This window comes from Salmo salar, unplaced genomic scaffold (assembly GCF_905237065.1).
Source record: "Salmo salar unplaced genomic scaffold, Ssal_v3.1, whole genome shotgun sequence".
In the NCBI taxonomy this organism is placed as follows: Eukaryota; Metazoa; Chordata; class Actinopteri; order Salmoniformes; family Salmonidae; genus Salmo; species Salmo salar.
In genome coordinates this window covers 88,719-232,708 of record NW_025549781.1, presented here as the reverse complement: position 1 = coordinate 232,708, position 143,990 = coordinate 88,719, and the positions used below count along the sequence as shown (strand labels likewise).

Sequence of the window (143,990 nt, the reverse complement as noted above, 5' to 3'; positions counted from 1 at the left end):
ATCAATATGGTACATGATGTAAAACACTGAAACACACAGAGAGAACTATCACTATGGTACATGATGTAAACACTGAAACACACAGAGAGAACTATCACTATGGTACATGATGTAAACACTGAAACACACAGAGAACTATCACTATGGTACATGATGTAAAACACTGAAACACACAGAGAGAACTATCACTATGGTATGACAAACACTGAACACACAGAGAGAACTATCACTATGGTATGATGTAAACACTGAAACACACAGAGAGAACTATCACTATGGTACATGATGTAAACGCTGAAACACAAGAGAGAACTATCACTATGGTGCATGATGTAAACATCGAGCTGTACAACAGATATTAATTCCCTTAATATTCTACTAACACATTTGTGTTCCAATCTAATTAACATCAGACACAAATCCCAATCAAATTGTCAGTTTATAATGTCATGACTGTCCTGATCAGGTCAGGTTACAGGAGACCACAACCCTACAGAGTATCTCCACCCCAAACAGAGGAGATATCTAGGGTATGAAGATGGGGGGTTTTATGGTAAATCTAGGCCACAGACAAAATTCCTTTGTCCTCTCACTGAGAACCAACACCAGAACATTAAACATGCAATAAAGGGACTTTGGAACAATGGTTGTCATGACGATAGACAATATGAAAATGTATGTCATTTTTGTTTTGTTATTAAAAGTTAAAACCCGTTAGGAGCTGCTTTCACCTGTATGAGTGTGTTGGTGTTGTGTGGATGCTGTTTGGTCCTATGTTTAACCTCTCTTAGAGACCTTAATTTTAGGCTAGGGGGCAGTATTTTCACTTTGGATGAAAAGCGTGCCCAGAGTAAACGGCCTAATACTCCAGCCCAGAGTCAAATATTTGCAAATGATTAGTAGATTTTGATAGAAAACAATTTCTTTAAAGTTTCCAAAACTGTTTGAATGATGTCTGTGAGTATAACAGAATCCTCATGTATGGCAGGCAAAACCCTGAGAGAAATCCAACCAGAACGAAAATCTGGTTCCTGTAGTTTTCTAAGTCATTGCCTTTCTGACACTAGTTAGATCAAATAGCACTTCCTAAGGCTTCCATCACTAGGATGTCAACAGTCTTAGAAAGTTGTTTGAGCCTTTTGGCAATAAACACAGACCAAGTGGAGATTGCGGAGCAGGTTACCAGAAAATCCCTTGAGTTCATAGGGCGCGTTTCACGTTAGATGGGACCTGTGTTCCAAAACTTTTTCAAGACAATGCATGGGTCCGGTTGGAATATCTGAAGTGTCACATTCTAAAGGCCCTAAAGATTATGCTATACAATGTTTGTCATGCGTTTGAACAACCAAATAGAACTTTTTCTTGACTTTTCGTCGCCACATTCCCGCCACATTTTGAGTGAGCCTACTGAACGTGCAAATATTACAATAGAAGACAACTAAATATTTTTCTACCCATGCTAAATACTTATTTCATTAAAAATGCAAATCAATTTGGCATAATATTTTTGACATGCTTTTTCTGGATTTTTTTTGTTGTTATTCTGTCTCCTCACTGTTCAAATAAACCTCACCATTAAAATTATGAGTGATCATATCTTTGTAAAGTGGGCAAACATACAAAATTTAGCAGGGGATCAAATACTTTTTTTCCCCCACTGTATGTCCAATACCTCCGCTTTGTTCGTATGCTCAGGTCACTATCCAAAGTGGTAAAGCAAACGCATTTCGAGACAAAAACAAAATCAAAATGTTCCTTTTTACCTGTGATAGAAGCATGTCAAACGCTGCTTAAAATACATTTTTATGCTATTTTTGTAAAGCAGCGATAATATTCCACCGGATAATCGTAGCCTTCATTCAAAGAGGGAATGAAAAACACCGGCATCAAGAAACGTGCATTTGCAATCTCTTAGTCACAAAGGCAGTCTCACTGATAAACTGTGCTCCTATTATCTGCCCAGACAGAGACGGCTCAATCCACGCTCTGAAGGCTTTAGAGAGCCAATGGAAGTCTTAGGAAGTGCAAACGTAATTCATAAGTATTTGTAGTTTTTAGGAGGATCCAAAAGTAGAACTACAGTTCTCAGCTCAGGCCACCTGCTTGAAATTTTCTCGGTTTTTCCTGCTATAGAGTTCTGTTATACTCACAGACACCATTCAAACTGCTTTTAGAAACTTTGGAGTGTTTTCTATCCAAAGCTACTAATTATCTGCATATTCTCGTTTTTGGGCAAGAGTAGTAACCAGTTTAAATCGGGTAATGCTTTTCATCCGCCGTGAAAATACTGCCCCTATCCTAGACAGGTTAACCTAATACAATGTCTCGACACTAGCAAACCATAGGAGGATATATGGCTGATATCCGTCAGTCTATTGTACTGTAGATGTAATAGAGTTGGGTTCTTCCTAGTGTCAATGGCTCGGGTCTGTTACCGGAAACCAACAATCCAGCTTAAAGGCTTCATTACTACTAACAGAAGGAAAGTTGTAGTGTTATGTCCATGATGAATGATGTAAAGGTTTCATTACTACTAACAGAAGGAACGTTGTAGTGTTCTGATCATGATGAATGTTATAAAGCGCTTCAATGTGTTTTATATTCTAAATGTTTATGTAAAATTGGAAATTGTATTTTTCGTAAGATACTGTGTCACAACAAAGAGATATCTGTTTTGTTGTAATACCTAGCGTCCCAATCCACCACATCTCCTGTGTCGGGTAGTTCTTTAACCACACAAGTGTCAAGGGACTCATCTGCAGTCGATACACTGATGTGCCAACTTCTGTCCGTAGCCGCCCGGAACCGATGGGCCACAATGCTACAATATGAAATGATGGTACTCTATGACCCCCCACAAGTGTCAAGGGACTCGGTTTGAAGGCAAACCCATAACAAAATGCATGGAAGTATGGAGATAGTTTTGCCAGAAAGGGGTTAAATATGTGTCCAACATTTTTAATATTTCTTGAGGACATAATCTACAACACTATTTTTGCCAATAAACCATGTGTTATTCAATGCGTTTATACAGAATGAAAACGACATATTTTAACACATTTTTTATTTAAAAACATTATACCTCCTAAAATGTTAAATCAAATCGCTTAATTATCCATGGTATGATGATCTAAAATGTTTTACTTGTAGAACCCCCTTTTTAGAGGAGATGTTGGAACCATAATGATATTAAAAAACAGATAATAAACAATATAGATATTAAACTATATAGATATTAAACCATATAGATATTAAACCATGTAGATATTAAAACCGTATAGATTTTTAAAACTATAAAGATATTAAAAACCAAATAGATATTAAACTATATAGATATTAAAACTATATAGATATTAAAACCATATAGACATTAAACTATAAAGATATTAAAACTATAAAGATATTAAACCATATAGATATTAAACTATATATACATTAAAACTATATAGATATTAAACTATATAGATATTAAAAAAGATATTAAACTATAAAGATATTAAACCATATTAAACCATATAGACATTGGTCACCACAACATATGCTCGGAGTACACGCCATTCTCGCATCTTGTGTTGACATCTCGCGCAGTACAAGACTAGAGACTCGGTTTGTTTTACTTTAACAACAAGCTACCTAGTTAGCTAATAAAAGTTTACAATAGTTTTCCTATTCCTATCTGGATCCTGGGACGCCGTTAACGCGAACGCTGGGACTGCTGATATATGTCCAGGGATCCCAGCTCAAACAAGATGGTAATACATTGGCAAAAAGCAGCTAGTCTAGCTGCTAGCTATGAAGCTAAGCAACCTGGGCTACTATTGCTGGATACCAAGCACGGACCACCTATTTCCAGAGTTTTCAACTGCTGGCGCCCTTTCATTTCACGAGTGAATAGAGGGCCCGCCCTACTATCATTACTATCATGCCTCCGAAAAAAGATGAGGATTACATCTCTGCTGGGCAGGTACGTGAACTCCTGGAGAAGCAGAAAGTCTTCTACAAGGAAATGATCATTCATCAGGAAAATAATTTTTAAAGCCTCATACAAATGATCATGGAGTCTACCAACAAAAGGCAGGACGACCCGACAAAAGATGTACAAGATATTAAAACAAGCCTTCAGAAGGATGTGGATGTAATGAAGACCTGTCACGCCCTGACCAGTAAAGGGGTTATTTGTTATTATTTAGTTTGGTCAGGACGTGGCAGGGAGTATTTGTTATATATGGTTCGGTGTGTGTGTAGGTAGAAGGGCGTGATTTATGCTTCCGGGGTTTTGGGTTAGTTCTATGTTGTATTGTTCTATGTTGATTCTAGGGTGTTTGTTTTATGTGTTGTTAGTGGGGTTTTCAATTGGAGGCAGCTGGGTATCGTTGCCTTGATTGAAGGTCCTATAAGTAGGAGTATGTTTGTTTTGAATATTGTTGGTAGTTGAATTTGCACTTGCTGTTTGTCTAGCCTGCAAACGTCAACCTGTCGCATTTGTTTATTGTTTTTTCGTGTTCACGCTTAATAAAGTAATGATGAGCAATCAACCCGGCTTCGCCTTGGTCTACCTTCTATGACGGCCGTGACAACACCACACAGGATGTACTTCCCAGAAACTGTTCCTCTTTACAGAATGAAATCACCACAGTCAGGGGAGGGCCTCCAGAACATGTCTGGAAGACTAATTACCTGGATGGACAATCCAAGAGAAATAACCGTGTAATAGATGGTATCCAGGAGAGCCGAAGTGAGACATGGGCTGAATCGGAGGACAGAAGCTGTTTTCTGAGGAGCTACAACTGGATCAACAGGTAGAGCTGGAACGTGTCTGGGAAACCAGTGGTCAATAGTGGTGAGAATGGAACCAGACCCAGGCTGTCACAGTATCCACAGAAAATGGTGCCCCTCCTCGCCGGGCGAGGCGCGCGGCGGTCGTTGACGCCGGGTTACTAGCTGCCACCGATCTATGTTTCTGTGTTCGTTGTGTTTTGTCTGTAGGTCCGCACCTGTTGTCATTTTTGTCATTAGTAGGGGGTATTTAGTTTGTTCTTTTTGGTTTGTATTTTGTGCGGGATTATTTTGTGTGTCAGCGGGCAGTGGGTTGTACTGCTGTGTTTTTCTCCAGCTTTACATTTTGCTTGGAATATTGATTATAGGCCGCTGCGCCCGTGCGTCTTTTTTCTCTGAATTTGGATTACCTGTTTCCCATTTTGGGGTTTGTGCGATCCTGGTGCTTTTGATTCACCCAGTGTGTTGGGTGCCAATAAACCTCGACCTACCGGACAATAGTATCCTGCGCCTGACTCTGCTACTCCTCCTGCCCTAATATTCCGTGACAGAATCCCGCACCGAACTATTATGGAGCCAGCAGGAGCCAAGCGCCACAGTAGCTGAGCAGGTGTCGCAGCATGCCAGCCTCCTCCACCACCTGGGCTCGGCGATGGACCAAATCTGGCCCGACTGGAGAGCTGGGCGAGAGGTACCTCCCCACCAGACCAGCTCCAGCTGCTCAGCCGGGCGCCACCACCGACACCCCCTGAAGTAGGATCGAGCGGGATCCGGATTCGCCACCGAGAGAATTTGATGGGACGGCCGCTGGGTGTAAGGGGTTTTTGCTCCAGATTGAACTGTACCTGGCGACCGTCCGCCCCTTCCCTCCGACGAAGAAAGAGTGAGCGTCCCGCTCTGTTTACGGGTAGAGCCCTGGAATGGGCCAACGCGGTCTGGGAGGGCCCAGACTCGGCCGGGCGATACCCGGAGTTCACCCCGTTCTGGGTGGTATTCGATCTCCCCGAAGGGCAAGGCGACGGGTGAGCGGCTGTTTCATTTGAGACAGGGGACGAGAGCGCCAGGACTTCACCCTGGAGTCCCGGACTCTCGCCGCGGGATCAAGGTGGAATGAGCGGCCCCTGATGGATCACTATCGCGCAGTCTCAATGAGGAAGTCCGCCGAGCTGGTAGGGACCACACCATCACCGGCTGGTAGATTTGTCCATCAGGCTGGACCACCTGCTGGCTACCCGGAGACATTCGAGCCGGGTCTGCTCATTCCACCTCTCAGCCCTCCTGCACCACTGCCCATGGAGATAGGAGAAGCTGCTTCGAGGAGGAGGACCGGAGGGGGGGGCCTCTCCTGCACCCACTGTGGACGCAGAGGACACACTGCGGACCGGTGCTGGAGGGGTCCACCCAGGAGTCCGGAGGGCAGGCAGAGCACTACACGACCCCCAGGTGAGTCAGCACCAGACACACCCAGAGCCCCTGTCGACTCACATGTACACTTCCGCTTGTTTTCCCGATTTTTCCCTCACTTCCAGTATAAGGCACTAGCCGATTCAGGTGTAGCTGGGAGTTTTATGGACCGTGGGGTCGCATAAGTTAGGGATTCCCTTGTTCAGCTGGGACCACCCCTCCCTGTGCACGCCTAGATAGTCGCACCGCTAGGGTCCGGCCAAGTAGGGGAGGTCACCGTGCCACTGGTTATGACGACGTGGGGGCCATGTGGAACGTATCAGCCTGTTCATCATTGACTCCCCCAGCGCTTCCAGTGGTACTGGAATCCCCTGGCTAGCCACACACAACCCCCAGATTTCGTGGGAGACAGAGGGCTCTTACGGGTGGTCGAGGGAGTGCTCAGGTAGGTGTGTAGGAGTTTCCATCGGTGCACCCACGGTGGAGAGTCCAGACCAAGTCTCTACCGCGCACATTCCTTCTGAATATGCCGATTTGGCTATCGCCTCAGTAAAACGAAGGTGACCCAATTACCACCACATCGACAGGGGGATTGTGTGATAAACCTCCAAGCTGACGCGTCCTTCCTAAGAGTCACGTGTATCCTCTGTCTCAGGAGGAGACAGCGACTATGGAGACATATGTCGCTGAATCCTTGAGACAGGGATACATTCGGCCATCTAAATCACCCGTCTCCTCGAGCTTCTTTTTGTGAAGAAGAAGGAGGGAGGTCTGCGCCCGTGCATTGACTATAGAGGTCTAAATTCCATCACAGTGGGTTTCAGTTACCCGCTACCTCTCATTGCCACGGCAGTGGAGTCATTCCACGGGGCGCGCTTCTCACGAAATTAGATCTCAGGAGCGCGTATAACCTGGTGCGTATCCGAGATGGAGACGAGTGGAAAACCGCATTTAGTACCACATATGGCCATTATGAGTACCTCGTCATGCCGTATGGGTTAAAGAATGCTCCTGCTGTCTTCCAATCCTTTGTGGACGAGGTTCTCCGAGACATGCTCGGACAGGGTGTGGTGGTGTACATCGATGACATCTTGATCTACTCCGCCACACACGCCGCGCATGTGGCTCTGGTGCGCAGAGTGCTTGGGCGGCTGCTGGAGCATAACCTATACCGTCAAGGCTGAGAAATGTGAGTTCTCCAAACGAGCCGTCTCTTTCCTAGGATATCGCGATTTCCACCACAGGGGTGGTGATGGAATGTGACCGCGTTACGGCTGTGCGTAATTGGCCGACCCCTACCACGGTGAAGGAGGTGCAGCGGTTTTGGGGTTCGCCAATTATTACCGGAGGTTTATCCAGGGTTTTGGTCAGGTGGCAGCTCCCATTACCTCACTGATGAAGGGGGGTCCGGTGCGGCTGCGGTGGTCAGCGGAGGCGGACAGGGCCTTCCATCATCTGAAGGTTCTGTTTACTGACGCTCCGGTGCTGGCACATCCAGATCCCTCTTTGCCATTTTTAGTGGAGGTGGACGCGTCCGAGGCTGGGGTAGGAGCAGTTGTCACAGCGCTCGGCGCTTCCTCCGAAGCTCCGCCCGCGCTTTCTTTTCAGGAAGCTGAGCCCGCAGAGCGCAACTACATTGTGGGGGACAGGGAGTTGTTAGCCAGGTCAGGGCTTTGACGGTGTGGAGACATTGGCTTGAGGGGGCACGCCACCCTTTTCTCATCTGGACCGACCACCGTAACCTGGAGTACATCCGGGCAGCGAGGAGACTGAATCCTCGAGCTTAGGTGGGCTATGTTCTTTACTAAGTTCCAGTTCACCCTTTCATACATTCCGGTTCTCGAACCGGAAGGCCGACGCACTGTCGCGCCTCTATGACACCGAGGAGAGGACCATCGATCCCACTCCCATACTCCCTGCGCCCTGTTTAGTGGCGCCGGTGGTCTGGGAGGTGGATGCGGACATCGAGCGGGCGGTTCAGTCAGAACCCACTCCTCCTCAATGTCCCGCGGGTCTGAAGTTCGTTCCGCTTGGTGTTCATGATTGCCTGATCCGATGGGCCCACACTTTACCCTCCTCGGGTCATCCTGGGGTGGAACGGACAGTGCGAGGCCTGAAAGGGAAGTACTGGTGGCCCACCTTGGCTGAGGATGTAAGACACTATGTCTCTTCTTGTTCAGTGTGCGCCCAGTGCAAGGCTCCTAGGCACCTGCCTCGAGGGGAAACTACAGCCCCTCCCCGTTCCACAGCGACCTTGGTCGCACCTCTCGGTGGATTTCCCTACGGATCTCCCGCCATCTCAGGGGGAACACGACGATCCTGGTTGTTGTGGATCGGTTCTCTAAGTCCTGCCGTCTGCTCCCATTGCCCGGTCTTCCTACGGCCCTACAGACTGCGGAGGCCCTATTCACCCATGTCTTCCGGCACTACGGGGTGCCTGAGGACATCGTATCTGATCGGTGTCCCAAGTTCACTTCTAGGGTGTGGAGGTCGTTTATGGAGAGGCTGGGGGTCTCGGTCAGCCTGACCTCGGGTTTCCACCCTGAAAGTAATGGGCAGGTAGAACGCATTAACCAGGATGTGGGCAGGTTTCTGCGGTCGTATTGCCAGGACCGGCCAGGGGAGTGGGCGAGGTTCGTGCCATGGGCCGAGATTGCCCAGAACTCTCAGCGCCACTCCTCTACTAACCTGTCACCTTTTCAGGTAGTATTAGGTTATCAGCTGGTCCTGGTGCCCTGGCAGCAGAGCCAGACGGAGGCTCCTGCGGTGGAGGAATGGGTGCAGCGCTCTAAGGAGACCTGGAGTGCTGTCCAGGAGTGCCTGGAAGCGGGCTATCAGGGCGACAGAAGGAGAGCGCTGACCGCCGCCGCGTGAGGCCCCCGTGTATAATCTGGGGGACAGAGTCTGGCTCTCGACCCGAACCTGCCCCTCCGCCTGCCCTGCCGGAAGCTGGGTCCGCGATTTGTGGGGGCCGTTCAAAGTCCTGAGGAGAATAAACGAGGTGTGTTATAGGTTACAACTCCCTTCATATTACCGTATTAACCCCTTGTTTCATGTGTCTCTCCTCAGGCCGGGTGGTAGCTGGTCCACTGCAGGACGCTGGGGTACGGGAGGTCCCTCCGCCCCCCGGACATCGGGGGGCCCGCGCGCACACAGTCCGGGCCATCCTGGACTCCCCGACGCCGGGTAGGGGGGCCTGCAGTACCACTTGGACTGGGAGGGGTACGCCCGGAGGAGAGGTGTTGGGTTCCGGTGGGGGACATTTTGGATCCCACTATGCTCCAGGAGTTCCATCGTCTCCGTCCGGACCGGCCGGGCGCCTTGCCCTCCGGGCCCCCCGAGGCCGGGCGTCAGCGCACTGCGGGAGCTGCGCGTCAGGGGAGGGGTACTGTCACAGTATCCAGAGAAAATGGTGTCTAGGTCCGCACCTGTTTCCTTTTTGTCATTAGTCGGGGGTATTTAGTTTATTTAGTCCTGCCCTAATATTCCGTGACACAGGCCAATTGTAGTGAAATTCCTCAGGTTCAAGGATAAGCTTGCAGTCCTTGAAAAAGCCAAACTCCTTAAAACTTCTTACATCTAGCGGAACGCCGCACCAATATACATTCGTAGAGTGTGGCACGAAATACAAATAACCTTAAAAATGCTATAACTTCAATTTCTCAAACATATGACTATTTTGCACCATTTAAAAGATAAGACTCTCATTAATCCAACCACGTTGTCTGATTTCAAAAAGGCTTTACAGCGAAAGCAAAACATTAGATTATGTTAGGAGAGTACCCAGCCAAAAAGTAATCACACAGCCATTTTCAAGCTAGCATATATGTCACAAAAAACCAAAACCACAGCTAAATGCAGCACTAACCTTTGATGATCTTCATCAGATGACACTCCTAGGACATTATGTTATACAATACATGCATGTTTTGTTCAATCAATTTCATATTTATATCAAAAACAGCTTTTTACATTAGCATGTGATGTTCAGAACTAGCATTCCCACCCAAAACTTCCGTGAATTTACTAAATTACTCATCAAAACCTTCACAAAATACACAACAATTATTTTATGAATTATAGATACAGATCTCCTTTATGCAATCGCGGTGTCAGATTTTATAATAGCTTTTCGGCGAAAGCACATTTTGCAATATTCTGAGTACATAGCTCGCCATCAGAGGCTAGCTATTCAGGCACCCGCCAAGTTCGAGCCTCACTGAACTCAGAATTACTTGTAGAAAAATTGGATTACCTTTGCTGTTCTTCATCAGAATTCACTCCCAGGACTGCTACTTCAACAACAAATGTTGTTTTTGTTCCAAATAGTCCATGCAAATACCTCAGTTTTGTTCATGCTTCAGGTAACTATCCAAACGGGTCACGCATGCGAGCGCATTTCGAGACAAAATTTTTCAAAATGTACCTTTACCGTACTTAGAAGCATGTCAAACGCTGTTTAAAATCAATTTTTATGCTATTTTCATCGTAAAGTAGCGATAATATTCCAACCAGACAATATTGTATTCATTCAAAAATGGAGAGAAAAATGGCAAGTTCTCGGGACCGCGCATCTCCAGAGTCTCTATCATCAAGCAGTCCACTGACAAAGTGTGCTCCTGTTTTCTGCCCAGAGACAGGAGACGCCTCAAACCGGTTTCTGAAGGCTTTAGAGAGCCAGTGGAAGGCTTAGAAAGTGTTAGGTAACAGATTAGATCCTGTATTTTTGATAGAGATGCAACAGAAGGACAACAAATTGTCAGACATGGCACTTCCTGCATGGAATCTTCTCAGGTTTTGGCCTGCCATATGAGTTCTGTTATACTCACAGACACCATTCAAACAGTTTTAGAAACTTTAGAGTGTTTTGTATCCAAATCTAATAACAATATGCAAATATTTGACTCTGGGCCCGAGAAGTAGGCCGTTTAATTTGGGTATGTTTTTCATCCGGCCGTGAAAATACTGCCCCCTACCCAAGACAGGTTAAAGGGTCCTTCATCTTCATCAATGAGGATTTCTCAGATGGGGTCCGTCAAAGAAGAAAGAACACTGCAAGAGAACAAGGTGACATAGCATATCTGAGATACGACAAAGTAATTGTTCACCCTCCCTCCCATGGAATTAGGAGGAGCGACAGTCACAAGTAATTTCAGCCCCACATACACACACTGAGTATCTCTCTCTCAGATTCCAACTATTGATTCATGTTTGGACATATAAATACTGTAAATCAACAAAAGAAAGGTCTGTTAATTGCTCACTTGACTATATGCAGTTTAAGGAACAAAATTCATGAAATATGCTGTCTAGTGCTGTCAAACAAAATTCTTGTATTGGCAATATCAGAGACTCACTTGGACTCTTCTTTCGAGGATGCTGAGATCTCTATACATGGATACAATTTGTTCAGGAGGGACAGAAATAGATCTGGGGGTTGCAGTTTACATCCAGAATCATATTCCAGCAAAACAACGTCAGGACTTAATGTTGAATGGATTAGAGGCACTACAGATGCATTGACCACATTTGAAACCTATACTAGTTCGTTGCTGCTATAGGCCACCTAGTGCTGATTTTTAGGGAGATATGAATATCGATTTTTTGAACACCAACTGTCCAATGAGAAATAAACATATTTCTGTTGCCAATGTACGTAACCTGACCCAAGTTATGGCATCACCAACCAGAACGTTCACTAATAGGTCTGGTATTACATCATCAACTTGTATCGATCACATTTTTACTAACATGGCTGAACATTGTTCTAAAGGTGTATCAGTGGCACTAGGTTACAGTGATCATAACTTGGTTGCACTCACTAGGAAAACTAAAATACCAAAGGCTGGCCCTACGGTAATCTACCCAAGGTCCTACAGAGGGTTCAATCAGGACTCATTTGTGGATGAGATTAAGAATACGAAATGGTTAGAAGTGTGTAGTAAGGATGATCCTGAAATCTTTGTTTATGAAATTATTTATGAATATAGCTGATAAGCACGCCCCTTTAAGAAAATGCACTGTGAGATCAAATGGTGCCCCATGGATGATGAGCTGAGAAATGTAATGATTCAACGTTATGATGCCAAAAAATTGCAGATAAATCTGGTTCTTTGTTTGATAAGCAAAGTTATTGTAGAAATCGTGGTGACCATCTAAAGAAAGGAGAAGAAGGGATTCTATCAGCACAAAATTGATGAAGTAATGGGGAAAAGCTGTGGAAAACGTTGAACACTTATGGGTAGGAATTCAAACATGTCTGCCTCTTTTGTGGAATCAGAGGGTATATTTATTACAAAACCACATGACATCGCAAACTACTTTATTTTACCGGCAAAGTGGACAAGTTGAGGAGTGCTATGATTCCAACTGAGGGCTCCATGTCATACACCCTTATAAAATATTGTAACATGAAGGAGAGGCAAGGCAGGTTTGAATTTCATCAAGTAGAAAGGGAAGAGGTAGAAAGGAGTTGTCCTATAAGCTTGCTGCCTGTGTTAAGTAAATTATTGGAAAAAATTGTATCTGTACAAATCAAGGATTATTTCTCATGTAATGGTCTGATAACGGGTTACTAGCATGCATACAAAGAAGGGCATTATATGAGTACAGCCTTAGCACAAAATGACAGATGATTGGTTAAAGAGTATGGATGATAGTAAGTTAATTGGTACAGTGTTGCTGGATTTCAGTGCTGCTTTTGATGTAATTGATCATGAACTGTTACTAGGAAAACTCAAATGTTATGGTTTTAAGTCTGCAGCTCTATCCTGGATGGAAAGCCATCTATCCAAGAGAAGGCAAAAAGTGTTATTTAATGGTAGCTTTTCAAATAGTAAAGATATACATTATGGTGTTCCTCAAGGAAGTTGCCTAGGCCCACATTACTAATGATTCACCTTGAGTAATGAACAAAGCAAGAGTGGTCATGTATGCTGACGACTCTCCAATGTATAGCGCAGCCTCAGAATGTACTGAGCAGTGAACTAAGAATGGTGTCTGAGTGGGTTGATATGAACAAATTGCTGCTGAACATTTCTAAAACTAAATGTATTGTATTTGGTTCTAGATATATGCTTACTGATGATCCCCAATTGAATTTGTCAATGAATAGAACACATGTAGAAAAGTGAAAAAAACTAAACTGCTAGGCATCATGTTGGATGCAGCTTTATCATGGTCAGAACACATAGATAATATTGCTATTAAGATGAATAAGGGAATTACTGTTGCAAGAAAATGTTCACAGTATGTAACATCTAGCACTCTGAATCAGGTGATTCAATCCCAGGTCCTATCACACTTAGAGTACTGTCCAGTTATATGGTCATCTGCAGCAAAGAACGATATAAAAAAGCTCCAAATTGCTCAAAACAGGGCTGCCAGATTATCTCTTCATAACCGAATGAATATTATTAAAACGCATCAGAATCTCTCATGGCTTCATGTTAAAAACAAATTACTATCTAGTCTTCTGATTTTCTTTAGGAATGTTATATTTTTTAAAAAACCACAGTATTTTTCAGTCTAATAATTAATACTAGCAACACGCATAACCCCCAAACCAGACAGCCAAATTCAAGGCAAGGACAAATCACCTTAAATCTACAGTTTTATGTAGAGCAATACTGAATGGAACTTTTTACCAATCCATATTTCTCAGGCAACAAGTAAATCCACCTTCAAGAAAAAAAATAAAAGAACATCTAATGTGATAGACCATACGACTGGACAGGAAATAGACAGTATCAACTGATGTGTGTTTCCTGTCAGGTATTTTAAATGTCTGTATTGTCTACTTGTTGAATGTTTGTGAAGTCTTGATTGTGGTTGTTTGTAATGTCTTGTTAATTGGTGTTGGACTCCAGGAAGATAAGCTAGCATTATGGCGTTAGCTAATGGGGATCCTAATAAAATTACAAAATTACATTAAACTATATAGATATTAAACGATATAGATATTAAACTATATAGATATTAAACTATATAGATACTAAACTACATAGATATTACACCATATATATTCAACTATAGAGATATTAAACTATATAGATGTTAAACCATACAGATATTAAACAATACAGATATTAAACTATATAGATACTAAACAATATAGATATTAAACTAGATATAATTTACACCATATAGATATTGAGCTATATACTGTAGATATTAAATTATACAGATATTAAACTATATAGATTTTTAACCATCTAGACATTAAACCATCTAGATATTAAACTATATAGATTTTTAACCATATAGATATTAAACTATATAGATATTAAACCATATAGATATTAAACTATATAGATATTAAACCATATAGATATTAAACCATATACATTTTAAACGATATAGATATTACACCATACAGATAATATTGAACTCACAGAGTAGAACACAGTGGCGTTCCATCTCAACGTGTCGATTACTAAACTCTAGTGGCTTGTAGGCTGTCCAACCCCCCACCCCACCTCTCCTCTCCACCCATCTGTACTTCCTCTCTGCTGAGAGGATGTGAAAGATGTGTATTACAGAAGGATGAGGCCTAGAGAGAAGAGAGACAGAAAGAGACATAGTGAGGTAGAGATGGAGAGAGAGAGACGGAAAGAGAGTAAGAGAGTGAGAGAGTGAGAGAGAGAGAGAGAAAGAGAATGCAAAAAGATAGAATTAACATCAACGGGGCTGTAGTGGAGTGGGTCGAGAGTTTCAAGTACCTTGGTGTCCACATCACCAACAATCTATCATGGTCCAAACACACCAAGACAGTCATGAAGAGGGCACAACAACACCTTTTCACCCTCAGGAGACTGAAAAGGTTTGGCATAGGTCCCCAGATCCTCAAAAAGGTCTACAGCTGCACCATCAAGAGCATCCTGACCGGTTGGATCACTGCCTGGTATGGCAACTGCTCGGCCTCTGACCGTAAGGCGCTACAGAAAGTAATGCGAACGGCCCAGTACATAACTGGGGCCAAGCTTCCTGCCATCCAGGACCTACAGTGGGGGAAAAAAGTATTTGATCCCCTGCTGATTTTGTACGCTTGCCCACTTACAAAGAAACGATCAGTCTATAATTTTAGTAGTATGTTTATTTGAACAGCGAGAGACAGAATAAGAACAAAAATATCCAGAAAAACGCATGTCAAAAATGTTATGAAATGATTTGCATTTTAATGAGGGAAAGAAGTATTTCCCCACTGTATATACTAGGCAGTGTCAGAGGAAAGCCCAAAAATTGTCAGAGACTCCAGTCACCCAAGTCATAGACTGTTCTTTGCTACCACACGGTAAGCGATACCGGAGCGAGGACCAAAAGGCTCCTTAAAACCTCTTCAATCTAGGGGGCAGTATTTTCACGGCCGGATAAAAAACATACCCGATTTAATCTGGTTACTACTCCTGCCCAGAAACTAGAATATGCATATAATTAGTAGATTTGGATAGAAAACACCCTAAAGTTTCTAAAACTGTTTGAATGTTGTCTCATATAGCAGTCAAAACCCTGAGCGAAACTCAAACAGGAATCACATTCAAACCTCTGCCTATGAAACACACAGGATCTGATTAGTCATGTAGCACTTCATAAGGCTTCCTCTAAGGCTTCCTCTTCATAAGGCTTCCTCTGTCAACAGTCTTTATAAAGTGGTTTGAGTCTTCTCCGGCAGAAACTGACCGAAGGAGAAGCATGGAAAGGTGGTCACAAGCGGATGGCCTATTCTTCTATGGGCGCGCGTCCCGTGGTGTACTCTCTCGTTCCTAACGTTTTAAAAGAGAATGCAATCGTCCGCCTTGAATATTATTGAAGTTCTCGTTGAAAAAGACCCTAAAGATTTATGCTATACAACGTTTGACATGTTTGAACGCCCGAAAATATTTTTTTCCGTACTTTTAGTGACGACGTGTTCCGCGCTTTGGTCTTTTGGGATAGAGTACAGTAGCCTACAGGACGTGTTATCAAGACGGAGCTATTTCGACATAAATTATGAACTTTTTCGAACAAACCTACATTTGTTATCAACCTGGGATTCCTGGAAGTCCCTTCTGAAGAAGATAATCAAAGGTAAGGGAATATTTACAATACTATATCATTGATTTTACATGGTTCCAAGAGGGCGCTAACCTGTAAAGCCTAGACTATTTTTCTGAGCATAGTACCTCGTTTATGGCAAAATGTGATTTCCCAGTAATGTTATTTTTAAATCCGGCAATGCGGTTGCATTCACGAGATGTTAATCTATAATTCTTTGAATGACAATATAATATTTTAGAAATGTTTTCTATATGTTATTTAGTAAATTGTAGGGCTGATTCACCGTAAGTTTTTGAGGGAAAATATTTTATGAACGTCACGCGCCACTGTAAAATGCTGTTTTTATATATAAATATGAACTTTATTGAACAAAAGAATGTATGTATTGTGTAACATGATGTCCTTGGAGTGTCATCTGATGAAGATCATCAAAGGTTAGTGCTGCATTTAGCTATGGTTTTGTTTTTTGTGACATTATATGCTAGCTTGAAAAATGGGTGTCTGGTTATTTCTGACTGGGTACTCTCCTAACATAATCTAATGTTTTGCTTTCGCTGTAAATCCTTTTTGAAATCGGACAACGTAGTTTGATTAACGAGAGTCTAATCTTTCAAATGGTGTGAAGTAGTCATATGTTTGAGAAATTGAAGTTATAGCATTTTTAAGGTTTTTGTATTTCGCGCCAAGCGTCGCAATTGGCTGTTGGCGAGGTGTTCCGCTAGCGGAACATTTGACCATAACAGGTTAACCTGTTTAGGATAGGGGGCAGTATTGACACGGCTGGATAAAAAAACCCACTCCTACCCAGTAACTAGAATATGCATATACTTATTACACATGGATAGAAAACACCCTAAAGTTTCTAAAACTGTTTGAATGGTGTCTGTGAGTATAACAGAACTCATTTGGCAGGCAAAAACCTGACAAGGTTTCAGGCAGGAAGTGGCCTGTCTGACAAGGTGTCGTTCTTCTTGTCTCTGTTTATTGAAGAGTGAGGATCTTAGCTGTCCCGTGACACTTCCTACGGCTGCCATAGGGTCTCAGAAGGCGGCAAAAAGCTGAATCGTGGCTTTGCAGGCTCTGGCTGAAAAAAAAAGTAGCGCGTTTGGGTAGTGGCTGGTTACAGTACTGTGAGACTCAGGCTCGTGCCCGCTTCGACCGAAAGCTTGGTTTACTTTCCTCAGTTTAGCTAAATGGACATTCCAGGTCGGAATATTATCGCTTTCTACGAGAAAAATGTCGTAAAAATTGATTTTAAACAGCGGTTGACATGCTTCGAAGTACGGTAATGGAATATTTAGAATTTTATTGTCACGAATTGCGCCATGCGCGCGACACTTCTTTACTATTTCGGATTGTGTCTGGAACGCATCGAACAAAACGCCGCTATTCGGATATAACGATGGATTATTTTGGACCAAACCAACATTTGTTATTGAAGTAGCAGTCCTGGGTGTGCATTCTGACGAAGACAACAAAAGGTAATCAAACTTTTATAATAGTAAATATGATTATGGTGAGTGCTAAACTTGCCGGGTGTCTAAATAAGCGAGCCCGTGATGCCTGGGCTATGTACTTAGAATATTGCAAAATGTGCTTTCACCAAAAAGCTATTTTAAAATCGGACATATCGAGTGCATAGAGGAGGTCTGTATCTATAATTCTTAAAATAATTGTTATGCTTTTTGTGAACGTTTATCGTGAGTAATTTAGTAAAATGTTAGCGAATTCCCCGGAAGTTTGCGGGGGTATGCTAGTTCTGAAACGTCACATGCTAATGTAAAAAGCTGGTTTTTGATATAAATATGAACTTGATTGAACAAAACATGCATGTATTGTATAACATAATGTCCTAGGGTTGTCATCTGATGAAGATCATCAAAGGTGAGTGCTGCATTTAGCTGTCTTCTGGGTTTTGGTGACATTATATGCTGGCTTGAAAAATGGGTGTCTGATTATTTCTGGCTTGGTACTCTGCTGACATAATCTAATGTTTTGCTTTCGTTGTAAAGCCTTTTGAAATCGGACAGTGTGGTTAGATTAACGAGAGTCTTGTCTTTAAATGGCTGTAAAATAGTCATATGTTTGAGAAATTGAAGTAATAGGATTTTTAAGGTTTTGAAAATCGCGCCACAGGATAGATGTGGCTGTTACGTAGGTGGGACGAATTCGTCCCGCCTAGCCTAGAGAGGTTAACAGCTTCGACTGCTGAACAATTAATCAAATGGCCACCGGACTACTATTACATTGGCCCAATTGTTTTGTACACTGCTGCTACTCACTATTTTTTACTGTAGTTTATTTGGTAAATATTTTCGGAACTGCACTGTTAAGGGCTTGTAAGTAAACATTACACTTGTTGTATTCGGTGCAAATCCATTTTGATTTGATTTGATTCGAACTATGACAACATAACCAACAACAACGGGTCACAACTCCTGCAGCTCTGTTGCATGTACATAGTCAATGGTAGGCTTTGACGGGACTCCTACGGTAGGTACACCTATAGCTCATCTCTTGTCAATAGTACTGTTGTAAGGCTGCGTGCTGGTGGCAGGAAGTCAGGCGCAGGGGATCGAACTTGGTATAAACGGAGCAGTTTAATAAGTGCTCAAAAAACTCTGAAAACCAAGATCTATATCTCAAAAATACAAAATAATACAAGTGGGTACAAAACCCGTTACACACCAGAACATATCTTGCACATAGCTTACAAACAAACAATCACCGACAAGGACATGAGGGGGAACAGAGGGTTAAATACACAACATGTAATGAATGGGATTGGAACCAGGTGTGTGGGAAGACAAGACAAAACCAATGGAAAATGAAAAGAGGATCAGCGATGGCTAGAAGGTCGGCGACTTCAACTGCCGAACGCCGCCCGAACAAGGAGAGGGACCAACTCTCGGCGGAAGTCGTGACAACTGTACATTATTTTATCACTGACCTCAACCCAGCCCACTGACACCCCAATCACAACAAAATCACACTCTACTTCAACAGACTATTACTCAATCATGAGGCATCAGAGGAACTGAATAATATCAAGAAATGCTATAGATGGAAGGAAAGTAGTGTGAAACCAAAAAACAATTAGTCAACAACAAATTCGATCCCCTTTTAGACAACTTCCTGGACAAAACGTTCCACTGTAATAGCGAAGGTGTAAACTTGGCAGTAGAAAACCTAAACAGTATATTTGACCTCTTAGCTTCCCTATCAAATCAAAATATGTCAAGCAGACAACCTCAGAAAATTAACAACAATTACAAAAACAAAACAGAAATACACAGAATCTTCTGGGAAAATTGGAAAACACTAAACAACAGGAAGAGTTATCTATTGTCACAGGCGTCAAAGTGAGTTGCCTAAGTATGGTTCCTAATCAGAGACAACGATAGACACCTGCCTCTGATTGGAAAACATACCCGGCCAAAACATAGAAAACAAAACATAGAATGCCCACCCACCTATCACACCCTGGCCTAGCTAAACAGAGAAAACACAGCTCTCCTAGGTCAGAGCGTGATATCTATCCAAAACAGAGATGTATGGATAAACCACTTCTCCAATCTTTTTGGATCTATAACAAAAACAAACATCAAAAACATATACATGATCAATTACAAATCTTGAAATCAGTTAAAGACTACAAGAACCCACTGGATTCTCCAATTACATTGAAGGAACTACAGGACAAAATACAAACCCTCCAACCCAAAAAGGCCTGTTGTGTTGATGGTATCCTAAATGAAATGATAAAATACACAGACAAGAAATTCCAATAGGCTATACTTAAAGTCTTTAACATCATCCTCAGCTCCTCAAATCATCATCTTCCCCAGTATTTGGAACCTAGGACTGATCCCCCAATCCACAAATGTAACCCCAATAACTACCAGGTGATATGTGTCAACAGAAACCTTGGGAAACCCCTCTGCAAAATCATTAACAGCAGACTCATACATTTTTTTCTGTGAAAATAATGTACTGAGCAATTGTCAAATTGGCGTTTCAACAAATGACATACGACAGAAGATTTATTCACCATGCACACCCTAATTGACAAAAGAAACAAACCAAAACTAAAGCAAAGTTTTCTTATGCTTTGTTGATTGAAAAAATATTTTGGGTCTGCTACACAAGTTGATGGAAAGTGGTGGTGTTGGAGAAAAACACGCGACATTATAAAATCCACACAATCAACAAGCGTGTGTGGTTAAAATTGGCAAAAACACACAAATGAGGTGAGACAGGGATGCAGCTTAAGCCCCACCCTCTTCAACATATCAATGAATTTGGCAAGGGCTCTAGAACAACATGCAGCACCCAGCCTCACCCTACTAGAATCTGAAATCAAATGTCTACTGTTTGCTGATGATCTGGTGCTTCTGTCCCCAACCAAGGAGGGATTACAGCAGCACCTAGATCTTCTGCACAGTTTCTGTCAGGCCTGGGCCCTGACAGTAAACCTCAGTAAGACAAAAAAATATGGTATTCCAAAAAAGGTCCAGTTGCCAGGTCCACAAATACAAATTCCATCGAGACACCATTTCCCTAGAGCACACAAAAGCTATGCATACCTCGGCCTAAACATCAGCGCCACAGGTAACTTCCCACAAAGCTGTGAATGATCTGAGAGACAAGGCAAGAAGGGCCTCTAAGTCATCAAAAGGAACATAAAAGTGTACCACTTAGGATCTGGCTAAAAATACTTGAATCAATTATAGAACCAATTGCCCTATATGGTTGTGAGGTCTGGGGTCCGCTCACCAACCAAGAATTCACAAAATGGGACAAACACCAAATTGAAAAGAGAAAAGAGCCGTTAAATTCTACAACGTTCCATAACAAAGCCATCACCTACAGAGAGATGAACCTGGAGAAGAGTTCCCTAAGCAAGCTGGTCCTGGGGCTCTGTTCACAAACACAAACAGACCCCACAGAGCCCCAGGACACCAACACAATTAGACGCAACCAAATCATGAGAAAACCAAAAGATAATTCACCAAAAAATTGAGCAAACTAGGATGCTATTTGGCCATAAACAGAGAGTACACGGTGGCAGAATAACCTGACCACTGTGACTGATCCAAACTTAAGGAAAGCTTTGACTATGTACAGACTCAGTGAGCATAGCCTTGCTATTGAGAAAGGCCGCAGTAGGCAGACCTGGCTCTCCAAGAGAAGACAGGCTATGTGCACACTGCACACAAAATGAGGTGGAAACTGAGCTACACTTCCTAACATCCTGCCAAATGTATGACCATTTTAGAGACACATATTTCCTTCAGATTGCAATGACCCACAAAGAATTCTTAAACATGTCCAATTTTGATAAACGCCCATATCTACTGGGTGAAATACCACAGTGTTCCATCACAGCAGCAAGATGTGTGACCTGTTGCCACAAGAAAAGGTCAAACAGTTATACACCCCAACAGGTCTCAGTGTTTAATGTGTAGTTAGATACATTTAGACACTTTTTAAAGTTTTTATTATTAGTGGATATTGGCTTAATTCTGCCCTACATTGTTTGTAGTTTTTCTCTGGACATGTAGGAGAATCTTACAGAACTCTGCATGCAGGGTTTCAATGGGGTGTTTGTCCCATTTGATGAAATCTTGTTTTGCAAGTGGACCCCACACCTTGCTGCCATAAAGTGGACCCCACACCTCGCTGCCATAAAGTGGACCCCACACCACGCTGCCATAAAGTGGACCCCACACCCGCTGCCATAAAGTGGACCCCACACCTCGCTGCCATAAAGTGGACCCCACACCACGCTGCCATAAAGTGGACCCCACACCTCGCTGCCATAAAGTGGACCCCACACCTCGCTGCCATAAAGTGTGATTGGTTCAATGACATATTCAATTCGTTTGATTTGGTTGCGTCTAATTGTGTTGGTGTCCTGGGGCTCTGTGGGGTCTGTTTGTGTTTGTGAACAGAGCCCCAGGACACCAACACAATTAGACGCAACCAAATCATGAGAAAACCAAAAGATAATTAACAAAAAATTGAGCAAACTAGGATGCTATTTGGCCATAAACAGAGAGTACACGGTGGCAGAATAACCTGACCACTGTGACTGATCCAATAAGGAAAGCTTTGACTATGTACAGACTCAGTGAGCATAGCCTTGCTATTGAGAAAGGCCGCAGTAGGCAGACCTGGCTCTCAAGAGAAGACAGGCTATGTGCACACTGCACACAAAATGAGGTGGAAACTGAGCTACACTTCCTAACATCCTGCCAAATGTATGACCATTTTAGAGACACATATTTCCTTCAGATTGCAATGACCCACAAAGAATTCTTAAACATGTCCAATTTTGATAAACGCCCATATCTACTGGGTGAAATACCACAGTGTTCCATCACAGCAGCAAGATGTGTGACCTGTTGCCACAAGAAAAGGTCAAACAGTTATACACCCCAACAGGTCTCAGTGTTTAATGTGTAGTTAGATACATTTAGACACTTTTTAAAGTTTTTATTATTAGTGGATATTGGCTTAATTCTGCCCCTACATTGTTTGTAGTTTTTCTCTGGACATGTAGGAGAATCTTATGCAGAACTCTGCATGCAGGGTTTCAATGGGGTGTTTGTCCCATTTGATGAAATCTTGTTTTGCAAGTGGACCCCACACCTTGCTGCCATAAAGTGGACCCCACACCTCGCTGCCGATAATTGGACCCTTACACCACGTTGCTATAAAGTGGACCCCACACCTCGCTGCCATAAAGTGGACCCCACACCGCTGCCATAAAGTGGACCCCACACCACGCTGCCATAAAGTGGACCCCACACCTCGCGCCATAAAGTGGACCCCACACCTCGCTGCCATAAAGTGTGATTGGTTCAATGACATATTCAATTCGTTTGATTTGGTTGCGCTAATTGTGTTGGTGTCCTGGGCTCTGTGGGGTCTGTTTGTGTTTGTGAACAGAGCCCCAGGACACCAACACAATTAGACGCAACCAAATCATGAGAAAACCAAAGATAACTAACAAAAAAATTGAGCAAACTAGGATGCTATTTGGCCATAAACAGAGAGTACACGGTGGCAGAATAACCTGACCACTGTGACTGATCCAAAACTTAAGGAAAGCTTTGACTATGTACAGACTCCAGTGAGCATAGCCTTGCTATTGAGAAAGGCCGCAGTAGGCAGACCTGGCTCTCAAGAGAAGACAGGCTATGTGCACACTGCACACAAAATGAGGTGGAAACTGAGCTACACTTCCTAACATCCTGCCAAATGTATGACCATTTTAGAGACACATATTTCCTTCAGATTGCAATGACCCACAAAGAATTCTTAAACATGTCCAATTTTGATAAACGCCCATATCTACTGGGTGAAATACCACAGTGTTCCATCACAGCAGCAAGATGTGTGACCTGTTGCCACAAGAAAAGGTCAACCAGTGAAGAACAAACACCATTTTCCCTTTTTACTTATTTGTACATTGTTACAACTAGAGTACTACTATAGACATAATATGACATGATAATAAAGCCATTTGAATTGAATTGAATTGAATTCAATTGAGAGACAGAGAGAGAGGAGTGAGAGAGAGAGGGAGAGAGAGAAGGAGGGAAAGAGAGAGAGAGAGAGAGAGAGAGAGGGACAGAGAGAGAGAGAGAAAAGGAGTGAGAGACAGAGCCCTGGATCTGCTAGAGCAGTACTGCCAGACCTGGGCCCTGGCAGTAAACCCCACAAAGACTAAAATAATGATTTTCCAGAGAAGATCCAGATCTCAGGGAATTAGACCAAAGTTCTCAATTGGTACAAAATATATAGAGTAATCCACACACTACAATTACTGAGGTTTAAAAATAAGCTCAACTGGACACCTTAATGAGGCAGTGAATGAACTGAGAGAGAACAGGGCGCAGGGCATTAAAACGCCATTAAAAAACAAATTCAAATTGAAATACCTATTAAAATGTGGCTAAAACGAATTGAATATGTCATTGAACCAATCACACTTTATGGCAGCGAGGTGTGGGGTCCACTTTATGGCAGTGATGTGTGGGGTCCACTTTATGGCAGCGAGGTGTGGGGTCCACTTTATGGCAGCGAGGTGTGGGGTCCACTTTATGGCAGCGTGGTGTGGGGTCCACTTTATGGCAGCGAGGTGTGGGGTCCACTTTATGGCAGCGAGGTGTGGGGTCCACTTTATGGCAGCGTGGTGTGGGGTCCACTTTATGGCAGCGAGGTGTGGGGTCCACTTTATGGCAGCAAGGTGTGGGGTCCACTTGCAAAACAAGATTTCATCAAATGGGACAAACACCCCATTGAAACCCTGCATGCAGAGTTCTGTAAGATTCTCCTACATGTCCAGAGAAAAACTACAAACAATGTAGGGCAGAATTAAGCCAATATCCACTAATAATAAAAACTTTAAAAGTGTCTAAATGTATCTAACTACACATTAAACACTGAGACCTGTTGGGGTGTATAAATGTATCTAACTACACATTAAACACTGAGACCTGTTGGGGTCTATAACTGTTCCTGTGGTGTTGGAGGTCTTCACTGTAGTAGACTGGATCAGCTCCTCTGTCCCTCACTCATCTCTCTCTCCTCTCTCTTTACCTAGTGACCCTGTTCATCAGAACGTCATGGTGGGTGGAAAAAGATGCTCTCTTCAGCAGCGGTGAACAACCACAACCCTGTCGGGCCATCTCTTTACTTCCCCTTTCTCTAATCTTCTCTCTCCCCCCTTCCTTGTTCACACCAACACACTTCTCTTTAGACGCTGCGGCCTTGACCTCCATCAACAGCATCAGCAACAGAGAGGTGTGAAGTTTCCACAACAGAGTTAGAGTCAGTTTATCATGTACTTCTCTTTAGACGCTGCAGCCTTGACCTCCATCAACAGAGTTAGAGTTAGTTTATCATGAGAACATACAGACACCACAGACTGGAACCAGCTGACAGTATCAGTTGTAAAGGCTTCATTACTACTAACAGAAGGAAAGTTGTAGTGTCCATGATGAATGATGTAAAGGCTTCATTACTACTAACAGAAGGAAAGTTGTAGTGTCCATGATGAATGATGTAAAGGCTTCATTACTACTAACAGAAGGAAAGTTGTAGTGTTATGTCCATGATGAATGTTGTAAAGGCTTCAATACAATACTACTAACAGAAGGAACGTTGTAGTTTAATGTTAAAATTGAGCAAAAATATGGCTAATCATAATTAATTAATAATAATAATCATTATCTAATCATAATCTCCAATTCCGGCCTTGTGCACATGAATAAGCTGCTTTAGATGTCTACAGTTACTGACCAACTGCTAGTTCAAATTGTTGGGACTATTGTCTTTACTTGCTTTATCATTGACTAAAGGAAGACAAGCTACCTAAATGTGACTTATCGGCTAGTAAGGCTTTGGGCCTGTGTTCCTGCCATGCTGTGTTTGGACTATAATAGTTTGTTGGTGATGTGGACACAAGGAACTTGATCAAGCTCTCAACCTGCTCCACTGCAGGCTGTCTCGTTGTTTCAGTGACCAGGCCTACCACCGTTGCAAACTTAATGATGGTGTTGGAGTTGTGCATTGTCTTTATTTTTGCATCACAACACTGAAGTGTGAGAGGCCTCCATTTTTTTTAAATTGACTGGATCTTTATATTTATCCACTTGGGTCCTGTTTCAGTAATGATATCAGACCTTCTTCTTTGTGTGTCCTATAATCTACCATTTATATAGGAGTGGTTAAAAAATGCTAATAATGGTCCTCTGAGTATATCAAAAAAGTTTGGTATACTTCCACTGGTGTGCCATTCAGCCCTGGAGTTTTCCCATCCTTAAAGGCTTTAACTTCTTCGGCATACTGGGAAGTGTTCGAATTTCGGATGACTGACGTGCCCAAAGTAAACTGCCTGTTACACCGGCCCAGAAGCTAGGATATGCAATCCTTTGCTATTGAACACACTATTCTCCGGTTGAAATATTATCGTTTATTTAGATATTAGATAACCTGAGGATTAATTAGAAACATCGTTATTTGGGACATTTTTTCGAAAAATTCTTAAAAAAAAACGACAGAGTCCCTCTTCTCTCGCATTGCACCAAATTCTTACTTCCTATGACTTCCTACGATTAAACATGACAAAGAGACCTTCTAGGTTGATTCAGGGCTTAAAACTTCTTCAGGCTAGCCTGTTAGGGCTAGGGGGGCAGTATTGACACGGCTGGATAAAAAAACATACCCGATTTAATCTGGTTACCACTCCTACCCAGTAACTAGAATATGCATATCTTATTACATATGGATAGAAAACACCCTACATTTTCTAAAACTGTTTGAATGGTGTCTGTGAGTATAACAGAACTCATTTGGCAGGCAAAACCCTGAGACATTTTCTGACAGGAAGTGGATACCTGATGTGTTGTATTACCTCAAACCTATCCCATTGAAAAACACAGGGGCTGAGGAATATTTTGGCACTTCCTATTGCTTCCACTAGATGTCACCAGCCTTTACAAAGTGTTTTGAGTCTTCTGGAGGGAGATCTGACCGAACAAGAGCCATGGAACGATGATGGCCCATTAGACACCTGGCGCGAGTTCATGTTGGGTACCCTCGTTCCAATACGTTATAAAAGAGTATGCATTCGTCCACCTTGAATATTATTCATGTTCTGGTTAAAAAGGCCCTAATGATTTATGCTATACAACGTTTGACATGTTTGAACGAACGTAAATATATTTTTCCCCTCGTTCATGACGAGAAGTCCGGCTGGCTTAGATCATGTGCTAACAAGACGGAGATTTTTGGACATAAATGATGAGCTTTTTTGAACAAAACTACATTCGTTATGGACCTGTGATACCTGGAAGTGACATCTGATGAAGAGAATCAAAGGTAATGGATTATTTACATAGTATTTTCGATTTTAGATCTCCCAACATGACGCTCTAGTCTGTATCGCCATACGCGTATTTTTCTGGGCGCAGTGCTCAGATTATTGCAAAGTGTGATTTCCCAGTAAGGTTATTTTAAATCTGGCAAGTTGATTGCGTTCAAGAGATGTAAATCTATAATTCTTTAAATGACAATATAATATTTTACCAATGTTTTCTAATTTTAATTATTTAATTTGTGACGCCTTGACTTGACTGCCGGTTATTGGAGGGAAACGATTTCCTCAACATCAATGCCATAGCAAACGCTGTTTTTGGATATAAATATGAACTTGATAGAACTAAAAATGCATGCATTGTCTAACATAATGTCCTAGGAGTGTCATCTGATGGAGATTGTAAAAGGTTAGTGCATCATTTTAGCTGGTTTTATGGTTTTGGTGACCCTGTCTTTGAATTGACAAAACATTACACACAACTCTTGTAAATGTACTGTCCTAACATACTCTAAATTTATGCTTTCGCCGTAAAACCTTTTTGAAATCTTAACCTGTTAGGGCTAGAGGCAGCATTGACACGGCTGGATAAAAAACATGCCCGATTTAATCTGGTTACCACTCCTACTCAGTAACTAGAATATGCATATACTTATTACATATGGATAGAAAACACCCTAAATTTTCTAAAACTGTTTGAATGGTGTCTGTGAGTATAACAGAACTCAAATGGCAGGTCAAAACCTGAGAGATTCCTTTACAGGAAGTGGCCTGTCTGACCATTTCTGGAACTTCTTTGCCATCTCTATCATTTACTAAGGATCTCTGCTCTAACGTGACACTTCCCACGTCTTCCATAGGCTCTCATAGCCCGGGAAAAAGAGAATGTCGTCATTCCAGCCCCAGGCTGAAACACATTATCGCCTTTCTCAAGTGGCCCATCAAGAGACACTAGCTTGTGCGCGTGACCCCGACCGCCCGCCTTTGGGATTTTTTCCTCTGTTTGCCGAAAAGGAGATTCCCTGTCGGAATTTTACCGCTTTTTCTACGAGAAAAATGACGTAAAAATTGATTTTAAACAGCGGTTGACATGCTTGACGTACGGCAATTGAATACTTTGAATTTTATTGTCGGGAATTGCGCCAAGCCGACACTTCTTTACTATTTCGGATAGTGTCTGGAACGCATCGAACAAAACGCCGCTATTCGGATATAACGATGGATTATTTTGGACCAAACCAACATTTGTTATTGAAGTAGACGTCCTGGGTGTGCATTCTGACGAAGACAACAAAAGGTAATGACATTTTTATAATAGTAAATATGATTATGGTGAGTGCTAAACTTGCCGGGTGTCTAAATAGCGAGCCCGTGATGCCTGGGCTATATACTTAGAATATTGCAAAATGTGCTTTCACCAAAAAGCTATTTTAAAATCGGACATATCGAAAGTGCATAGAGGTCTGTATCTATAATTCTTAAAATAATTGTTATGCTTTTGTGAACGTTTATCGTGAGTAATTTAGTAAAATGTTAGCGAATTCCCCCGTAAGTTTGCGGGGGTATGCTAGTTCTGAACGTCACATGCCATAATGTAAAAAGCTGTTTTTTGATATAAATATGAACTTGATTGAACAAAACATGCATGTATTGTCTAACATAATGTCCTAGGGTTGTCATCTGATGAAGATCATCAAAGGTGAGTGCTGCATTTAGCTGTCTTCTGGGTTTTGGTGACATTATATGCTGGCTTGAAAAATGGGTGTCTGATTTTTCTGGCTTGGTACTCTGCTGACATAATCTAATTTTTGCTTTTTGTAGCTTAAATCGGACAGTGTGGTTAGATTAACGAGGTCTTATCTTTAAATGGCTGTAAAATAGTCATATGTTTGAGAAATTGAAGTAATAGGATTTTGAAGATTTTGAAAATCGCCCACAGGCTGCAGTGGATGTTTGGTGGGACGAATTCTTTAAAACGTGGTTAGATTAAGGAGATGTTTATCTTTCAAAGGGTGTAAAATAGTTGTATGTTTGAAAAATTTGAATTTTGACATTTATTTGGATTCAAATTTGCCGCTCTTGAAATGCACCTGCTGTTGATGGAGTGCACCACGGGTGGCACGCTTAGCGTCCCACCTAGCCCATAGAGGCTAGGGTCCTTTTTTCTCAAATTCCACCTGACTGAAGTGCCCAAAGTAAACTGCCTGTAGCTCAGGACCTGAAGCCAGGATATGCATATAATTGGTACCACTGGAAATAAGATACTTTGAAGTTTGTAGAAATGTTAAAATAATGTAGGAGACTATAACACAATAGATATGGTAGGAGAAAATCCAAAGAAAAACTAACCAGAATTGTTTTTTGAGAGAGCCCTTGCTCTTACATTGGAAAGTATAGGGAAATAATTAAATCCAGTATGCGATTCCACTGGGTGTCAGCACTCAATGTTCAAGGTCTCAGGCTTGTTTCTTCCGAAATGAGTAAGAATAATGAGTTTTACTACAGGGACACAGTCTAGGAAATGTGTGTATGTGCACGCCATGAAAAGGACACACATCTGCTAATATCGTTTTCCTATTGAACATACTTCCTTCTGTATGAAATAGTATAGTTTAATTACATTTTAGGGTATCTGAGGATTAAATAGAAATGTATTTTGACTTGTTGAAACAAAGTTTAGGGGTAGATTTTTGGATTCCTTTCTCTGCCTGTTGAACGAGTGGATTACTCAAATCGTTGGCGCCAACTAAACAGACTTTTTGGGATATAAAGAAGGATTTTATCTAACATAATGACACTACATGTTATAGCTGGGACCCTTTGGATGACAAGTCAGAAGAAGATTTTCGAAAAGTAAGTGAATATTTAATCGCTATTTGTGAATTTATGAAACCTGTGCCGGTGGAAAAATATTTTGATGTGGGGCGCCATCCTCAAACAATCGCATGGCATGCTTTCGCTGTAAAGCCTACTGTAAATCGGACAGTGCAGTGAGATTACAAATAATTTAAGCTTTCAACCGATATAAGACACTTGTATGTACCTAAATGTTTAATATCCATAATTGTTATGATTATTTATTTGAATTGCGCGCCCTCCAGTTTCAGCGGAAGTTGTCCTGCTAGCGGGACGCCTACCCCTTAACTTGACTTTGTGACCATTTGCCATATGAAAATCTATGGTGGAGCCGCGCTCACCATCTTTGGGAATTTAAGGGTATGACAATTGGCATTTGACATGTTCCACTTGCAATATGGTTTGGATGAATTGCCGTCACATTGACTCTGTACCGGTACCCCCTGTATATAGTCTCGCTATTGTTATTCTACAGCTGCTCTTTAATTACTTGTTACATTTATCTCTTATTCTTATCCATATTTTTGGAAACTTCATTGTTGGTTAGGGGCTCATAAGTAAGCATTTCACTCTAAGGTTTCACTGTAAGGTCTACTACACCTGTTGTATTCAGCATTTCACTATAAGGTCTACTACACCTGTTGTATTCAGCATTTCACTGTGAGGTCTACTACACCTGTTGTATTCAGCATTTCACTGTGAGGTCTACTACACCTGTTGTACTCAGCATTTCACTGTAAGGTCTACTACACCTGTTGTATTCAGCAGTTCACTGTGAGGTCTACTACACCTGTTGTATTCAGCATTTCACTGTAAGGTCTACTACACCTGTTGTATTCAGCATTTCACTGTAAGGTCTACTACACCTGTTGTATTCAGCATTTCACTGTGAGGTCTACTACACCTGTTGTATTCAGCATTTCACTGTGAGATCTACTACACCTGTTGTATTTGGCGCATGTGACTAATACAATTTGATTTGATTTGATTTCAAAGTAATAGGGTTCCCATTCCTTCTGCTTTATTTTCACACAATTGTGTCTTGCAGAAGAGAACCATGAAGAGGAGCTTGGGGGGGGCTGACAAAGTAGCAGAGAAGACCTGATTCATCAAATATCACAGTTAATTCTGGTGATTCTCACCCGGTTGGCATGCACAACACGGCAAGGTATGCGACATTAATCCCAATCAAATATCCAATGTTGTTAGATGTATCTCTACTAACACAACTTTAATGTCAGTTGTGTGTTAATGTTGTGAACTAAAAACAATCTATGGTTATTGGAGTCAATGAATCAATTGAAAGTGACCTCAATTAGAAATTATTTTAAAACCACTGTTTTAAAATCTGCTCTCATGGTTCTGCTCTCATGGTTCTGCTCTCATGGTTCTGCTCTCATGGTTCTGTTTACATTTTTTCAGACACTCAATCTGGCACTCTTCAGGGTTAAAGAGTTAAAGAGTATGCGTTCCCCCCTGAAAAAAGAAGGGAAGGGGGGACATTAAAGTCCATAATTAACACTTATTGGAGAACACAATACTCTCAGTGAAAGTAGTTGGGGATTTAATTGATCTATTACGTTCTTAAGGGGCCCATGGAAGAATAAAATGCTGTCCCACAGTTGTGAGATTAGGTGATATATTTTACTGATGTGGGCCGTATTACTTCAGTGATCATAGTTTTGCATCTAACCTTCCACCTCCAGAAGTCAGTCCCTCCAGAAACATATGACTCTGCTCTCTATTGCTCTTTGATTGGTACCAGGTGGGGAGCGCTCTGCTTTGAAGAGAGAAGCTGTCTTTTGCCAACAGAGGCTACTCAGTGTAGATGAAAACCTCTCTGAAGAGGCTTGAGTGTCTATTCAAGTAAGGCAGGAGACCTAGACACTCCAGACCCTCTTGAATCTATAAAATAAAAAAAAGTGACATTATGAATTTGCCCTGAAGAATTTAACTAAACTTACGAGAACTCACTGCTCAAGAGCCTACTTTCTAAATATAACTTTGTGGCTGACTCCACTCTCCCTCTCCTCCAATGTGCGAATGTATCGCACTGAACCCAACATGACCGCTTCCTGTACCTCGTGAACAGTTTGTGCTAACTCTATCTTAGATTGTTTATTGAACTGTGTTTTGGGACAAATTAGCAAAAACAATAAACTGATTAACCCTTAAGAAAGATTGACTGCCAACAAAAGGAAACCAAATCCATGTGGAAAAGTAGTCATGAACAACTACAACCCTAATATTTTTTTCAAACTTTGTGCAAATTAACAGTAACATAACATCCATCCCAGTATAAAGTACTTTCCTTCTCCAACTTCTCTCTGAAGTCATATCCCACAATTTCTTTCAGTTCTGGCACAGGAGGTTGTAGGCCACAAAAAAATGTGGCTCTACACCCCCATTTACCAGACAGCCATCATAGAGTGCTCTCACAGAAAACAAACAGTAAATAAAGGACACATTACAATACGTACAAAATCAAATGTCTTACTCAAGTCATATATATTGCCATAAACAAAAGTGTCTTTGTTGGTGTAAAAGTGTAACTCACCTTGAGAGTTGCAAGAAAGGCATTTTTGTCAATCAGGTATAGCAGAGGAATGGATTGCCCTCATTAGCAGCTGGAGAAATTCTCTTGAGGGACCACCCTCATCAGCTGCCCCTTTTCCGTCAGCATCCCTAAAAACCATGTCTATTTTTGCCTCCGGATTAAAGAGGGCTCTCTTAAAGCCTCTCACTGCACAATCATAAACGTTGTCCCTCATCACGTTAATTTGGTTGGAGTCAGGGGCAAAAGCAAAGTCAACCTTGCTGCTCATTAACTTCAGCAGTGGTTGGAGGTCAACACTAAAAATAGACATTCAGAATAACAGCTCAGTTACTTCCCACAATTCATCTGAAATAACAAGACATTATTTACAGGGATGACTTACTCATTGTCATCACCAACATCAACAGACTAGTGTGATGAAGGTGGACGATAAGCCTCAGGGAATGGTGGAGGGGAGGCCACAGGAAGTGGTATATGTGGAGGGGGGCCACAGGAAGTTGCGCTGGTGAGGGGGGGCACAAGAAGTGGTGCAGAAGATGGGGGCCACAGGAATAGGTACTGCCACAAGTGTAGTCTCGTTTGGAGAAGTAGTCTGTAAAAAGTCATTTAAAGGCTTATACATTTCAAAAACATGGAGAAAGCAATAAAGCTGTCAAACATGAGGTGATTGCGTTCTAACAATGTGTACTATAGAATGTAATCAATGTGTAGGTCAAGAAGACATTTTAAGGATGCATGTAGCTCTATTTTTTAATTATATTGTCAATATGTATTACATTCAACAAGCAGACAGTGTGGTCCGTCCTAACTCTGGAGGGATATCTGGAGAAAGCATTCATGAAGCAATCCATTACAGTACTGCTGCGATTGTTGCTGGAAGCACGGAGAAACAACGAGACGGCTGTGCCCATCAATGCCACCATGTATGACTATCCTCCACCTAAATCAGAAAACAACTATGTTTTTCGTGCACCTGGTATTATTTTTTGGGTTACCAAGTCCACATTTTCTAAATGGTTTTAAATGCACTTAAGGGGCCTCCGCACTGGCGGAGTTGCAAAGAAAAAGCCATATCTCAGACTGGCCAATAAAAAGAACAAGATTAAGATGGGCAAAATAACACAATTGGACAGAGGAGCTCAACAGCATCCCGTTGAGGACTTATGAGGTGTCTGTTTCTCAAACTAGACATTCTAATGTACTTGTCCTCTAGGTCAGTTTTGCACCGGGGCCTCCCACTCCTCTTTATATTCTGGTTAGAGACAGTTTGCACTGTTCTGTGAAGGGAGTAGCACACAGTGTTGCACGAGATCTTCAGTTTCTTGGCAATTTCTTGCATGGAATAGCCTTCATTTCTCAGAACAACAATAGACTAACGAGTTTATGAAGAAAGTCCTTTGTTTCTGGACATTTTGAGCCTGTAATTGAACCAACAAATACTGATTCTCCAGATACTCAACTAGTCTAAAGAAGGACATATTGCTTCTTTAACCAGGACAACAGTTTTCAGATGTGCTAACATAATTGCAAGAGGGTTTTCTAATGATCTATTAGCCTTTTAAAATGATAAACTTGGATTAGCTAACACAACGTGCCATTGGAACACAGGAGTGATGATTGCTGATAATGGGCCTCTGTCGCCTACGTACAGTTGAAGTCGGAAGTTGACATACACCTTAGCCAAATACATTTAAACTCAGTTTTTCACAATTCCTGACATTTAATCCAAATAAAAATTCCCTGTTTTAGGTCAGTTAGGATCACCACTTTATTTTAAGAATGTGAAATGTCAGAATAATAGTAGAGAGAATGATTTATTTCAGCTTTTATTTCTTTCATCACATTCCCAGTGGGTCAGAAGTTTACATACACTCAATTAGTATTTGGTATTATTGCCTTTAAATTGTTTACCTTGGGTCAAACATGTCAGGTAGCCTTCCACAAGCTTCCCACAATAAGTTGGGTGAATTTTGGCCCATTCTTCCTGACAGAGCTGGTGTAACTGAGTCAGGTTTGTAGGCCTCCTTGCTCACACACGTGTTTTCAGTTCTTCCCACTAATTTTCTATAGGATTGAGGTCAGAGCTTTGTGATGGCCACTCCAATACCATGACTTTGTTGTCCTTAAGCCATTTTGCCACAACTTTGGAAGTATGCTTGGGGTCATTGTCCATTTGGAAGACCCATTTGCGACCAAGCTTTAACTTCCTGACTGATGTCTTGAGATGATGCTGATGTCTTGAGATGATGGGCCTGTTCGGCCCTCCTTTTCCTGTATTCCACGATTATCTCCTTTGTCTTGAGGGAGAGGTTGTTGTCCTGGCACCACACGGCCAGGTCTCTGACCTTCTCCCTATAGGCTGTCTCATCATTGTCGGTGACCAGGCCTACCACCGTTGTGTCGTCAGCAAACATAATGATGGTGTTGGAGTCGTGCTTGGCCACGCAGTCATGGGTGAACAGGGAGTACAGGGGGAGACTAATCACGCACCCCTGAGAGGCCCCGGTGTTGAGGATCAGCTTGGCAGATGTGTTGTTCCCTACCCTTACCACCTGGGGGTGGCCCATCAGGAAGTCCAGGATTCAGTTGCAGAGGGAGGTGATTAGTCCCAGGGTCCTTAGATTAGTGATGAGTGTTGTGGGCACTATTGTGTTGAACGCTGAGCTGTAGTCAATGAACAGCATTCTCACATAGGTGTTCCTTTTGTCCAGGTGGGAAACTGCAGTGTGGATTACGATTGAGATTGCGTCATCTGTGGATCTGTTGGGGCGGTATGCGAATTGGAGTGGGTTTAGGGTTTCCGGGATGATGGTGTTGATGCAAGCCATGACCAGCCTTTCAAAGCACTTCATGGCTACGGACGTGAGCACTACTGGGTAGTAGTCATTTATGCAGGTTACCTTCGCATTCTTGGGCACAGGGACTATGGGGGTCTGCTTGAAAAATGGGTATTACAGACACGGTCAGGGAGAGGTTGAAAATGTCGGTGAAGACACTTGCCAGTTGGTCCACGACCTTGTAATCCGTCTGGCCCCATGGCCTTGTGAATGTTGACCTGTTTAACCTGTCAAGGTATAGGGGGCAGTATTTTCGATTTCGGATGAAGAACGTGCCCAGAGTAAACGGCCTAATACTCGGGCCCAGAGTAAGATATTTGCATATTATTAGTAGATTTGGATAGAAAACACTCTGAAGTTTCTAAAACTGTTTGAATGATGTCTGTGAGTATAACAGAACTCATATGGTAGGCAAAAACCTGAGAAAAATCCAACCAGGAAGTGGGAAATCTGATGCTAATAGTCCTTTCAAGTCATTGCCTATCTAACACACAGTGACTTAGGGTTCATTTTGCACTTCCTAATGCTTCCACTAGATGTCAACAGTCTTTAGAACCTAGTTTCAGGGTTTTGCGGTGAACACAGAGCGAACAAGAAGGCCGGGAAATTGGTGACTCAGGAAATGACATGAGTTTTGTGACGCTCGTTCACGTGAGAGGTAGCTGTGTTCCATAACGTTTTTCAAGACATTGGAATCGTCCGGTTGGAATATTATTGAAGTGTTATGTTAACCTGTTATGGCTAGGGGGCAGTATTTTCACGGCTGGATAAAAAACGTACCCGATTTAATCTGGTTACTACTCCTTCCCAGTAACTAGAATAGGCATATAATTATTGGCTTTGGATAGAAAACACTCCAAAGTTTCTAAAACTGTTTGAATGGTGTCTGTGAGTATAACAGAACTCAAATGGCAGGTCAAAACCTGAGAGATTCCTTTACAGGAAGTGGCCTGTCTGACCATTTGTTGAACTTCTTTTCCATCTCTATCATTTACTAAGGATCTCTGCTCTAACGTGACACTTCCCACGTCTTCCATAGGCTCTCAGAGCCCGGGAAAAAACAGAATGTCATCATTCCAGCCCCAGGTTGAAACACATTATCGCCTTTCTCAAGTGGCCGATCAAGGGACACTGGCTTATGCGCCGTGACCCCGACCGCCCCGCCTTTGGGATTTTTTTCCTCTGTTTGCCGAAAAGGGAGATTCCCTGTCGGAATATTATCGCTTTTCTACGAGAAAAATGTCGTAAAAATTGATTTTAAACAGCGGTTGACATGCTTCGAAGTACGGTAATGGAATACTTAGAATTTTATTGTCACGAATTGCGCCATGTGCGTGACACTTCTTTACTATTTCGGATAGTGTCTGGAAGCATCGAACAAAACGCCGCTATTCGGATATAACGATGGATTATTTTGGACCAAACCAACATTTGTTATTGAAGTAGCAGTCCTGGGTGTGTATTCTGACGAAGACAACAAAAGGTAATGAAACTTTTATAATAGTAAATATGATTATGGTGAGTGCTAAACTTGCCGGGTGTCTAAATAGCGAGCCCGTGATGCCTGGGCTATGTACTTAGAATATTGCAAAATGTGCTTTCACCAAAAGCTATTTTAAAATCGGACATATCGAGTGCATAGAGGAGGTCTGTATCTATAATTCTTAAAATAATTGTTATGCTTTTTGTGAACGTTTATCGTGAGTAATTTAGTAAAATGTTAGCGAATTCCCCGGAAGTTTGCGGGGTATGCTAGTTCTGAACATCACATGCTAATGTAAAAGCTGTTTTTTGATATAAATATGAACTTGATTGAACAAAACATGCATGTATTGTATAACATAATGTCCTAGGGTTGTCATCTGATGAAGATCATCAAAGGTGAGTGCTGCATTTAGCTGTCTTCTGGGTTTTGGTGACATTATATGCTGGCTTGAAAAATGGGTGTCTGATTATTTCTGGCTTGGTACTCTGCTGACATAATCTAATGTTTTGCTTTCGTTGTAAAGCCTTTTTGAAATCGGACAGTGTGGTTAGATTAACGAGAGTCTTGTCTTTAAATGGCTGTAAAATAGTCATATGTTTGAGAAATTGAAGTAATAGGATTTTTAAGGTTTTGAAAATCGCGCCACAGGATAGCAGTGGCTGTTACGTAGGTGGGACGAATTCGTCCCGCCTAGCCTAGAGAGGTTAATATTTTAACAACGTTTATGATGAGTATTTTTGTAAATTGTTGTGCTCATCCACCGGAGGTATTGGAGGCAAAATATTTTCAGAACATCACGCGCCAATGTAAAATGCTGTTTTCTGATATAAATATGAACTTTATCGAACAAAACATACATGTATTGTCTAACATTGAGTCCTAGGGTGTCATCTGATGAAGATCGTCAAAGGTTAGTGCTTAATTTTAGCTGAGATTCTGCTTTTGTGACCCATCTCCTGCTCAGAAAATGGCTGTGTGGTTTTTCTTGTGTTGTCGCTGTCCTAACATAATCTAACTTTATGCTTTCGCCGTAAATCCTTTTTGAGATCGGACAATGTGGTTGGATTAACTTACATCTAGACGTTCCGCTAGCGGAACACCTGCTCCAATATCCAATGATAGGCGTGGCGCGAATTACAAATTCCTCATAAATACAAAAACTTCAATTTTTCAAACATATGACTATTTTACACCATTTTAAAGACAAGACTCTCCTTTATCTAACCACACTGTCCGATTTCAAAAAGGCTTTACAGTGAAAGCAAAACATTAGATTATGTCAGCAGAGTACCCAGCCAGAAATAATCAGACACACATTTTTCAAGCTAGCATATAATGTCACAAAAAACAAAACCACAGCTAAATGCAGCACTAACCTTTGATGATCTTCATCAGATGACAACCCTAGGACATTATGTTATACAATACATGCATGTTTTGTTCAATCAAGTTCATATTTATATCAAAAAACAGCTTTTTACATTAGCATGTGACGTTCAGAACTAGCAAACTTCCGGGGAATTCGCTAACAATTTACTAAATTACTCACGATAAACGTTCACAAAAAGTATAACAATTATTTTAAGAACTATAGATACAGAACTCCTCTATGCACTCGATATGTCCGATTTTAAAATAGCTTTTTGGTGAAAGCACATTTTGCAATATTCTAAGTACATAGCCCAGCCATCACGGGCTAGCTATTTAGACACCCGGCAAGTTTAGCACTCACCAATATCAGATTTACTATTATAAAAGTTCGATTACCTTTTGTTGTCTTCGTCAGAATGCACTCCCAGGACTGATACTTCAATAACAAATGTTGGTTTGGTCCAAAATAATCCATCGTTATATCCGAATAGCGGCGTTTTGTTCGTATGGCCCCAGACACTATCTGAAATGGTAAATCAGGGTCGCGCGCATGGCGCAATTCGTGACAAAAAAAATCTAAATATTCCATTACCGTACTTCGAAGCATGTCAACCGCTGTTTAAAATCCATTTTTATGCCATTTTCTCGTAAAAAAACGATAATATTCCGACCGGGAATGTCCATTTAGCTAAACAGAGGAAAGAAAACACAGCTTTCGGTCGACGCGGGCACGAGCCTGAGTCTCACAGTACTGTAACCAGCCACTACCCAAACGCGCTACTTTTTTTCAGCCAGAGCCTGCAAAGCCACGATTCAGCATTTTACCGCCTTCTGAGAACCTATGGCAGCCGTAGGAAGTGTCACGGGACAGCTAAGATCCTCACTCTTCAATAAACAGAGACAAGAAGAACGACACCTTGTCAGACAGGCCACTTCCTGCATGAAATCTTCTCAGGTTTTTGCCTGCCATATGAGTTCTGTTATACTCACAGACACCATTCAAACAGTTTTAGAAACTTTAGGGTGTTTTCTATCCAAAGCCAATAATGATATGCATATTCTAGTTACTGGGCAGGAGTAGTAACCAGATTAAATCGGGTACTTTTTTTATCCAGCCGTGTCAATACTGCCCCCTATCCCCAACAGGCTAAGATAATATATACCTCATTCTGTAAACTATAAAAGGAAACAAAAAAATAACATGTTTTGGCGCCTGTCTCCTCTTTGGTTTTTCTTCTTTGAGTGCAGCTAGCAGTTGAACTCAATCATCACTTATAATCCACAGGTGAGAATACGCGTATACTGCATCCACGCTGATAATGTGTTGTTACATTATATTGACGGATTGACCCCAGAGGTTAGTCAGTAAATTATATTGATGGATTGATCCCAGAGGTTAGTCAGTATATTGTATTGATGGATTGACCCCAGAGCTTAGACAGTATATTATATTGATGGATTGATCCCAGAGGTTAGTCAGTATATTATATTGATGGATTGACCCCAGAGGTTAGACAGTACATTATATTGATGGATTGATCCCAGAGGTTAGTCAGTATATTATATTGATGGATTAACCCCAGAGGTTAGACAGTACATTCTATTGATGGATTAACCCCAGAGGTTAGACAGTATATTATATTAATGGTGTTGAACACATTGTTATCAAGGGTGCCGCTGCCCATCATTTTGGTCCTGACTATGAGTTGTTGTGGTGGGGTTATGTCTCTCCATGACTCTGTGGGCTGAGCCCTCCATGCTGTGGTGTTACTTCAGGGTGGACGGACAATACTATATGTGCTTGATTTTCAGATTGACGTTGCCAGCTGTCCTTCCAAACCTGCATAGAGCTGTCCTTCCAGCCCTCCATCCAGCTGTTCTTCCAGCCCTCCTTCCAGCCCTCCATCCAGCCCTCCATCCAGCTGTCCTTCCAGCCCTCCATCCAGCTGTTCTTCCAGCCCTCCATCCAGCCCTCCATCCAGCTGTCCTTCTAGCCCTCCATCCAGCTGTCCTTCCAGCTCTCCATCCAGCCCTCCATCAAGCTGTCCTTCCAGCCCTCCATCCAGCTGTCCTTCCAGCCCTCCATCCAGCTGTCCTTCCAGCCCCTCCATCCAGCTGTCCTTGCAGCCCTCCATCCAGCTGTCCTTCCAGCCCCTCCATCCAGCTGTCCTTCCAGCCTTCCATCCAGCTGTCCTTCCAGCCCTCCATCCAGCTGTCCTTGCAGCCCTCCATCCAGCTGTCCTTCCAGCCCTCCATCCAGCTGTCCTTCCAGCCCTCCATCCAGCTGTCCTTCCAGCCCCTCCATCCAGCTGTCCTTGCAGCCCTCCATCCAGCTGTCCTTCCAGCCCTCCATCCAGCTGTCCTTCCAACCCTCCATCCAGCCCTCCTTCCAGCCCCTCCATCCAGCTGTCCTTCCAGCCCTCCATCCAGCTGTCCTTCCAGCCCTCCATCCAGCTGTCCTTCCAGCCCTCCATCCAGCTGTCCTTCCAGCCCTCCATCCAGCTGTCCTTCCAGCCCTCCATCCAGCTGTCCTTCCAACCCTCCATCCAGCCCTCCTTCCAGCCCTCCATCCAGCTGTCCTTCCAACCCTCCATCCAGCCCTCCTTCCAGCCCTCCATCCAGCTGTCCTTCCAGCCCTCCATCCAGCTGTCTTTCCAGCCCTCTATCCAGCTGTCCTTCCAACCCTCCATCCAGCTGGCCTTCCAGCCCTCTTTCCAGCCCTCCTCAAGAGTAGGAGTGAGGAGATTGATAGCAAATCAAATGAAATTGTATTTGTCACATGCGCTATTCAGAGGGTGAATGGGCAAGACAAAATATTTATGTGTCTTTGAATGGCGTATGGTAGTAGGTGTCAGGCGCACTGGTTTGTGTCAAGAACTGTGATGCTGCTGGTTTTTTCATGCTCAACAGTTTCCTGTGTGTATCAAAAATGGTCCACCATCCAAAGGACATCCAGCCAACTTGACACAACTGTGGGAAGCATTGGAGTCAACATGGGCCAGTATCCCTGTGGAACGCATTTGACACCTTGTAGAGTCCATGACCCGACGAATTGAGGCTGTTGAGTAGGATGTCAAATGATGACTGTGATATGGAGTTAGTATCTTGTCAAGCCTCATCAATGTACCCCTTCCTGAGAATACGGAAGCACCAACAAAAGGTTGGTTGAACCTCACAAAGAAATACATCGGTCTATAACAGTCTTAGTCTATATTTTCTCATGCTATTTTGTGTTTTAGGCATTAAATAGTCTTAGTCAAGGGTTTCATAAAATTGGTTTTATTTCAACAGTTACTCTTACATATATGGACTGTTCTCAAACACACACACACGCAATCTGTCACGACTTCCGCAGAAGTTGGTTCCTCTCCTTGTTCGGGCGGCGGTCGAAGTCACCGGCCTTCTAGCCATCGCCGATCCACTTTTCATTTTCCATTTGTTTTGTCTTTGTCTTACACACCTGGTTTCAATCCCCCAATTACTTGTTCATTATTTAACCCTCTGTTCCCCATGTTTGTTTGTGAGTAATTGTTTGTTGTATTGCGGTCCGTAGTTGTGGCCTTGTATTAGTACGACGTGTATTGTGATATATTTCCGTAAAATTGCTTTCATTACTCATATCTGCTGTCCTGCGCCTGACTCATCTCACCAGCTACACACAGACGCTTTACACAAACATAATGCACACACACACACCATATACAGTATCTACACTGAGTGTTCAAAATAGTAAGAACACCGCCTAATACTGAGTTGCACCGAGTTAGGAACAAATTCTTATTTACGATGACGGACTACTAAAAGGCAAAAGGCCTCCTGCAGGGAACGGGGGGCTGGGATAAAAAATAAAACATTTAATATAGGACAAAACACACATCAGGACAAGAGAGACACCACAAAATAACATAAAGAGATTATTTGAATGAAGAGATGGAGATAAAACTGTCCAGTTTGTGCGTTTGTTGCAGCTCATTCCAGTCGCTAGCTGCAGCGAAATGAAAAGATGAGCGACCCAGGGATGTGTGTGCTTTGGGGACCTTTAACAGAATGGGTGTTTTATGTGGAGGATAAGGGCTGCAGTAGATATCTCAGATAGGGGGGAGTGAGGCCTAAGATGGTTTTATAAATAACATCAACCAGTGGGTCTTGCGACGGGTATACAGAGATGACCAGTTTACAGAGGAGTATAGAGTGCAGTGATGTGTCCAATAAATTTAACACAGTAAATTCATCAGGCTTAAGCCATGTTTCAGTCAGGCCAATCACATCAAGATTATGATCAGTGATTAGTTAATTGACTCTAACTGCCTTGGAAGTGAGGGATCTAACATTAAGTTGCCCTATTTTGAGATGTGAGGTATCACGATCTCTTTCAAGTTTAATTCTACCCAACCTAGGTCGAAGCACAGACACGGTCTCAATGGAGATAGCTGAGCTGACTACACTGACTGTGCTAGTGGCAGACTCCACTAAGCTGGCAGGCTGGCTAACAGCCTGCTGCCTGGCCTGCACCCTATTTCATTGTGGAGCTAGAGGAGTTAAAGCCCTGTCTATGTTCGTAGATAAGATGAGAGCACCCCTTCAGCTAGGATGGAGTCCGTCGCTCCTCAACAGGCCAGAAAGTCCCAGAAAGAGGGCCAATTATCTACAAATTCAAATTTGTAATACAAATTCTTTCTTTTGGGAGGGGCAAAAAACAGTTTTCAACCAGCGATTGAGTTGTGAGACTCTGCTGTAGAGCTCATCACTCCCCCTAACTGGGAGGGGGCCAGAGACAATTACTCGATGCCGACACATCTTTCTAGCTGATTTACACGCTGAAGCTATGTTGTGCTTGGTGACCTCTGACTGTTTCATCCTAACATCGTTGGTGCCGACGTGGATAACAATATCCCTATACTCTCTACACTCGCCAGTTTTAGCTTTAGCCAGCACCATCTTTAGATTAGCCTTAACGTCGGTAGCCCTGCCACCTGGTAAACAGTGTATGATCGCTGGATGATTCATTTTAAGTCTAATACTATGGGTAATGGAGTCGCCAATGACTAGGGTTTTCAATTTGTCAGAGCTAATGGTGGGAGGCTTTGGTGTCTCAGACCCTGTAACGGGAGGAGTAGAGACCAGAGAAGGCTCGGCCTCTGACTCCGACTCGCTGCTTAACCTGTTATGGATAGGGGGCAGTATTTTCACGGCCGGATAAAAAACGCACCCGATTTAATCTGATTATTACTCCTGCACAGAAACTAGAAAATGCATATAATTATTAGCTTTGGATAGAAAACACTCCAAAGTTTCTAAAACTTTTTGAATGGTGTCTGTGAGTATAACAGAACTCATTTGGCAGGCCAAAACATGAGAAGATTCTGTAAAGGAAGTACCCTGTCTGACCATTTCTTGGCCTTCTTGATCATCTCTATCCATTACAGGGGATCTCTGCTGTTATGTGACACTTCCTCACGGCTCCCATAGGCTCTCAGAAGGTGGCAAAAAGCTGAATGGTGGCTTTGCAGGCCCTGGCGGATAAACACTAGCGCATTTTGATAGTGGTCGATCAGAGAACAGAGACTGGAGGCGCGTGCACGAGGCGACCCTATGTCTTTGAACTAAAACAGGGTTTCCCCGGTCGGAATATTATCGCTTTTTACGAGAAAAATAGCATAAAAATTGATTTTAAACAGCGGTTGACATGCTCGAAGTACGGTAATGGAATATTTTGAATTTTTTTTGTCACGAAACGCGTCGGGCGCGTAACCCTTCATCACCCTTGGATAGTGTCTTGAACGCACGAACAAAACAGAGGATATTTGAACATAACTATGGATTATTTTGAACCAAACCAACATTTGTTATTGAAGTAGAAGTCCTGGGAGTGCATTCTGACGCAGAACAGCAAAAGTAATCAAACTTTTCTAATAGTAAATCTGACTTTGGTAGGGTCAAACTTGGTGGGTGTCAAAATAGCTAGCCTGTGATGGCGAGCTATCTACTCAGAATATTGCAAAATGTGCTTTCACCGAAAAGCTATTTTAAAATCAGACACCTCGATTGCATAAAGGAGTTCTGTATCTATAATTCTTAAAATAATTTATGTTTTTTGTGAACGTTTATCGTGAGTAATTTAGTAAATTCACCGGAAGTGTTCGGTGGGAATGCTAGTTCTGAACGTCACATGCTAATGTAAAAAGCTGGTTTTCGATATAAATATGAACTTGATTGAACAAAACATGCATGTATTGTATAACATAATGTCCTAGGGTTGTCATCTGATGAAGATCATCATAGGTTAGTGCTGCATTTAGCTGTGGTTTTGTTTTTTGTGACATTATATGCTAGCTTGAAAAATGGGTGTCTGATTATTTCTGGCTGGGTACTCTGCTGACATAATCTAATGTTTTGCTTTCGCTGTAAAGCCTTTTTGAAATCGGACAGTGTGGTTAGATAAAGGAGAGTCTTGTCTTTAAAATGGTGTAAAATAGTCATATGTTTGAAAAATTGACGTTTTTGTATTTTTGAGGAATTTGTAATTCGCGCCACGCCTATCATTGGATATTGGAGCAGGTGTTCCGCTAGCGGAACGTCTAGATGTAAGAGTTAATGGGGAGAACCGGTTGAAAGTTTCTGTCGGCTGAATGAGTGACACCGGTTGAGCATTCCTACAGCATTTCCCTCCAGAAGCCTTGAGAAAGTTGTCCGGCTGCGGGGACTGTGCGAGGGGATTTATACTGCTATCTGTACTTACTGGTTGCACAGACGCTGTTTCATCCTTTCCTACACTTACATTACCCTGGGCTTGCAGCACAGCTATCCTTGCGGTAAGACGATCGTTCTCCTGTATATTGTGAGTACAGCGACTGCAATTAGAAGGCATCATGTTAATGTTACTACTTAGCTTCGGCTGGTGGAGGTCCTGATGAACCACGTCCAGATAAAGCGTCTGGAGTGAAAAAGTTGAAAGAAGAAAGGTAGAGCGAGGAAAAAACAAAAATATAAACAGTAATTAAAATGTAAAAACTGTAATGTTGTCAGGTAGCAAAGTAAGGTTAGCAACAAAACGCACAGCAGCACGTTAAACAAGTCTACAAGCATTGACTGGAAGTTGTAAGTAAACACCCTGAGACATGTAAATTATGTCTCCATAATCTAGCATGGGTAGGATGGTCATCTGAATCAGGATTAGTTTGGCAGCTGGGGTGAAAGAGGAGCGATTACGATAGAGGAAACCAAGTCTAGATTTAACCTCTCTGGGCGTAACAGCCAGTTGAATCCTGTGGCGCGATTTTCAAAACCTTTGAAATGCTCTTACTTCAATTTCTCAAACATATGACTATTTTACAGCTATTTAAAGACAAGACTCTCGTTAATCTAACCACACTGTCCGATTTCAAAAAGGCTTTACAACGAAAGCAAAACATTAGATTATGTCAGCAGAGTACCAAGCCAGAAATAATCAGACACCCATTTTTCAGGCTAGCATACAATGTCACAAAAACCCAGAAGACAGCTAAATGCAGCACTAACCTTTGATGATCTTCATCAGATGACAACCCTAGGACATTATGTTATACAATACATGCATGTTTTGTTCAATCAAGTTCATATTTATATCAAAAAACAGCTTTTTACATTAGCATGTGACGTTCAGAACTAGCATACCCCCCGCAAACTTCCGGGGAATTCGCTAACAATTTACTAAATTACTCACGATAAACGTTCACAAAAAGCACAACAATTATTTTAAGAATTATAGATACAGAACTCCTCTATGCACTCGATATGACCGATTTTAAAATAGCTTTTTGGTGAAAGCACATTTTGCAATATTCTAAGTACATAGCCCAGGCATCACGGGCTAGCTATTTAGACACCGACCAAGTTTAGCACTCACCAATATCAGATTTACTATTATCAAAGTTTGATTACCTTTTGTTGTCTTCGTCAGAATGCACTCCCAGGACTGCTACTTCAATAACAAATGTTGGTTTGGTCCAAAATAATCCATCGTTATATCCGAATAGCGGCGTTTTGTTCGTGCGTCCCAGACACTATCTGAAATGGTAAATCAGGGTCGTGCGCATGGCGCAATTCCGTGACAAAAAAAATCGAAATATTCCATTACCGTACTTCGAAGCATGTCAACCGCTGTTTAAAATCCATTTTTATGCCATTTTTCTTGTAAAAAGCGATAATATTCCGACCGGGAATGTCCATTTAGCTAAACAGAGGAAAGAAAACACAGCTTTCGGTCGACGCGGGCACGAGCCTGAGTCTCACAGTACTGTAACCAGCCACTACCCAAACGCGCTACTTTGTTTCAGCCAGAGCCTGCAAAGCCACGATTCTGCATTTTGCCGCCTTCTGAGAGCCTATGGCAGCCGTAGGAAGTGTCACGGGACAGCTAAGATCCTCACTCTTCAATAAACAGAGACAAGAAGAACGACACCTTGTCAGACAGGCCACTTCCTGCATGAAACCTTGTCAGGTTTTTGCCTGCCAAATGAGTTCTGTTATACTCACAGACACCATCCAAACAGTTTTAGAAACTTTAGGGTGTTTTTTATCCATATGTAATAAGTATATGCATATTCTAGTTACTGGGTAGGAGTGGTAACCAGATTAAATCGGGTACGTTTTTATCCGGCGGTGTAAATACTGCCCCCTAGCCCTAACAGGTTAACTTTAGCCTGCAGCTTTGATATGTGCTTAGAGAAGGTCAGTGTGCCATCTAGACATACTTCCAAGTACTGGTATGAGGTGACTACTTCAAGCTCTAAACCCTCAGAAGTAGTAATCACAGCTGTGGGGAGAGGGACATTCTTCTTACCCAACCACATGACCTTCATTTTGGAGGTGTTCAGAACAAGGTTAAGGGTACAGAAAGCTTGTTGGACACTAAGAAACCTTTGTTGTAGAGCGTTTAACACAAAATCCAGGGAGGTGCCAGCTGAGTATAAGACTGTATCATCTGCATATAAATGGATGAGAGAGCTTCCTGCTGCTTGAACTATGTTGTTGATGTAAATTGAGAAGAGCATGGGGCCTAGGATCAAGCCTTGGGGTACTCCATTGGTGACAGGCAATGGCTGAGACAGCAGATGTTCTGACTTCATACACTGCACTCTGAGAGAGGAAGCTAGCAAACCAGGCCAAAGACCCCTTAGAGACACCAATACATTTTTACATTTACATTTTAGTCATTCAGCAGACGCTCTTATCCAGAGCGACTTACAGTAGTGAATGCATACATTTCATTTCATGCATTTTTTTGTACTGCCCCCCCGTGGGAATCGAACCCACAACCCTGGCGTTGTGTGTCTAAAAACCTGTTTTCGCTTTGTCATTATGTGGTATAGTGTGTGGATTAATTCATTTTTGAAATATAATTTAACAAAATGTGAAAAAAGTGAATACTTTCCAAATGCACTGTATACTCAAGACCCTGGGGGCTGTAGGGGGAACCTGGAATGGAGTATTTAGAAGATACTCAAGGCCCTGGGGGCTGTAGGGGAAACCTGGAATGGAGTATTTAGAAGATACTCAAGGCCCTGGGGGCTGTAGGGGAAACCTGGAATGGAGTATTTAGAATATACATAAAGGGAAGTGAATGAAATTAAAAACTGAGTGGTTGTGATGTCATTCAGAACAGATTAAAAACAGGCTACATGATTGACGAAAATCATTTATTTAATTCTATATGCTACAAAGACAAAAGCAATATCTTACCAGGATGATTAATTGACAAATAATTGTTTTGCACAAAATACCACAATAAAATAAAAGGCCAACATTGGTTTCATGTTTAAATCAAATAATGATAAACTACTATAGAGAACAAAATGGGAAAATAAAGTAAATCATTCTAATAATTGAATTCTCCTCTCCTGTATGTTTTCTAACTCTGTAACATGTAATGGTATAACATTATACTGAACCTGTAACAATAATGCCTGAACCACAACACCTATCATTTGATCTGTATAGACATGAAAAGTGAAGGCATTTACAATGTATCAACCATAATGCTATACAGTATATGACCAGTATATGACTGATGTTAAAGGACAGCTGCTGAATGAATAATACAACACACATTATATTAAAACACATTCCAATCAGAATAATACATGTATCAGTTAATAGATCACATTTGATCAAATGCCACTATTGTTCCATCAGGTGGAGCTACAATGTAACAACATACAGCATTGTGACTCACAGTTCTATATTAGAATTCCATGAGTTCCATTCTGATGGTTGTTATGGTGATCAGGTGATCTCAGCCTCACTCTTCTTCAACATGATCACCTGTTCAACACAGAAGTAGTTCATCAGTGTGGCCATGTATTTACTTATCCAATACAGAACCACTTACAAATGGAAATCATATCAGATGATTTACTAGTCAATCCTGTGCTACTTAGAATCCTATCAAATTATTTCCAATGAGGCTCCTGCTTATGTCCAGTTCTCCCTCATCAATATCAGGGCTATTTACTCCTTATCAATACCTGGGCTACTTTTTTATTTTATTTTTTATTTCACCTTAATTTAACCAGGTAGGCCAGTTGAGAACAAGTTCTCATTTACAACTGCGACCTGGCCAAGATAGAGCAAAGCAGTGTGACACAAACAACACAGAGTTACACATGGGATAAACAAACGTACAGTCAATGACACAATAGAAAAGTCTATATACAGTGTGTGCAAATGTAGTAAGATTAGGAAGGTAAGGCAATAAATAGGCCATAGTGGCGAAATAATTTCAATATAGCCATTAAACACTGGAGTGACAGATAGACTGGAGTGATAGATAGATAGAAGATGAATGTGCAAGTAGAGATACTGAGGTGCAAAGGAGCAAAAATAAATATGGGGATGAGGTAGTTGGGTGGGCCATTTACAGATGGGCTATGTACAGGTGCAATAAGGTAAGCTGCTTTGACAGCTGATGCTTAAAGTTAGTGAGGGAGATATGTCACCAGCTTCAGTGATTTTTTGCAATTCGTTCCAGTCATTGGCATCAGAGAACTGGAAGGAAAGGCGGTCAAAGGAGGAGTTGGCTTTGGGGATGACCAGTGAAATATACCTGCTGGAGCGCATGCTATGTGGGTGCTGCTATGGTGACCAGTGAGCTGAGATAAGGCGGGACTTTACCTAGCAAAGACTTATAGATTACCTGGAGCCAGTGGGTTTAGCGACGAATATGAAGCGAGGGCCAGCCAACAAGAGCATACAGGTCACAGTGGTGGGTAGTATATGGGGCTTTGGTGGCAAAACGGATGGCACTGTGATAGACTGCATCCAGTTTGCTGAGCAGAGTGTTGGAGGCTATTTTATAGATGACGTCGCCAAAGTCGAGGATCGGTAGGATGGTCAGTTTTACGAGGGTATGTTTGGCAACATGAGTGAAAGATGCTTTGTTGCGGATTGGAGATGCTTAATGTGAGTCTGGAAGCAGAATTTACAGTTTAACCAGACACTTAAGTATTTGTAGTTATCCATATATTCTAAGTCAGAGCCGTCCAGAGTAGTGATGCTGGACTTGCGGGCAGGTGCGGGCAGTGATCGGTTGAATAGCATGCATTTAGTTTTACTTGCATTTTAGAGCAGTTGGAGACCACGGAAGGAGACTTGTATGGCATTGAAGGTTAGTTAATTAACCTCTATGGGACCGGCGGGACGAATTCGTCCCACCTACGTAACAGCCACTGCCATCCTGTGGCGCGATTTTCTAAATCTTCAAAATCATATTACTTCAATTTCTCAAACATATGACTATTTTACAGCCATTTAAAGATAAGACTCTCGTTAATCTAACCACACTGTCCGATTTCAAAAAGGCTTTACAACGAAAGCAAAACATTAGATTATGTCAGCAGAGTACCAAGCCAGAAATAATCAGACACCCATTTTTCAAGCCAGCATATAATGTCACCAAAACCCAGAAGACAGCTAAATGCAGCACTCACCTTTGATGATCTTCATCAGATGACAACCCTAGGACATTATGTTATACAATACATGCATGTTTTGTTCAATCAAGTTCATATTTATATCAAAACCAGCTTTTACATTAGCATGTGACGTTCAGAACTAGCATACCCCCGCAAACTTACGGGGAATTCGCTAACATTTTACTAAATTACTCACGATAAACGTTCACAAAAAGCATAACAATTATTTTAAGAATTATAGATACAGACCTCCTCTATGCACTCGATATGTCCGATTTTAAAATAGCTTTTTGGTGCAAAGCACATTTTGCAATATTCTCAGTAGATAGCCCAGGCATCACGGGCTCGCTTATTTAGACACCCGGCAAGTTTAGCACTCACCATAATCATATTTACTATTATAAAAATGTCATTACCTTTTGTTGTCTTCGTCAGAATGCACACCCAGGACGTCTACTTCAATAACAAATGTTGGTTTGGTCCAAAATAATCCATCGTTATATCCGAATAGCGGCGTTTTGTTACGTGCGTTCCAGACACTATCCGAAATAGTAAAGAAGTGTCGCGCTTGGCGCAATTCCTGACAATAAAATTCAAAGTATTCCATTGCCGCACGTGGAAGCATGTCAACCGCTGTTTAAAATCAATTTTACGTCATTTTTCTCGTAGAAAAGCGCTAAAATTCCGACAGGGAATCTCCTTTTCGGCAAACAGAGGAAAAAATCCCAAAGGCGGGGGGCGGTCGGGGTCACGCGCATAAGCTAGTGTCTCTTGATGGGCCACTTGAGAAAGGCGATAATGTGTTTCAGCCTGGGGCTGGAATGACGACATTCTCTTTTTCCCGGGCTATGAGAGCCTATGGACGACGTGGGAAGTGTCACGTTAGAGCAGAGATCCTTAGTAAATGATAGAGATGGCAAAGAAGTTCCAGAAATGGTCAGACAGGCCACTTCCTGTAAAGGAATCTCTCAGGTTTTGACCTGCCATTTGAGTTCTGTTATACTCACAGACACCATTCAAACAGTTTTAGAAAATTTAGGGTGTTTTCTATCCATATGTAATAAGTATATGCATATTCTAGTTACTGAGTAGGAGTGGTAACCAGATTAAATCGGGTATGTTTTTTTATCCAGCCGTGTCAATGCTGCCCCTAGCCCTAACAGGTTAACACAGTGTCCAAAGAAGGCCCAGAGGTGTACAGAATGGTGTCGTCTGCGTAGAAGTGAATCAGAGAATCACCAGCAGCAAGAGCGACATCATTGATATATACAGAGAAGAGAGTTGGCCCGAGAATTGAACCCTGTGGCACCCATATAGAGACTGCCAGAGGTCCAGACAACAGGCCCTACAATTTGACACACTGAACTCTATCAGATAAGTAGTTGGTGAACCAGGCGAGGCAATCATTTGAAAAACAAAGGCTGTTGAGTCTGCCAATAAGAATGCGGTGATCGACAGAGTTGAAAGCCTTGGCCAGGTCGATGAATACGGCTGCACAGTAATGTCTCTTATCGATGGTGGTTATGATATTGTTTAGGACCTTGAGCGTGGCTGAGGTGCACCCATGACCAGCTCGGAAACCAGATTGCATAGCGGAGAAGGTATGGTGGGATTCGAAATGGTCAGTAATCTGTTTGTTAATGTGGCTTTCGAAGAGCTTAGAAAGGCAGGGTAGGATATATATAGGTCTGTAGCAGTTTGGGTCTAGAGTGTCACCCCCTTTGAAGAGGGGTATGACCGCGGCAGCTTTCCAATCTTTGGGAATCCCAGACGAAATGAAAGAGAGGTTGAACAGGCTAGTAACAGGGGTTGCTACAATTTCGACAGATCTTTTAGAAAGAGCATCCAAATTGTCTAGCCCGGCTGATTTGTAGGGGTCCAGATTTTGCAGCTCTTTCAGAACATCAGCTATCTGGATTTGGGTGAAGGAGAAACGGTGGGTGCTTGGGTGGGTTCCCGGATGAGGGTGCCGGGCAGTTGACCTGGGTAGGGGAAGCCAAGTGGAAAGCATGGCCAGCCGTAGAGAAATGCTTATTGAAATTCTCAATTATAGTGGATTTATCGGTGGTAACAGTGGGCAGCTGGGAGGAGGTGCTCTTATTCTCCATGGACTTCACAGTGTCCCAGAACTTTTTTGAGTTTGTGCTACAGGATGCAAATTTCTGTTTGAAAAAGCTAGCCTCAGCTTTCCTAACTGCCTGTGTATATTGGGTTCTAACTTCCCTGAAAAGTTGCATATCACGGGGGCTATTCGATGCTAATGCAGAACGCCACAGGATGTTTTGTGCTGGTCAAGGGCAGACAGGTCTGGAGTGAACCAAGGGCTATATCTATTCCTGGTAAAAAAAATTGAATGGAGCATGCTTATTTAAGATTGTGAGGAAGGCACTTTTAAAGAATAGCCAGGCATCCTCTACTGATGGGATGAGGTCAATATCCTTCCAGGATACCCCGGCCAGGTTGATTAGAAAGGCCTGCTCGCTGAAGTGTTTTAGGGAGTGTTTGACAGTGATGAGGGTGGTCGTTTGACTGCGGACCCATTACAGACGCAGGCAATGAGGCAATGATTGCTGAGATCTTAGTTGAAAACAGCAGAGGTGTATTTGGAGGGAGAGTTAGTTAGAATGATATCTATGAGGATGCCTGTGTCTACGGATTTGGGGTTGAACCTGGTAGGTTCATTGATCATTTGTGTGAGATTGAGGGCATCAAGCTAAGATTGTAAAATGGCCGAGGTGTTAACCTCTCTGGGCCAGTGGGACGCTTGCGTCCCACCTAGTCAACAGCTAGTGGAATCCCGTGGCGCGATATTCAAATACCTTAGAAATGCTATTGCTTCAATTTCTCAAACATATTACTATTTTACACCATTTTAAAGACAAGACACTCGTTAACCTCTCTAGGCTAGGCGGGACGAATTCGTCCCACCCTACGTAACAGCCATGGCTATCCTGTGGCGCGATTTTCAAAACCTTAAAAATCCTATTACTTCAATTTCTCAAACATATGACTATTTTACAGCCATTTAAAGATAAGACTCTCGTTAATCTAACCACACTGTCCGATTTCAAAAAGGCTTTACAACGAAAGCAAAACATTAGATTATGTCAGCAGAGTACCAAGCCAGAAATAATCAGACACCCATTTTTCAAGCCAGCATATAATGTCACCAAAACCCAGAAGACAGCTAAATGCAGCACTCACCTTTGATGATCTTCATCAGATGACAACCCTAGGACATTATGTTATACAATACATGCATGTTTTGTTCAATCAAGTTCATATTTATATCAAAAACCAGCTTTTTACATTAGCATGTGACGTTCAGAACTAGCATACCCCCGCAAACTTCCGGGGAATTCGCTAACATTTTACTAAATTACTCACGATAAACGTTCACAAAAAGCATAACAATTATTTTAAGAATTATAGATACAGACCTCCTCTATGCACTCGATATGTCCGATTTTAAAATAGCTTTTTGGTGAAAGCACATTTTGCAATATTCTAAGTACATAGCCCAGGCATCACGGGCTCGCTATTTAGACACCCGGCAAGTTTAGCACTCACCATAATCATATTTACTATTATAAAAATGTCATTACCTTTTGTTGTCTTCGTCAGAATACACACCCAGGACAGCTACTTCAATAACAAATGTTGGTTTGGTCCAAAATAATCCATCGTTATATCCGAATAGCGGCGTTTTGTTCGATGCGTTCCAGACACTATCCGAAATAGTAAAGAAGTGTCACGCGCTTGGCGCAATTGTGACAATAAAATTCTAAGTATTCCATTACCGTACGTCGAAGCATGTCAACCGCTGTTTAAAATCAATTTTACAACATTTTTCTCGTAGAAAAGCGATAATATTCCGACAGGGAATCTCCTTTCGGCAAACAGAGGAAAAAATCCCAAAGGCGGGGGCGGTCGGGGTCACGCGCATAAGCTAGTGTCTCTTGATGGGCCACTTGAGAAAGGCGATAATGTGTTTCAGCCTGGGGCTGGAATGACGACATTCTGTTTTTTCCGGGCTCTGAGAGCCTATGGAAGACGTGGGAAGTGTCACGTTAGAGCAGAGATCCTTAGTAAATGATAGAGATGGAAAAGAAGTTCAACAAATGGTCAGACAGGCCACTTCCTGTAAAGGAATCTCTCAGGTTTTGACCTGCCATTTGAGTTCTGTTATACTCACAGACACCATTCAAACAGTTTTAGAAAATTTAGGGTGTTTTCTATCCATATGTAATAAGTATATGCATATTCTAGTTACTGAGTAGGAGTGGTAACCAGATTAAATAGGGTATGTTTTTTATCCAGCCGTGTCAATGCTGCCCCCTAGCCCTAACAGGTTAATCTAAACACACAGTCCGATTTCAAAAAGGCTTTACAACGAAAGCAAAACATTAGATTATGTCAGCAGAGTACCCAGCCAGAAATAATCAGACACCCATTTTTCAAGCTAGCATATAATGTCACAAAAACCAAAACCACAGCTAAATGCAGCACTAACCTTTGATGATCTTCATCAGATGACACTCCTAGGACATTATGTTATACAATACATGCATGTTTTGTTCAATCAAGTTCATATTTATATCAAAAACCAGCTTTTACATTAGCATGTGACTAGCATGTGACTAGCATTCCCACCGAACACTTCCGGTGAATTTACTAAATTACTCACGATAAACGTTCACAAAAAACATAACAATTATTTTAAGAATTATCGATACAGACCTCCTTTATGCAATCGCGGTGTCCGATTTTAAAATAGCTTTTCGGTGAAAGCACATTTTGCAATATTCTGAGTAGATAGCCCGGCCATCACAGGCTAGCTATTTTGACACCCAGTAAGTTTGGTACTCAGATTTACTGTAAGAAAATTTGGATTATCTTTGCTGTTCTTCGTCAGAATGCACTCCCAGGACTTCTACTTCAACAACAAATGTTGGTTTGGTTCCAAATAATCCATAGTTATATCCAAATAGCGGCGTTTTGTTCGTGCGTTCAAGACACTATCCGAAGGGTAAAGAAGGGTGACGCGCCCGGCGCGTTTCGTGACAAAAAAATTCAAAATATTCCATTACCGAACTTCAAAGCATGTGAAACGCTGTTTAAAATCAATTTTTATGCTATTTTTCTCATAAAAAAGCGATAATATTCCGACCGGGAGTCGTTGTTTTCGTTCAAAGACTGAAAACGTAAACATGGAGTCGTCTCGCACGCGCGCACCAGTCTCATGGTTCTCAGATCGACCACTTACCAAATGCGCTACTGTTTTTCAGCCATGGCCTGCAAAGCCACCATTCAGCGTTTTGCCGCCTTCTGAGAGCCTATGGGAGCCGTAGGAAATGTCACGTAACAGCAGAGTTCCCCTGTTTTGGATAGAGATGACAAAGAAGGCCAAGAAATGGTCCAAGAGGGCGCTTCCTGTTTGGAATCTTCTCAGGTTTTGGCCTGCCAAATGAGTTATGTTATACTCACAGACACCATTCAAACAGTTTTAGAAACTTTAGGGTGGTTCTATCCAAATCAAACAATTATATGCATATTCTAGTTACTGGGCAGGAGTAGTAACCAGATTAAATCGGGTACGTTTTTTGCAAATACTGCCCCCTATCCCCAACAGGTTAACCTCTTGTCGTTCGCCTAGGATAGGGGGCGCTACAGCGATTTTTGAAAAAAATGTGTGCCCATTTTAAACGGCCTCCTACTCAAACTCAGAAGCTAGGATATGCATATAATTAACCTGTTATGGCTAGGGGGCAGTATTTTCACGGCTGGATAAAAAACGTACCCGATTTAATCTGGTTACCACTCCTACCCAGTAACTAGAATATGCATATACTTATTACATATGGATAGAAAACACCCTAAAGTTTCTAAAACTGTTTGAATGGTGTCTGTGAGTATAACAGAACTCATTTGGCAGGCAAAAAACTGAGAAGGTTTCATGCAGGAAGTGGCCTGTCTGACAAGGTGTCGTTCTTCTTGTCTCTGTGTATTGAAGAGTGAGGATCTTAGCTGTCCCGTAACACTTCCTACGGCTGCCATAGGGTCTCAGAAGGCGGTAAAAAGCTGAATCGTGGCTTTGCAGGCTCTGGCTGAAAAAAAGTAGCGCGTTTGGGTAGTGGCTGGTTACAGTACTGTGAGACTCAGGCCGTGCCCGCGTCGACCGAAAGCTTTGTTTACTTTCCTCTGTTTAGCTAAATGGACATTCCCGGTCGGAATATTATCGCTTTTTACGAGAAAAATTGCATAAAAATGGATTTTAAACAGCGGTTGACATGCTTCGAAGTACGGTAATGGAATATTTAGATTTTTTTGTCACGAATTGCGCCATGCGCGCGACCCTTATTTACCCTTTCAGATAGTGTCTGGAACGCACGAACAAAACGCCGCAATTTGGATATAACGATGGATTATTTTGGACCAAACCAACATTTGTTATTGAAGTAGCAGACCTGGGAGTGCATTCTGACGAAGACAACAAAAGGTAATCAAACTTTTATAATAGTAAATCTGATATTGGTGAGTGCTAAACTTGCCGGGTGTCTAAATAGCTAGCCCTGTGATGCCGGGCTATGTACTTAGAATATTGCAAAATGTGCTTTCACCAAAAAGCTATTTTAAAATCGGACATATCGAGTGCATAGAGGAGTTCTGTATCTATAATTCTTAAAATAATTGTTATGCTTTTTGTGAACGTTTATCGTGAGTAATTTAGGAAATTGTTAGCAAATTCCTCCGGAAGTTTGCGGGGGGTATGCTAGTTCTGAACGTCACATGCTAATGTAAAAAGCTGTTTTTTGATATAAATATGAACTTGATTGAACAAAACATGCATGTATTGTATAACATAATGTCCTAGGTGTGTCATCTGATGAAGATCATCAAAGGTTAGTGCTGCATTTAGCTGTCTTCTGGGTTTTTGTGACATTATATGCTAGCTTGAAAAATGGGTGTCTGATTATTTCTGGCTTGGTACTCTGCTGACATAATCTAATGTTTTGCTTTCGCTGTAAAGCCTTTTTGAAATCGGACAGTGTGGTTAGATAAAGGAGAGTCTTGTCTTTAAAATGCTGTGAAATAGTCATATGTTTGAAAAATTGAAGTTTTTGTATTTTTGAGGAATTTGTAATTCGCGCCACGCCTATCATTGGATATTGGAGCAGGTGTTCCGCTAGCGGAACGTCTAGATATAAGAGGTTAATACTTGTGGATCGAAAACACCCTAAAGTTTCTAAAACTGTTTGAATGATGTCTGTGAGTATAACAGAACTCATATGGCAGTCAAAACCCCGAGACCGATCGTAACAGGAAGTGGAATTCTGAATTGCGGACTCAACTTCATCAGTTTGCCTGTAAATCACACAGTGAGCAATGGTTCATTGAGCACTTCCTATTGCTTCCACTAGATGTCCCCAGTCTTTACAAAGTGATTTGAGCCTTCTACTGTGAAAACTGAATGAATGAGACGCAGTGGAACGTGATCACACGGAGAGGGCCATCACCATTATGATGCCGGCGCCCCTGGCTACCCTCCACTTTCGAAACGTTTTGAAACACAATGCAATCGTCCCCCTTGAATCTTATTGGAGCTCTGGTTGAAAAAGGCCCTAAAGATTTATGTTATACAACGTTTGACATGTTTGAACGAACCTAAATTTTAAAAAAATGAATTTTTTCGAAAGTGGAGTCCCGCGCACGACGGAACTTTTGGTGCAGCCTTCAGAACGCGCTAACAGGAACAAGCTATTGGAACATAAAGGATTCACTTTTTCGAACGAAAATACATTTGTTGTGGACCTGGGATTCCTAGAAGTGCTTTCTGATGAAGATAATCAAAGGTAAGGGATTACTGACAATAGTATACAAGACTAGATTTGATATGCGATTTTTCCAAGATGGCGCTGACCTGTAACGGTAGCCTATTTTCTGAGTATCGCATCCCCTTTTATCGCAAAGTGTGATTACCCAGTAAAGTTATTTTTAAATCTGGCATTACAGGTGCTTTCAAGAGATATTCATCTATACATCTTAGAATGACAATATTACATTTTAAAAATGTTTTCGAATAGTAATTTAGTAAATTGTAGTTCTGTTTCACCGGGTGCATTTGAGGGAAAATAGTTAGTCAACGTTACGCGCCCGATGTAAAATGCTGTTTTTATATATAAATACGAACTTTATCGAACAAAAGAATGCATGTATTGTGTAACATGATGTCCTAGGGGTGTCATCTGATGAAGATTGTCAAAGGTTAGTGCTGCATTTAGCTGTTTTTTGGTTATTTGTGATGCATGTGGTTGGTCGGAAAATGGCTATGTGGCTACTTTTACGATATACTCCTCTAACATAATCTAATGTTTTGCTTTTGCTGTAAAGCCTTTTTGAAATCGGACAACGTGGTTCGATTCAGGAGAGGTGTATCTATAAAACGATATAACATAGTCCTATATTTGAAAAATAAAAATAAAATAAAATGTGTTATGCTAATGGGGATAGGATTTTTCGCTGGACGGAGCCCAACCAGGGGTTAAGCATGTCCCAGTTTAGGTCACCTAGCAGCACAAGCTCAGAAGATAAATGTGGGGCAATCAATTCACATATGGTGTCGAGGGCACAGCTGGGGCAGAGGGTGGTTTATAGCAAGTGGCAACGGTGAGAGGCTTGTTTCTGGAAAGGTGAATTTTTAGAAGTAGAAGCTCGAACTCCTCATCAATACTTGGGCTATTTAATCCTTACCCAAGCTATTTACTCCTCAATACATGTATTCATATCAGTTACATTACATATTTTGGTAGTTGACTCTAATCCATCCTACTTTCTACTACTACTAAGAGGTAACATAATATAGTACACACTGTGTTCAGAATACCATATTGTGACCCTGCAGCTGTTGTGTTGTAAGGTAGAAACTCACCTAATTGGTCTTGGTGGGTCTTCCTGGGTACCCTGGTTTCCCCTAAACAGACAGTTATTAACACTTTACAACATGGTTCAATCAGAGATACAGTTATCAACACTCTACAACATGGTTCAATCAGAGATACAGTTATCAACACTTTACAACATGGTTCAATCAGAGATACAGTTATCAACACTTTACAACATGGTTCAATCAGAGCTACAGTTATCAACACTTTACAACATCGTTCAATCAGAGATACAGTTATCAACACTTTACAACATGGTTCAATCAGAGCTACAGTTATCAACACTTTATAACAGGGTTCAATCAGAGCTAATCATCCTTACTTTACATGTTTCAATCAGAGGTAATCAATACTTTACAACATGGTTCAATCAGAGCTAGTTATTAAGTCTTTAAAAAGGGTTAAATTAGAGCTACAGTTATCAAAACTTTAAACATGTTCAATCAGAGAGCCAAATACATGGAGCAGTTATGGAGCAATTCCTGACATTTAAACCTACATTTAAACCTAGGGAAAAATCCCTGGTTTAGTTCAGTTAGGATCACCACTCTATTTTAAGAATGTGAAATGTCAGAATAATATTAGAGAGAATGATTTATTTTAGCTTTTATTTCTTTCATCACATTCCCAGTGGGTCAGAAGTTTACATACACTCAATTAGTATTTGGTAGTACAGCCTTTAAATTGTTTAACTTGGGTCAAACGTTTTGGGTAGCCTTCCACAAGCTTCCCACAATAATTTGGGTGAATTTTGGCCCATTCCTTCTGACAGAGCGGGTGTAACTGAGTCAGGTTTGTAGGCCTCCTCGCTCTCACATGATTTTCAGTTCTGTCCACAAATTTTCTATAGGATTGAGGTCAGGGCTTTGTGATGGTCACTCCAATATCTTGACTTCGTTGTCTTTTAGGCATTTTGCCACAACTTTGGAAGTATGCTTGGGGTCATTGTCCATTTGGAAGACCCATTTTCGATCGAGCTTTAACTTCCTCACTGTCTTGAGATGATGCTTCAATACATCCACATAATTTTACTCCCTCATTATGCCATCTATTTTGTGAAGTGCACCAGTCCCTCCTGCAGCAAAGCACCCCCACAACATGATGCTGCCATCCCTGTGCTTCACGGTTGGGATGGTGTTCTTCAGCTTGCAAGCTTCCCCCTTTTTCCTCAAAACATAACGATGGTCATTATGGCCAAACAGTTCTATTTTTGTTTCATCAGACCAGAGGACATTTCTCCAAAAAGTATGGAGCAGTTATGGAGCAGTGGCTTCTTCCTTGCTGAGCGGCCTTTCAAGTTATGGCAATATAGGACTTGATTTACTGTGGATATAGATACTTTTGTACCAGTTTCCTTCAGCATCTTCACAAGGTCCTTTGCTGTAGTTCTGGGATTGATTTGCACATTTCGCACCAAAGTACGTTCATTTCTAGGAGACAGAACAGAACGTGTCCCAAGGATTAAAGGCATAGTCAACTTAGTGTATGTGTCACGTCCTGGCCAGTATAAGGGTTAATTATTATTGTAGTTTGGTTAGGACGTGGCAGAGGGTATTTGTTTTATGTGGCTCGGGGTGGTGTTTTTCTAAAAAGGGCATTTGATTTAGTATTCCGGGGTTTTTGGGCACTGTTCCTTGTCTACGTATTTCTATGTTGATCTAGTTGGTTGTATGTCTATGTTTGGTTAATTGGGGTGGACTTCCAATTGAAGGCAGCTGTGTGGTGTTGCCTTTGATTGGAAGTCCTATATTAGTTGGGTGTGTTTGTCTGTGTATTTGTGGGAGATTGTTTCTTGTCTAGCATGTATGAGCCTGAGAAGACTGTCGGTATATCTTGAGTTCGTTTTGTTGTTTTTGTGTTCATTTTGATTTAACCTGTTAGGGCTAGGGGGCAGCATTTGCACGTCTGGATAAAAAAATGTACCCGATTTAATCTGGTTACTAATCCTACCCAGTAACTAGAATATGCATATACTTATTATATATGGATAGAAAACACTCTAAAGTTTCTAAAACTGTTTGAATGGTGTCTGTGAGTATAACATAACTCATTTGGCAGGCAAAACCCTGAGACATTTTCTGACAGGAAGTGGATACCTGATGTGTTGTATTACCTTTAAACCTATCCCATTGAAAAACACAGGGGCTGAGGAATATTTTGGCACTTCCTATTGCTTCCACTAGATGTCACCAGCCTTTACAAAGTGTTTTGAGTCTTCTGGAGGGAGATCTGACCGAACAAGAGCCATGGAACGATGATGTCCCATTAGACACCTGGCGCGCGAGTTCATGTTGGGTACCCTCGTTCCAATACGTTATAAAAGAGTATGCATTCGTCCACCTTGAATATTATTCATGTTCTGGTTAAAAAGGCCCTAATGATTTATGCTATACAACGTTTGACATGTTTGAACGAACGTAAATATATTTTTTCCCCCTCGTTCATGACGAGAAGTCCGGCTGGCTTAGATCATGTGCTAACAAGACGGAGATTTTTGGACATAAATGATGAGCTTTTTTGAACAAAACTACATTCGTTATGGACCTGTGATACCTGGAAGTGACATCTGATGAAGAGAATCAAAGGTAATGGATTATTTACATAGTATTTTCGATTTTAGATCTCCCCAACATGACGTCTAGTCTGTATCGCAACGCGTATTTTTCTGGGCGCAGTGCTCAGATTATTGCAAAGTGTGATTTCCCAGTAAGGTTATTTTTAAATCTGGCAAGTTGATTGCGTTCAAGAGATGTAAATCTATAATTCTTTAAATGACAATATAATATTTTACCAATGTTTTCTAATTTTAATTATTTAATTTGTGACGCTGACTTGACTGCCGGTTATTGGAGGGAAACGATTTCCTCAACATCAATGCCATAGTAAAACGCTGTTTTTGGATATAAATATGAACTTGATAGAACTAAAAATGCATGCATTGTCTAACATAATGTCCTAGGAGTGTCATCTGATGGAGATTGTAAAAGGTTAGTGCATCATTTTAGCTGGTTTTATGGTTTTGGTGACCCTGTCTTTGACTTGACAAAACATTACACACAACTCTTGTAAATGTACTGTCCTAACATACTCTAAATTTTGCTTTCGCCGTAAAACCTTTTTGAAATCGTAAAACGTGGTTAGATTAAGGAGATGTTTATCTTTCAAAGGGTGTAAAATAGTTGTATGTTTGAAAAATTGGAATTTTGACATTTATTTGGATTCAAATTTGCCGCTCTTGAAATGCACCTGCTGTTGATGGAGTGCACCACGGGTGGCACGCTAGCGTCCCACCTAGCCCATAGAGGTTAATAAATGTTCAAAATGAACAAACACAGTCCTGCTGCATTTTGGTCCTCCTTCACCGACGATAACCGTGACAGTATGTAAACTTCTGACCCACTGGAATTGTGATACAGTGATTTATAAGTGAAATAATCTGTCTGTAAACAACTGTTGGACAAATTACTTGTGTAATGCACAAAGTAGATGTCCTAACCGACTTGCCAAAACTATAGTTTGTTAACAACAAATTTGTGGAGTTGTTGAAAAATGAGTTTTAATGACTCCAACCTAAGTGTATGTAAACTTCTGACTTCTGAGAGCTACAACACTTTACAATATTTTTCAATATGGTTCAACATTGGAGATGTTGTACCCAATGTGACTATTAAAACCTACCCTAACCAGAAACAGTGGATGGATGGCGACATTCGCGCAAAACTGAAAGCGTGATCCACCGCATTTAACCATGGAAAGAGGTCTGGCAATATGGTTGAATATAAACAGTGTAGTTATTCTCTCCGCAAGGCAATCAAACAAGCGAAATGCTGGTACAGGGACATGGTGGAGTCGCAATGCAACGGCTCAGACAAGAGATGTATGTGGCAGGGTCTACAGGAAATCACAGACTAAAAAAACAAAAATAGCCACGTCACGGACACCGACTTCAAGCTTCCAGACAAACTATACACCTTCTTTGCCCGCTTTGAGGATAATACAGTGCCACCGTCGTGGATCGCTAACAAAGACTGTGCTCCCCCTCTCCTTCTCAGTGGCTGACGTGAGTAAAACATTTAAACTTGTCAAAACTCACAAGTGCGGCTGGCCCAGACGGCATCCCTAGCCGCGTCCTCAGAGCATGTGCAGACCAGCTGGCTGGTGTGTTTACGGACATATTTAATCGCTCCCTATCCCAGTCTGTTGTCCCCACATGCTTCAAAATGCCTACCATTGTTCCTGTACCCAAGAAGGCAAAGATAACTGAACTAAATGACTACCGCCCCGTAGCACTCACTTCTGTCATCATGAAGTGCTTTGAGAGGCTAGTCAAGGATCATATCACCGCCACCTTACCGGCCACCCAAGACCCACTTCAGTTTGCATACCACCAGGGGCAGGGCCACAGATGACGCAATCGCCATCGCACTGCACACTGCCCAATCCCATCTGGACAAAAGTAATACCTATGTAAGAATGCTGTTCATTGACTACAGCTCAGCATTCAACACCATTGTACCCTCCAAGCTCATCATCAAGCTGGAGGCCCAGGGTCTCAACACCGCCCTGTGCAACTGGTTCCTGGACTTTCAGACGGGCTGCCCGCAGGTGGTGAAGGTATGAAACAACATCTCCACTTCGCTGACCCTCAACACTGGAGCCCCACAAGGGAGTGTGCTCAGCCCTCTCCTGTACGTTCACCCACGCCTGCTTGGCCATGCACGCCTCCAACTCAATCATCAAGTTTGGAGAAGACACAAAAGTAGTGGGCTTGATCACCAACAATGACAAGACAGCCTACAGGAGTTTTAAGTTCTTTGGCGTACACATCACAGACAAACTGAAATGGTCCACCCACACAGACAGTGTGGTGAAGAAGGTGCAACAGCACCTCTTCAACCTCAGGAGGCTGAAGAAATTTGGCTTGTCACCCAAAACCCTGACAAACCTTTACAGATACACAATCGAGAGCATCCTGTCTGGCTGTATCACAGCTTGGTACGGCAACTGCACCGCCTTCAACCACAAGGCTCTCCAGAGGGTGGTGCGGTCTGCACAATGCATCACCGGGGGCAAACTACCTGCACTCCATGACACCTACAGCAACCTATGTCACAGGAAGGCCAAAAAGATCATCAAGGACAACAACCACCCGAGCCACTGGCTGTTCACACCGCCACTATCCAGAAGGCGAGGTCAGTACAGGTGCATCTAAGCTGGGGCCGAGAGATTGTGAAACAGCTTCTATCTCAAGGCCATCAGACTACTAAACAGCAATCACTAACTCAGAGAGGCTGCTACCTACATTGAGAACCAATCACTGGTCACTTTAAACAACTTCTTCGGGATAGGGGGCAGAATCCTGAATTTCCACCTGTCTGACGTGCCCAAAGTAAACTGCCTGTTACTCAGGCCCAGAAGCTAGGTTATGCATATAATTAGTACCATTGGATAGAAAGCACTCTGAAAACACTCTTTCCAAAACTGTTAACCTCTATGGGCTAGGTGGGACGCTTGCGTCCCACCTACTCAACAGCCAGTGTAATCCCGTGGCGCGATATTCAAATACCTCAAAAATGCAAAAACTTCAATTTTTCAAACATATGACTATTTTACACCATTTTAAAGACAAGACTCTCGTTAATCTAACCACACTGTCCGATTTCAAAAAGGCTTTACAACGAAAACAAAACATTATGTCAGCAGAGTACCCAGCCAGAAATAATCAGACACCCATTTTTCAAGCTAGCATATAATGTCACAAAAACCCAGAAGACAGCTAAATGCAGCACTAACCTTTGATGATCTTCATCAGATGACACACCTAGGACATTATGTTATACAATACATGCATGTTTTGTTCAATCAAGTTCATATTTATATCAAAACCAGCTTTTTTACATTAGCATGTGACGTTCAGAACTAGCATACCCCCCGCAAACCTCCGGTGAATTTACTAAATTACTCACGATAAACGTTCACAAAAAACATAACAATTATTTTAAGAATTATAGATACAGAACTCCTTTGTGCAATCGAGGTGTCCGATTTTAAAATAGCTTTTCGGTGAAAGCACATTTTGCAATATTCTGAGTACATAGCCCAGCCATCACGGCTAGCTATTTAGACACCCACCAAGTTTAGCCCTGACCAAACTCCAATTTACTATTACAAAAGTTTGATTACCTTTGATGTTCTTCGTCAGAATGCACTCCCAGGACTGCTACTTCAATAACAAATGTTGGTTTGGTCCAAAATAATCCATCGTTATATCCAAATAGCGGCGTTTTGTTCGATGCGTTCAAGACACTATCCGAAGTGTAAATAAGGGTCACGAGCATGGCGCAATTCGTGACAAAAAATTCTAAATATTCCATTACCGTACTTCGAAGCATGTCAACCGCTGTTTAAAATACATTTTTATGCCATTTTTCTCGTAAAAAGCGATAATATTCCGACCGGGAATCTGCATTTAGGTAAACAGAGGAAAGAAAATAAAGCATTCGGTTGACTCGGGCACGCCCCTAAGCCCACAGTACTCTGATCGGCCACTATCCAAACGCGATAAATTGTTTCAGCCAGAGCCTGCCTCGATATCCTTCAGCTTTTTCCCGGGCTCTGAGAGCCTATGGGAGCCGTAGGAAGTGTCACGTTATTGCAAAGATCCTCAGTCTTCAATAAAAAGAGTCAAGATAAAACACAACTTGTCAGACAGGCCACTTCCTGCATGGAATCTTCTCAGGTTTTGGCCTGCCATATGAGTTCTGTTATACTCACAGACACCATTCAAACAGTTTTAGAAACTTTAGGGTGTTTTCTATCCAAAGCCAATAATTATATGCATATTCTAGTTACTGGGCAGGAGTAGTAACCAGATTAAATCGGGTATGTTTTTTATCCAGCCGTGTCAATACTGCCCCCTAGCCCTAACAGGTTAACAACCCTCCAAACGAGTTTCAATGCCATACAACTCTCCTTCCGTGGCCTCCAACTGCTCTTAAATGCAGGTAAAACTAAATGCATGCTATTCAATCGATCACTGCCCGCAACTGCTCGCCCGTCCAGCATCACTACTCTGGACGGCTCTGACTTAGAATATGTGGACAACTACAAATACCTGGGTGTCTGGTTAGACTGTAAACTCTCCTTCCAGACTCACATTAACCTGTTGGGGCTAGGGGGCAGTATTGAGAATTTAGAAAAAATATTTGCCTCCTACACCAACTCAGAAGCTAGAATATGCATATAATTGTTTGATTTGGATAGTGGATAGAAAACACCCTAAAGTTTCTAAAACTGTTTGAATGGTGTCTGTGAGTATAACAGAACTCATTTGGCAGGCCAAAACCTGAGAAGATTCCAAACAGGAAGCGCTCTCTCTGACTTTTTCTTGGCCTTCTTGATCATCTCTAACCAAAACAGGGGATCTCTGGCATGACGTGACATTTTCTAACGCTCCCATAGGCTCTCAGAAGGCGCCAGAACGATGAATGGTGGCTTTGCAGGCCCTGGCTGAAAAACAGTAGCGCATTTTGTAAGTGGTCGATCTGAGGACAATGAGACTGGAGGCGTGTGCACGAGCCGACACCATGTTTACTTTCTCTCTCTTTGAACGAAAACAACGACTCCCGGTCGGAATATTATCGCTTTTTTTACGAGAAAAATAGCATAAAAATTGATTTTAAACAGCTTTTGACATGCTTCGAAAGTACGGTAATGGAATATTTTGAATTTTTTTGTCGCGAAACGCGTCGGGCGCGTCACCCTTCTTTGCCCTTCAGATAGTGTCTTGAACGCACGAACAAAACGCCGCTATTTGGATATAACTATGGATTATTTGGAACCAAACCAACATTTGTTATTGAAGTAGAAGTCCTGGGAGTGCATTCTGACGAAGAACAGCAAAGTTATTCAAACTTTTCTAATAGTAAATCGGAGTTTGGTGAGTACCACACTTGGTGGGTGTCAAAATAGCTAGCCTGTGATGGCCGGGCTATCTACTCAGAATATTGCAAAATGTGCTTTCACCGAAAAGCTATTTTCAAATCGGACATAGCGAGTGCATAAAGGAGTTCTGTATCTATAATTCTTTAAATAATTGTTATGTTTTTTGTGAACGTTTATCATGAGTAATTTAGTAAATTCACCGGAAGTGTTCGGTGGGAATGCTAGTCACATGCTAGTCACATGCTAATGTAAAAAGCTGGTTTTTGATATAAATATGAACTTGATTGAACAAAACATGCATGTATTGTATAACATAATGTCCTAGGATTGTCATCTGATGAAGTTCATCAAAGGTTAGTGCTGCATTTAGCTGTGGTTTGGGTTTATGTGACATTATATGCTAGCTTGAAAAATGGGTGTCTGATTATTTCTGGCTTGGTACTCTGCTGACATAATCTAATGTTTTGCTTTCGCTGTAAAGCCTTTTTGAAATCGGACAGTGTGGTTAGATAAAGGAGAGTCTTGTCTTTAAAATGCTGTGAAATAGTCATATGTTTGAAAAATTGAAGTTTTTGTATTTTTGAGGAATTTGTAATTCGCGCCACGCCTATCATTGGATATTGGAGCAGGTGTTCCGCTAGCGGAACGTCTAGATGTAAGAGGTTAAATAAAGGTGAAATAAAATTTAAAAAAATAAAAACAATATAAAAAGTTATCAACTCTACAACATGGTTCAATCAGAGATACAGTTCAATCCACAGTATTGTCAGTCCTTGTGATATATTTCTGATTTACAACAGGTAAGGGTCTCAGGGTCTCACCTTGAGCCCTGCTCCTGCAGTATTTCACCAGCAGTATGATGGTCACCAGCAGGTAGGGAGACCCCACCAGTAGACTACACAACAGTCTGGGTAGAGACATGGACAACACTGGGACTGCTGGAGATGGAATGGGAGTTGGACCTGCAGCTGGAGAAAGAATGACACCTGTATTATGAGCACATTTACAGGTAGGGAGACACACACATTTTGATTTCTGTTCATACATGTAAAATGTTCAGTATATTTGCATGTTTAGTTACAGCAAATACAGTGTAGGAAATGTTACTACCATGTCAGTACATATTGAAGCAATAAGGCTCGAGGGGGTGTGGTATATGGACAACATATCAGTACAGGATGGCAACAACTGCCCGAGTTACACCAGGAACGCACAATCCCTCCATTAGTGCTCAGACTGTCCGCAACAGGCTGAGATAGGCTGGACTGAGGGCTTGTAGGCCTGTTGTAAGGCAGGTCCTCACCAGACATCACCGGCAACAACGTCGCCTATGGGCACAAACCCACCGTCGCTGGACCAAAAAGTGGTCTTCACTGATGAGTCGCGGTTTTGTCTCACCAGGGGTGATGGTCGGATTCGCGTTTATCTTCTAAGGAATGAGCATTACACCGAGGCCTGTACTCTGGAGCGGGATCGATTTGTAAGTGGAGGGTCCATCATGGTCTGGGGCGGTGTGTGCATCATCGGACTGAGTTTGCTGTCATTGCAGGCGATCTCAACGCTGTGCGTTACAGGGAAGACATCCGCCTCCCTCATGCGGTACCCTTCCTGCAGGCTCATCCTGACATGACCCTCCAGCATGACAATGCCACCAGCCATACTGCTCGTTTTGTGCGTGATTTCCTCCAAGACAGGAATGTCAGTGTTCTGCCATGGCCAGCAAAGATCCCGGATCTCAATCCCATTGAGCACGTATGGGACTTGTTGGATCGGAGGGTGAGGGCTAGGGCCATTCCCCCAGAAATGTCAGGGAACTTGTAGGTGCCCTGGTGGAAGAGTGGGGTAACATCTCACTGCAAGAACTGGCGCAGTCAACGAGGAGGAGATGCACTGCAGTACTTAATGCAGCTGGTGGCCACACCAGATACTGACTGTTACTTTGATTTTGTCCCCCCTTTGTTCAGGGACACATTATTCCATTTCTGTTAGTCACATGTCTGTAGAACTTGCTCAGTTTATGTCTCAGTTGTTGAATCTTGTTATGTTCATAGAAATATTTACACATGTTAAGTTCGCTGAAAATAAACGCAGTTGACAGTGAGAAGCCGTTTCTTTTTGCTGAGTTTGTAGATAGTGTTTGTGGACATACCATGTACTGTGATGTTGACAGCATTGCTGTGTTCTCCAGACCCAGACTCACACCAGTACACTCCACTGTCTGATAGTATTAGCGACACGATGCATGAAGACCCTTGTTGTTTTCCCCAGTCAGTATTACACTCTGAAAGGATTCCTCTCGTTGTGTTCCTCACCACTCTCCATCCAGCAGAGTTCCCCTGAACCTCACAGCTCAGAGAAACAGACTCATATTCAAAGAACTGAGATCTGTCAGGACTCACAATCAGAGAGGCTGGAAGAGAGAGATCTGAGAGATCTGAGAAAAAGAGGAGCAGGAGAGAGAGAGAGAGAGAGAGAGAGAGAGAGATTGAGTTCTTCTGCAAAACTAGAATTATAGTTGGATAAATGTAGATAAACATATTTTTTTCACAAGGAATTATACAGCATAATACCTTCCACATCAAAACTTTCAAACCAAATCAAATTCCATACCTAAAACGTTGATTTTGGACAAAATGATCAGAATGGATTATTACTAAGGACTATCAAGAAAAACCTTCTAACAAACCAAAACCTGCATAAGAAACACAGCGGAACTTGGAAATACCATCCAACCCAAAACTGAGTCAGTAAAGTTCAGTCTGAAGATACTTCTGAAGGCTAAAATTAAAATATAATAATCTCTAGGTAATTTTGTTATATAAAGCGTAGAAAATAAGTATACTATGCTAGGACAAAACAGACCTACCTGCAACTTCAATTAACACTGGTGTGAAGTGAGAAAACTCCTGAGCTTAACAATGGCAGGAGAGTTTCAAAGCCAAATGCAGAGGCCTTTGAAGCCCCCATGGCTTATCCCTATGCAGATGTCATCACAGTACAGTACCCCTTGGATATTAAAAATAACACTGCACGGAATAAGTACAAAAGTAATGGTGCAGTGCATCCCCAAGCAGTTCCAGCAGGACTTTTACGGGATCAAAGTGAGAACACAGCAGAAAAAGCTCTGTGACGACTCCCCATCCTGAGTGAGTCTGATCACACCTCTTCAAACTGTCCTGCAGACAAGAATAGTCACCCCACCCAGCACTTAACACACCCTGGTCCCACAACTGCACTGCTCCTCCATCATTGAGAGGGATAAATTCACAGAGCAGGAGAAACATGGTGGAGCTCAGAGAGCTAGTCCACACAATCCAGACAACAGACCCACAAAACAGACCAGCACAACAACACCATCCCCCAACAAGACCCGGAGGGCAGAAGATGGAGAGAGCTGGCTGCTCTACAGACTGAGGTGAGAGAACTTGAGGAGAGAGAGAAACACATGGAACAGCTAACATCAGTGAAGGCGGAGAGGAACACATGGCCCAGCTAACAGCAGTGAAGGAGGAGAGAAAGGAACACATGGCACAGCTAACAGAGCAACAGACTCAGATAACATAAACAGATAACAGCACTGAAGGAAGAGGTGAGAAAGCTGAGGTGTGACAGAGCAGAACACTCCTCCAGAGAAGCCAGCAGAACAGCCCACCTCAGACCCGGACCACAGCCTCAACACCAAACAAACAACACATGACACACCAACAAAATAGACCGCACAGTCTCCCCCTGGCAGCTCCCCCAATAACAAACCCCACACATCCACTGAGTAAACACAAAAGCCAGAGATTGTGCTCCTCATTGACTCAAATGGAAAATACATTCAAGGGAATAATAATTTAATAATTTTCCCAAACACAAGGTGGCTAAACTCTGGTGCCCAAACACTAGGCCCCTGGAGCTGTTGTCAGAGGACAGACTAGGGTCCCCCAGCCACATCATAATTTCATACGGGTACAAACAACCTGAGGGCCCAGCAGGAAAGGGTGTTCACAGAACTCAAGGGAGTGATTTAAAAATCTTCTTCCACTTTTTTTCCCACCCTGTTACCATGAAAATACTTTCCCCCTGCCATCATACAGCAGGTTATTGCAAGCATTTCCCATGACTGTGCCTCAACCTAATGTCTACCTGGCCACCACTCCACCCTGGACTCGAACAGCCTTTATGGCCAGGTCCACCTCTACAACGCAGCAATCCCAACTTTTGCCAGGACCCTGAAGGACGTCACCCTCAACCGTAGACCCAGCACCTCACACAGGAGCAACAGAGCAACGGACACCCAAGCCAGACCAGCGAGACACCCTCCCAGACCTGTAAGACCCCCTCCTGAAGGACCTGCACTGAGAAAACCCACGCCAAGAGGACCTACACCCAGACCCCAGCCTCACCAGCCCCACCCCAACCAGCGAAGACCACCCCAAGCAAACCTTGGCCAATCACTATATAGGCTAAGGTATAGAGGAGATGGATTGTATAGAGGAGATGGATCCGCTGGTTTCCCCCTAGGTTACAGAGAGCTGGTAGTCCCAACCACCAAACTACCAGCTGTGAAATAGGGAAGAGACTCAGGGGGTATGCTAATTTGATATAGAGCAGACATAACCCACTCTATTAAATTTGTCAAAACAGGAACATTTTACATCTGGCTAGAAATTAATAAGGAAATTGACTCAGAGAAAAATGTCCTCCTGTGTGCTACCTATATCCCCCCAATAGAATCCACATACTTTAATGAAGACCACTTCTCCATCCTAGAGGGGGGAGATCAACCATTTCCAGGCCCAGAGAAACTAGTCTGTGGCGACCTAAATGCCAGACCTGGACAAGAACCTGACACCCTCAGCACACAGGGGGACAAACACCTACCTGGAGGTGACAGCATTCCCTCCCTAATATCAAATTACTGTACACCAGACCACGTATTCACCCTGCACACCCTAAATGACTAACGAACAAACCAACAAAGTCATGCTTTGTTGACTTCAAAAAGCTTTTGACTCAATTTGGAATTAGGGTCTGCTATACAAATTGATAGAAAGTGGTGTTAGGTGAAAAACACACATTATAAAATCCAGTTAAACAAACAACAAGTGCGCAGTTAAAATTGGCAAAAAACACATATTTCTTTCCACAGAGCTGTTGGTTAAGATAAGGATGCAGATTAAGCCCCACCCTCTTCAACATATCATTGAATTGGCACTAGAACAGTGTTCAGCACCCAGCCTCACCCTACTAGAAACTGAAGTCAAATATCTACTGTTTGCTGATGCTTCTGTCACCAACCAAGGAGGATCTACAGCAGCACCTACTATAGATCTTCTGCACAGATTCTGTCAGACCTAGGCTCTGACAGTAAATCTCAGTAAGACAAACATAATGGTATTCCAAAAAATGTCCAGTTACCAGGACCACAAATACAAATTCCATCTAGACACCGTTGCCCTATAGCACACAAAATACTATACATACCTCAGCCTAAACATCAGCGCCACAGGTAACTTCCACAGAAAAATCTTAGAGACAAGGCAATAAAGGATTCTATGCCATCAAAAGGAACATAAGATTTGACATACCAATTAGGATCTGGCTAAAAATACTTGAATCAGTTATACAACCCATTGCCCTTTATGGTTGTGCGGTCTGGGGTCCACTCACCAACCAAGAATTCACAAAATGGGACAAACACCACAGTAAGACTCTGCATGCAGAATTCTGCAAAAATGTCCTCCGTGTACAACATAAAACACCAAATAGTGCATGCAGAGTAGAATTTGGCAGATACCCGCTAATTATCAAAATCCAGAAAAGAGACGTTAAATTCTACAACCACCTAAAAGGAAGTGATTCCCAAACCTTCCTTTGGGAAAGGGGGGGCATTATTGAGTAGCTTGGATGAAAAGCATGCCCAAAGTAAAATGCCTGCTACGCAGGCCCAAAAGCTAGAATATGCATATAATTAGTAGATTTGGATAGTAAGGGAAATGGACAAAAATGAATGGGAACATATTGGCACCGCATCGAATTATACACCCTAATGACAATACCACCCAATTTGGTCCACATTCATCCAAATCATATTGCAAATTTCATATGGCAAATGCCAAGTGTCACACCCCAAAAATCCTAAAGATGGCGAGCGCGTTCCACCGTGGATTTTCATATTGCAAATGTAACAAGTCAACACCCAAGAGTCAAATTTTGGAAAAATGTTTTTTTTCCCGAAAACTTATCACCCCCTTAAAAAAGTGCCTTCTGGACCGTTTTTCGAAATTCTTTCCATTTTTTGTCAATTACACATGTATAAGAGCTGTATGAACATACTTTTGACATATTTTATTGACATCATTTTTTTGGTTGTTTTTGCTTGTACATAAGGCATATGTTTTGTCCATTTGCAATATGATTTCATAGGAAGTCAAGTGACTTTTTTTTCCTTTTTTTGCCAAATGCCATAAGAAATGTCCAAATGAAATGTCCAGTTATTTTCTTGTCAATTATACATGAATGAAAGTATTGAATGTGCCAAATCAGGATGTTTGTCCATTTGCCATGTACGATCATAGGAAGTCGGTTTCCAAACCCAAAAGTCGGTGAACCATGTCCAGATGGCATTTATACTGCCCAAATGATATATAGCCCTATGTTAAGCCATGAATCAACGCAGATGGTCTACTTGTCATGTATGATGAGGGAGAAGTGGGAATCTGTTGTTTTTTAAAGTTTTTGAAAATGTCCAAAATGACCATTACCATCACGAATATGACATGCTCAAAAATACTGCAGAAATGCATAATTCACTGGCCCGATGAACTTGGGATGGCCGGGCAGTGACTCTGGTTCCTCTCCATCGCTCGTCACCCAGCAAGTCAGCGTCCATCTGTCAATTAGATGTCATTCTGACACCAAACTGATACCATCTGACACCAAATCCACTTTTTCCAACTCATTTAGAAGCCAATTATCACATAATTCAATAGCAGGCCAATAATTCAAAGCGCCTTCAGTTTAAACTATAAAAAAACATAAAACCAGGTAGTTACGTTCTAGCTGCGGGTCCAGCTCTGACATTATGTGTAGGCCTATGTGAGACAACCCCGAATCCCAAGTTTCGGCTTGATAGGTCATTCGGTGCCCGAGCAACGACCTTAATTGGTGCTGAAAATCCACTTTTCCGGGCGTTGCTACAGGGTCCTTGAATGAGCTATCGGACAGAAACGATGGGGTCCGAATCTATGGGCCAAGGTGGTTTCAATACACCTAGTCTTGCGACACTGGGACATTTCTAAATGTCGCCATTTTCGTGATGGTCAAAATGAATTGAACATATTGAAAATGTACGAGGCTGTTTCTTGGTCTGAGAACCTTTTAGAGCCACATAATTCACTGTGCACTATCGACTTGAGCTCTAGAACAGGTTTCTAGAGTTTCAGAGCTCTAGGTCTGACGGTTCTTTGATCGTTCGAACGAAAGTAACTATTGCAGGCACTGTAAGCCTCTAAGCCCCACACTGTGTCACTATGGCCTAGCTGTGTGTGTGTGTTCGTTTTTTTGCAAATATAATGGGATAAATGACTTTTTTACAATTCATGAGGGTTACCTAGTCACACATATGAAGTTTTGGAAAGATTTGACTTTAACGCTTCAAAACAGCTACTTTGACACCAATTTAAGGCACTTCCGGTTGCTCCAGGAAGCTTAGAATCGACACACGTTGTCATTGGGGTAGGCTTTCACATAATACTGAGTTTTAAGTCTTTGCGTTAAGAATTGACTGATCTACAAAGGGTTGAATTCAGTGATTTTCACAATCTGTAGGTTGGTTATATCAAAACACCTTTAGGGTGTTTTTAACAACTTCCGGTTGCTCCAGGAAGCTTAGAATCAACACACATTGTCATTGGGGTAGGCTTTCACAGAATCCTGAGTTTTAAGTCTTTACGTTAAGAATTGACTGATCTAAACAGGGTTGAATTGAGTAATTTTCACAATCTGTAGGTTGGTTATATCAAAACACCTTTAGGGTGTTTTTAACAACTTCCGGTTGCTCCAGGAAGCTTAGAATCGACACAGGTAGACCTCACAGTAGCCTGATGGATTGTTATCGAAGACAGGTTCATAAGGCATTCATAACCCACATAGGCTTCAGGTTGAATTAAGGGGAATAGGCAATGTATTCCTATGGGGAGAGAAGTCATTGCAAACTGTGAGATTTAAACACCTTCTTTTAACTGTTAAGGGTTAATGCCACGTGGTCAAGGTTATGCTTGCACAGATCAGGAGGACCTCAGGAACATTCCTGAGGTCGAATTGTGCTTCTAACCCTAACGGTTCTCTCGCTGTCACCCAAAAGCACTTGAAATTTAGGGCCAGGCTTCATTATGGGCCTACTTTTTTTCAAGGTCGCTGCGCTCAGGCCGAGCGAGCTACAGTCAAGCGAGGCATCTCGTTGAACTCGGCACAGCCTAGAGATTATGGTAATGCCATTGCAGGCTCTTTGTGTCTTTAAGCACCGCACTCTGTCACTCCATCCTTGCTGTGTGTGTGTGTGTGTGTGTGTGTGTGTGTGTGTGTGTGTGTGTGTGTGTGTGTGTGTGTGTGTGTGTGTGTGTGTGTGTGTGTGTGTGTGTGTGTGTGTGTGTGTGTGTGTGTGAGAGAGCTTTTCTTTGACATCTGTTTGGAGAAATGACTGATTTACAGTTCATGAGGGTTGCCTAATCACTCATATGAAGTTGTGGAAAGATCTGACCTTTTTAACCTGTTGGGGCTAGGGGGCAGTATTTTCACGGCTGGATAAAAAAACGTACCCGATTTAATCTGGTTACTAATCCTACCCAGTAACTAGAATATGCATATACTTATTATATATGGATAGAAAACACCCTAAAGTTTCTAAAATTGTTTGAATGGTGTCTGTGAGTATAACAGAACTAATTTGGCAGGCAAAACCCTGAGACATTTTCTGACAGGAAGTGGATACCTGATGTGTTGAATTACCTTTAAGCCTATGCCATTGAAACACACAGGGGTTGATTAATGTTTTGGCACTTCCTATTGCTTCCACTAGATGTCACCAGCCTTTACAAAGTGTTTTGAGTCTTTTACTGTGAGATCTGCCCGAACAAGAGCCATGGAACGGTGATGGCCGATTAGACTCTGGCGCGCGAGTTCATGTTGGGTACCCTCGTTCCAATACGTTATAAAAGAGAATGCATTCGTCCACCTTGAATATTATTCATGTTCTGGTTAACCTCTATGGGACCGGCGGGACGAATTCGTCCCACCTACGTAACAGCCACTGCCATCCTGTGGCGCGATTTTCAAAATCTTCAAAATCATATTACTTCAATTTCTCAAACATATGACTATTTTACAGCCATTTAAAGATAAGACTCTCGTTAATCTAACCACACTGTCCGATTTCAAAAAGGCTTTACAACGAAAGCAAAACATTAGATTATGTCAGCAGAGTACCAAGCCAGAAATAATCAGACACCCATTTTTCAAGCCAGCATATAATGTCACCAAAACCCAGAAGACAGCTAAATGCAGCACTCACCTTTGATGATCTTCATCAGATGACAACCCTAGGACATTATGTTATACAATACATGCATGTTTTGTTCAATCAAGTTCATATTTATATCAAAAACCAGCTTTTTACATTAGCATGTGACGTTCAGAACTAGCATACCCCCCGCAAACTTACGGGGAATTCGCTAACATTTTACTAAATTACTCACGATAAACGTTCACAAAAAGCATAACAATTATTTTAAGAATTATAGATACAGACCTCCTCTATGCACTCGATATGTCCGATTTTAAAATAGCTTTTGGTGAAAGCACATTTTGCAATATTCTCAGTAGATAGCCCAGGCATCACGGGCTCGCTATTTAGACACCCGGCAAGTTTAGCACTCACCATAATCATATTTACTATTATAAAAATGTCATTACCTTTTGTTGTCTTCGTCAGAATGCACACCCAGGACGTCTACTTCAATAACAAATGTTGGTTTGGTCCAAAATAATCCATCGTTATATCCGAATAGCGGCGTTTTGTTCGTGCGTTCCAGACACTATCCGAAATAGTAAAGAAGTGTGCGCGCTTGGCGCAATTCCTGACAATAAAATTCAAAGTATTCCATTGCCGTACGTGGAAGCATGTCAACCGCTGTTTAAAATCAATTTTACGTCATTTTTCTCGTGAAAAGCGCTAAAATTCCGACAGGGAATCTCCTTTTCGGCAAACAGAGGAAAAAATCCCAAAGGCGGGGCGGTCGGGGTCACGCGCATAAGCTAGTGTCTCTTGATGGGCCACTTGAGAAAGGCGATAATGTGTTTCAGCCTGGGGCTGGAATGACGACATTCTCTTTTTCCCGGGCTATGAGAGCCTATGGACGACGTGGGAAGTGTCACGTTAGAGCAGAGATCCTTAGTAAATGATAGAGATGGCAAAGAAGTTCCAGAAATGGTCAGACAGGCCACTTCCTGTAAAGGAATCTCTCAGGTTTTGACCTGCCATTTGAGTTCTGTTATACTCACAGACACCATTCAAACAGTTTTAGAAAATTTAGGGTGTTTTCTATCCATATGTAATAAGTATATGCATATTCTAGTTACTGAGTAGGAGTGGTAACCAGATTAAATCGGGTATGTTTTTTATCCAGCCGTGTCAATGCTGCCCCTAGCCCTAACAGGTTAAAAAAGGCCCTAATGATTTATGCTATACAACGTTTGACATGTTTGAACGAACGTAAATATATTTTTTTCCCCTCGTTCATGAAGTGAAGTCCGGCGGGCTTAGATCATGTGCTAACAAGACGGAGATTTTTGGACATAAATGATGAGCTTTTTTGAACAAAACTACATTCGTTATGGACCTGTGATACCTGGAAGTGACATCTGATGAAGAGAATCAAAGGTAATGGATTATTTACATAGTATTTTCGATTTTAGATCTCCCCAACATGGCGGCTAGTCTGTATCGCAACGCGTATTTTTCTGGGCGCAGTGCTCAGATTATTGCAAAGTGTGATTTCCCAGTAAGGTTATTTTTAAATCTGGCAAGTTGATTGCGTTCAAGAGATGTAAATCTATAATTCTTTAAATGACAATATAATATTTTACCAATGTTTTCTAATTTTAATTATTTAATTTGTGGTGCTGACTTGACTGCCGGTTATTGGAGGGAAACGATTTCCTCAACATCAATGCCATAGTAAAACGCTGTTTTTGGATATAAATATGAACTTGATAGAACTAAAAATGCATGCATTGTCTAACATAATGTCCTAGGAGTGTCATCTGATGGAGATTGTAAAAGGTTAGTGCATCATTTTAGCTGGTTTTATGGTTTTGGTGACCCTGTCTTTGAATTGACAAAACATTACACACAGCTATTGTCAATGTACTCTCCTAACATAATCTAACTTTATGCTTTCGCCGTAAAACCTTTTTGAAATCGGACAACGTGGTTAGATTAAGGAGATGTTTATCTTTCAAAGGGTGTAAGATAGTTGTATGTTTGAAAAATTTGAATTTTGACATTTATTTGGTTTCAAATTTGACGCTCTTGAAATGCACCTGCTGTTGATGGAGTGCACCACGGGGGGGACGCTAGCGTCCCACCTAGCCCATAGAGGTTAACCCTTCGAAACATCCCCTATGACACCATTTTAACCTGTTAGGGCTAGGGGGCAGTATTGACACGGCTGGATAAAAAACATACCCGATTTAATCTGGTTACCACTCCTACCCAGTAACTAGAATATGCATATACTTATTACATATGGATAGAAAACACCCTAAATTTTCTAAAACTGTTTGAATGGTGTCTGTGAGTATAACAGAACTCAAATGGCAGGTCAAAACCTGAGAGATTCCTTTACAGGAAGTGGCCTGTCTGACCATTTGTTGAACTTCTTTTCCATCTCTATCATTTACTAAGGATCTCTGCTCTAACGTGACACTTCCCACGTCGTCCATAGGCGCTCAGAGCCCGGGAAAAAACAGAATGTCGTCATTCCAGCCCCAGGCTGAAACACATTATCGCCTTTCTCAAGTGGCCGATCAAGGGACACTGGCTTATGCGCGTGACCCCGACCGCCCCGCCTTTGGGATTTTTTTCCTCTGTTTGCCGAAAAGGAGATTCCCTGTCAGAATATTATCGCTTTTCTACGAGAAAAATGTCGTAAAAATTGATTTTAAACAGCGGTTGACATGCTTCGAAGTACGGTAATGGAATATTTAGAATTTTATTGTCACGAATTGCGCCATGCGCGTGACACTTCTTTACTATTTCGGATAGTGTCTGGAACGCACGAACAAAACGCCGCTATTCGGATATAACGATGGATTATTTTGGACCAAACCAACATTTGTTATTGAAGTAGCAGTCCTGGGTGTGCATTCTGACGAAGACAACAAAAGGTAATCAAACTTTTATAATAGTAAATATGATTATGGTGAGTGCTAAACTTGCCGGGTGTCTAAATAGCGAGCCCGTGATGCCTGGGCTATGTACTTAGAATATTGCAAAATGTGCTTTCACCAAAAAGCTATTTTAAAATCGGACATATCGAGTGCATAGAGGAGGTCTGTATCTATAATTCTTAAAATAATTGTTATGCTTTTTGTGAACGTTTATCGTGAGTAATTTAGTAAATTGTTAGTAAATCCCCGGAAGTTTGCGGGGGGGTATGCTAGTTCTGAACGTCACATGCTAATGTAAAAAGCTGTTTTTTTTTTATAAATATGAACTTGATTGAACAAAACATGCATGTATTGTATAACATAATGTCGTAGGGTTGTCATCTGATGAAGATCATCAAAGGTTAGTGCTGCATTTAGCTGTCTTCTGGGTTTTTGTGACATTATATGCTAGCTTGAAAAATGGGTGTCTGATTATTTCTGGCTGGGTACTCTGCTGACATAATCTAATGTTTTGCTTTCGTTGTAAAGCCTTTTTGAAATCGGACAGTGTGGTTAGATTAACGAGAGTCTTGTCTTTAAATAGCTGTAAAATAGTCATATGTTTGAGAAATTGAAGTAATAGGATTTTTAAGGTATTTGAAAATCACGCCACTGGATTACACTGGCTGTTGCGTAGGTGGGACGAATTCCCCATATTAATTTCCCATATTCCATCCCTCATTTGGATGTTGTTGTCCCAGTGTCCGTTGTTTGAAGTTTTGGGCTCTTCTGTAACACAAAGGATTTATTTCCCAATACTGCAGAGCCAAAAGGGAGAGTTTCTGCAAGGTATTTACGATCCGGTTCATGAAGTCATGAAACCAGGCCAACTCCCCTAGGAGAGAGAGATACAATCTCTCTCTCTATCTATCTGTCAGCCATTGGCCTAGCTGATCCAGCACCTTTGAACCAAGGAGAGAGTCAAGACAAAAGTTAACGCCTATAGAGAGATGAACCTGGAGAAGAGTCCCCTAAGCAAGGTGGTCCTGGAGCTCTGTTCACAAACAGACCCCACAGAGCCCCAGGACAGCAACACAATTAGGCCCAACCAAATCATGAGAACACAAAAAGATTTACTTGACACATTGGAAAGTACTAGCAAAATAAAAAGCAAACTAGAATGCTATTTTGCCCTAAACAGAGAGTACACAGTGGCAGAACACCTGACCACTGTGACGGGCCCAAAATTAAGGGAAGCTTTGACTATGTACAGACTCAGTGAGCATAGCCTTGGTATTGAGAAAGGCTGCTGTAGGCAGACCTGGCTCTCAAGAGAAGACAGGCTATGTGCAACACTGCCCACAAAATGAGGTGGAAACTGAACTGCACTTCCTAACCTCCTACCAAATGTATGACCATAGAAAAACATATATTACACAGAACCCCAAAATTTTGATAAACTCCCATATCTACTGGGTGAAATACCACAGTGTTTGATCACAGCAGCAAGATTTGTGACCTGTTGCCACAGAAAAGGGAAATTAGTGAAGAACAAACACCTTTATAAATACAACACATGTTTATTTATTTACCCTTTTGTAGTTTAACTATTTGCACATCGTTACAACATTTGAAATGTCTCTATTTTTTAACTTGTTTGAGTGTAATGTTTACTTTTCACTTTTTGTTTATTTCATGTTTGTTTATTATCTATTTCACTTGCTTTGGCAATGTAAACGTGTTTCTCATGCCAATAAAGCCCATTCAATTGATAAAGAAAGACAGCGAGGTCATGAGGAGATGAGCTCCTGAATCTTTCAGTGTAAAAATACATGTTTTGGTATACCCTTCATACCCAGGGCTTTCAGCATTCATAACCACCCAGTTTATAATGCAGGTTTTAGTATCACTCAACAGAGTAAAAAGAACCAGACAATCTGAATGACAAGGTTTGTCATATTCTCACCTGTCACAGTCATCCAGCTCTCTGGTGATTCTCCTTCAGAGTTGGTACACTTGTAGAGTCCTTCATCTGACTTGGATACTGCAGGGATGGTCATCTCTCCTGTAGTCTCAGTCCTGATGAGGGATCCATCTTTGTAGAAAACAGCTGTGAGGTTAGAGGAAGTTCCCTGATATCTGCAGCGCAGAGTCACAGAATCTCCCCCAGTCACAGGAAGGGCAGGGCTCTCCAGGATCACAGCTCCAGCTGTATATAATATATAATAATAATAATAATATATAAACATCATATATAAACATAACATCAGCTATCTGAAACCAGATGAACCACTAAACACTATAATGTTAGTAGATGGTGTTTGTGGACATACCATGTACTGTGATGTTGACAGCATTGCTGTGTTCTCCAGACCCAGACACACACCAGTACACTCCACTGTCTGATGTTATTAGTGACATGATGCATGAAGACCCTTGTTGTTTTCCCCAGTCAGTATTACACTCTGAAAGGATTCCTCTCGATGTGTTCCTCACCACTCTCCATCCAGTAGAGTTCCCCTGAACCTCACAGCTCAGAGAGACAGACTCATATTCAAAGAACTGAGATCTGTCAGGACTGACACTCAGAGAGGCTGGAACAGAGAGATCTGAGAAAGAGAGAGCAAGACACACACAATTATACCCAATCAAATCATGAGAAAACAAAAAGATAACTACTTGACACATTGGAAAGAATTAACAAAACAAAATTGTAAACTAGAATGCTATTTGTCCCTAAACAGAGAGTACACAGTGGCAGAATACCTGACCACTGGGACTGACCCAAACTTAAGGAAAGCTTTTACTAGGTACAGACTCAGTGAGCATAGCCTTGCTATTGAGAAAGGCCGTCATAGGCAGACCTGGCTCTCAAGAGAAGACAGGCTATGTGCACACTGCCCACAAAATGAGGTGGAAACTGAGCTGCACTTCCTAACCTCCTGCCCAATATATGCCCATATTAGAGACACATATTTCCCTCAGATTACACAGACCCACAAATAATTCAAAAACAAACCCTATTTTGATAAACTCCCATATCTACTGGGTGAAATACCACAGTGTGACATCACAGCAGCAAGATGTGTGACCTGTTGCCACAAGAAAAGGTCAACCAGTGAAGAACAAACACCATTGTAAATACAACCCATATTTATGTTTATTCATTTTCCCTTTTGTACTTTAACCATTTGCCCATAATGACAATTTAAATGTCTCTATTCCTTTGTAACATTTGTGAGTGTAATGTTTACTGTACATTTTTTAATTGTTTATTTTCCTTTTGTTTATGATCTGTTTCACTTGCTTTGGAAATGTTAACATATGTTTCCCATGCCAATAAAGCCCCCTTAAATTGACTTGAAAGAGAGAGAAGATCTGTCTGATAGCTGTACTATTGTAATATATTCCAAAGTATCACATCTGAGTTAAACTTTGATTTGTTCTACCAGTCTACACCAGATTCAGATTCTGGCTCCCAAGGATCACAGCTCCAGCTGTATATAATATATAAACATCATATATAAACAGGTCTCTCCAGGATCACAGCACCAGCTGTATATAATATATAAACATCATATATAAACAGGTCTCTCCAGGATCACAGCTCCAGCTGTATATAATATATAAACATCATATATAAACAGGTCTCTCCAGGATCACAGCACCAGCTGTATATAATATATAAACATAATTTATAAACAGGTCTCTCCAGGATCACAGCACCAGCTGTATATAATATATAAACAGGTCTCTCCAGGATCACAGCTCCAGCTGTATATAATATATAAACAGGTCTCTCCAGGATCACAGCTCCAGCTGTATATAATATATAAACAGGTCTCTCCAGGATCACAGCACCAGCTGTATATAATATAAACATAATATATAAACATAACATCAGCTATCTGAAACCAGATGAACCACTAAACACTATAATGTTAGTAGATGGTGTTTGTGGACATACCATGTACTGTGATGTTGACAGCATTGCTGTGTTCTCCAGACCCAGACACACACCAGTACACTCCACTGTCTGATGGTATTAGTGACACGATGCATGAAGACCCTTGTTGTTTTCCCCAGTCAGTATTACACTCTGAAAGGATTCCTCTCTCTGTGTTCCTCACCACTCTCCATCTAGCAGAGTTCCCCTGAACCTCACAGCTCAGAGAGACAGACTCATATTCAAAGAACTGAGATCTGTCAGGACTGACACTCAGAGAGGCTGGAAGAGAGAGATCTGAGAGAAAGAGATAGAGAGAAGGTCATGAGAAGATGAGCTCCTGAATCTTTCAGCATTATTTTACAAAAATATAGTTTTAGAGTTAGGTAAACTTCCATGTTTTTTTACAAGGACATATACAGTATATTACCTTCCACAACAACCTTCACTCCAAATGAAAACACCAAACCTACAACCTGATTTTGGACAAAATACCTGGAATTATTCTGGAAGGATTTTTACTACGAGGGAGTCTTACTAGCAAAGATTCTTACTGCCAATGATTCTTACTGCCAAGGATTCTAACTACCAAGGATTCTAACTGCCAAAGATTCTAACTGCCAAGGTTTCTTACTGCCAAGGATCTAACTGCCAAGGATTCTTACTGCCAAGGATTCTAACTGCCAAGGATTCTAACTGCCAAGGATTCTAACTGCCAAGGATCTAACTGCCAAGGATCTAACTGCCAAGTATTCTTACTGCCAAGGATTCTATCAAAAATATATATATAAAAAAATATTTGATAAAATATTGAATTTGGCCTTTATTTTTTATTTAGTTATTTTTTCACCTTTATTTAACCAGGTAGGCTACTTGAGAACAAGTTCTCATTTACAACTGCGACCTGGCCAAGATAAAGCAAAGCAGTTCGACACATACAACAACACAGAGTTACACATGGAATAAACAAACTGTCACGACTTCCGCCAAAGTTGGTCCCTCTCCTTGTTCGGGTGGCGTTCGGCGATCAACGTCACCGGTTTTCTAGCCGCCACCGATCCACTTTTCATTTTCCATTTGTTTTGTCTTCATTGTACACACCTGGTTTCCATTCCCATAATTATATGTTCCTTATTTAACCCTCTGGTTCCCCCATGGTTTTGTGCGTGTTTGTTCATTGTAATTTGGTCTGTATTTGTGAGCTTGATTATTTTCCTTCTTGGAATATTTGTTGTTTTGAGTAAAGTTACGTGAATTACTCATCTCTGTGTCCGGAGCCTGACTCCGTCTTACCTGCTACACATAGATGCCTTACAGAAACACGCACCACGAAAATGGAGTCAGCAGGTGCACAAAGCCCTCCTTTGTTAGTAGAGGAGCGTGTCCAGCAGCATGCGACCATGTTGCATAATCTCGGCACAGCCATGGATCGCGTGCTGCAAACGATGGGAGAGAGGAGGTTGTCCAGCATTGTCATAATAACCCACACCGCTGTCCACCCCTCTTTCACCTGGTCCCAGTGGGATGGGACTGCTGCCGGGTGCCAGGGGTTCCTACTCCAGCTGGAGCTCTACCTGGCGACCGTCCACCTGGCTCCTTCGGGATGTGAGAGCGAGCCCTCATCTGCTGTCTATCCGGGAAGGCTCTGGATTGGCTCTGGAGTGGGCCAACGCCGTCTGGGGAGAGGACGACGCGGCGGACCACTATGAGGATTTCATCTGGTTTTCGACCATCCGATCGAGGGTAGAGTGGTGGGGGAACGCTTGTTTCACCTAAGGCAGGGGACGAGGAGAGCACAGGACTTTGCTTTGGACTTCAGAAACCCTGGCCGCCGGCGCGGGATGGAATGACAGGGCCCTGATCGACCATTACCGGTGCAGTCTGTGTGAGGATGTCCGTCGGGAGCTGGCCTGCAGGGACACCACCCTTACATTCGACCAGCTGGTGGACCTGTCCATCCGGCTGGACAACCTGCTGGCCACCCGCGGACGTCCAGATCGGGATCCGTCAGTTCCATGTCCGTCAGTTCCATGATTTGCATTTTAATGAGGGAAATAAGTATTTGACCCCCTCTCAATCAGAAAGATTTCTGGCTCCCAGGTGTCTTTTATACAGGTAACGAGCTGAGATTAGGAGCACACTCTTAAAGGTAGTGCTCCTAATCTCAGCTTGTTACCTGTATAAAAGACACCTGTCCACAGAAGCAATCAGATTCCAAACTCTCCACCATGGCCAAGACCAAAGAGCTCTCCAAGGATGTCATGGACAAGATTGTAGAGCTACATAAGGCTGGACTGGGCTACAAGACCATCGCCAAGCAGCTTGGTGAGAAGGTGACAACAGTTGGTGCGATTATTCACAAATGGAAGAAACACAAAATAACTGTCAATCTCCCTCGGCCTGGGGCTCCATGCAAGTGGAGTTGCAATGATCATGAGAACGGTGAGGAATCAGCCCAGAACTACACGGGAGGATCTTGTCAATGATCTCAAGGCAGCTGGGACCATAGTCACCAAGAAAACAATTGGTAACACACTACGCCATGAAGGACTGAAATCCTGCAGCGCCCGCAAGGTCCCCCTGCTCAAGAATACATATACATGTACATGCCCATCTGAAGTCTGCCAATGAACATCTGAATTACTCAGAGGACAACTGGTGAAAGTGTTGTAGTCAGATGAGACCAAAATGGAGCTCTTTGACATCAACTCAACTCGCTGTGTTTGGAGGAGGAGGAATGCTGCCTATGACCCCAAGAACACCATCCCCACCGTTAAACATGGAGGTGGAAACATTATGCTTTGGGGGTGTTTTTCTGCTAAGTAAGGGAAGAACCCCATGAAATGGACAAAAATGAATGGGAACATATTGGCACCTGTTACGGATACAGGTATCCTGAGTGTGTATCCTGTATGTGTATTTCTTTGCTCTACTTCTCCTCCTCACAGGTGACAATCATCACTCCCCAATCAGTCACCAAACAGAAGATACCTGTTCCTTTTCCTTCAACCTATCACATCCCCTTTCCCTTGGTTTAAAAACCCAGTCAGTTGTTTTCTCCCGAGATCAATTTTTATGTTCATTCTCTCAATCTCTCTCTCTCTCTGTGTCCCCATCGCTCTATCTCTGTATTTATCTCTTTTGTTTTGCAACTACATGTCACATTTGTTCGGTTATCCTGTGAGTATTGTTTTGTTGTTTGACTGTTTGTTTGTTTGGTGGGAAAAGGGGGTACCAAGACAAGTCGCCCATGGGCATACATTACCCGTAGGAATACTTTGTCTAAGTACCCTAGTTAGAACTGGGTGGACCACCCACTGTATTTTTGGTTAGTTAGCTAGCTGTTATTGAAATAGGCTAGTCTAGCTTAGGGGTGTTTTTGGCTTATTGTTTCTTTGCTTGGGTCCAGCTCAGCCCCTTTTCTCACACCCCTTTACCGTGTGTTTAAAATAAACCCTGAGTGTTAGATTTCAGTTCTCTGTGGTTTTTGTTCTCACTGTTACCGTTTCACTATTATAATTTGCATGATTTATGTTATGGGTCTCGTTGCTAGACTGCAGGGCCAAAAAGGGATTTGTAACAGCACCGCACGAATCATACACCCTAATGACAATACCACCCAATTTGGTCCACATTCATCCAAATCATATTGCACATTTCATATGGCAAATGCCAAGTGTAACACCCCAAAAATCCTATAGATGGCGAGCACGCTCCACCAAGGATTTTCATATTGCAAATGTAACACCATTCAACACCCAAGAGTCAAATTTTGAAAAAATGAAATTTGTTTTGAAAACTTATCACCCCCTTAAAACCTTTTTAGGGCTAGGGGCAAAATACAAAAGGCACTCGCACATCTGAGCAATCTAATTGCAGGTGCATGGCAACAGTTGAAACAGGATGAAGGAAAAAAGGAACCCGCACACTGCTCTTGATAGTATCACTGATATTTAATAAGCGTATCGGCCTCACGGCCTTTGTCAGAGCTTTTGTGAATTTTCTGAAAACAGCACCTCTATGTAGACCTAGCCCCACCCACATCCGTTCCACGCATGGAAAGGGGTTGGAGGCAAAGGAAAAATAAATAAGTGCTTCCAAACAAAACAATATGCATTTCACAAATACTACAAAAGTGTATAAATAAGACGCATTGAATACGTCCATAAAACCACAATGAGGACACAGCAAGTTTTCATTAATCATTGGGTACATCATACGAAAAACATCAGAGTAATCTTAAGAAGGGACATATTTCAAATTCACAACATAACATACATAGGCATTTCATCATTAAGTCCTTTAGGAAATAATGTCTGGAGGGTGAAAATCCAAAAACATTCTCTTCTGCTCAGAGTATTATTAATATCACCTCCCCTGTCTGATATCTTAACTTTTTCTATGCCACAAAATCTAAAGGTAAAAATGTCATGTTTTAGGTCATTAAAATGTACTGCGACTGGATAATCCCTGTCGTTTCGCCTGATTGAACTTTTATGTTCACTAATTCTCTGTTTGAGAGAGCGGGAGGTCTTACCAACATAGCATGGACATTTAATAATGTAAATAACATGGGTGGTGGTACACGTAATGATATCGTTGATTTGAAACCGTTTTCCTGTGTGTGGGTGGCAGAAATATTCACATCTCCTCATATTGTTGCACTGTGCGCATCCTCTGCATTTATAGCTACCATCTGGTAGAGGGCGTAAAAGAGCCTGGCTGATTTTCTTTCGTGGCTGGCAGTTGGCATGAACCAATTTATCGCGTAAATTGCGACCTCTCCTATACACAATAAGTGGTGGATTTTTAAATTCAGCTGGCAAAGCTAGTGCGATGATAAAATATGCCAGTGTTTCTTGACCACACCTCCACTTTTCGCGAATTCAAAGTATATGTGGTTGTGAACATTACGGAGTGTTCTTTTGCTTTAGCGGGTCTTTTTGTAACAATTCATCTCGTGTTTTTCCCAATGCCAAATGAAGAGCTTCATCCACACATTGTGGCGAATAGCCTCTTCTTAGAAACCTAATGCGCATCTCCGCTGCTTTTTCTATATAATCCTCTGTGGAGTGGCATATATGGCGCAGTCTGAAAAACTGGCTTCTAGGAAGTCCTCTTTTAATGGCTCAGTATGGAAGCTGTCCCCCTTTAATAGAGTATTTCTGTCCGTTTCTTTTCGATACAGAGTTGTAAACAGGGTTCCATTTGATGTCTCAATCCACATATCGAGGTAATGAACGCGTTGAGTGTCACTTTCAATAGTGAATTTGAGATTGGGGTCAATGTCATTGAGTAGTGCCATAAAATTTGACAGCTCTTGTTCAGTTCCTTACCATATGCAAAAAATGTCGTCAATATATCGATACCACTTCAGGATTTTATTCGAAAATGGGTTTTCGTTTTTGTTATTGACAAAACGTTCTTCAAATAGACCCACATAAAGGTTAGCATAGCTCGGAGCGAATGTGGAGCCCATCGATGTTCCATTCGTTTGGAGGTAGTATTCATCATCAAACCTAAAATAGTTATACTTCAAAACATATTCTGCCAGCTCTAGAATAAAGTTTGTTGGTGGATATTCATTAGTATCTTTGTCTCCCAAATAGTGTGCTAGTGCTGCCAGCCACCCCACATGGGGAATGCTGGTATATAGACTCTCGACATCTAGTGTGACCAGAATACAGTCTTCTTTTAAACCCGTTATTGGTGAGATCTTGTTTGAAGTCTATAGAGTCTTTTACATATGATGGCAATGCTTGCACATGAGTTTTAATAAAAGCGTCTACAAAGTTCGACAACGGCTCTAGCATTGAGCCTATTCCTGCCTGGATAATTGCCTTGTTGTGTTTTAGGTTTGTGTAATTTCGGTAAAATGTACAGGCAAAATGTACAGGCATGGACGTATGGCACATTTACAGCAAAGATATTCATATTCAGGTTTTGAGATAAGGTGGTTTAATAGGGCTTGCTCCAGATTAGAGCATATATCCCTTTGGAACACCTGTGTGGGATAAACACTCAGTTTTCTATAGAAACGTTCATTACTGAGTTGTCTCTGAATTTCTTCTTTATATTTTTCATAGTCTAAAACAAGGGCTAGGGGGCAGTATTGTCACTTTCGGATGAAATACGTGCCCATATTAACCTGTTAGGGCTAGGGGGCAGTATTGACACGGCCGGATAAAAAACGTACCCGATTTAATCTGGTTACTACTCCTGCCCAGTAACTAGAATATGCATATAATTATTGGCTTTGGATAGAAAACACCCTAAAGTTTCTAAAACTGTTTGAATGGTGTCTGTGAGTATAACAGAACTCATATGGCAGGCAAAAATCTGAGAAGATTCCTTACAGGAAGTGCCCTCTCTGACAAGTTCTTGTTCTTCTTGGCTCTGTTTATTGAAAACTGAGGATCTTTGCTGTAACGTGACACTTCCTACGGCTCCCATAGGCTCTCAGAACCCGGGAAAAAGCTGAATTATATCGAGGCAGCCCCTGGTTGAAAAACATTAGCGCATTTGGATAGTGGCCGGTCAGAGTACTATGAGACTCAGGCTCATGCACGAGGGGATCCCATGCTTTTATTTTCTCCCGGTCGGAATATTATCGCTTTTTTACGAGAAAAATTGCATAAAAATTGATTTTAAATTGATTTTAAACAGCGGTTGACATGCTTCGAAGTATGGTAATGGAATATTTAGAATTTTTTTGTCACGAAATGCGTCGTGCGCATGACCCTTATTTACACTTCAGATAGTATTTTGAACGCACAAACAAAACGCCGCTATTTGGATATAACTATGGATTATTTTGAACCAAACCAACATTTGTTATTGAAGTAGAAGTCCTGGGAGTGCATTCTGACGAAGAACAGCAAAGGTAATAACATTTTTCTTATAGTAAATCTGATTTTGGTGAGTGCTAAACTTGGTGGGTGTCTAAATAGCTAGCCCTGTGATGCCGGGCTATCTACTCAGAATTTTGCAAAATGTGCTTTCACCGAAAAGCTATTTTAAAATCGGACATAGCGAGTGCATAGAGGAGTTCTGTATCTATAATTCTTAAAATAATTGTTATGTTTTTTGTGAACGTTTATCGTGAGTAATTTAGTAAATTCACCGGAAGTTTGCGGGGGGTATGCTAGTTCTGAACGTCACATGCTAATGTAAAAAGCTGGTTTTTGATATATATATATATAATATGATATAAATATGAACTTGATTGAACAAAACATGCATGTATTGTATAACATAATGTCCTAGGTGTGTCATCTGATGAAGATCATCAAAGGTTAGTGCTGCATTTAGCTGTGGTTTGGGTTCATGTGACATTATATGCTAGCTTGAAAAATGGGTGTCTGATTATTTCTGGCTTGGTACTCTGCAGACATAATCTAACGTTTTGCTTTCGTTGTAAAGCCTTTTTGAAATCGGACAGTGTGGTTAGATTAACGAGAGTCTTGTCTTTAAAATGGTGTAAAATAGTCATATGTTTGAGAAATTGAAGTAATAGCATTTCTAAGGTATTTGAATAACGCGCCACGGGATTCCACTGGCTGTTACGTAGGTGGGACGAAATCGTCCCACTGGCCCTAGAGAAGTTAAACTGCCTCCTACTCAAACTCAGAAGCTAGGATATGCATATTATTAGTAGATTTGGATAGAAAACACTCTAAAGTTTCCAAAACTGTTTGAATGATGTCTGTGAGTATAACAGAACTCATATGGCAGGCAAAAACCTGAGAAGATCCCTAAAGATTTTGCCAAATGTCCAATTATTTTTTTTGTCAATTATACATGTATGAAAGTATTGAATGTGCCAAATCACAGCAAATATCTAATACATGGCGAGTGCGCTCCACCGTGAATTTTCTTATTGCAAATGTAACACAAGTCAAGACCCAAGAGTCAAATTAAAATTTTTTAAAAAAAGTGAAAACTTTTCACCCCTTAAAACCTGTTGGGGCGTTGGGTGTAGGGGGCAGTATTTTCGCGGCCGGATGAAAAACTTACCCAATTTAATTAAACAGGTTACTACTCTGGCCCAGAAAATAGAATATGCATATTATTAGTAGATTTGGATAGAAAACATTCTGAAGTTTCTAAAACTATTTGAATGGTGTCTGTGAGTATAACAGAACTCATATGGTTCCGGATCGTATGCTGACTCACTCGGTTCCGGATCGTATGCAGACTCACTCGGTTCCGGATCGCATGCAGACTCACTCGGTTCCGGATCATATGCAGACTCACTCGGTTCCGGATCGCAGACAGACTCACTCGGTTCCGGATTGCAGACCCATTCACCTCTCTCCGAACTGTGGGCCGTCTCACTCGGTTCTGCACAGTGGGCCGTCTCCCTTGGTTCCGATCTGTAGGCTGTCTCACTCAGTTCCGGGCTTAATACTCTTACCGGATACTCAGGACGGGGTACTGTTGTCGGATACTCTGGACGGGGCACTGTCGTCGGATACTCTGGACTGGACACTGTTGCCGGATACTCTGGACTGAGCTGACGCACTGGAAGCCTGATGCGTGGTGCTGGTACTGGAGGTATCAGCCTGGGAACACGCACCTCAGGGCTAGTGCGGGGAGCGGGAACAGGACGAGTCGGACTGGGCTGACGCACTGGAAGCCTGATGCGTGTTACTGGTACTGGATGTGCCAGTTTGGGGACACGCACCTCAGGACTAGTGCGGGGAGTGGGAACAGGCCGAGTCGGACTGGGCTGAAGCACTGGCAGCCTGGTGCGTGGTGCTGGTACTATCTTCACCAGACGGCTAGCACGCACCTCAAGACTAGTATAAAACGCTAACTCAGGTGACATCATTAGGACACGCTCTGCAGGGCGAATGTCGTGCCTAATACACCAACACAGTAGCTCTCTCATCTTTTTCTCCTCCAATTTTCCCATCAACTCCTTAATAGTCTCTGTTTCTCTCACCTCCAATTTTACCCCGACTAGCTCTGGTTCCATCCTCGGCTCCGCCCGATCTGTCCGTGTGCCCCCCCCAAAAACATTCTTGGGGCTGCCTCTCCGGTTTCCTCGCCAGTCGTGTACCTCGGTAGCGTTCCCGGTCCTCACCAGACTTCCTCCATGGGCCCTCTCCGGCCAGAATCTGCTCCCACGTCCAAAACTCACAACAGTCCATATTATATTTCCGTTTCTCCCTTCTCCGCTGCTTGGTCCTTGTTTGGTGGGAGATTCTGTCACGGTTGTCGTCAGTTATAGACCAAAATGCAGCGGGGAAATGTGCACTCATCTTCTTTATTATAAACGGACAAGAAGGTGAACCAAAACAAACACGTACACAAAGAAAACACAACGACTAAATAACAGGCTGGTAAGGCACAAAGCTATACACAGCATAATCTCCCACAAAATACTAACCCAAACACATACCCATATATAGGACTCTCAATCAGAGGCAACGAGAAAGCACCTGCCTCCAATTGAGAGTCCAACCCCCATTAAACTAAACATAGAAATACAAATGACTAGACAGAACATAGAAATACAAAACATAGAACATAGACCAAAACCCGGAAATAATAAATCAAACACCCTTCTAAACAAACCACCACCCCGAACCACATAAAACAAATACCCTCTGCCACGTCCTGACCAAACTACAATACAAATAATCCCTAATAAGTTAGGATGTGACAACATGACTTCGTTGTTTGTTATTTTTCTTCTGGGATGAATACCTATTGCCCGGTTGTAAAATTATTGCAATTTTACGTAAAAAAATACCCTAAAGGATTGATTGTAAACATCGTTTGACGTGTTTCTACAAACTGTAATGGAACTTTGAACATTTCGTCTATGGATTTGAGTCCACGCCACATGGCATTGTAAACTGTTCTGGATGGGTCAACAAAACGGACATATTTGGACATAAATGATGGACTTTGCAGAACAAATGAACATTTCTTGTGGAAGTGGGAGCCCATCCGAGTTCATTCCGCCGAAGATCAGCAAAGGTAAGTAAATATTTCGAACATATTTTTAGAGATTTGTCAATGTCGTGGTTGTAGGCTAACTGTATAGCTTAGCATTGAAGGCTAAGTTCTGTACTCAGAATATTGAACAATGTGCTTTTTCCGTAAAGTTATTTTGAAATCTGACAAAGTGGTTGCATAAAGGAGTAGATTATCTCTAATTCTTTAATTAATTGTTATAAATTTGGTCAACGTTTATGAGTTCTTCTGTAAATTAAATGTGCCTATTCACAGGATGTTATGGGGAGAAAACATTTTCTGAATTTAACGCGCCAATGTAAAAATTGAGTTTTTGGATATAAATATAAACTTGATCGAACAAAAAATGCATGTATTGTCTAACATGATGTCCTAGGAGTGTCATCTGATGAAGATTGTCAAAGGTTAGTGCTTAACCTGTTGGGGCTAGGGGGCAGTATTTTCACGGCTGGATAAAAAAACGTACCCGATTTAATCTGGTTACTAATCCTACCCAGTAACTAGAATATGCATATACTTATTATATATGGATAGAAAACACCCTAAAGTTTCTAAAACTGTTTGAATGGTGTCTGTGAGTATAACAGAACTCATTTGGCAGGCAAAACCCTGAGACATTTTCTGACAGGAAGTGGATACCTGATGTGTTGAATTACGTTTAAGCCTATGCCATTGAAACACACAGGGGCTGATTAATGTTTTGGCACTTCCTATTGCTTCCACTAGATGTCACCAGCCTTTACAAAGTGTTTTGAGTCTTTTACTGTGAGATCTGACCGAACAAGAGCCTTGGAACGGTGATGGCCGATTAGACTCTGGCGCGCGAGTTCATGTTGGGTACCCTCGTTCCAATACGTTTTAAAAGAGAATGCATTCGTCCACCTTGAATATTATTCATGTTCTGGTTAAAAAAGGCACTAATGATTTATGCTATACAATGTTTGACATGTTTGAACGAACGTAAATATATTTTTTCCCCTCGTTCATGACGAGAAGTCCGGCTGGCTTAGATCATGTGCTAACAACACGGAGGTTTTTGGACATAAATTATGAGCTTTTTTGAACAAAACTACATTCGTTATGGACCTGGGATTCCTGGAAGTGACATCTGATGAAGAGAATCAAAGGTAATGGATTATTTACATAGTATTTTTGATTTTAGATCTCTCCAACATGGCCGTTTGTCTGTATCGCAAAGCGTATTTTTCTGGGCGCAGTGCTCAGATTATTGCAAAGTGTGATTTCCCAGTAAGGTTATTTTTAAATCTGGCAAGTTGATTGCGTTCAAGAGATGTAAATCTATAATTCTTTAACCTGTTGGGTCTAGGGGGCAGCATTTGCACGTCTGGATAAAAAAAATGTACCCGATTTAATCTGGTTACTAATCCTACCCAGTAACTAGAATATGCATATACTTATTATATATGGATAGAAAACACTCTAAAGTTTCCAAAACTGTTTGAATGGTGTCTGTGAGTATAACAGAACTCATTTGGCAGGCAAAACCCTGAGACATTTTCTGACAGGAAGTGGATACCTGATGTGTTGTATTGATTTTAAGCCTATCCCATTGAAAAACACAGGGGCTTAGGAATATTTTGGCACTTCCTATTGCTTCCACTAGATGTCACCAGCCTTTACAAAGTGTTTTGAGTCTTCTGGAGGGAGATCTGACCGAACAAGAGCCATGGAAGGGTGATGTCCCATTAGACACCTGGCGCGCTACTTCATGTTGGGTACCCTCGTTCCAATACGTTTTAAAAGGCTATGCATTCGTCCACCTTGAATATTATTCATGTTCTGGTTAAAAAGGCCCTAATGATTTATGCTATACAATGTTTGACATGTTTGAACGAACGGAAATATATTTTTTCCCCTCGTTCATGACGAGAAGTCCGGCTGGCTTACATCATGTGCTAACAAGACGGAGATTTTTGGACATAAATGATGAGCTTTTTTGAACAAAACTACATTCGTTATGGACCTGTGATTCCTGGAAGTGACATCTGATGAAGAGAATCAAAGGTAATGGATTATTTACATAGTATTTTCGATTTTAGATCTCCCCAACATGACGTCTAGTCTGTATCGCAGCAGCGTATTTTTCTGGGCACAGTGCTCAGATTATTGCAAAGTGTGATTTCCCAGTAAGGTTATTTTTAAATCTGGCAAGTTGATTGCGTTCAAGAGATGTAAATCTATAATTCTTTAAATGACAATATAATATTTTACCAATGTTTTCTAATTTTAATTATTTAATTTGTGGCGCTGACTTGACTGCCGGTTATTGGAGGGAAACGATTTCCTCAACATCAATGCCATAGTAAAACGCTGTTTTTGTATATAAATATGAACTTGATAGAACTAAAAATGCATGCATTGTCTAACATAATGTCCTAGGAGTGTCATCTGATGGAGATTGTAAAAGGTTAGTGCATCATTTTAGCTGGTTTTATGGTTTTGGTGACCCTGTCTTTGACTTGACAAAACATTACACACAACTCTTGTAAATGTACTGTCCTAACATACTCTAAATTTATGCTTTCGCCGTAAAACCTTTTTGAAATCGTAAAACGTGGTTAGATTAAGGAGATGTTTATCTTTCAAATGGTGTAACATAGTTGTATTTTTGAAAAATTTGAATTTTGACATTTATTTGGATTCAAATTTGCCGCTCTTGAAATGCACCTGCTGTTGATGGAGTGCACCACAGGTGGCACGCTAGCGTCCCACCTAGCCCCAAGAGGTTAAATGACAATATAATATTTCACCAATGTTTTCTGAATTGTAATTATTTAATTTGTGGTGCTGACTTGACTGCCGGTTATTGGAGGGAAACGATTTCCTGAACATCAACGCCATAGTAAACCGCTGTTTTTGGATATAAATATGAACTTGATAGAACTAAAAATGCATGTATTGTCTAACATAATGTCCTAGGAGTGTCATCTGATGGAGATTGTAAAAGGTTAGTGCATCATTTTAGCTGGTTTTATGGTTTTGGTGACGCCTGTCTTTGAATTGACAAAACATTACACACAGCTATTGTCAATGTACTCTCCTAACATAATCTAACCATCTCAGGGAAATACTACGATCCTGGTGGTTGTGGATCGGTTCTCGAAGTCCTGCCGTCTGATTCCGTTGCCCGGTCTTCCTACGGCCCTACAGACCGCGGAGGACCTATTCACCCACGTCTTCCGGCACTACGGGGTGCCCGAGGATATCGTATCTGATCGGGGTCCCCAGTTCACGTCCAGGGTGTGGAGGTCGTTTATGGAGAGGCTGGGGGTCTCGGTCAGCCTGACCTCGGGTTTCCACCCCGAGAGTAATGGGCAGGTAGAGCGCATTAACCAGGATGTAGGCAGGTTCCTGCGGTCATATTGCCAGGACCTACCAGGGGAGTGGGCGCGGTTCGTACCCTGGGCCGAGATGGCCCAGAATTCTCAGCGCCACTCCTCTACTAACCTGTCACCCTTCCAGGTCGTGTTGGGGTATCAGCCGGTCCTGGTGCCATGGCAACAGAGCCAGACAGAGGCTCCTGCGGTGGAGGAATGGGTCCAGCGCTCTAGGGAGACCTGGCAGGCGGTCCAGGAGTGTATAAAGAAAGCTGGAGAACGACACAAAGAGAGCGCTGACCGCCACCGCAGTGAAGCCCCCGTGTTTAACCCGGGGGATAGAGTCTGGCTCTCGACCCGGAACCTGCCCCTCCGCCTGCCCTGCCAGAAGCTGGGTCCGCGATTTGTGGGGCCATTCAAAGTCCTGAGGAGAATAAACGAGGTGTGTTATAGGTTACAACTTCCTACATATTACTGTATTAACCCCTCGTTTCATGTGTCTCTCCTCAGGCCGGTGGTAGCTGGTCCACTGCAGGACGCTGAGGTGCGGGAGGCCCCCCCTGCCCCCCCTGGACATCGGAGGGGCCCCGGCGTACACAGTCTGGGCCATCCTGGACTCCCGACGTCGGGTGGGGGGCCTGCAGTACCTCATGGACTGGGAGGGGTACGGTCCGGAGGAGAGGTGCTGGGTCCCGGCAAGGGACATTCTGGATCCAGCCATGTTGTGGAATTTCCACAACCTCCGCCCGGATCGCCCAGCGCCTCGCCCTCCGGGTCGTCCTCGAGGCCGGCGTCGGCGCGCTGCGGGACCCGCGCGTCAGGGGAGGGGTACAACATCCACAGAAGGGGGCGCCTCTCCTCGGTCGAGCGGCGCTCGGCGGTCATTGTCGCCGGCCTACTAGCTGCCACCGATCTGTGTTTCAGTGTCTATTAGTTATGTCTGGTTTTTGTTTGCACCTGTTTTGTGTTTTGTCATTAGTGGGGGGTTATTTAGTCTGTCTGTGTTTAGCTAGGATTTTGTGCGGGATTGTTCGTTGTTACGTGTGGTGTTACTTATATTATCTAGGCATTAGGGTTGCCGGGCTGCGCCCCGTCTGCCTTTTGAACGGAGCTTCTTTTTGTCAATTGTTCTGACTGTTATGCTCCCAGCCGTATGTGAAACTTACCCGTGGATTTATTAAATTAAGATTGTTCCAACGGACCTCAGTCTCCTGCGTTTGACTCACTCCTTAAACTGTTCATTCCGCTCGTGACATTGTCCATTTGCAATATGATTTCATAGGAAGTCAAAAGTGACATTATTTTTTATTTTTTTTGCCAAATGCCTGAAGAAATTTCCAAATAAAATGTCCAATTATTTTTTGTCAATTATACATGTATGAAAGTATTGAATGTGCCAAATCAAGATGTTTGTCCATTTGCATGTACGATCATAGGAAGTCGGTTTCCAAACCCAAAAGTCGGTGAACCATGTCCAAATGGCATTTATACTGCCCAAATGATATATAGATCAATGTTAAGCCATGAATCAACCTAGATGGTCTATTTGTCATGTATGATGAGGGAGAAGTGGGACTCTGTTGTTTTTGTAAAGTTTTTTTAAAACGTCCAAAAAGACCATTACCATCACGAATTTGACATGCTCAAAAATACTGCAGAAATGCATAATTGACTGGCCCGATGAACTCTAGATGGCCGGGCAGTGACTGTGGTTTCTCGCCATCGCTCGTTGTGTTGTATTCATCATGTCCATTTTGGTGATGCTTTTTCACTGTTGAATCATATTGCAAATGCGCGTTACATTTGCAATATGTTTCAATGGGCATTTAACATCACAAATTTGTCATGCTCAAAAAAACTGCAGAAATGCATAATTGACTGGCCCGATGAACTCGGGATGGCCGGGCAGTGACTGTGGTTCCTCTCCATCGCTCGTTGGTGTTGATTTCAGAATGTCATTTTGGTGATTGTACATCACTGTTTAAACATATTGTCATTCTGACACCAAACTGATACCATCTGACACCAAATCCACTTTTTCCAAATCGTTTAGAAGCCAACTATCACATAATTCAAGAGCAGGCCCATAATTCACAGCGCCTTCAGTTTAAACCATAAAAAACATAAACCAGGTAGTTACGTTCTAGCTGCGGGTCCAGCTCTGACATTATGTGTAGGCCTATGTGAGGCGACCCCGAATCCCAGGTTTCGGATTGATAGGTCATTTGGTGCCCGAGCTACGACCTTAATTGGTGCTGAAAATATACTTTTTCCAGGCGTTGCTTCGGGGTCCTTGAATGAGCTATCGGACAGAAACGTCGGGGTCCATCTCTATGGGCCAAGGCGGTTTCAATGCACCTAGTCTTGTGACTCTGGGACATTTCTAAATGTCGCCATTTTCGTGATGTCAAAATGAATTGAACATATTGCAAACGTACGAGGCTGTTTCTCGGTCTGAGAACCTTCTAGAGCCACATAACTCACCGTGCACTATTGACTTGAGCTCTAGAACAGGTTTCTAAAGTTTCAGAGCTCTAGGTCTGACAGTTCTTTGATCAGTCGAACAAAGGTAACTATTGCAGGCACTGTATGTCTCTAAGCCCCACACTGTGTCACTATGTCCTAGCTGTATGTGTGTGTGTGTGTCAGTTTTTTTGCAAATCTGATGTGATAACTGACTGATTTAAAGTTCATGAGGGTTACCTAGTCACACATATGAAGTTTTGAAATGATCTGACTTTTTAACCTGTTAGGGCTAGGGGGCAGCATTTGCACGTCTGGATAAAAAAATGTACCCGATTTAATCTGGTTACTAATCCTACCCAGTAACTAGAATATGCATATACTTATTACATATGGATAGAAAACACTCTAAAGTTTCCAAAACTGTTTGAATGGTGTCTGTGAGTATAACAGAACTCATTTGGCAGGCAAAACCCTGAGACATTTTCTGACAGGAAGTGGATACCTGATGTGTTGTATTGACTTTAAACCTATCCCATTGAAAAACACAGGGGCTGAGGAATATTTTGGCACTTCCTATTGCTTCCACTAGATGTCACCAGCCTTTACAAAGTGTTTTGAGTCTTCTGGAGGGAGATCTGACCGAACAAGAGCCATGGAACGATGATGTCCCATTAGACACCTGGCGCCGAGTTCATGTTGGGTACCCTCGTTCCAATACGTTATAAAAGAGTATGCATTCGTCCACCTTGAATATTATTCATGTTCTGGTTAAAAAGGCCCTAATGATTTATGCTATACAACGTTTGACATGTTTGAACGAACGGAAATATATTTTTTCCCCTCGTTCATGACGAGAAGTCCGGCTGGCTTAGATCATGTGCTAACAAGACGGAGATTTTTGGACATAAATGATGAGCTTTTTTGAACAAAACTACATTCGTTATGGACCTGTGATACCTGGAAGTGACATCTGATGAAGAGAATCAAAGGTAATGGATTATTTACATAGTATTTTCGATTTTAGATCTCCCCAACATGACGTCTAGTCTGTATCGCAACGCGTATTTTTCTGGGCGCAGTGCTCAGATTATTGCAAAGTGTGATTTCCCAGTAAGGTTATTTTTAAATCTGGCAAGTTGATTGCGTTCAAGAGATGTAAATCTATAATTCTTTAAATGACAATATAATATTTTACCAATGTTTTCTAATTTTAATTATTTAATTTGTGACGCTGACTTGACTGCCGGTTATTGGAGGGAAACGATTTCCTCAACATCAATGCCATAGTAAAACGCTGTTTTTGGATATAAATATGAACTTGATAGAACTAAAAATGCATGCATTGTCTAACATAATGTCCTAGGAGTGTCATCTGATGGAGATTGTAAAAGGTTAGTGCATCATTTTAGCTGGTTTTATGGTTTTGGTGACCCTGTCTTTGACTTGACAAAACATTACACACAACTCTTGTAAATGTACTGTCCTAACATACTCTAAATTTATGCTTTCGCCGTAAAACCTTTTTGAAATCGTAAAACGTGGTTAGATTAAGGAGATGTTTATCTTTCAAAGGGTGTAAAATAGTTGTATGTTTGAAAAATTTGAATTTTGACATTTATTTGGATTCAAATTTGCCGCTCTTGAAATGCACCTGCTGTTGATGGAGTGCACCACGGGTGGCACGCTAGCGTCCCACCTAGCCCATAGAGGTTAAGCCTTCGAAACAGCCCATTTTACCTATATTTAAGGCACTTCCGGTTGTCATAGGAAGCTACAAGTAAACACATATCCTGATTGGTGTATGCTCTTACAGAATCCTGAGTTTAAAGTCTTTACGTTAAGAATTGACTGATCTACATAGGGTTGAATGCAGTGATTTTCACAATCTGCAGAGAGGTTATAGAAAAACACCTCTTCCGGTTGCTCCAGGAAGCTTAGAATCGACACAGACAGGTTCATAAGGCATTCATAACCTACATAGGCTTCAGGTTGAATTAAGGGGAATAGGCAATGTATTCCAATGGGGAGAGAAGTCATTGCAAACTGTTTGATGTAAACACCTTCTTTTAACACAGGCAAGGTTAGGCTTGCACAGATCGGGAGGACCTCAGGAACGTTCCTGAGGTTGAATTGTGCTTCTAACCCTAACGGTTCTCTCACTGTCACCCAAAAGCACTTGAAATTTAGGGCCTGGCTTCATTTTGGGCCTACTTTTTCTCACCGTCGCTGCACTTAGACCGATATGGACTTTCTCATCATCCATACAGCAAATGCCGAAATGTTCCATTCATGTATGAAAGCACATATACATGCCCGTCTGAAGTTTGCCAAAGAACATCTGAATGATTCAGAGGACAACTGGGTGAAAGTGTTGTGGTCAGATGAGACCAAAATGGAGCTCTTTGGCATCAACTCAACTCGCCATGTTTGGAGGAGGAGGTATGCTGCCTATGACCCCAAGAACATCATCCCCACCGTCAAACATGGAGGTGGAAACATTATGCTTTGGGGGTGTTTTTCTGCTAAGTGGACAGGACAACTTCACCGCATCAAAGGGACGATGGACGGGGCCATGTACCGTCAAATCTTGGGTGAGGACCTCCTTCCCTCAGCCAGGGCATTGAAAATGGGTCGTGGATGGGTATTCCAGCATGACAATGACCCAAAACACATGGCCAAGACAACAAAGGCTCAAGAAGAAGCACATTAAGGTCCTGGAGTGGACTAGCCAGTCTCCAGACCTTAATCCCATAGAAAATCTGAGGAGGGAGCTGAAGGTTCGAGTTGCCAAACGTCACCCTCGAAACCTTAAATGATTTGGAGAAGATCTGCAAAGAGGAGTGGGACAAAATCCCTCCTGAGATGTGTGCAAACCTGGTGGCCAACTACAAGAAACGTCTGACCTCTGTGATTGCCAACAAGGGTTTTGCCACCAAGTACTAAGTCATGTTTTGCAGAGGGGTCAAATACTTATTTCCCTCATTAAAATGCAAATCAATTTATAACATTTTTTACATGCGTTTTTCCGGATTTTTTTGTTGTTATTCTGTCTCTCACTGTTCAAATAAACCTACCATTAAAATTATAGATTGATCATTTCTTTGTCATTGGGCAAACGTACAAAATCAGCAGGGAATCAAATACTTTTTTCCCCCACTGTATTGTCATAAATAATGTCATATTAAAGACTAATAAGGCTGGTGGAACCATTCATAGAGGGTTCTAGGTAGAACCATAAAACAGGGGGCTCCTTGAAGAACCCTAAATAAAGGGTTCTAGATAGAACCTCCTGTAATGGGTTCTACCTGGCACCAAAAAGGGCTCCCCTATGGGGACAAACCGAAGAACCCTGGAATCGAGCATGAGGGCATAGACCATGAGAGATCGACCATGAGGGATCGACCATGAGGGCATAGACCATGAGGGCATAGACCATGAGAGATCGACCACGGGGGCATAGACCATGAGGCCTCGACCATGAGGGATCGACCATGAGGGATCGACCATGATGGCATAGACCATGAGGCCTCGACCATGAGGGCATAGACCATGAGGGATCGACCATGAGGATATAGACCATGAGGCCTCGACCATGAGGGATCAACCATGGGTCCTCGACCATGAGGGATCAACCATGGGTCCTCGACCATGAGGGCATAGACCATGAGGCCTCGACCATGAGGGCATAGACCATGAGGGATCAACCATGAGGGCATAGACCATGAGGCCTCGACCATGAGGACATAGACCATGAGGCCTCGACCATGAGGGATCGACCATGGGGCCTCGACCATGAGGGATCGACCATGAGGGATCGACCATGAGGACATAGACCATGAGGGATCGACCATGGGGCCTCGACCATGAGGGATCGACCATGGGGGCATAGACCATGGGGGCATAGACCATGAGGGCATAGACCATGAGGGCATAGACCATGAGGCCTCGACCATGAGGGCATAGACCATGAGGGCATAGACCATGAGGGCATAGACCATGAGTCCTCGACCATGAGGCCTCAATCATGAGTGATCGAAGCCGAACATACTGCATACTATTAAGAAATGCTATACTATAGTTGGAAAGAAAGTAGTTTAGAAACCTACCAGAAAACAATTAGCCAACGACACATTCAATCCCTTTTAGACAACTAACTGGACAAAATGTTTCCCTGCAATAGTGAAAGTGCTTCAATCTATAGCTAGAGGACTCCTGATATCTCCAGGAGTGATTCTAGAGCTAGAGGACTCAAGATATCTCCTGGAGTGATTCTAGAGCTAGAGGACTCAAGATATCTCCTGGAGTGATTCTAGAGCTAGAGGACTCCTGATATCTCCAGGAGTGATTCTAGAGCTAGAGGACTCCTGATATCTCCAGGAGTGATTCTAGAGGACTCCTGATATCTCCAGGAGTGATTCTAGAGGACTCCTGATATCTCCAGGAGTGATTCTAGAGCTAGAGGACTCCTGATATCTCCAGGAGTGATTCTAGAGGACTCCTGATATCTCCTGGAGTGATTCTAGAGCTAGAGGACTCCTGATATCTCCAGGAGGGGTTCTATAGCTAGAGGACTCCTGATATCTCCAGGAGGGGTTCTAGAGCTAGAAGACTCCTGATATCTCCAGGAGTGATTCTAGAGCTAGAGGACTCCTGATATCTCCAGGAGGGGTTCTAGAGCTAGAGGACTCCTGCTTTCTCCAGGAGTGATTCTACAGCTAGATGACTCCTGATATCTCCAGGAGTGATTCTAGAGCTAGAGGACTCCTGATATCTCCAAGAGTGATTCTAGAGCTAGAGGACTCCTGATATCTCCAGGAGTGATTCTATAGCTAGAGGACTCCTGATATCTCCAGGAGTGATTCTAGAGCTAGAGGACTCCTGATATCTCCAGGAGTGATTCTAGAGCTAGAGGTCTCCTGATATCTCCAGGAGTGATTCTAGAGCTAGAGGACTCCTGATATCACCAGGAGTGATGAGTATAATTGTTGTCTTTATCTGTTGTTGACTAGTACTGTATTTTTGCTAGCTAGAGCCATCTGCAGTGCCAGTCAAATGTTTTGACACACCTACTCATTCAAGGGTTTTTCAAAAAAAAAAAGTTTACTATTTTCTACATTGTAGAATAAGAGTGAAGACATAAAAACTATGAAATAACACATATGGAATCATGTAGTAACAAAAAAAAACATTTGAGATTATTCAAAATAGCCACCCATTGCCTTGATGACACTTTGGACACTCTTGGAATTCTCTCAACCATCTTCATTAGATAGTCACCTGGAATGCATTTCAATTAACAGGTTTGCCTTCTAAAAAGTTGACATATTTCCTTTTTAACCTGTTAGGGCTAGGGGGCAGTATTGACACGGCTGGATAAAAAAACATACCCGATTTAATCTGGTTACCACTCCTACCCAGTAACTAGAATATGCATATACTTATTACATATGGATAGAAAACACCCTACATTTTCTAAAACTGTTTGAATGGTGTCTGTGAGTATAACAGAACTCATTTGGCAGGCAAAACCCTGAGACATTTTCTGACAGGAAGTGGATACCTGATGTATTGTATTACCTTTAAACCTATCCCATTGAAAAACACAGGGGCTGAGGAATATTTTGGCACTTCCTATTGCTTCCACTAGATGTCACCAGCCTTTACAAAGTGTTTTGAGTCTTCTGGAGGGAGATCTGACCGAACAAGAGCCATGGAACGATGATGGCCCATTAGACACCTGGCGCCCGAGTTCATGTTGGGTACCCTCGTTCCAATACGTTATAAAAGAGTATGCATTCGTCCACCTTGAATATTATTCATGTTCTGGTTAAAAAAGGCCCTAATGATTTATGCTATACAACGTTTGACATGTTTGAACGAACGTAAATATATTTTTTCCCCTCGTTCATGACGAGAAGTCCGGCTGGCTTAGATCATGTGCTAACAAGACGGAGATTTTTGGACATAAATGATGAGCTTTTTTGAACAAAACTACATTCGTTATGGACCTGTAATACCTGGAAGTGACATCTGATGAAGAGAATCAAAGGTAATGGATTATTTACATAGTATTTTCGATTTTAGATCTCCCCAACATGACGTCTAGTCTGTATCGCAACGCGTATTTTTCTGGGCGCAGTGCTCAGATTATTGCAAAGTGTGATTTCCCAGTAAGGTTATTTTTAAATCTGGCAAGTTGATTGCGTTCAAGAGATGTAAATCTATAATTCTTTAAATGACAATATAATATTTTACCAATGTTTTCTAATTTTAATTATTTAATTTGTGACGCTGACTTGACTGCCGGTTATTGGAGGGAAACGATTTCCTCAACATCAATGCCATAGTAAAACGCTGTTTTTGGATATAAATATGAACTTGATAGAACTAAAAATGCATGCATTGTCTAACATAATGTCCTAGGAGTGTCATCTGATGGAGATTGTAAAAGGTTAGTGCATCATTTTAGCTGGTTTTATGGTTTTGGTGACCCTGTCTTTGACTTGACAAAACATTACACACAACTCTTGTAAATGTACTGTCCTAACATACTCTAAATTTATGCTTTCGCCGTAAAACCTTTTTGAAATCGTAAAACGTGGTTAGATTAAGGAGATGTTTATCTTTCAAAGGGTGTAAAATAGTTGTATGTTTGAAAAATTTGAATTTTGACATTTATTTGGATTCAAATTTGCCGCTCTTGAAATGCACCTGCTGTTGATGGAGTGCACCACGGGTGGCACGCTAGCGTCCCACCTAGCCCATAGAGGTTAATGCGTTTAAGTGAATCAGTTGTGTTGTGACAAGGTAGGGGTGGTATACAGAGAGAGCCCTATTTGGTCAAGTCCATATTATGGCAAGAACAGCTCAAATAAGCAAATAGAAACAACAGTCCATCATTACTTAAAGACATGAAGGTCAGTCAATCCCGAACATTTCTAGAACTTGAAAGTTTCAGTGCAGTCTCAAAAACCATCAAGCACTAGTGAAACTGGCTCTCATGAGGACCTCCACAGGAAATGAAGACCCAGAGTTACCTCTGCTGCAGAGGATAAGTACATTAGAGTTACCAGCCTCAGAAATTGCAGCCCAAATAAATTCTTCACAGCGTTCAAGAAAGACACAACATCAACTGTTCAGGGGAGACTTCGTGAATCAGGTCTTCATGGTCGAATTGCTGCAAAGAAACTACTACTAAAGGACACCAATAAGAAGAAGAGACTTGCTTGGGCCAAGAAACATGAGCAATGGACATTAGACCAGTGGAAATCTGTCCTTTGGTCTGATGAGTCCGAATTTGAGATTATTGGTTCCAACTGCCGTGTCTTTGTGAGATGCAGAGTAGGTGAATGGATCTCCAGGTGAAGCTGGTTGAGAGAATGCCAAGAGTGTGCTAAGCTGACAAAGGGTGGTTACTTTGAAGAATCTCAAATATAAAATACATTCTGATTTGTTTAACACTTTTTGGGTTACTACATGATTCCATATGTGTTATTTCATAGTTTCGAAGTCTTCACCATTATTCTACAATGTAGAAAATAGTAAAACAAAGAAAAACCCTTGAATGAGTAGGTGTGTCCAAACATTTGACTGGTACTGTACTTGAAGTGCTGCCTGTCCTCCCAATAGTCTACTTGTTATATGAACTGCTGACTGCTCTTAACTTGTAGATGATTGTTGACACATCAACCAGGATAAAGGGGCAGGGTATTTTGTGACTTGTTTTGGTAATCAGTGGTTGTATTGGAGGGGGAGAGGTTTCACCTCTGCTAGGAAATTTGCAATTAGTTTTAGTTCTTCAGTCTCCCCTGGTTTCTCAGCGGCAGTGGCTGTATTGGGGGAGTGGTTTCTCCTCTCCTAGGTCATTAGTGTTAGGTCTTCAGTCTCCTGGTTTTTCAGCAGCAGCTGCAAGGGGTGGGCGTTTCAGTAGCGGTTTTGTCGTAAAACTAATACCGTCGCCGAAACAAAGACGGTTCTGCCGAGATTTTGGAGGAAGGAAAGAGAGGACGGCTCACTTGAGTATCTTGCCTAAAAACTGGGTTTCTCATTTTGCTCTTTTGTAGCTTTTAAAACAATGTGTGTGTTTTCTATACCTGTTTACACCTCTCTCTGTAGGCTTTATAGACGCTCCCCACCCCTTGGCTGCAACTCCTCTAATTTAGTGTACCCTAAGCGCACAAACCATGTGGAATATACCTCTGATCCTGACCACAGGCAATATCATTGACCTCATCTTTTCTAGAGGCTGTTCTCCTACTGATCTCACTGTAACCCCCCTCCAGGTCTCTGTTCTCCTACTAATCTCACTGCAACCCCCCTCCAGGTCTGTTCTCCTACTGATCTCACTGTAACCCCCCTCCAGGTCTCTGTTCTCCTACTAATCTCACTGCAACTGATCACTACTTTTTTTCCTTTTCTCTTTTAACCAATCAGCCCCTATGGTCATGTGCCGTCGAAATCTTCTCTCTCTCCCTTCTATCCTACAATTTCTCCCTTCTGCTAAATCCTCCTGCTTCTGCCTATTCGACCCTACTCTCCTCCCTTTCCGCATTCTATGACTCGCATCTCCTGGCTGTGTGAAAATGGAGGAAAACTAAACTTCTGGAGGACTTATCATCCTTTCACACCCTCCTCTCTATCTTCTCTTCCTCTGTGTCCGCTGCTAAAGCCCCTTTCTACACTAAAGCCACTTTCTACACTTTCTACAACTCAAGCTGTCAAGCTTCTGCCTAGAGGCAGGAAACTCTTTTCCCACCTTCTCTTCCTTCGTTAATCCTCCACCCTCTCTGCGGATGACTTTGTAAACCACTTTGAAAACAAAGTTGATGACATCCGCTACTCATTCACTCAGCCTATTGAATCGACTGGTCCCACTCACACAGAACTACCCTACGCCTTGACTTCTTTCTCCCCTCTCTTTCCAGATGACATCCTGCGACTAGTGAGGTCTGGCCCTCCGACAACCTCACTTGAACCCATCCCCTTCTCCAGACCATCTCTGGAGACCTTCTCCCATTCCTCACTTCCCTGATCAACTCTTCCCTGACCACTGGCTGCGTCCCCTCCGTCTTCAAAATGGCCTGAGTTGCTCCCGTCCTCAAGAAACCAAAACTCTACTCATCTGAAGTCAAAAACTATACACCATCGTCCTTTCTCTTCTTTCCAAAACACTTGAGCATGCTGTCTCAGATCAACTTTCACTATCTCTCAGAAATATCTTCTTGACCCTAACCAGTCAGGCTTCAAGATAGGTCACTCAACCAAGACTGCTCTTCTGTGTCATGGAGGCTCTCTGCACTCTCCTCTAATCTCATCCTCCTAGATCTATCTGCTGCCTTGGACACCCTGAACCTCCTCTCCACCTTCTTATGGCTGGGCGTCTCAGGTTATGCACACTCTTAGATTGCATCCTACCTGGCAAGCCGTTCCTACCAGGTGACGTGGAGAAGATCTGTGTCTGCACCAGATACTCTCACTACTGGTGTCCCCCATGGCTCCGTTCTAGGCCCTCCTCTTTTCTCTATACACCAAGTCACTCAGCTCCGTTATATCCTCGCATGGTCTCTCCGATCAATACTATGCGGCTGAAACTCAACTACTTTTCTCCTTCCCCCCTTCTGACACCCAGGTGGTGACACGCATCTCTGAATGCCTGGCATCTCAACTTGGATGTCCTCAACCTCGACCAGACCGAACTGCTCTTCCTCCCAGGGAAGGCCTGCCTGCTCAAAGACCTCTCCATCACGGTTGACAACTCCAGTGTCGCCCTCCTAGGGTGCAAAGAGCCTTGGCGTGACCCTGGACAACACCCTGTCGTTCTCTGCAAACATCAAAGCAGTGCCCTGCTCCTGCAAGTTCATGTTCTACAACATCCGTGGAGTACGACCCTACCACACAGGAAGCTGTGCAGGTCCTAATGCAGACACTTGTCCTCTCCTGTCTGGACTATTGCAACTCGCTGTTGTCTGGGCTCCCCGCTTGTGCCATCAAACCCCTGCAACTTATCCAGAACACAGCAGCCAACCTGGCTTTCAACTTTTCCAAGTTCTCTGTTACCCCGCTCCTCAGCTACAGGCTATGCTCAAACCCTACACCCCAACCCGAGCACACGGTTCTGCCACCTCAGGTCTCTTGGCCCTCCCACCCCTACGGGAGCAGCTCCCGCTCAGCCCAGTCCAAGCTCTTCTCTGTCCTGGTACCCCTGAAGTTAGGACAGCAGTCCCTTCCCATCTTCTGAAAACATCTGAAACTCTACCTCTTCAAACAGTATCTGAAAAAAAATCCTCCTCACCCTCAACACTTGCACTTGACCCCCCTTCTAGCCCTGATTCTACTGATGGATATGTTATTGATGAAAAATGTACTTTCTATGCTGTGATAGGTGGTTGTCCCAGCTAGATATCTTAAGATGAATGCACTAAGATGCTTGGATAAGAGCATGTGCTAAATGACTAAAATGTAAATGAAGGTGTAAAGTAGGATGCCTGAACAACTTATTTCACTTATCAGCTATCAAATAGTTTTCTGCCAGAATTTATAACAGAGAAATGGTTTGATGAAGAATGTAAAAACCTAAGAAACATTAAGGAACCTATCCAACCAAAAACACAGAGACCCAGAAAACCTGAGCCTACACCTTCACTATGTTGAAACACTAAAACAATCCAGAAATACACTACGGAAAAAGAAGGAACAGCACGTCAGATATCAGCTCAATGTAATTGAAGAATCCATAAAATCAAGTAACTTCTGGGAAAATTGGAAAACACTAATAACTACTAACACTAGTAGTGTTGATGGTAAATGAAATGATAAAATATACAGACCACAAATTCCAATTGGCTATTCTTAAACTCCAACATTATCCTCAGCTCTGGCATCTTCTCTAATATTTGGAATCAAGGTCTGATCACCCCAATCCACAAGTGGAGACAAATTTGACCCCAATAATTATCGAGGAATATGCATCAACAGCAATCTTAGAAAAACAGCAGACTCCAACATTTCCACAGTGAAAAAAATGTACTGAGCAAATGTCAGATTGGCTTTTTACCAAAACAGCCATCACACCTTTATTGAAAAACAAACAAAACAATATCAGTTTTCTCACGCTTTGTTGATTCCAGCATTTGACTCAATTTCGTATGAGCTATACAAATTGATGGAAAGCGATGTTGGGGGGGGTATACGCCACCCTATCCAACATGTATATCAATTAATTGGTGAGGGCACTAGAACAGTCTACAGCACCCAGCCGCACCCTACTGGACTGGGAAATAAAATGTCTACTGTTTGCAGATGACCGCACAAAGAATTATATATACACACCTCGGCTTGAACATCAGCACCACAGGTAACTTCTAAAAGGCTGTGAACGAGCTGAGAGAAGGGCCTTTTATGCCATCAAAAAACTCAACATGCCAATTAGGATCTGGCTAAAAATACTTCAATCAGTTACAGAACCCATTGCCCTCCATGGTTGTGAGGTCTGGGGTCCGCTCACCATCCAAGAATTCACAAAAAGGGACAAACACCTAATTGAGATCATGGCAAAAATATACTTTGTGTACAACGCAAAAGCTCAAATAATGTATGCAGAGCAGAATTAGGACTATATCCACTAATGATCAAAATCCAGAATAGAGCTGTTCAATTCTACAACCACCTAAAAGGAAGTGATGCCCATACATTCCACCACAAAGCCCTCACCTACAGAGAGATTAACCTAGATAATAGTCCCCTCAGCTAGCTGGTTCTGGGGCTCTGTTCACAAACACAAACAGACCCCACAGAGCCCCAGGACAGCAACACACCACATCCTGAGAAAACAAAAAGAGAATTGTTTGACACACTGGAAAGAATCAACCAAAAAACAGATCAAATTAGAATGCTATCCTAAACAGAGAGTACACAGTGGCAGAATACCTGACCAGTGACTGACCCCAAATGTAAGAAAATCCTTGACTATGTACAGACTCAGTGAGCATAGCCTCGCTATTGTGAAAAGCCGTCATAGGCACTTGGCTCTCAATAGAAGACTAAGCAATTTTCCCACTGTCCACAAAATGACGTCGAACCTGAGCTGCACTTCCTAACCTGTGGTGGAAAAATCAGCTAAGTAACAGAAAATAAAGATGTATTATCTGCTGAATATGCTTAAATGACTGGATTCATTACAATGTATGACTTCAGACCCTGCACTTCCTCATATGGGCTTCAGTCACATGGGGCCCAGAGAGGGGAGAAGTCAGGCTTGTCTGTCACTGTCACATGTCCCTGTTGCTATGCAGAATATCATAAATAGAATAGGGCAAAGGAGGTCAGAAGGAAACATTGTTTTCTTCTGTGAATGTGTCTTTACCTATTGCAAACCATGTGAAGGGGTGGCGTGAGTAATGGGAACTAATCACTTGTCTCCACAATGTCTGTGCGTCAGTCACCCCCTCCTAGCAAGGTGGAAGCTAAGTAACAAATGTCCATTTAAGTTCTTAGTACTGAACAAAACAAGTTCCTTGTATTTGGGGCCTAAGGTCTGGCACAGGATGTGTGGGGTTAGTGTCTGGAACCATTGTACGTCATCTGAGGTTGCATCTATCCTGAGACTGTATATAACCCAGAGGCTCACTCCACTCAGTGAGCACTCACTATTTTCACCTTCATTAAATAGTACCCGAAAAACACCAGTCTCAACGTCAACAGTGAAGAGGCGACACCGGGATGCTGGCCTTCTAGGCAGAGTTCCTCTGTCCAGTGTCTGTGTTATGCCCATCTTAATATTTTATTTTTATTGGCCAGTCTGAGATATGGCTTTTTCTTTGCAACTCTGCCTAGAAGGCCAGCATCACAAATGCTGATGCTCCAGATACTCAACTAGTCTAAAGAAGGCCAGTTGTATTTCTTCTTTAATCAGAACAACAGTTTTCAGCTGTGCTAACATAATTGTAAAAGGGTTTTCTAATGATCAATTAGCTTTTAAAATGATAAACTTGGATTAGCTAACACAACGTACCATTGGAACACAGGAGTGATGGTTGCTGATAATGGGCCTTTGTATGCCTATGTAGATTTTCCATTTAAAGAAAATCTGACGTTTACAGCTACAATAGTCATTTACAACATTAACAATGTCTACACTGTATTTCTGAACAATTTGATGATATTTTAATGGACAAAAAAAAGTGTTTTTCTTTCAAACAAGGATATTTCTAAGTGACCCCAAAATCTTGAACGGTAGTGTATATTACAATGATATATTTTACTTTATAAGGACTGAATGCTAAGTTAAGGCTACCAAGCTTGCTAGGACAGAACAGATACAACTTCAATTAGCACGGAGGTGTGAAGTGAGAGCCCTTGAGCCCAACAACATTGGCAGGACAAAGTCTAACCCACCCAAATGCAGAGGCCTTTGAAGCCCTCTCCTGCTGTTCAGAGGTCATTACAATACAGTACCCCCTGGATGTACAAAATGAGAAGACACGAAAAGAGTACAAAAATAAGCTCCTTATGGAAAATCCAGAGAAACTTTTAGCTGACTGTTATAAAAATGGGAACATAAGCAACTTAATGTTCCACACAGACCATCCCCTGGCATGGTGCAGTGCTATTTTAACACACTACCCCTCTGCCTTCTTAACAGAGTATCACTTTATTATAGACAGACTTCTCCCCATCTTAGCTACTACCGCATCAATATGTTTTGACCATAACAGTTTACAATCTAGTGTTACTCCAAGCAGTTTAGTCATCTCAACTTGCTCAATTTCCACATTATTTATTACAATATTTAGTTGAGGTTTAGGGTTTAGTGAACGTTTTGTTACAAATACAATGCTTTTAGTTTTAGAAATATTTAGGGCAAACTTATTCTGTGCCTTCAGTCTAAGGACCAACTACGACCACCTGGCCACATAATAACACACACAGGCACAAACGACCTGAGGAAAGGGTAGCCACAGCACTCAAGGGAGTGATTGAAAAAGCTTCTTCCACTTTCCTCAACGCACAATCTCCACCCTGCTACCACAAAAAGACTTCCACCCTACTTGAACAGAGCAATACTCAATCATGAGGCATGAAAGCCAAAGGAACTGAATCATATTAACAAATGCTATAGATGGAAGGAAAGTATTGTGGAAACCGACCAAAAAACAATTAGGCAACAACAAATTCAATCTCTTTTAGACAACTTCCTGGACAAAACGTTCCACTGTAATAGTGAAGGTGTAAACTCAGCAGTAGAAAACCTAAACAATATTTGACATCTCAGCTTCCATATCAAATCAAAATATGTGAAGCAGACAACATCAGAAAATTAACAACAATGACAAATGGTTTGATGAAGAATGCAAAAACCTAATAAAGAAATTGAGAAACCTATCAAAAAAAAGACCCAGAAAACCTGAGTCTACACCTTCACTATGGTGAAATCACTAAAACTATACGGAAATACACTATGGAAAAAGAAGGAACAACACGTCAGAAATCAGCTCAATGTAATTAAAGAATCCATAGAATCTAACCACTTCTGGGAAAATTGGAACACACAAAACAAAACACGAATAGTTATCTATCCAAAATGGGTAAACCACTTCTCTAATCTTTTTTAACAGAAAAAAACATATACATGATCAAATACAAAATCTTAGAATCAACTATTAAAGACTGCCAATTACATTGGATGAACTACAGGACAAAAAACAAACCCTCCAACCCTAAAAGGCCTGTGGTGTTGATGGTATCCTCAATGAAATGATAAAATACACAGACAACAAATTCCAATTGGCTATATTAACATCCTCAGCTCTGGCATCTTCCCCAATATTTGGAACCGAGGACTGATCATTCCAATCCACAAATGTGGAGACACATTTGACCCCAATAACTACCATGGGATATGCGTCAACAGCAACCTTAGGAAAAATCCTCTGCATTGTCATTAAGGTAGAGGCTTCATATTCAGGATTCTGTTTATGCCTACCCCAAAGACAACGTGTGTTGAGTAAGAGCTTCCTGTGACAACCGGAAGTGGTTAAAAACAGCCTAGAGCTATTGTCATATAACCTGCACATAGTGAAAATAACGCAACTCAACCATGTGTCATTCAGTCAATTCTTAAGGTAGAGACTTCATATTCAGGATTCTGTTTATGTCTAACCCAACGACAAGGTGTGTTGAGTAAGAGCTTCCTGTGACAACCGGAAGTGGTTAAAAACAGCCTAGAGCTATTGTCATATGGCCAACCTGCATATAGTGAAAATCACGCAACTCAAGCATGTGTCATTCAGTCAATTCTTAAGGTAGAGACTTCATATTCAGGATTCTGTCTATGCCTACCCCAAAGACAACGTGTGTCTATTCTTTTTGCAAAAAAAACTAAAACACACACACACAGCTTGGCCATAGGGACATAGTATGGGGCTTAGAGGCTTATACTGCCTTCAACAGTTACTTTCGTTCAAACGATTCAAGAACCGTCAGACCTAGAGCTCCAAACTTTTAGAAACCTGTTCTAGAGCTCAAGTCGATAGTGCACGCTGATTTATGTGGCTCTAGAAGGTTCTCAGACCGAGAAACAGCCTCGTGCATTTGCAATATGTTCAATTCATTTTGAATATCACGGACATGGCAACATGTAGAAATGTCCCAGAGTCGCAAGACTAGGTGCATTGAAACCGCCTCGGCCCATAGAGACGGACCCCAATGTCTCTGTCCGATAGCTCATTCAGGGACCCCGTAGTAACGCCCTGAAAAAGTGGATTTTCAGCACCAATTAAGGCCATTGCTCGGGCACCGAATGACCTATCAAGCCAAAACTTGGGATTCGGGGTCGCCTCACATAGGCCTACACATATTGTCAGAGCTGGACCCGCAGCTATAACATAACTATGTGTTTTATGTTTTTTTATGGTTAAAATTGAAAGCGCTGTGAATTATGGGCCTTCTCTGACATATGTGATAGTTGGCTTCTATACGAGTTGGAAAAAGTGGATTTGGTGTCAGATGGTATCAGTTTGGTGTCAGAATGACATCTAATTGACTGATGGACGCTGACTGCTGGGTGACGAGCAATGGAGAGGAACCACAGTCACTGCCCGGCCATCCCGAGTTCATCAAGCCAGTCAATTATGCATTTCTGCAGTATTTTTGAGCATGCCTAAATTTGTGATGCTAAATGCCCATTGAATCATATTGCAAACGTAACGCGCAATATTGCAAACGTAACGCGCATTTGCAATATGATTAACAGATTTCCTAAAAGTCTGGTCCAGGAACCCATTTACCTCCTCTAGATTGTAAATTGAGTCATCACCAGCTGCTGTCATATCAGGAGAGATGTTCATATCCTTCTCCTGATTCTCCTCAACTGAGGCCACAGACCCCTGACTCCCCTCAGCCACATCCCTCTTAACACTCCCCACTTGCATCCCATCACTTGTACCAGGCACCTCCTCACTACATGGGAGATTATCCCCAGCTGAAACCCCCCCCCCACCAGTCTGGGGAAATGGCTCCAGATCTGTCCTTACCTCCTACAACAATATGTTTCTGCTGCACATCAGACGCTATGTTCCCCTCTGGTACAAGCTGCAACTCAGGACCCTCAACATTGACAACTTGTTCCTCAGCAACAGGTGCTTGCTCTACCAATGTCCCTACATCAGTGGGCCAAGGCTTCACATATGGCCAACATCCCACACTCAAAACACTGTTGACTACCCGTATTAGCATAAACCATATACAGTCTATTGTCATACTTGACTTTAAACGATAACTCTAAAGTCTGCTCCGGTGAATCCAAAAACATAACGCCAAAACAAAATAACCTGTTTCAAAGCTGGGTGTTTGTTACTCAGTAAGACAATTTTTATTTAACTTGCATACTTCCCAAACCGCAATAACTTTTGTCCGTTACATGGTGTCTAGAGAGAAACAACTAGCTTGTGTCTGTTACTGTCACGCCGTTTTTCTCTGTTTGGTTAGGTCAGGGTGTGACATGGGGTGGGCATTCTATGTGTTGTATGTCTATGTTGTTTTTTCTTTATTGGCCGAGTATGGTTTCCAATCAGAGGCAGCTGTCATTCATTGTCTCTGATTGGGAATCATACTTAGGCAGCCCTTTTTCCCACAGTCAGTTGTAGGATCTTGTCTTTGTGTTGCATGTGTTTGCACGCATAGATTTTCTGTCTTTATATTGTTTATAGTTTTTTTGCTGTTTCACATTTAAAATAAAATATGATGAACCTTGGTCTACCTTTAACAGTTACCTGGTGTCTATAGAGAAACAACTAGCTGTTACATGGTGTCTATAGAAACAACTAGCTGGTGTCTGTTACATGGTGTCTATAGAAACAACTAGCTGTTACATGGTGTCTATAGAGAAACAACTAGCTGTTACATGGTGTCTATAGAGAAACAACTAGCTGGTGTCTGTTACATGGTGTCTATAGAAACAACTAGCTGTTACCTGGTGTCTATAGAGAAACAACTAGCTGTTACCTGGTGTCTATAGAGAAACAACTAGCTGTTACCTGGTGTCTATAGAGAAACAACTAGCTGTTACATGGTGTCTATAGAGAAACAACTAGCTGTTACATGGTGTCTATAGAAACAACTAGCTGTTACATGGTGTCTATAGAGAAACAACTAGCTGTTACATGGTGTCTATAGAGAAACAACTAGCTGTTACATGGTGTCTATAGAGAAACAACTAGCTGTTACATGGTGTCTATAGAGAAACAACTAGCTGTTACATGGTGTCTATAGAGAAACAACTAGCTGTTACATGGTGTCTATAGAGAAACAACTAGCTGTTACATGGTGTCTATAGAGAAACAACTAGCTGTTACATGGTGTCTATAGAGAAACAACTAGCTGTTACATGGTGTCTATAGAGAAACAACTAGCTGTTACATGGTGTCTATAGAGAAACAACTAGCTGGTGTCTGTTACATGGTGTCTATAGAGAAACAACTAGCTGTTACATGGTGTCTATAGAAACAACTAGCTGTTACATGGTGTCTATAGAGAAACAACTAGCTGTTACATGGTGTCTATAGAGAAACAACTAGCTGTTACATGGTGTCTATAGAAACAACTAGCTGTTACATGGTGTCTATAGAAACAACTAGCTGTTACATGGTGTCTATAGAGAAACAACTAGCTGTTACATGGTGTCTATAGAGAAACAACTAGCTGTTACATGGTGTCTATAGAGAAACAACTAGCTGTTACATGGTGTCTATAGAGAAACAACTAGCTGGTGTCTGTTACATGGTGTCTATAGAGAAACAACTAGCTGTTACATGGTGTCTATAGAAACAACTAGCTGTTACATGGTGTCTATAGAGAAACAACTAGCTGTTACATGGTGTCTATAGAGAAACAACTAGCTGTTACATGGTGTCTATAGAAACAACTAGCTGTTACATGGTGTCTATAGAAACAACTAGCTGTTACATGGTGTCTATAGAGAAACAACTAGCTGTTACATGGTGTCTATAGAGAAACAACTAGCTGGTGTCTGTTACATGGTGTCTATAGAGAAACAACTAGCTGGTGTCTGTTACATGGTGTCTATAGAAACAACTAGCTGTTACATGGTGTCTATAGAGAAACAACTAGCTTGTGTCTGTTACATGGTGTCTATAGAGAAACAACTAGCTGTTACATGGTGTCTATAGAGAAACAACTAGCTGTTACACGGTGTCTATAGAGAAACAACTAGCTGTTACATGGTGTCTATAGAGAAACAACTAGCTGTTACATGGTGTCTATAGAGAAACAACTAGCTGTTACATGGTGTCTATAGAGAAACAACTAGCTGTTACATGGTGTCTATAGAGAAACAACTAGCTGTTACATGGTGTCTATAGAAACAACTAGCTGTTACATGGTGTCTATAGAGAAACAACTAGCTGTTACATGGTGTCTATAGAGAAACAACTAGCTGTTACATGGTGTCTATAGAGAAACAACTAGCTGTTACATGGTGTCTATAGAAACAACTAGCTGTTACATGGTGTCTATAGAGAAACAACTAGCTGTTACATGGTGTCTATAGAAACAACTAGCTGTTACATGGTGTCTATAGAGAAACAACTAGCTGTTACATGGTGTCTATAGAGAAACAACTAGCTGTTACATGGTGTCTATAGAGAAACAACTAGCTGGTGTCTGTTACATGGTGTCTATAGAGAAACAACTAGCTGTTACCTGGTGTCTATAGAGAAACAACTAGCTGTTACATGGTGTCTATAGAGAAACAACTAGCTGTTACATGGTGTCTAGAGAAACAACTAGCTGTTACATGGTGTCTATAGAGAAACAACTAGCTGTTACATGGTGTCTATAGAGAAACAACTAGCTGTTACATGGTGTCTAGAGAAACAACTAGCTGGTACATGGTGTCTATAGAGAAACAACTAGCTGTTACATGGTGTCTATAGAAACAACTAGCTGTTACATGGTGTCTATAGAAACAACTAGCTGTTACATGGTGTCTATAGAGAAACAACTAGCTGTTACATGGTGTCTATAGAGAAACAACTAGTTGTTACATGGTGTCTATAGAAACAACTAGCTGTTACATGGTGTCTATAGAGAAACAACTAGCTGTTACATGGTGTCTATAGAGAAACAACTAGCTGTTACATGGTGTCTATAGAGAAACAACTAGCTGTTACATGGTGTCTATAGAGAAACAACTAGCTTGTGTCTGTTACATGGTGTCTATAGAAACAACTAGCTGTTACATGGTGTCTATAGAGAAACAACTAGCTGTTACATGGTGTCTATAGAGAAACAACTAGCTTGTGTCTGTTACATGGTGTCTATAGAAACAACTAGCTGTTACATGGTGTCTATAGAGAAACAACTAGCTTGTGTCTGTTACATGGTGTCTATAGAAACAACTAGCTGTTACATGGTGTCTATAGAGAAACAACTAGCTGTTACATGGTGTCTATAGAGAAACAACTAGCTTGTGTCTGTTACATGGTGTCTATAGAAACAACTAGCTGTTACATGGTGTCTATAGAGAAACAACTAGCTGTTACATGGTGTCTATAGAGAAACAACTAGCTTGTGTCTGTTACATGGTGTCTATAGAAACAACTAGCTGTTACATGGTGTCTATAGAGAAACAACTAGCTGTTACCTGGTGTCTATAGAGAAACAACTAGCTTGTGTCTGTTACATGGTGTCTATAGAAACAACTAGCTGTTACATGGTGTCTATAGAGAAACAACTAGCTGTTACATGGTGTCTATAGAGAAACAACTAGCTTGTGTCTGTTACATGGTGTCTATAGAAACAACTAGCTGTTACATGGTGTCTATAGAGAAACAACTAGCTGTTACATGGTGTCTATAGAGAAACAACTAGCTTGTGTCTGTTACATGGTGTCTATAGAAACAACTAGCTGTTACATGGTGTCTATAGAGAAACAACTAGCTTGTGTCTGTTACATGGTGTCTATAGAAACAACTAGCTGTTACATGGTGTCTATAGAGAAACAACTAGCTGTTACATGGTGTCTATAGAGAAACAACTAGCTTGTGTCTGTTACATGGTGTCTATAGAAACAACTAGCTGTTACATGGTGTCTAGAGAAACAACTAGCTGGTGTCTGTTACATGGTGTCTATAGAAACAACTAGCTGTTACATGGTGTCTATAGAGAAACAACTAGCTTGTGTCTGTTACATGGTGTCTATAGAAACAACTAGCTGTTACATGGTGTCTATAGAGAAACAACTAGCTGTTACATGGTGTCTATAGAGAAACAACTAGCTGTTACATGGTGTCTATAGAGAAACAACTAGCTTGTGTCTGTTACATGGTGTCTATAGAAACAACTAGCTGTTACATGGTGTCTAGAGAAACAACTAGCTGGTGTCTGTTACATGGTGTCTATAGAAACAACTAGCTGTTACATGGTGTCTATAGAGAAACAACTAGCTTGTGTCTGTTACATGGTGTCTATAGAAACAACTAGCTGTTACATGGTGTCTATAGAGAAACAACCAGCTGTTACATGGTGTCTATAGAGAAACAACTAGCTGTTACATGGTGTCTATAGAGAAACAACTAGCTTGTGTCTGTTACATGGTGTCTATAGAAACAACTAGCTGTTACATGGTGTCTAGAGAAACAACTAGCTGGTGTCTGTTACATGGTGTATATAGAAACAACTAGCTGTTACATGGTGTCTATAGAGAAACAACTAGCTTGTGTCTGTTACATGGTGTCTATAGAAACAACTAGCTGTTACATGGTGTCTATAGAGAAACAACTAGCTGTTACATGGTGTCTATAGAGAAACAACTAGCTGTTACATGGTGTCTATAGAGAAACAACTAGCTTGTGTCTGTTACATGGTGTCTATAGAAACAACTAGCTGTTACATGGTGTCTAGAGAAACAACTAGCTGGTGTCTGTTACATGGTGTCTATAGAGAAACAACTAGCTTGTGTCTGTTACATGGTGTCTATAGAAACAACTAGCTGTTACATGGTGTCTATAGAGAAACAACTAGCTGTTACATGGTGTCTATAGAAACAACTAGCTGTTACATGGTGTCTATAGAGAAACAACTAGCTTGTGTCTGTTACCTGGTGTCTATAGAAACAACTAGCTGTTACATGGTGTCTATAGAAACAACTAGCTGTTACATGGTGTCTATAGAGAAACAACTAGCTTGTGTCTGTTACCTGGTGTCTATAGAAACAACTAGCTGTTACATGGTGTCTATAGAAACAACTAGCTGTTACATGGTGTCTATAGAGAAACAACTAGCTTGTGTCTGTTACATGGTGTCTATAGAGAAACAACTAGCTTGTGTCTGTTACATGGTGTCTGTAGAGAAACAACTAGCTTGTGTCTGTTACATGGTGTCTATGGAGAAACAACTAGCTTGTGTCTGTTACCTGGTGTCTATAAAGAAACAATCATATTTGTATCTTTTAAAAGAGAGAGAGAAGAGGAGAGTAGTGATGAATACAGTAATATTACTGATGATGCCACTGCGAGAAAACAGAGCAGTAGTGATGAATACAATAAAATAATTGATGAATACACTAATAAAACTGATGAATACAGTAAAATAACTGATGAATACAGTAATATAACTGATGAATACAGTAATATAACTGATGAATACAGTAATATAACTGATGAATACAGTAATATAACTGATGAATACAACATGGACACTGCTGGAGGCATCTGGGTCACAGAAAATAATCAGGCCTGCCAAACCACAAGCCACGGAAACACACCATATGGACATATTTTTAGATTTACATTTGGTATTACATTTCCTGCATTACTTTTGATATTTTTGTCAGTTAGCAGACACCCTTATCCTGAGCGACATACATTTATCTTAATATCAAACACAATATATATAGAATTTACTTTGAGAGGAGAAAGGTGCAGGCAATAATATGAGAAAGAAGAGAGAGAGAAGAGGAGGAGGAGAGGAGAAGAGGAGGGAGAAAAGGAGAGGAGGAGAAGAGGAGAAGAGGAGGAGAAGAGGATAAATGTTACTATTATAGAACAGGTGATGAATATAGAGAAATGTTACTACTATAGAACAGGTGATAATATAATAAATTTCTACTATAAATATAAATATAAATGTACTCACCTCCACCTTGTCCGAGGCTACAGTATACCAGTGTACTCAACAGCACTGAAACACACAGAGAGAACGATCACTATGGTACATGATGTAAACACTGAAACACACAGAGAGAACTATCACTATGGTACATGATGTAAACACTGAAACACACAGAGAGAACGATCACTATGGTACATGATGTAAACACTGAAACACACAGAGAGAACTATCACTATGGTACATGATGTAAACACTGAAACACACAGAGAGAACTATCACTATGGTACATGATGTAAACACTGAAACACACAGAGAACTATCACTATGGTACATGATGTAAACACTGAAACACACAGAGAGAACTATCACTATGGTACATGATGTAAACACTGAAACACACAGAGAGAACTATCACTATGGTACATGATGTAAACACTGAAACACACAGAGAGAACTATCACTATGGTACATGATGTAAACGCTGAAACACACAGAGAGAACTATCACTATGGTGCATGATGTAAACACTGAGCTGTACCACAGATATTAATTCCCTTAATATTCTACTAACACATTTGTGTGTCAATCTAATTAACATCAGACACAAATCCCAATCAAATTGTCAGTTTATAATGTCATGACTGTCCTGATCAGGTCAGGTTACAGGAGACCACAACCCTACAGAGTATCTCTCACCCCCAACAGAGGAGATATCTAGGGGTATGAAGATGTGGGGGTTTTATGGTAAATCTTAGGCCACAGACAAAATTCCTTTGTCCTCTCACTTTGGAGAACCAGCCTCAGAACATTAAACATGCAATAAAGGGACTTTGGAACAATGGTTGTCATGACGATAGATGGAATATGAAAATGTATGTCATTTTTGTTTTGTTATTAAAAGTTAAAACCCGTTAGAGCTGCTTTCACCTGTATGAGTGTGTTGGTGTTGTGTGGATGCTGTTTGGTCCTATGTTTAACCTCTTAGAGACCCTTAATTTTAGGGCTAGGGGGCAGTATTTTCACTTTTGGATGAAAAGCGTGCCCAGAGTAAACGGCCTAATACTCCGGCCCAGAGTCAAATATTTGCAAATGATTAGTAGATTTTGATAGAAAACACTCTAAAGTTTCCAAAACTGTTTGAATGATGTCTGTGAGTATAACAGAACTCATATGGCAGGCAAAAACCTGAGAGAAATCCAACCAGGAAATGAAAATCTGGTTCCTGTAGTTTTCTCAAGTCATTGCCTTTCTGACACACAGTGAGTTAGGACTCAAATAGCACTTCCTAAGGCTTCCACTAGATGTCAACAGTCTTAGAAAGTTGTTTGAGCCTTTTGCGGTAAACACAGACCGAAGGAGATTGCTGGTAAGCAGGTTACCAGAAAATCCCTTGAGTTCATAGGGCGCGTTCACGTTAGATGGGACCTGTGTTCCAAAACTTTTTTCAAGACAATGCATGGGTCCGGTTGGAATATTACTGAAGTGTCACATTCTAAAGGCCCTAAAGATTTATGCTATACAATGTTTGTCATGTTTGAACAAACGTAAATAGAACTTTTTCTTGACTTTTCGTCGTCACATTTCCCTCGCGCGCCCTACATTTTGAGTAGCCTACTGAACGTGCAAACAACATGGAGTTATTTGGACATAAATTATGAACTTTATCGAACAAAACAACATTTATTGTGGACCTGGGATTCCTGGAAGTGCCTTCTGATGAAGATTATTAAAGGTAAGTGAATATTTATAATGCTATTTATGCGTTTAGATGACTCCAAGATGGCCGGTGTCTATAACTGCCTGCTGTTTTTTTCTGAGCACAGTACTCAGATTATTGCAAAGTGTGCTCTCTCAGTAAAGTTATTTTGAAATCTGTCAATGCGATTGCATTCAGGAGATGTTAATTTATAATTCTTTGAATAACAGTTTAATATTTTATCAAGGTTTATAATGAGTAATTTTGTAATTTGTTGTGCTGATTCACCGGCATTTTTGGAGGCCAAATATTTTCTGAACATCACGCGCCATTGTAAAATGCTGTTTTTGGATATAAATATGAACTTGATAGAACAAAAACTGCATGTATTGTCTAACATAATGTCCTAGGAGTGTCATCTGATGAAGATTGTCAAAGGTTAGTGCATAATTTTAGCTGGTTTTCTGCTTTTGGTGACGCCTGTTCTTGCATTGAAAATGGCTGTTTGTAATGTTTTGTCTATGTACTGTCCTAACATAATCTAACTTTATGCTTGCGCTGTAAGACCTTTTTGAAATCGGACAATGTGGTTGGATTAAGGAGATGTTTATCTATAAAATGGTATAAAATAGTTGTATGTTTGAGAAATTTGAATTATGACATTTTGTTTTTTTCAAATTTGGCGCTCTGATATTTCACTGGCTGTTGATAGTTTGTACCGCAGGTGGGACGGTGGCGTCCCACGCAGCCCATAGAAGTTAACACTCGGATACCGGGATTTATTTAAGTAGGGGTTTTTCTCTTTGTGTTTGGAGGGTGGTTCTGTTTACCTGACAGAACTGTTTCGCTGTCATTTTTCTTGTTTTGTTTAATAGTTTCGCTAGCGTCCCACGTAGCCCATAGAAGTTAAGAATGAACATATTAGACTAAGTGACCCGAGCTGCAGCCAAGGTCTAAAAAAGTCAACGAACCCAAAACGCCACACAAGGTTGAAGACAAATAAATATTTTTCTACCCATGCTAAATACTTATTTCCCTCATTAAAATGCAAATCAATTTATAACATTTTTGACATGCGTTTTTCTGGATTTTTTTGTTGTTATTCTGTCTCTCACTGTTCAAATAAACCTACCATTAAAATTATAGACTGATCATTTCTTTGTAAGTGGGCAAACATACAAAATTTAGCAGGGGATCAAATACTTTTTTCCCCCACTGTATGTCCAATACCTCCGTTTTGTTCGTGCGTTCAGGTCACTATCCAAAGGGTAAAGCACGGGCGCATTTCGAGACAAACAAAATCAAAATGTTCCTTTACCGTACTTAGAAGCATGTCAAACGCTGTTTAAAATACATTTTTATGCTATTTTTCTCGTAAAGTAGCGATAATATTCCAACCGGACAATCGTGTTTTCATTCAAAGAGGGAATGAAAAAACACCGTGCTCGCGGAAACGTGCATTTGCAATCTCTTAGTCACAAGGCAGTCCACTGACAAACTGTGCTCCTATTATCTGCCCAGAGACAGGAGACGGCTCAATCCACGTTCTGAAGGCTTTAGAGAGCCAATGGAAGTCTTAGGAAGTGCAACGTAATTCATAAGTATTTGTAGTTTCTCTAGGGATTCAAAAGTAGAACTACAGTTCTCAGTCAGGCCACTTCCTGCTTGAAATTTTCTCAGGTTTTTGCCTGCCATATGAGTTCTGTTATACTCACAGACACCATTCAAACCGTTTTAGAAACTTTGGAGTGTTTTCTGTCCAAAGCTACTAATTATCTGCATATTCTCGTTTTTGGGCAAGAGTAGTAACCAGTTTAAATCGGGTACGTTTTTCATCCGGCCGTGAAAATACTGCCCCTATCCTAGACAGGTTAACTAATACAATGTCTCGACACTAGTAAACCATAGGAGGATATATGGCTGATATCTCAGTCTATTGTACTGTAGATGTAATAGAGTTGGGTTCATCCTAGTGTCATGACTGGCTCGGGTCTGGTTACCGGGGACCACAATCCAGTTTAAAGGCTTCATTACTACTAACAGAAGGAAAGTTGGAGTGTTATGTCCATGATGAATGATGTAAAGGCTTCATTACTACTAACAGAAGGAACGTTGTAGTGTTCTGTCCATGATGAATGTTATAAAGGCTTCAATGTGTTTTATATTCTAAATGTTTATGTAAAATTGGAAATTGTATTTTTCTGTATGATACTGTGTCACAACAAAGAGATATCTGTTTTGTTGCATTACCTGCGTCTCAATCCACCACATCTCCTGTGTCGGCCTTCCGCATCTGCAGTGAAAAGTGTGTTTTGCTCTACAACCCCCACAAGTGTCAAGGGACTCATCTGAAGTCGATACAGCTGATGTGCCAACTTCTGTCTGTACCGTCGGAACCGATTGGGCTACGTGCTAATATGAACATGATGGTACTCTATGACCCCCACAAGTGTCAAGGGACTCGTCTGAAGGTAACCCATACAAATGCATGGAAGTATGGAGATAGTTTTGCCAGAAAGGGGTTAAATATGTGTCCAACATTTTTTAATATTTCTTGAGGACATAATCTACAACACTATTTTTTGCCAATAAACCATGTGTTATTCAATGCGTTTATACAGAATGAAAATGACATATTTTAACACATTTTATTTAAAAAACATTATACCTCCTAAAATGTTAAATCAAATCGCTTAATTATCCATGGTATGATGATCTAAAATGTTTTACTTGTAGAACCCCCCTTTTTTAGAGGAGATGTTGAACCATAATGATATTAAAAAAACAGATAATAAACAATATAGATATTAAACTATATAGATATTAAACCATATAGATATTAAACCATGTAGATATTAAACCATATAGATTTTTTAAACTATAAAGATATTAAACCAAATAGATATTAAACTATATAGATATTAAACTATATAGATATTAAACTATATAGACATTAAACTATAAAGATATTAAACTATAAAGATATTAAACCATATAGATATTAAACTATATATACATTAAACTATATAGATATTAAACTATATAGATATTAAACTATAAAGATATTAAACTATAAAGATATTAAACCATATAGACATTGGTCACCACAACATATGCTCGGAGTACACGTCATTCTCGCATCTTGTGTTGACATCTCGCGCAGTACAAGACTAGAGACTCGGTTTGTTTTACTTTAACAACAAGCTACCTAGTTAGCTAATAAAAGTTTACAATAGTTTTCCTATTCCTATCTGGATCCTGGGACGCCGTTAACGTTAACGCTGGGACCGCTGATATATGTCCAGGGATCCTAGCTCAAACAAGATGGTAATACATTGGCAAAAGCAGCTAGTCTAGCTGCTAGCTATGAAGCTAAGCAACCTGGGCTACTATTGCTGGATACCAAGCACGGACCACCTATTTCCAGAGTTTTCTACTGCTGGCGTCTTTCATTTCACGTAGTGAATAGAGGGCTCGTCCTACTATCATTACTATCATGCCTCCGAAAAAGATGAGGATTACATCTCTGCTGGGCAGGTACGTGAACTCCTGGAGAAGCAGAAAGTCTTCTACAAGGAAATGATCATTCATCAGGAAAATAATTTTTAAAGCTTCATACAAATGATCATGGAGTCTACCAACAAAAGGCAGGACGACCTGACAAAAGATGTACAAGATATTAAAACAAGCCTTCAGAAGGATGTGGATGTAATGAAGACCTGTCACGTCCTGACCAGTAAAGGGGTTATTTGTTATTATTTAGTTTGGTCAGGACGTGGCAGGGAGTATTTGTTATATATGGTTCGGGGTGTGTGTGTAGGTAGAAGGGCGTGATTTATGTTTCCGGGGTTTTGGGTTAGTTCTATGTTGTATTGTTCTATGTTGATTCTAGGGTGTTTGTTTCTATGTGTTGTTGGGGTGGGGCCTTCAATTGGAGGCAGCTGGGTATCGTTGCCTCTGATTGAAGGTCCTATAAGTAGGAGTATGTTTGTTTTGAATATTGTTGGTAGTTGAATTTGCACTGCTGTTTGTCTAGCCTGCAAACTGTCAACCTGTCGATTTGTTTATTGTTTTTCGTGTTCACGTTTAATAAAGTAATGATGAGCAATCAACCCGCTGCGCCTTGGTCTACCTTCTATGACGGCCGTGACAACACCACACAGGATGCACTTCCCAGAAACTGTTCCTCTTTACAGAATGAAATCACCACAGTCAGGGAGGGCCTCCAGAACATGTCTGGAAGACTAATTACCTGGATGGACAATCCAAGAGAAATAATCTTGTAATAGATGGTATCCAGGAGAGCCGAAGTGAGACATGGGCTGAATCAGAGGACAGAAGCTGTTTTCTGAGGAGCTACAACTGGATCAACAGGTAGAGCTGGAACGTGTCTGGGAAACCAGTGGTCAATAGTGGTGAGAATGGAACCAGACCCAGGCTGTCACAGTATCCACAGAAAATGGTGCCCCTCCTCGGCCGGGCGGCGCTCGGCGGTCGTTGTCGCCGGTCTACTAGCTGCCACCGATCTATGTTTCTGTGTTCGTTGTGTTTTGTCTGTCTAGGTCCGCACCTGTTGTCATTTTTGTCATTAGTAGGGGGGTATTTAGTTTGTTCTTTTTGGTTTGTATTTTGTGCGGGATTATTTTGTGTGTCAGCGGGCAGTGGGTTGTACGTTGTGTTTTTCTCCAGCTTTACATTTTGCTTGGAATATTGATTATAGCCGGGCTGCGCCCCGTGCGTCTTTTTCCTCTGAATTTGGATTACCTGTTTCCCATTTTGGGGTTTGTGCGATCCTGGTGCTTTTGATTCACCCAGTGTGTTGGGTGCCAATAAACTTCGACCTACCGGACAATAGTATCCTGCGTCTGACTCTGCTACTTCCTCCTGCCCTAATATTCCGTGACAGAATCCCGCACCGGAACTATTATGGAGTCAGCAGGAGCCGAAGCGCCTACAGTAGCTGAGCAGGTGTCGCAGCATGCCAGCCTCCTCCACCACCTGGGCTCGGCGATGGACCAAATTCTGGCCCGACTGGAGAGCTGGGCGAGAGGTACCTCCCCCACCAGACCAGCTCCAGTTGCTCAGCCGGCGCCACTACCGACACCCCCTGAAGTAGGATCGAGCGGGATCCGGATTACGCCACCGAGAGAATTTGATGGGACGGCCGCTGGGTGTAAGGGGTTTTTGCTCCAGATTGAACTGTACCTGGCGACCGTCCGCCCCTCTCCCTCCGACGAAGAAAGAGTGAGCGTCCTCGTCTCCTGTCTTACGGGTAGAGCCCTGGAATGGGCCAACGCGGTCTGGGAGGGCCCAGACTCGGCTCGGGGCGACTACCCGGAGTTCACCCGTCGCTTCTGGGTGGTATTCGATCATCCCCCGAAGGGCAAGGCGACGGGTGAGCGGCTGTTTCATTTGAGACAGGGGACGAGGAGCGCTCAGGACTTCACCCTGGAGTTCCGGACTCTCGCCGCGGGATCAAGGTGGAATGAGCGGGCCCTGATGGATCACTATCGCTGCAGTCTCAATGAGGAAGTCCGCTCGAGCTGGTAGGGACCACACCATCACCGGCTGGTAGATTTGTCCATCAGGCTGGACCACCTGCTGGCTACCCGGAGACATTCGAGTCGGGGTCTGTTCATTCCACCTCTCAGCCCTCCTGCACCACTGCACCAAGACACTATGTCTCTTCTTGTTCAGTGTGCGCCCAGTGCAAGGCTCCTAGGCACCTGCCTCGAGGGAAACTACAGCCCCTCCCCGTTCCACAGCGACCTTGGTCTCACCTCTCGGTGGATTTCCTTACGGATCTCCCGCCATCTCAGGGGAACACGACGATCCTGGTTGTTGTGGATCGGTTCTCTAAGTCCTGCCGTCTGCTCCCATTGCCCGGTCTTCCTACGGCCCTACAGACTGCGGAGGCCCTATTCACCCATGTCTTCCGGCACTACGGGGTGCCTGAGGACATCGTATCTGATCGGTGTCCCAAGTTCACTTCCAGGGTGTGGAGGTCGTTTATGGAGAGGCTGGGGGTCTCGGTCAGCCTGACCTCGGGTTTCCACCCTGAAAGTAATGGGCAGGTAGAACGCATTAACCAGGATGTGGGCAGGTTTCTGCGGTCGTATTGCCAGGACCGGCCAGGGGAGTGGGCGAGGTTCGTGCCATGGGCCGAGATTGCCCAGAACTCTCAGCGCCACTCCTCTACTAACCTGTCACCTTTTCAGGTAGTATTAGGTTATCAGCTGGTCCTGGTGCCCTGGCAGCAGAGCCAGACGGAGGCTCCTGCGGTGGAGGAATGGGTGCAGCGCTCTAAGGAGACCTGGAGTGCTGTCCAGGAGTGCCTGAAGCGGGCTATCAGGCGACAGAAGGAGAGCGCTGACCGCCGCCGCAGTGAGGCCCCCGTGTATAATCTGGGGGACAGAGTCTGGCTCTCGACCCGGAACCTGCCCCTCCGCCTGCCCTGCCGGAAGCTGGGTCCGCGATTTGTGGGGCCGTTCAAAGTCCTGAGGAGAATAAACGAGGTGTGTTATAGGTTACAACTCCCTTCATATTACCGTATTAACCCCTTGTTTCATGTGTCTCTCCTCAGGCCGGTGGTAGCTGGTCCACTGCAGGACGCTGGGGTACGGGAGGTCCCTCCGCCCCCCCCCGGACATCGGGGGGGCCCCGGCGTACACAGTCCGGGCCATCCTGGACTCCCGACGTCGGGTAGGGGGCCTGCAGTACCACTTGGACTGGGAGGGGTACGGCCCGGAGGAGAGGTGTTGGGTTCCGGTGGGGGACATTTTGGATCCCACTATGCTCCAGGAGTTCCATCGTCTCCGTCCGGACCGGCCGCGCCTTGCCCTCCGGGCCGTCCCCGAGGCCGGCGTCAGCGCACTGCGGGAGCTGCGCGTCAGGGGAGGGGTACTGTCACAGTATCCAGAGAAAATGGTGTCTAGGTCCGCACCTGTTTCCTTTTTGTCATTAGTCGGGGGGTATTTAGTTTATTTAGTCCTGCCCTAATATTCCGTGACACAGGCCAATTGTAGTGAAATTCCTCAGGTTCAAGGATAAGCTTGCAGTCCTTGAAAAAGCCAAACTCCTTAAAACTTCTTACATCTAGCGGAACGTCGCACCAATATACATTCGTAGAGTGTGGCACGAAATACAAATAACCTTAAAAATGCTATAACTTCAATTTCTCAAACATATGACTATTTTGCACCATTTAAAAGATAAGACTCTCATTAATCCAACCACGTTGTCTGATTTCAAAAAGGCTTTACAGCGAAAGCAAAACATTAGATTATGTTAGGAGAGTACCCAGCCAAAAAGTAATCACACAGCCATTTTCAAGCTAGCATATATGTCACAAAAACCAAAACCACAGCTAAATGCAGCACTAACCTTTGATGATCTTCATCAGATGACACTCCTAGGACATTATGTTATACAATACATGCATGTTTTGTTCAATCAATTTCATATTTATATCAAAAACAGCTTTTTACATTAGCATGTGATGTTCAGAACTAGCATTCCCACCCAAAACTTCCGGTGAATTTACTAAATTACTCATCAAAACCTTCACAAAATACACAACAATTATTTTATGAATTATAGATACAGATCTCCTTTATGCAATCGCGGTGTCAGATTTTATAATAGCTTTTCGGCGAAAGCACATTTTGCAATATTCTGAGTACATAGCTCGGCCATCAGAGGCTAGCTATTCAGGCACCCGCCAAGTTCGAGCCTCACTGAACTCAGAATTACTTGTAGAAAAATTGGATTACCTTTGCTGTTCTTCATCAGAATTCACTCCCAGGACTGCTACTTCAACAACAAATGTTGTTTTTGTTCCAAATAGTCCATGCAAATACCTCAGTTTTGTTCATGCGTTCAGGTAACTATCCAAACGGTCACGTGCGAGCGCATTTCGAGACAACATTTTTCAAAATGTACCTTTACCGTACTTAGAAGCATGTCAAACGCTGTTTAAAATCAATTTTTATGCTATTTTCATCGTAAAGTAGCGATAATATTCCAACCGGACAATATTGTATTCATTCAAAAACGGAGAGAAAAATGGCAAGTTCTCGGGACCGCGCATCTCCAGAGTCTCTATCATCAAGCAGTCCACTGACAAAGTGTGCTCCTGTTTTCTGCCCAGAGACAGGAGACGCCTCAAACCGGTTTCTGAAGGCTTTAGAGAGCCAGTGGAAGGCTTAGAAAGTGTTAGGTAACAGATTAGATCCTGTATTTTTGATAGAGATGCAACAGAAGGACAACAAATTGTCAGACATGGCACTTCCTGCATGGAATCTTCTCAGGTTTTGGCCTGCCATATGAGTTCTGTTATACTCACAGACACCATTCAAACAGTTTTAGAAACTTTAGAGTGTTTTGTATCCAAATATAATAATAATATGCAAATATTTGACTCTGGGCCCGAGAAGTAGGCCGTTTAATTTGGGTATGTTTTTCATCCGGCCGTGAAAATACTGCCCCCTACCCAAGACAGGTTAAAGGGTCCTTCATCTTCATCAATGAGGATTTCTCAGATGGGGTCCGTCAAAGAAGAAAGAACACCGCAAGAGAACAAGGTGACATAGCATATCTGAGATACGACAAACTAATTGTTCACCCTCCCTCCCATGGAATTAGGAGGAGCGACAGTCACAAGTAATTTCAGCCCCACATACACACACTGAGTATCTCTCTCTCAGATTCCAACTATTGATTCATGTTTGGACATATAAATACTGTAAATCAACAAAAGAAAGGTCTGTTAATTGCTCACTTGACTATATGCAGTTTAAGGAACAAAATTCATGAAATATGCTGTCTAGTGCTGTCAAACAAAATTCTTGTATTGGCAATATCAGACACTCACTTGGACTCTTCTTTCGAGGATGCTGAGATCTCTATACATGGATACAATTTGTTCAGGAGGGACAGAAATAGATCTGGGGGTTGCAGTTTACATCCAGAATCATATTCCAGCAAAACAACGTCAGGACTTAATGTTGAATGGATTAGAGGCACTACAGATGCATTGACCACATTTGAAACCTATACTAGTTCGTTGCTGCTGATTTTTTAGGGAGATATGAATATCGATTTTTTGAACACCAACTGTCCAATGAGAAATAAACATATTTCTGTTGCCAATGTACGTAACCTGACCCAAGTTATGGCATCACCAACCAGAACGTTCACTAATAGGTCTGGTATTACATCATCAACTTGTATCGATCACATTTTTACTAACATGGCTGAACATTGTTCTAAAGGTGTATCAGTGGCACTAGGTTACAGTGATCATAACTTGGTTGCACTCACTAGGAAAACTAAAATACCAAAGGCTGGCCCTACGGTAATCTACCCAAGGTCCTACAGAGGGTTCAATCAGGACTCATTTGTGGATGAGATTAAGAATACGAAATGGTTAGAAGTGTGTAGTAAGGATGATCCTGAAATCTTTGTTTATGAAATGATTTATGAATATAGCTGATAAGCACGCCCCTTTAAGAAAATGCACTGTGAGATCAAATGGTGCCCCATGGATGATGAGCTGAGAAATGTAATGATTCAACGTTATGATGCCAAAAAATTGCAGATAAATCTGGTTCTTTGTTTGATAAGCAAAGTTATTGTAGAAATCGTGTGACCATCTAAAGAAAGGAGAAGAAGGGATTCTATCAGCACAAAATTGATGAAGTAATGGGGAAAAGCTGTGGAAAACGTTGAACACTTATGGGTAGGAATTCAAACATGTCTGCCTCTTTTGTGGAATCAGAGGGTATATTTATTACAAAACCACATGACATCGCAAACTACTTTATTTTACCGGCAAAGTGGACAAGTTGAGGAGTGCTATGATTCCAACTGAGGGCTCCATGTCATACACCCTTATAAAATATTGTAACATGAAGGAGAGGCAAGGCAGGTTTGAATTTCATCAAGTAGAAAGGGAAGAGGTAGAAAGGAGTTGTCCTATAAGCTTGCTGCCTGTGTTAAGTAAATTATTGGAAAAAATTGTATCTGTACAAATCAAGGATTATTTCTCATGTAATGGTCTGATAACGGGTTACTAGCATGCATACAAAGAAGGGCATTATATGAGTACAGCCTTAGCACAAATGACAGATGATTGGTTAAAGAGTATGGATGATAGTAAGTTAATTGGTACAGTGTTGCTGGATTTCAGTGCTGCTTTTGATGTAATTGATCATGAACTGTTACTAGGAAAACTCAAATGTTTTGGTTTTAAGTCTGCAGCTCTATCCTGGATGGAAAGCCATCTATCCAAGAGAAGGCAAAAAGTTTTATTTAATGGTAGCTTTTCAAATAGTAAAGATATACATTATGGTGTTCCTCAAGGAAGTTGCCTAGGCCCACATTACTAATGATTCACCTTGAGTAATGAACAAAGCAAGAGTGGTCATGTATGCTGACGACTCTCCAATGTATAGCGCAGCCTCAGAATGTACTGAGCAGTGAACTAAGAATGGTGTCTGAGTGGGTTGATATGAACAAATTGCTGCTGAACATTTCTAAAACTAAATGTATTGTATTTGGTTCTAGATATATGCTTACTGATGATCCCCAATTGAATTTGTCAATGAATAGAACACATGTAGAAAAGTGAAAAAAACTAAACTGCTAGGCATCATGTTGGATGCAGCTTTATCATGGTCAGAACACATAGATAATATTGCTATTAAGATGAATAAGGGAATTACTGTTGCAAGAAAATGTTCACAGTATGTAACATCTAGCACTCTGAATCAGGTGATTCAATCCCAGGTCCTATCACACTTAGAGTACTGTCCAGTTATATGGTCATCTGCAGCAAAGAACGATATAAAAAAGCTCCAAATTGCTCAAAACAGGGCTGCCAGATTATCTCTTCATAACCGAATGAATATTATTAAAACGCATCAGAATCTCTCATGGCTTCATGTTAAAAACAAATTACTATCTAGTCTTCTGATTTTCTTTAGGAATGTTATATTTTAAAAAAAACCACAGTATTTTTCAGTCTAATAATTAATACTAGCAACACGCATAACCCCCAAACCAGACAGCCAAATTCAAGGCAAGGACAAATCACCTTAAATCTACAGTTTTATGTAGAGCAATACTGAATGGAACTTTTTACCAATCCATATTTCTCAGGCAACAAGTAAATCCACCTTCAAGAAAAAAAATAAAAGAACATCTAATGTGATAGACCATACGACTGGACAGGAAATAGACAGTATCAACTGATGTGTGTTTCCTGTCAGGTATTTTAAATGTCTGTATTGTCTACTTGTTGAATGTTTGTGAAGTCTTGATTGTGGTTGTTTGTAATGTCTTGTTAATTGGTGTTGGACTCCAGGAAGATAAGCTAGCATTATGGCGTTAGCTAATGGGGATCCTAATAAAATTACAAAATTACATTAAACTATATAGATATTAAACGATATAGATATTAAACTATATAGATATTAAACTATATAGATACTAAACTACATAGATATTACACCATATATATTCAACTATAGAGATATTAAACTATATAGATGTTAAACCATACAGATATTAAACAATACAGATATTAAACTATATAGATACTAAACAATATAGATATTAAACTAGATATAATTTACACCATATAGATATTGAGCTATATACTGTAGATATTAAATTATACAGATATTAAACTATATAGATTTTTAACCATCTAGACATTAAACCATCTAGATATTAAACTATATAGATTTTTAACCATATAGATATTAAACTATATAGATATTAAACCATATAGATATTAAACTATATAGATATTAAACCATATAGATATTAAACCATATACATTTTAAACGATATAGATATTACACCATACAGATAATATTGAACTCACAGAGTAGAACACAGTGGCGTTCCATCTCAACGTGTCGATTACTAAACTCTAGTGGCTTGTAGGCTGTCCAACCCCCCACCCCACCTCTCCTCTCCACCCATCTGTACTTCCTCTCTGCTGAGAGGATGTGAAAGATGTGTATTACAGAAGGATGAGGCCTAGAGAGAAGAGAGACAGAAAGAGACATAGTGAGGTAGAGATGGAGAGAGAGAGACGGAAAGAGAGTAAGAGAGTGAGAGAGTGAGAGAGAGAGAGAGAAAGAGAATGCAAAAAGATAGAATTAACATCAACGGGGCTGTAGTGGAGTGGGTCGAGAGTTTCAAGTACCTTGGTGTCCACATCACCAACAATCTATCATGGTCCAAACACACCAAGACAGTCATGAAGAGGGCACAACAACACCTTTTCACCCTCAGGAGACTGAAAAGGTTTGGCATAGGTCCCCAGATCCTCAAAAAGGTCTACAGCTGCACCATCAAGAGCATCCTGACCGGTTGGATCACTGCCTGGTATGGCAACTGCTCGGCCTCTGACCGTAAGGCGCTACAGAAAGTAATGCGAACGGCCCAGTACATAACTGGGGCCAAGCTTCCTGCCATCCAGGACCTACAGTGGGGGAAAAAAGTATTTGATCCCCTGCTGATTTTGTACGTTTGCCCACTTACAAAGAAACGATCAGTCTATAATTTTAGTAGTATGTTTATTTGAACAGCGAGAGACAGAATAAGAACAAAAATATCCAGAAAAACGCATGTCAAAAATGTTATGAAATGATTTGCATTTTAATGAGGGAAAGAAGTATTTCCCCACTGTATATACTAGGCAGTGTCAGAGGAAAGCCCAAAAATTGTCACAGACTCCAGTCACCCAAGTCATAGACTGTTCTTTGCTACCACACGGTAAGCGATACCGGAGCGAGGACCAAAAGGCTCCTTAAAACCTCTTCAATCTAGGGGGCAGTATTTTCACGGCCGGATAAAAACATACCCGATTTAATCTGGTTACTACTCCTGCCCAGAAACTAGAATATGCATATAATTAGTAGATTTGGATAGAAAACACCCTAAAGTTTCTAAAACTGTTTGAATGTTGTCTCATATAGCAGTCAAAACCCTGAGCGAAACTCAAACAGGAATCACATTCAAACCTCTGCCTATGAAACACACAGGATCTGATTAGTCATGTAGCACTTCATAAGGCTTCCTCTAAGGCTTCCTCTTCATAAGGCTTCCTCTGTCAACAGTCTTTATAAAGTGGTTTGAGTCTTCTCCGGCAGAAACTGACCGAAGGAGAAGCATGGAAAGGTGGTCACAAGCGGATGGCCTATTCTTCTATGGGCGCGCGCTCCCGTGGTGTACTCTCTCGTTCCTAACGTTTTAAAAGAGAATGCAATCGTCCGCCTTGAATATTATTGAAGTTCTCGTTGAAAAAGACCCTAAAGATTTATGCTATACAACGTTTGACATGTTTGAACGCCCGAAAATATTTTTTTTCCGTACTTTTAGTGACGACGTGTTCCGCGCGCTTTGGTCTTTTGGGATAGAGTACAGTAGCCTACAGGACGTGTTATCAAGACGGAGCTATTTCGACATAAATTATGAACTTTTTCGAACAAACCTACATTTGTTATCAACCTGGGATTCCTGGAAGTCCCTTCTGAAGAAGATAATCAAAGGTAAGGGAATATTTACAATACTATATCATTGATTTTACATGGTTCCAAGATGGCGCTAACCTGTAAAGCCTAGACTATTTTTCTGAACATAGTACCTCGTTTATGGCAAAATGTGATTTCCCAGTAATGTTATTTTTAAATCCGGCAATGTGGTTGCATTCACGAGATGTTAATCTATAATTCTTTGAATGACAATATAATATTTTAGAAATGTTTTCTATATGTTATTTAGTAAATTGTAGGGCTGATTCACCGTAAGTTTTTGAGGGAAAATATTTTATGAACGTCACGCGCCACTGTAAAATGCTGTTTTTATATATAAATATGAACTTTATTGAACAAAAGAATGTATGTATTGTGTAACATGATGTCCTTGGAGTGTCATCTGATGAAGATCATCAAAGGTTAGTGCTGCATTTAGCTATGGTTTTGTTTTTTGTGACATTATATGCTAGCTTGAAAAATGGGTGTCTGGTTATTTCTGACTGGGTACTCTCCTAACATAATCTAATGTTTTGCTTTCGCTGTAAATCCTTTTTGAAATCGGACAACGTAGTTTGATTAACGAGAGTCTAATCTTTCAAATGGTGTGAAGTAGTCATATGTTTGAGAAATTGAAGTTATAGCATTTTTAAGGTTTTTGTATTTCGCGCCAAGCGTCGCAATTGGCTGTTGGCGAGGTGGAACATTTGGCGGAACATTTGACCATAACAGGTTAACCTGTTTAGGATAGGGGGCAGTATTGACACGGCTGGATAAAAAACCCACTCCTACCCAGTAACTAGAATATGCATATACTTATTACACATGGATAGAAAACACCCTAAAGTTTCTAAAACTGTTTGAATGGTGTCTGTGAGTATAACAGAACTCATTTGGCAGGCAAAAACCTGACAAGGTTTCAGGCAGGAAGTGGCCTGTCTGACAAGGTGTCGTTCTTCTTGTCTCTGTTTATTGAAGAGTGAGGATCTTAGCTGTCCCGTGACACTTCCTACGGCTGCCATAGGGTCTCAGAAGGCGGCAAAAAGCTGAATCGTGGCTTTGCAGGCTCTGGCTGAAAAAAAAGTAGCGCGTTTGGGTAGTGGCTGGTTACAGTACTGTGAGACTCAGGCTCGTGCCCGCTTCGACCGAAAGCTTGGTTTACTTTCCTCAGTTTAGCTAAATGGACATTCCAGGTCGGAATATTATCGCTTTTCTACGAGAAAAATGTCGTAAAAATTGATTTTAAACAGCGGTTGACATGCTTCGAAGTACGGTAATGGAATATTTAGAATTTTATTGTCACGAATTGCGCCATGCGCGCGACACTTCTTTACTATTTCGGATTGTGTCTGGAACGCACGAACAAAACGCCGCTATTCGGATATAACGATGGATTATTTTGGACCAAACCAACATTTGTTATTGAAGTAGCAGTCCTGGGTGTGCATTCTGACGAAGACAACAAAAGGTAATCAAACTTTTATAATAGTAAATATGATTATGGTGAGTGCTAAACTTGCCGGGTGTCTAAATAGCGAGCCCGTGATGCCTGGGCTATGTACTTAGAATATTGCAAAATGTGCTTTCACCAAAAAGCTATTTTAAAATCGGACATATCGAGTGCATAGAGGAGGTCTGTATCTATAATTCTTAAAATAATTGTTATGCTTTTTGTGAACGTTTATCGTGAGTAATTTAGTAAAATGTTAGCGAATTCCCCGGAAGTTTGCGGGGGTATGCTAGTTCTGAACGTCACATGCTAATGTAAAAAGCTGGTTTTTGATATAAATATGAACTTGATTGAACAAAACATGCATGTATTGTATAACATAATGTCCTAGGGTTGTCATCTGATGAAGATCATCAAAGGTGAGTGCTGCATTTAGCTGTCTTCTGGGTTTTGGTGACATTATATGCTGGCTTGAAAAATGGGTGTCTGATTATTTCTGGCTTGGTACTCTGCTGACATAATCTAATGTTTTGCTTTCGTTGTAAAGCCTTTTTGAAATCGGACAGTGTGGTTAGATTAACGAGAGTCTTGTCTTTAAATGGCTGTAAAATAGTCATATGTTTGAGAAATTGAAGTAATAGGATTTTTAAGGTTTTGAAAATCGCGCCACAGGATAGATGTGGCTGTTACGTAGGTGGGACGAATTCGTCCCGCCTAGCCTAGAGAGGTTAACAGCTTCGACTGCTGAACAATTAATCAAATGGCCACCGGACTACTATTACATTGGCCCAATTGTTTTGTACACTGCTGCTACTCACTATTTTTTACTGTAGTTTATTTGGTAAATATTTTCGGAACTGCACTGTTAAGGGCTTGTAAGTAAACATTACACTTGTTGTATTCGGTGCAAATCCATTTTGATTTGATTTGATTCGAACTATGACAACATAACCAACAACAACGGGTCACAACTCCTGCAGCTCTGTTGCATGTACATAGTCAATGGTAGGCTTTGACGGGACTCCTACGGTAGGTACACCTATAGCTCATCTCTTGTCAATAGTACTGTTGTAAGGCTGCGTGCTGGTGGCAGGGAAGTCAGGCGCAGGGGATCGAACTTGGTATAAACGGAGCAGTTTAATAAGTGCTCAAAAAACTCTGAAAACCAAGATCTATATCTCAAAAAATACAAAATAATACAAGTGGGTACAAAACCCGTTACACACCAGAACATATCTTGCACATAGCTTACAAACAAACAATCACCGACAAGGACATGAGGGGGAACAGAGGGTTAAATACACAACATGTAATGAATGGGATTGGAACCAGGTGTGTGGGAAGACAAGACAAAAACCAAAGGAAAATGAAAAGAGGATCAGCGATGGCTAGAAGGTCGGCGACTTCAACTGCCGAACGCCGCCCGAACAAGGAGAGGGACCAACTTCGGCGGAAGTCGTGACAACTGTACATTATTTTATCACTGACCTCAACCCAGCCCACTGACACCCCAATCACAACAAAATCACACTCTACTTCAACAGACTATTACTCAATCATGAGGCATCAGAGGAACTGAATAATATCAAGAAATGCTATAGATGGAAGGAAAGTAGTGTGAAACCAAAAAACAATTAGTCAACAACAAATTCGATCCCTTTTAGACAACTTCCTGGACAAAACGTTCCACTGTAATAGCGAAGGTGTAAACTTGGCAGTAGAAAACCTAAACAGTATATTTGACCTCTTAGCTTCCCTATCAAATCAAAATATGTCAAGCAGACAACCTCAGAAAATTAACAACAATTACAAAAACAAAACAGAAATACACAGAATCTTCTGGGAAAATTGGAAAACACTAAACAACAGGAAGAGTTATCTATTGTCACAGGCGTCAAAGTGAGTTGCCTAAGTATGGTTCCTAATCAGAGACAACGATAGACACCTGCCTCTGATTGGAAAACATACCCGGCCAAAACATAGAAAACAAAACATAGAATGCCCACCCACCTATCACACCCTGGCCTAGCTAAACAGAGAAAACACAGCTCTCCTAGGTCAGAGCGTGATATCTATCCAAAACAGAGATGTATGGATAAACCACTTCTCCAATCTTTTTGGATCTATAACAAAAAACAAACATCAAAAACATATACATGATCAATTACAAATCTTGAAATCAGTTAAAGACTACAAGAACCCACTGGATTCTCCAATTACATTGAAGGAACTACAGGACAAAATACAAACCCTCCAACCCAAAAAGGCCTGTTGTGTTGATGGTATCCTAAATGAAATGATAAAATACACAGACAAGAAATTCCAATAGGCTATACTTAAAGTCTTTAACATCATCCTCAGCTCCTCAAATCATCATCTTCCCCAGTATTTGGAACCTAGGACTGATCCCCCCAATCCACAAATGTAACCCCAATAACTACCAGGTGATATGTGTCAACAGAAACCTTGGGAAACCCCTCTGCAAAATCATTAACAGCAGACTCATACATTTTTTTCTGTGAAAATAATGTACTGAGCAATTGTCAAATTGGCGTTTCAACAAATGACATACGACAGAAGATTTATTCACCATGCACACCCTAATTGACAAAAGAAACAAACCAAAACTAAAGCAAAGTTTTCTTATGCTTTGTTGATTGAAAAAAATATTTTGGGTCTGCTACACAAGTTGATGGAAAGTGGTGGTGTTGGAGAAAAAACACGCGACATTATAAAATCCACACAATCAACAAGCGTGTGTGGTTAAAATTGGCAAAAAACACACAAATGAGGTGAGACAGGGATGCAGCTTAAGCCCCACCCTCTTCAACATATCAATGAATTTGGCAAGGGCTCTAGAACAACATGCAGCACCCAGCCTCACCCTACTAGAATCTGAAATCAAATGTCTACTGTTTGCTGATGATCTGGTGCTTCTGTCCCCAACCAAGGAGGGATTACAGCAGCACCTAGATCTTCTGCACAGTTTCTGTCAGGCCTGGGCCCTGACAGTAAACCTCAGTAAGACAAAAAAATATGGTATTCCAAAAAAGGTCCAGTTGCCAGGTCCACAAATACAAATTCCATCGAGACACCATTTCCCTAGAGCACACAAAAGCTATGCATACCTCGGCCTAAACATCAGCGCCACAGGTAACTTCCACAAAGCTGTGAATGATCTGAGAGACAAGGCAAGAAGGGCCTCTAAGTCATCAAAAGGAACATAAAAGTGTACCACTTAGGATCTGGCTAAAAATACTTGAATCAATTATAGAACCAATTGCCCTATATGGTTGTGAGGTCTGGGGTCCGCTCACCAACCAAGAATTCACAAAATGGGACAAACACCAAATTGAAAAGAGAAAAGAGCCGTTAAATTCTACAACGTTCCATAACAAAGCCATCACCTACAGAGAGATGAACCTGGAGAAGAGTTCCCTAAGCAAGCTGGTCCTGGGGCTCTGTTCACAAACACAAACAGACCCCACAGAGCCCCAGGACACCAACACAATTAGACGCAACCAAATCATGAGAAAACCAAAAGATAATTCACCAAAAAAATTGAGCAAACTAGGATGCTATTTGGCCATAAACAGAGAGTACACGGTGGCAGAATAACCTGACCACTGTGACTGATCCAAACTTAAGGAAAGCTTTGACTATGTACAGACTCAGTGAGCATAGCCTTGCTATTGAGAAAGGCCGCAGTAGGCAGACCTGGCTCTCAAGAGAAGACAGGCTATGTGCACACTGCACACAAAATGAGGTGGAAACTGAGCTACACTTCCTAACATCCTGCCAAATGTATGACCATTTTAGAGACACATATTTCCTTCAGATTGCAATGACCCACAAAGAATTCTTAAACATGTCCAATTTTGATAAACGCCCATATCTACTGGGTGAAATACCACAGTGTTCCATCACAGCAGCAAGATGTGTGACCTGTTGCCACAAGAAAAGGTCAACCAGTGAAGAACAAACACCATTTTCCCTTTTTTACTTATTTGTACATTGTTACAACTAGAGTACTACTATAGACATAATATGACATGATAATAAAGCCATTTGAATTGAATTGAATTGAATTCAATTGAGAGACAGAGAGAGGGAGTGAGAGAGAGAGGGAGAGAGAGAAGGAGGGAAAGAGAGAGAGAGAGAGAGAGAGAGAGGGACAGAGAGAGAGAGAGAGAAAAGGAGTGAGAGACAGAGCCTGGACCTGCTAGAGCAGTACTGCCAGACCTGGGCCCTGGCAGTAAACCCCACAAAGACTAAAATAATGATTTTCCAGAGAAGATCCAGATCTCAGGGAATTAGACCAAAGTTCTCAATTGGTACAAAATATATAGAGTAATCCACACACTACAATTACTGAGGTTTAAAAATAAGCTCAACTGGACACCTTAATGAGGCAGTGAATGAACTGAGAGAGAACAGGGCGCAGGGCATTAAAACGCCATTAAAAAACAAATTAAAATTGAAATACCTATTAAAATGTGGCTAAAACGAATTGAATATGTCATTGAACCAATCACACTTTATGGCAGCGAGGTGTGGGGTCCACTTTATGGCAGCGAGGTGTGGGGTCCACTTTATGGCAGCGTGGTGTGGGGTCCACTTTATGGCAGCGAGGTGTGGGGTCCACTTTATGGCAGCGTGGTGTGGGGTCCACTTTATGGCAGCGTGGTGTGGGGTCCACTTTATGGCAGCGATGTGTGGGGTCCACTTTATGGCAGCGTGGTGTGGGGTCCACTTTATGGCAGCGAGGTGTGGGGTCCACTTTATGGCAGCGAGGTGTGGGGTCCACTTTATGGCAGCGAGGTGTGGGGTCCACTTTATGGCAGCGTGGTGTGGGGTCCACTTTATGGCAGCGAGGTGTGGGGTCCACTTTATGGCAGCGAGGTGTGGGGTCCACTTTATGGCAGCGTGGTGTGGGGTCCACTTTATGGCAGCGAGGTGTGGGGTCCACTTTATGGCAGCGAGGTGTGGGGTCCACTTTATGGCAGCGTGGTGTGGGGTCCACTTTATGGCAGCGAGGTGTGGGGTCCACTTTATGGCAGCAAGGTGTGGGGTCCACTTGCAAAACAAGATTTCATCAAATGGGACAAACACCCCATTGAAACCCTGCATGCAGAGTTCTGTAAGATTCTCCTACATGTCCAGAGAAAAACTACAAACAATGTAGGGCAGAATTAAGCCAATATCCACTAATAATAAAAACTTTAAAAAGTGTCTAAATGTATCTAACTACACATTAAACACTGAGACCTGTTGGGGTGTATAAATGTATCTAACTACACATTAAACACTGAGACCTGTTGGGGTCTATAACTGTTCCTGTGGTGTTGGAGGTCTTCACTGTAGTAGACTGGATCAGCTCCTCTGTCCCTCACTCATCTCTCTCTCCTCTCTCTTTACCTAGTGACCCTGTTCATCAGAACGTCATGGTGGGTGGAAAAAGATGCTCTCT

At 41.8% G+C, this 143,990-nt stretch overlaps 1 protein-coding gene across 3 annotated transcripts; it reads right to left on the bottom strand.

The window, feature by feature from the left end:
• Positions 1-47,976: 47,976 nt before the first annotated feature.
• On the bottom strand, positions 47,977-135,610 carry LOC106599962 (low affinity immunoglobulin gamma Fc region receptor II-like). 3 transcript variants are annotated; one of them, XM_045713521.1, is made up of 9 exons: positions 135,414-135,610; positions 121,852-121,896; positions 83,432-83,707; positions 81,798-82,073; positions 81,431-81,673; positions 69,197-69,472; positions 67,869-68,015; positions 59,091-59,132; positions 47,977-48,512 (listed from the first exon to the last, which is right to left on the bottom strand). In XM_045713521.1, the coding sequence occupies exons 1-9, from the start codon at positions 135,598-135,600 to the stop codon at positions 48,490-48,492; spliced, it is 1,515 nt and encodes a 504-aa protein (XP_045569477.1). In that variant the 5' UTR covers positions 135,601-135,610; the 3' UTR covers positions 47,977-48,489. The 3 variants fall into 3 exon arrangements, with proteins under 3 accessions (XP_045569477.1, XP_045569479.1, XP_045569478.1); XM_045713523.1 differs by lacking the exon at positions 69,197-69,472 and having other exon boundaries at positions 135,414-135,607; XM_045713522.1 differs by lacking the exon at positions 81,798-82,073 and having other exon boundaries at positions 135,414-135,607.
• Between the last annotated feature and the right edge of the window lie 8,380 nt (positions 135,611-143,990).

Bases quoted from the DNA above. Each gene is read 5' to 3' on its own strand.
- LOC106599962 (XM_045713521.1), bottom strand. From the start codon at position 135,600: ATGTCTCTTTCTGTCTCTCTTCTCTCTAGGCCTCATCCTTCTGTAATA. The intron at 81,674-81,797 runs GTATGTCCACAA...TATTATATACAG, and splicing joins TGTCAACATCACAGTACATG to CTGGAGCTGTGATCCTGGAG. The intron at 69,473-81,430 runs GTGAGAATATGA...CAGATCTCTCAG, and splicing joins GAGCTGGATGACTGTGACAG to ATCTCTCTCTTCCAGCCTCT.